This window comes from Harpia harpyja, chromosome 4, assembly GCF_026419915.1.
Source record: "Harpia harpyja isolate bHarHar1 chromosome 4, bHarHar1 primary haplotype, whole genome shotgun sequence".
Classification (NCBI taxonomy): Eukaryota; Metazoa; Chordata; class Aves; order Accipitriformes; family Accipitridae; genus Harpia; species Harpia harpyja.
Window position 1 is genome coordinate 75,146,828 of NC_068943.1, and position 144,179 is coordinate 75,291,006.

The 144,179-nt window shown below is 45.3% G+C and overlaps 1 protein-coding gene across 1 annotated transcript; it reads left to right on the forward strand.

Moving 5' to 3' along the window:
• The first annotated feature begins 3,650 nt into the window (after nucleotides 1–3,650).
• Nucleotides 3,651–80,649, forward strand: FNDC1 (fibronectin type III domain containing 1). The gene is made up of 20 exons (XM_052784823.1): nucleotides 3,651–3,872; nucleotides 31,439–31,648; nucleotides 33,371–33,469; nucleotides 35,322–35,436; nucleotides 36,667–36,854; nucleotides 37,492–37,599; nucleotides 40,910–41,098; nucleotides 41,903–44,275; nucleotides 46,060–46,175; nucleotides 47,974–48,085; nucleotides 49,056–49,436; nucleotides 54,171–54,236; nucleotides 56,188–56,349; nucleotides 58,382–58,612; nucleotides 61,103–61,211; nucleotides 70,092–70,171; nucleotides 72,841–72,870; nucleotides 74,841–75,002; nucleotides 77,260–77,382; nucleotides 78,837–80,649. The coding sequence occupies exons 1-20, from the start codon at nucleotides 3,785–3,787 to the stop codon at nucleotides 78,950–78,952; spliced, it is 5,058 nt and encodes a 1,685-aa protein (XP_052640783.1). The 5' UTR covers nucleotides 3,651–3,784; the 3' UTR covers nucleotides 78,953–80,649.
• Nucleotides 80,650–144,179: the final 63,530 nt, after the last annotated feature.

Genomic DNA, 144,179 nt, shown 5'->3' on the forward strand with positions numbered 1-144,179 from the left:
GGGGCTGGGGTCTGAATGGAGGCATCCTAAATGGCGAAGAGTAAGATAAGAGAGCTCTGAAGAGCACAACAAAATAAAATTGAAAGGAAGCTGAAGTGCTACAAGAGTGCTGTGGAGTACAAGAAAGGACTCAGAAGACATTGTTATAGAGCGTAGAGGAACTAGGAGGGGGCAGGGTGAGAAAAGAAGGCTTGGAGACACAGTGAGGGCCTTGGAGTCTCAGGAGGGTATCTAGGCAAACTACAGATGACTGAGAGAGGAACCAAACGGAGACACCCTCGATGGCAGAGAGAAAGATAAAGGAGCGCTGCGTAGCAAAGAAAGAAGGGAGGCTCTGATGGAACAAGAGAGAGGGAAAGGGAGATAAAGTGCTACAAGGTGTTGTGGAGATTGAGAGAGGTCTGTAATTCGGAATATGCATTCTCCAAAAACCCACGACACCTAAGAAGGCCTATGTTTCCTTTTTATTAGTCGGAGGAGACATAGCTGCTATTTTGTTGATCATGTCCATTGGGATCTGATGACGTCGATCCTTCCATTTTACTCCTAAAAACCGGATCTCCTGTGCAGGTCCCTTGACTTTACTTTGTTTTATGGCAGAACCAGCTTTCAGAAGGTTTTGGATTATTTTCTTCCCTTTCTCAAAAACTTCTGCTGTGTTGCCCCATAAGATGATGTCATCAATGTATTGCAGGTGTTCTGGAGCTTCACCCTCCTCCAGTGCAGTCTGGATTAGTCCATGGCAAATGGTGGGGCTGTGTTTCCACCCTTGGGGCAGTCGATTCCAGGTGTACTGGATGCCCCTCCAAGTAAAAGCAAACTGTGGCTGGCACTCTGGTGCCAGAGGGATTGAGAAAAATGCATTAGCGATGTAAGCTGTGGCGTACCACTTGGCTGCCTTTGACTCTAGTTCGTATTGAAGTTCTAGCATGTCCGGCACGGCAGCACTCAGCGGTGGCGTGACTTCATTCAGGCCACGATAGTCAACTGTTAGTCTCCACGCTCCATTAGACTTTCGCACTGGCCATATGGAACTGTTAAAGGGTGAGCGAGTTTTGCTGATGACTCCTTGGCTCTCCAGTTGGCGAATCAACTTATGGGTGGGAATCAGGGAGTCTCGGTTGGTGTGATATTGCCGCCAGTGCACCGTTGTGGTAGCAATTGGCATTTGTTGTTCTTCAACCCTCAGCAACCCCGCAACTGAAGGGTCTTGAGAGAGACAAGGCAGGGTAGACAGCTGTTTAATTCCCTCCGTCTCCAAGGCAGCTATACCAAAAGCCCACTGATAGCCCTTTGGGTCCTTAAAATACCCTCTCTAGGTAGTCTATGCCAAGCATGCACGGAGCCTCTGGACCAGTCACAATGGGGTGTTTCTGCCACTCATTCCCAGTTAGACTTACTTCAGCCGCCAGTACAGTTAGCTGTTGGGATCCCCCTGTCACACCAGCAATACAAATGGGTTCTGCCCCTTTACAACTTGATGGCATTAGAGCACGCTGTGCACCGGTGTCTACTAGAGCCTTGTACTCCTGTGGGTCTAATGTGCCAGGCCATCGAATGCACACAGTCCAATAGACCTGGTTATCCCTTTCCTCCACCTGGCTGGAGGCAGGGCCCTTCTAATCCTGGACAGAATATTTGTTACTCACTTCTTGTAAAAATGACTTAGAAGTCCCTTCAAGAGGATCAGAAATAAGATCAGCCCTTCTACTCTGTCTGGAAACTGGAGCAGCATTTTTCCTGTAAGAATCCCCTTTTGTGGTGGTTTTTCCTCCCAACTCACGTACCCATGCATCTAGGACCGAGGCAGGTTTTCCATCCCACTTCCTCATGTCCTCTCTGTGGCCACGCAGGTAAAACCACAGGGCATCTTGTGGTGTGTACCTTCTATATTCTCTCTTGAGCAGAGGAACACTCACTCCTAATCACTGAGATGAATTTTCGATCAGTTTTGGGACCTTTTGCACGGTTTTTCCACAGCTGAGTCTCAGGCTCATAGGGAGGAAGAGAGATTTTCTTCGTATTGCCAGAGCTGGTGAGCCATTTCATTCATCATCAGTGCCTCTTCGTCTTTTCCAGGTCAGTACTGTCAATGGGTTGGCATATGATGATGGTGCGTTCCATACAAACTTCCACCATGTGTGTTGTGTGCATTGGACTTTGTCTGGAGGAGAAGGGGAAGATGAAGGGAGGTGTCTCCTCTGTGGATTGGCTCTCCGAGGAGAAAAGGTAAAAGGTGTAATTATTAATAGTTTCTGGTAGATGGCTCCCGCAGTACAGAGGTGACGGCAATGCTGAGTACAAATACCAGATTAGTTTCATGACCAGCAATTCTATTGTATCATAAGCCAGTGTTACAAAGTACAACATAACTTTAGCCCAGTTCCCACAGGTGATAAACAGCACAACAGGGAGCATATACTGCAAGTAAGGTATTACAAAATGCAACTTTAACAAGCACACCAACTTTGAGAGCAAATAAATCAACATTGCCAGCAGGGACTATTGAACCAATATAATAAATGCTTATAACAAACTTGTTCTAATGCATTCCAGTCAGATCTGTCGTTACCTCAACTCTTTGAGCCCCACGTTGGGTGCCAAAAAAGACTGTCATGGTTTAACCCCAGCCAGCAACTAAGCACCATGCAGCTGCTCGCTCACTACCCCCCCCACCCAGTGGGATGGGGGAGAGAATTGAAAAAAAAAAAAAAGTAAAACTCCTGGGTAACGATAAAGACAGTATAATAGGACAGAAAGAAAGAAAATAATAATGATAATAACAATAAAATGACAACAATAATAAAAAAAAGAATTGGAATATCCAAAACAAGTGATGCACAATGCAATTGCTTACCACTCACTGACCAATGCCCAGTTACTTCCTGTGCAGTGATCTGCCCCTCCTGGCCAGCTCCCCCCAGTTTACATACTGGGCATGACATCACATATGGTATGGAATACCCCTTTGGCCAGTTGGGTCAGCTGTCCTGGCTGTGTCCCTCACAACATCTTGTGCCCCTCCAGCCTTCTTGCTGGCTGGGCATGAGAAGCTGAAAAACCCTTGACTTGGTATAAACACGACTTAGCAAGAACTGAAAACAGCAGTGTGTTATCAACATTCTTCTCATACTGAAGCCAAGACATAGCGCTGTACCAGGTACAAGAAAGGAAATTAACGCTGTCCCAGCTGAAACCCGGACGCGTGGGCAGGAGCTGGGGTGCAGGTGGGAGGGATGGGCACCCGCCCCGTGCGTGGGAGAAAGGTGGTGGGCGAGCCGTGCCTGCCTGCGCCCGCCCGGGGCTGAACCCCCACCCCGGCCGCGAGGGCTCAGCGCCACAGGGGGCGCGACCACAGGGAGCACGGTGCGTGTGTAACACGCGTGGGCCGCCTAAAACTCCCGCGGGTGCCGAGGGACGGGCGCAGGGCTCGGCGTCTCCCCGGGGCGAAGTCTTCCGAAGGAGCCAAGTGAGCGCACCGTGCGCAAGGGCAGGGGGATGCTACCGGGACCGACGGCACGGGGCGGGGCGGCTCTACCGGGGCGGGCGGCGGGTACCGGGCGGGCCGGGGCGGCGGGGTAGGGGGTGGGGGGGCGGAGGGCCGGCGCCCGCCCGCCTCCGCGGGGCCGCCCCGCTGCAGTCTCCCGGCAGCCCGGGAGGAGGAGACGGCGGGGCGCGCAGGAAGGAGCGGGGCAGCCCCGCGGAGACGGACGCCGGGCGGGCGGCAGCTCCGCGCCCCCCCCCCCGCCGCTCCCGCCGCCCGCGCCCCGCGGCCCCCGGCCCCATGGCAGGGCCCGCCGCCCCCCGCGGCCCGCCGCGGCCCTGGGCCGCCCTGCTGCTCCTCGCCGCCCTGCTGCCCGCCGCCGCACCAGGTAGGCAGCCCGGCGGTACCTCCGCGCTGCGGGCGCGGGGCTGAGCCCCCGCTGGCCCACGCGTGTCGCCGCCGGCCCCTGCGCCCGCTGCGGGCGCCCTGCTGCGGCGGCATCGCGGGGGGACGCCCGGGCCGGGCCGAGCCGAGCCGAGCCGAGCCGGGCCGCCTCCCGTGCCTCGGCGCCGCGGCTGAGGCACCTGCTGCTGCCCCGTGTTTGTGCCGGTGCCTCCGGGGCGGGCGGCTCGGCCGCCGCAGCGCTGCCCCCCCGCAGGCAGGGGAGGGGGACCCGAGCGGGGAGGTGGGGGGTGGGGGGGCTGCAAAGCCGGGCAAGCCCCGGCACTGAGGGTCTGGGGGATCCCCGCGGCTCTCGGAGACCGGGACACCCCCCCCTCCCGCAGCTCAGCCCGCTGCGGCTCGGCTGCGCTTGGGGCAGCTCCGGGGCGCGGGGCTGCAGCCCGCAAGGATGCTCCCGGTCAAACGGAGAGCTGCTCCCCTCTTGCCTTTAGCCCGTGGGTGCCTTATTCTCGCTGGCACCGGGTGCCGGTCCCTTCGTCCCGTCTGGGCTCGCCGGGAGAGCCCCGCTTGCGCGGTTAACGGCGCTGACAGCGGGCAGCTCCCGTGCTGAGCATCTCCCTGGAAAGTCAGGCGAGATCCCTCTTTTCTTCATTCCCACCGCCGGAGCCCTGTGGATCGGACCCTGGATCAGCCTGGGCGAGGCTGGGGCTGCTGTCGGGACTCCCCGGGCTCTCAGCCTCTGGTTAAAACTGCTCTGGAGGTGGGGTTGTGGGGTGGGGTGGCAGATCTTCCCCGTCCTTCCCCGTGTGTAAGTTACAGTGTACGTGAACTGCAGCCCCCGCGGCACTGTTTGCACCGCAGGCAATGCTGAGCCCCAAATCTGTCTCAGCTTGTGCCCACAAGGTCTTTGCACCAGAGCACGGCTAGAGACAGGGTATAGAGGGACATACGGAGGCACTTCAGCACCAGATTTTAACTGCTGAGGTTACATCGGCCGGGACGGTATGGGGACACCTGCTGCCTGGCTCTGGCTGTGGTGGCTGTCTCATCTCCAGCCTGGTGCTGTAAATTGCAGAGCAGCCAGCCAAGGACGGTGGCATCTCGCCCCCCAGCAGCTCTGGGCTGGGCAGGAGAGCCCGGGACCTAATGTCACCCGCAGCTCCTGATGAGTTTTAGTGTGCAGCTAAACAAACTGGAAAGATCTGCTTAACCTGGAGCAAGGAAAAGATCTCTAAGCCTGGTTTGAAGACCCTGTGCAGGCCTCTCTCTCTTCGTGGGCTGCCGAAGGTGCGTGGCTCGCAGGGTGCATGGTCGCAGAGTAGCGGCAGGGTGTGTTTGCAGGAGGCTGAGGGCAGAGCAGCTTTGCTGGCAGGTACCCATGTATCCACTGCTGTCTCTCTTCCCGTGACGTGCTGTGCCTGTCCAGGTTAAGCCTGGGATCACTCTCCTGGAAGTGGATTTGTAGTAGCGCTTCTCTGTGGCAGTGGGAAATGGAGGGGGAACTGCATCTGCTGTCCCTGGGGCTGCCTGCTGGCAAGTGAGAGGGGAAGGAGGGAAGGGAGCAGGGGAGTTTGTGTGCTGGTAGCATGGGCAACATCCATCGGAAATGTCACAGCCTCTGAGGAAAAGTGCTAGCTGTTGAGCGCAGGCAGGCTTTTGCTTCTCTGACTGTGTAATGTCTAAAGTGATTCTACGGGAGTCTGCAACTTCACTGAAAATTTTGGATGTAACATCCATGCAGTCTTTCTTCGTTTGCAGTCCCACACCAATGCGCTGTAAAACCACGCCAATTTCTGAACAAACCCAAATGTCTTGGCATAGCGCTGCGCAGAGCTCTGTGTGCTTCCCAGCTACGGACCTCTGGAGTGCACCAAAACCTGCTGGAGTGGGAACGCTGTGCTCTTAACCCCAGAGCAGCTATACAGGACTGGGTGTGGGCTGCACGTGTGCTCCTTGTCCCTGGTGGTATGCTGGCCACGCTGAGCGGGCACCACTTTCCTTCTCCAGTCTAGAGAATAGTTTATAAGCCACTGAACCTGGACTGTGCCCTGAACAAGTGCAGTCTCAGGCAGGAGGGCTGGTGGGTGCTGGAGTCCTTTCTCAGGGGGGTAAAAGCTATTGCTGAGTGCCTTTGCTGCCCTTGACCCTGCTTTCTCATCTTCTAGCTGTGTTTGAAATGGTCCCTTCCCATCCTCCTTTCCTCCTTTCCTTTTCAGCACACACTCTCTCCAGGTGACCTGTCCCAAACTCACTCTGCACTTTGGAGCCTTTGCCCAAGTGCTGTGTCTGGGAGACGGGGAGGCTGCCCTGGCTCAGCAGAGGGGCTCCGACAAAGGAAATGAAAGAGCCCTTCAATTTTTGTCCAGGGAAAGAAAGAAAAGATTTTTTCCCAGTGAGGGTCTGGCATTGGGCTGGTGCTGTCATTGATGGTGCTTCTCTTTATCAAAATGGAACGTCTGCCCGGGATTGCTGTGGGCAGCCTCTCGGGCCAAGGAAGCGTAAGAGAAGAGTATTGTGCTAGAGCCAGCTTAGGGGCAGATCCCATTTGTGTATTGCCAAGAGAGGTTTTTGTTGCTTGCTGCCAGAACCCGTGTGTGGAAGGATGGATACTGGCGGCAGAAAGCAGTCCTCCTGTAGAAACCCTCCTTGGTTGCTTTTATACAAACAATATTCAAGCACCACCTGTGGCCAGTGGGAGAAATTTGGGAAGGAACCCAAACAGAACCCAACAGAAGAGGCTGTGCTCAGAGCGAGAGCCTTTCTGACAGCAGCACTAACTCTCATTTTCCCTCCTTGTCTAGACTGTGTGACATAAACAGAGAAAGCAGAAGGGTCTCCAAGGGAATTTTCCACTTCATTTAGCTCTAAGGAATGTATCTTCTCAGTTATGTAGGACAATGCTGTAATGGTCTTAACGGTATAGCTCTGTACCAGCCTCTGGGTGTGTCAGAGGTATGAAAGCCCTTGTGCCGCCCAAGTCTGTAATTCCAGCTCTTCAGACAGCACATGCATTGAGGCTGGCTGGACATGTGGTTAAGAAGATGCTTTCAGAAGCTGATCTATACAGAAAGAAAATAGAGGGGCTCTGAGTAGATCGTGCAGCAGAACAAAGATGTGGCATGCTTTCTCTCTGCCAGCAGAGGGAATGGGATCTTGTCTGTATGATCCAGTGCGTTGAGTGGGCATTCATATGCCCCAAAAATACAGCTCCTTCCTCAGACACACTCAGTGCTCAAGTGACATTGATATTTCTCATGCAGGACACTGAAATGGGAAAAGTGCCTTCTGAGTCTCAAGATAACTGAGGTTGGACTTCATGTCTGCACCAAGTTGTGTGTAGCTATCTGCAGGTGGTCTGTTGTCTTCAGTTCAATAAGCGAAGCAGTATTTTCAGCAGGCTCAGTTTCTGGTGCATGTCCAGGACCTGGACCCATGGTTTCTCCAGGGAGAAGCTGTGTCACCCAGCTCTCTTCATCACTGGGGAAGTGCTCCGGAGTGTGGCTAAGGTGGCATTGGGATGTGCTGGCATCGGGCATTGGGTCTCTTAAATTTACACTGCTGCAGCTCAGGTATAACCAGGAACCTTTCCTGACCAAAGACCTCCAGAGTGAGCCTGTGTTTAGTAGCCTGAGCGTGATCCCAAATATTCAAAAACCTGCAGCCAAACTGGTACCTTTTTTTTTCTTTTTAGTTTTGAGATGTTAGGAGCTTGTTTAACTTGAGTTACCTGTCTTCATAAATTAGTATTCCTTAACTCCCCCCACACCTGCCCACGCGAACCGTCCATAACTAGGTGCATGCATGTATCACGGGAACATTTACCACTTGTTGCTCATGTGATTTCTGCTGAGGGGAAGGAGGGAGCACAGATGTTTAGCTATGCCTCCTGTAGACCGCTAATGCACTAAGGAGGTGAAGTGCTCACTTCTCCAGACGGAATGGCGTAGACATCGATGTGCCTTCGTCTCGGGAAGCTCTGTGCTGCTGTTTTCTCCCTGAAGTTGCAAGCGTACTGCACTCTTGTGCAGCCTTGAGAGGGCAGTCCCAGCCCTGCAGACACTGCGCTGATCCCTCAGGCAGGTACCAGCACTCCCTGTTGTGCCTTTCTCATCCCCAAATTGCCACTTGTCTTTTCTGTTTTACAGCCCCATGAAGCAGCAACGGTTTCACTGGTGTGTTGCACTACAGGATTGCTTTTATTCCTTGAGCGCAGTTGAAATTTTATTTGCGTGGAAATATGAGTGTTTACCTTATTCCCCAAGATGAGAGATTGCTTCGCCTCTGCAGCCCATACCCCTGCCCAGCACGGGAGAGAGGGATGAACCGCTGGGTTGTGAGGCAGTGAAATCCAGAGGGGAGCAGCGGATCTTGAAGCTGGGGAGATCCTTTCCCTCTGGCTCATGAGGAGCCCAAGTATTCTGCTTCCAGTATGTGGGCTGAGAACTTGCATTGAGGCTATGTTTGCACTGACACCATAGCCTCTGAGGAGTGGTATGGCTTACGTTTTCAGGGCAATAGAGGAGTGATGGGTCTCTTGAAGAAATGGGAGGTTGTCTGGAAGATCCTTTGCTATGTGTGACCCAGTATAAAGCCTTTGAAATCACGTTTATATTTTCTTATACGTGTTTGCTATACTGCCGCTTATTCTGCTGCGCTGTTGGCTGCAAAACCTACAGTGTGTGTCAAATGTTCACAAACTGCAGTGCCAAAATAAGCACTGCCAAGATCAAGACAGTGGCTTAAAAAGCACAAGATTTAAAAAATAAGAACTGCTGAGATCTTTTGCTTTGCTGTCTGTTCTCTGAGTCTCGGGACACACGTTTCTAAGCTTTCCTCCACACCCTGGATGTCTAGGGATTTAGAGGGACAGTATGGTTTAGTCTGCATCTGCGCTGCCTGCCTCTTACCAAAGAGGCATTTAGATGAGAGAGGGGATTTTGCACTGACTCTGTACCTGGCTAGATGGACTCCTGATGCTCTGATCCCAGCTCTTGCATTTATTCCTACTTGCAGGGACCAGCAGCATTTGCCTGCAGCACCTCTGTAGTTGGATTCATTTCCTTTGGGGGCATACAAGCACCTGGAAAGTGTCAGGTTTCCCTGGTTCCTCTAAACTTTAGACAAGCTTGTAATGAAAAGGAGCTTTTTCTATGGCGGACCACACGGTTGAGTGCTTAACTACTATACTGGTAGCTGAGTTAACAAGAGCAACATCAAACTGCTTACATGGCGGCCCCTTCATTGCATGGTCTTGTCTTGCCTGGGGAGGTGGGAGGTTGTGCTGACAGCTCCTGTGCCTGTGGTCCTCAGCAAGACCTGTACAGGCTGCTGAGCTCCCTCTGCCTCCTTCATCCTGGAGCGGATCCTGGTACCCACCTCTCTCCAGACCTTTCATCCTGTGTCCTGCCCTCCTAAGGCACGTGGCTTCTGGGTTTCTGACGTGCATAGCTCTGCAGACGCTGATTCCTCCTCCCTGGTTCCCTGGGACTGCTCTCTGGGATGTAATGTAAGGTCTTCTCTCTTCCTCTGCCCCTCAGGGTTTCTGCAAATATATGTTCAAGCTTCAGCGTGTTTTGTACCGATCACAGCATTTTCAGGACAGTTAAAATCTGTGTAGGTTCTATCATACACTTCTGGAGCAGCAGTCACCCTACCTCACTCTCATCGAGCTCGTAACCCCTGGCCCGCTGTTAGCCCTTCACAAATTACATCTGTGCTGTGGGACGCAGGAGCTCTTCCCGCGTGCCAGGTTGGGGTGCGTACCCTGGCTGTATGACAGCCTGTGCTGCGGTAAGAGCTGACCGCGCTTCAGTGCCTCTGAAATCAGTCTGCGCCTGTGGCTCCATTTCGGTGTAGGGGCTTGCATTTGGCAGAGTTGGTCTATACTTAAAGCAAATAGCCCCAACGAGTGGAGAAACAAGGAAAGGTGGAAGAAAGACCCACGTCATGTAGAAACTGCGTGCTCTAAACAGAGAGCTTTTCCTAAACAGAGGTAATATTGTTAGTTGCATCAGATGAAATACTGAAATCCTGTTACAAGGAAGGCGGTCCAAGCTGCTTCTCGCCCTGGAAGAAAACCTAAAAGGTACATCCAAATTTAACTATGTACGTATTAGAAAGCAATCTGGAGAAGTGTGTGTTTTAAATCACCCCTCTTCAGTGAGTAACTTGATCATCAAATCAGCTCTTCATTAAACAGAGTAAATTACTCTTTGAGGACTGTGGAGTGTGTTCATATTTCATTGTTCCAGTGCAGCTATTTCACTATTACTCAGTCATAAAGTCCTCTTGGGCATCCTGCAATGGTCCCAGTTCCAGCAAATCTTTCCGACTGTTGTATTTCTCTGGCATTAAACTGATTGTTTTTCCACTGGCGGAGTCAGTTGTTCTTAATATATACATCTGCTGTAAAATAAGAGGCAACTCTTCAAATGGTTATTTGTCGTCATGTTTACTCTATAGTTGGCTGCAATATTTTGGCTGAAACTTTTTTTGGGGAGAAAGTGCAGAACTGCTGGAGCTGCAATGTTAGTTTTTCCTCGTCTCTAAAAAGAAGACCAAAATAAGAGAAATTGAATAGACAATATAATTAGTTGTGGTACTCCGCAATGAAGTGCTTTATCCCTCCTCTCAGAGTGGCATCCTTGGAAGGGCGTACACCGTGGGAAGGGCTTTACTTGGTAACAGGCAACAACTACTGAGTTTACCTTAAAACTCCCGCAACAGCAAGCAGCAGATGTGACTGGCAAACCATTCTGCCGTGGCTGGTGGCTCACAACACCCAGCTCCCAGCCCGAGCCCTGCCACCCACCTGGCCAGCCCTCGCAGAGCCCCCGGATGCTCCCGCTGCCGAAGGAGGGGAGCGTGGGAGCAGCACCCCATGCCCACCCCTGCTGTCCCTCCGGCAGCGTCAGAAGCAGCGAGCCCTGGGCGTTTGCCCTCTGGTCTCTGCTCTCCTGTAGCAGAAGTAGCCGGGCTTTGTGTTTTCAGCCTTGGGAAGACAGCATTTAGTTTTGCCTGTGCTGCTGAGGTCCTTGGGCCAGAGCATCGCAGCATGAAGGCTGCAGCCAGATAGATGGAGGGCTGGATTTAGATGCTGTTATTCCTGCTTGGTAGTGTCTTGCTTCACATGGCAGCCCCGCTGAAATACCTAACAGCATCAGAATCCATCCCTGCATGAACAGTTGAGCTGCACTTTCACGTAATCTGAATGCCTTTCCCTTTCATCACCTTTTGAAGCCATGCCGAGTTTGGTGACATAATTGTGTGGTCTTTAGCATCGTATGCTTTGCAGATGGCCCCGCAGCTCACGCACAGAGAGGCTGTAGCAGCATGAAGCCAACAGCGGTCCAGGGACTTGGCAGAAGGCTTGCCGGACTTTGCAGGAGTGGGTGCTGTGGGTTATTTGTTCGCAGCCTTACCGTCTGCGTCAGCTGAGCTTCGCGTCGCCTTCTCTCCTCCCTGTGCTGTTGGTTTGACGTTTCTGGTCTCCCAAAGTAAATGTATTATAAACAATTTAAGAGCGAATGGCAGTGATGGAAAGGCTCCATCTGGCTCGGCTGGACTGAGACTTCAGCCTGATTTCAGGTTGCATATATTTTTAATATACATATTTGGTAAGTGTCTGAGGTCTTATTACTGGGGAGGCGGGCTGGCGATCACAAGACCTGGTTACATTCATAGGTCCGGGACAAACTTTTCAAGTGACATCTCACCTTTTCTGGGCTCCGTTGGCCCTGTTTGAAAAATGAGTTGAATGTTTTTTCCCACACTGTGGTGCTGGAGAACTGCCCAATCTAAGCCACTGTTCTCTTCTACTTGAAGCTTTTGAAACAAGAAGTAATGACTGAAATCTTTTGTGAGATGCTCAGTAGTATCTCTGCAGGGTTTTATCAAACCTCAGTAAGAGACTGTTGGTTTTGTACTGTCATCGCACATAGCATCCCTGCAAACCAGTGAGCTGACTGTCCCCTGAGGTGGAGAGGGGTGCGTGGGCTCAAGTTCTCCTCTGAGACTCAGGACATGGGTTCTGATGTCGTCCCTGCTGTAGACTCCCTCTTGTCTATTGTGTATTGGGCTGTGATTTGTGATACACTTAAATACATGCTTATCTGCTATGTGTGGTGGTACTCCCTGAAATCACTGGACACTGGTGAAGGGAGTACATGCATGTTATTTTGCTGGATCGAACCTGCAAAGTGGTGTGCCTTGGTGTCTGCCTCTCCAATCTGGGGATGTTAATCCAGCTGCACCACAGAGAGGTGCTTGAGGATAAATTTGGCTTGGTGATCAGGTGACGTTTCTCTGGTGAAAGAGACTGTGAGCACAGGTGTGGAAAGCCTGAAAATGTGGAGTATGCCAGCTTTCCATTTATTCCAGTCAGTGAACTTCAGAGTCTGCTTGGGACTGTTTAGAAAGTGATTTTTAATTCCTGCTTTTTATTGACTTCTGTGTTCCTTAACTTGTTTGTTTTGCGAGTGAAATGATTTACTATCAATCTAGATGCTTGCTATGTTGTAGGATCTTAGGGCAGCTTTGGTGATGCTGGAGCCCTTCTCCTGAGTCTCAGGCCCAAAGCTGTGTGTAAGCAGAGGAGAGGGGAAGAGCTGCCCTTGGCGTGCATGGCTGTAAAGACCTGAAAGACCTGTAAAGACCTGTAAAGACCTGACTCTTTTCCTACCATGATGACCCACCAAGAAGGTTCTGAATGGCATCCATCCCTTGAAGTGTCTGGTGCTTGCAGACACAGAAGAAATTGCTTTCTTCCCAAAGAAACAAAGCCACAGAAAATGAAATTAAACAGAAAAATAAGCTCTTCTGTGATGGCACAGCAACTGTATTGAAAACCTAGAAAGTCTAAACATTAAACAGCAGTATTAGCAAGCCAAATTTTCTTGTCAGATGTGTATAGTAATGTACTTTTTTGTTTGCAATGTGATGATTGCTGTGCCAGGGCACCGAGTTCCTGCTCTTCACTCTTAATGGCTACCATAAGTCAAGCTGGTCCTCCAAGAACATGAGTGCATGCTTAAATTGGTGCCAGGGGACCGACCGCTCAGCAGGCACTGCATGCGTCTTCATGAAAGCCCTTCTCAGTCAGGGGCAGAGCTGCTGGGTTTCAGTTGCTGAGTGCAAGGTAATACCTGTTTATTGCCATGACATGTCTCAGACCATACGTGCTCCTCAGCCGCCCTCCCAGCAGTTCAATCCCCAGTGCAGGACGTGTCATGCCCTTGGAAGTGCCGATTGCTGAGGGCCAGACACCTCCGCAAACACACTCGCTTCTTTCCTCTGCTAAAACAGTTTGTTTAAATTACCCTTGGGGAGGGATGATGAGTGGTGTGAGACATTGTGGGGTTCTGGTCATGTTTGGTACCACGCTGTGCAGGTCGGGCTGGAAACCTGCAGCTAATGATGCGACAGGGGAATGGGAATGAGTGTTAAAACCTTGGAGGGCTGGAAATAGATTTCAGACCAGCACTTCAGAAAAGTTAAAAGAGAATGGCTTTGTACTGGCTTAGGTCTTTCCTTGTGGTGGTGACAAGCCAGCTGTCCCATGTTGTGCTAGCACAGGGCAGAGGTAGCTGTGCAGGAAGGCTGGTGTGGGCACGGCTGTGCCTCCACAGCGGTTCAGTGGGAGCATGTCTGGGAGAGGATGGTTTCCACACTCCCTGTTGGGAATGGAGGGAAGGAACCATCCATGTATGTGTCAGCAGAGGGGAGGGAGAAGGAAATATAACAAAAAACAAGTTTGGTTTTTTTTCCTAGCACCAGCAGGGAGAGAGGAAGGATGTCAGCCCAGTGGAGAGAGCTGAAGTGAGAGCTCAGATAATGATGGACCCCAGGGTCTGGTGGGGTAAGCATCAGAGTAACTGATGAGTTAGTATGAATGTTTCTGGAAGAAGATGGTGTGCCTGAAGAGAGGGGGGATTATTTTTAGCATGTTTCCACCATTCTACCTGTTGCTTCCCTTGGGGGGAAACAATTTTTTTCTTAAGACCAGAGCCTTGCAGAACAAGCTGCTAATAATTGCAGTAAAGGTGGCAGAAACAGACCCTATGAAGCCAAACATAAGAGCCTCCATAAAATTAGCCATAGGGTTTGCAAGATTTTTGGCAATGAGGAAGGAACCATTTGGCTTTTTCAGCAAGAGGGCCTCTTGCAAATATATATTTTAAGCTGTTTGTGCTCTATAAATATATATATATATTTTTCAAATTTCATTATCATTACAAGCAGTCCCTGTAAAAACTGAGAAGGCAAACAGTGAAACTTTGAAATGTCTGTAGAAGCTTTTGAGCAATTTGGGGCCCCTTTCTATGGAAGGAAATCACTGTGTTTCAGGAAGCTTTGCTGCTTTAACAAAATGTTTGTGCTACTGAACGGTAGCAGATGGCCAACGCAGAAGACAGTAGCGAGTTGCTAAAGCAGTGCAAATTTCTTTGCCTTGCTAGTAGCGGCCATATGTTATTGTCATAGAAGTAAGGGTTGGTTTTCAGCAGGAGCTCATTATAGGGACTGTTGGTGATGGGATGTTCAGAGCTCACAAGCAAAGCGGGCAGTGCCAGATGGGTGTTTTGGTATTTGAAAGCTTCATTCCTCTGAACTGCACCAGTGCCAGCTCAGTGTCAGAGCGTCACCTAGCAGCAGTCAGAGAGTGTACCGTATCCGTACATCCTTTCACTCCACCCCTCCTTCCAAATCTCCCACTTTGGGTGTTCAAACAAGGATACATGAATAACAGAAAATACGAGTCCATGCACATTGGTGATGTATGGTTCTGGCAGGCTGCTAGCTATGGCATGTTAAAGACTCTGGAAGTCTATCATGGTCCTTCTTGAGACTTGCTCTCCTGATTTTTGCAGAGAGTTTGTTGATTTGAAGGGTTGATTTTCTTCCCCAGATGTCCCTCTTGCTGTATATCCCACTGGTCAGGGATGCTCTGTGCTGCATGGGGAGAAGCCGCAAGTTTTGCACCACAACTTTGGGGGTCAAACCATCAGCTGCTTTGTAGATATTTGTATTTTCAGTTCTAGATATCCCTGGGCTAAATCAAGGAAGATGGCATGGATTATCTTTTACAAACCTGCAGAGCTGTGAGTGCATCTTTTCGATATGTTCAGCTGCTTTTCAAGGGTATTAATTGGGTAAAATCTTTGCTGACCATCCCAGCTAGTAGTTGACAGACTGTTATGTGTAAACTGATGTGGTGATTGCAAGCGGCTGCTGCCATTTGCCTCAGTCATGTCTGCTCAGCTATGATAGGACTAGTTATAATGTGTAACACAACCCAGGGCTTTGCATGAAGGCATCGCTTTGAATATGACTGCAGAAGTTTGCTATTTGAAAATGAAATGAAATAAGAAGGTCATTTATCAGTAATGAAGATCTGTGCCTATCCATTTCTTATCTGAGCCCAACCTAGTGCAGAGCTCCTAAGAACAGTGATAATACTATTCTGGCCATTTTCTTGGCATGTGTTTTATCTAGTACCTATGAGTTTTGCACTTTGGGAGACTTGGAGTGTGTGCTGCCAGCTTCCCTTTCCAGGGTACAAAGCTATGGGTGTACTTTTTGGAAGATCTTTTACAATAAGTAATGTGGAATAAAGTTATTTAGAAGAATCAGGGCTGGTGTTATTTCAAGACATGAATTGTGAACGTGTTTATATTACAGGTAGATAAATAATGTTTTAGTGTTTTTTATTTGCGTTTTTCATGAAGAGGAAGAAGCAAAGACTGTGTTATTTTAGGACTTTTTTTTCCAATCCCTGTGAAGAAACTTAATCTGAGAGCTGCTAATGAAAGAGCAGAGACTAATGTTGAGCCAGCGTTTTGTTCTTAGCACACCTGTACCTTGGGAATCTCTCAAACTTTTCTGATTTATGAAAGGTTTGCAATGTGAAATAAAAATGGAGAGTTTTAACTTTTTTTTTTTCCTTCAATACATGATGAAGCTTGAATTCCTACACTCTGACTTTGCGAGTCTCAGGCATTTTTGGCAGTTTCTAGTGGAAAGTTGAATGTGCACTTCAACTAGAGATGGAATGGAAAGACTTTACATAAACATGTGAATCTCTAGTAGATTAAAAAATCTGTGCTACTTTACAGGGTAAGGGAGCAGGTTTAGATATATTGAGGTGGTTTTGGAGAGAGGTGTAAACCAACACCCCCCACATACAAGTAATCCAGAGCCCTTAAAGAGGATGATTTGGTGAAGTCTGTGATATGCATAAAGGAATGAACCAAAAGCAGAGCCACGCCATCCAGCTTGCCAACACTTGGATCCAAAGCTAATCTTTGCTTCAGAAATGTCTCACTGACCCTTTTTTCCTTTTCCTTTTTTTTTTTTCTGTGTGTGAAAATCACAGTTTCTGGGATTTTCAAAATCCCAGGTATCTAAAGAACAGTTGAAGCCATGAGGTTTTGGCTAATTGTGGCTTGGTTAACACTTGTCACTGTTTCCACAAATGACTGATGTAATCCATTTGGTGGGTGTTAAAGTGCCCAAGATGAATGGGTTTTTCAGAGGCTCTGTAGAGTGGGGATGTTAATGTGAAGGTGACTGAGAGTTGTTAGTTCCTCCCCACAACCCAACAGTACAGAGGAGGTTAGCATTTGTCTCCTGCTTTGACGATCTGCCGTAAAACATTCCAGCAGCCAAGAGTTGCGTGAGGTTTGGAAGGAAATTGTGTGTTTGAATAGGAGTATTTCATTAAAAATACAATTCACAGATAAAGTGAATAATATGAACTAAGCATATAAAGCTTTGTGCTTTATGGATGTGGTAACCACTGCTTGATGAGGTTGGAGTGAAAGCTGGTGCAGAAAGAGCACTGCACTGCCTGCTGTGACTTTCCATAAGCCTAGTCCATATCTCCCATCAGGATAATTACACACAGTATTTTCTTCAGCGTTTGAACAGGCAGGGCCTTATTCTTCACTTGACTGCCTCTGTAACGTGCCACTGATTTTAACGAGATTGCACTAACGTGAAAGCAGAGCAATGGAGTGAAGATTTAGGTTCATAAGAAGTAATCCAGGTGCACAGCATAAAGATGCCGCCACGGTTTAGTTAGCCTCCTAATGAGCAGTGCAATTTTAGTAGGTGTGTTTTCCTCCTTGGAGATCTATGGCCATACCTGCAGGAAGCAGGACAGAGGTTGGCTCACAGGAGCACATGCTTTGGCTCTGACTTGTGTCCCCTGCCAACCCACTTCAAAGCTAGCTCGGGCTGCTGGGACGTGGGGAGGGGAGCAGTGGTGGAGGGGATGCATGACAGCCTAGAAACAATACTCTCTCCTTTTTTTTTTTTTTTTTTTTTTTTTACTACCTTGCCTTTGGGCATCCTCTGAGGCCCACCTAGAGGGGAATAGGCTGGTTCATCTGCAAGCCATCTGTACAGGGGTGAGAATAAACATGGGTAGGCTGCAATGCAGTGACTCCCAGACCCAGGTCCCACGTCCAGATGGGGCAGAGCGGCATCGTGCAAGCTCCGTGCTGGTGTCAGTGCTGGAGAGAAGGGCGTCTGTGGGCTTGTGATCCTGCCCAGCTGGGTTACCCCTCCTGTCTAGCCATACCTGTGTGGGCATCAGCTGTGCTTGGAGAAGCAGCAGCTGTGGCTGGTTGCATCTTCAACTTAAAGCTCTGCATATGTTCCCTTGTGTGGAAGTCTCTAAAGAAAGCTTTCCCTTGGTGGCAGCTTCACAGAATATGAGAAAGCCACTGAGGTTAAGTCGGTCTGAGCAATTTTTTTGTCTTATTCCATGTTTTTATGAAAGCATCAGAAATTTCAGATAAATGGAGCAGTGCTAGCAGATGATGTGATTTCTTCCTACTGCCATGGTGGGTTTTACCATGTGCATTTGTACCAGGGGTCAGTTCTTTCTCATAGAAACACATGTAGAGATTATGGCTCAGAAGCAGCAGCTCTCAGCATGGGAGTCCGTATATTTTACAAGAGGGACAATATCCATCCTGGTGCGAGCTTTGTGTTCGTGCCTTCTTTTGCTGTTGTTGTGGCTTCCAGTAGCCCCGCATCCCTGACAGCCTTTGAACTGTTTAGGGGATGAGCAGCAGACTGTGACAGCGGAGGGAAAAGGGGAGCCCTGCTTTCCAGAAGCTTGCGGTGGAAGGGCCTGTTGAAACCCATGGGTTTGCCCTGGACACCAGTGACGGATGGATCCTGCCCATGCAGGCAGATATACTCACACGCGTGTGCCCTTGGGTCTGCCCCGAGGAGCTGTGGAGTCGCTCAGGGGGATCCTGCTGCCTCAGGAATCTCTCAGGGGATCGTTTCTTCTCCTACCTTCTCTTCCTGCACTCAGAGACAGCAATGTGGCGAGCTTAAAGCCACTTTCTCGCCACGAAGGAAAGCGTTACCTCTTGTGATACCAACGGGCTGCTTTAACATTGTTTAAACTGTGCATCTGGGGCCAATGCAGTTAAAGGCCCTAGGCTTTGTAGAGGCGGCTGTGAGAAGTGCGTAAGGATGGTGCACACGTGCAGCTGGAAGTCAGGGATGTCCCAGGAGAGATGTGGCTTCCAAGAATTCAGCACCGTGTGGCAGGTTTCTCTTCTGTGGTGTCCACGTCTTCTCTTCAATGGACGGTGTATTTTCAATGCCTGATTTGACAGCAAAATATGCATAAAAAAGCAGCATGAGTCAGGTGACCCTGATTTTAAAGAGGAGACTAACTAAAATTTTAGGTCTGTTAGGTTTGTGGCAATGTTATGTTTGCTCTTTACTTTCCTGACAAGGTTTTGAGGTGCTGTAAGCTTCATTTTAGACTGTCAGAAACACAGAAGTTACCTCACTTTTGAGTGAATAAAGAGTGTGAATATGAAAACAAGAACAAATTGGAGGTGAAAATGATGTGGAGACTACAGTCATGAACACAGTGTGGAAAGACAGAAGCTTTGAAGGGGTGCCTTTTGTTCCAGACAATGTCTTTCCACGGCATGAGTTGCTCGGTGTGGGTTCATGTTCTCATTTTCTCAGGCAGGTTTCCTTCCCATCACTGAACTTCTGACTAGGGCTAGAGAACAGCCTATACAAGGATTATCTAGAGGAAAACAAGCTCAGTTAACTTCATCCTGTGCTTTTGTCACATTTGTGATTGCAGTCAGATTAAATTCAGACCGCACCACTTAAAGCACCCTTAGGCTCTGATTTATCTCAGAAACAGGGCTTAAGCTGTTGTAAGTTGATATTTGTGCTATTTCTCCAATTGAATATCCACTGAAGCCAAGGAATGTGAGTTTCTTGCCCACTAGGAAAGGTCTGAGCCTCACTGGAGCCGCCAGCTGAGACAGCCGTGAGTCCTGCAGGGCGATGCAGTGTCAGCACTGGGAAACCTCAGGTGCATCTCGGGGGAGAAGCACTAGTATTCCCTCCTTCCTAAGGATGAGGGACTGAAGGGATGTGTGTGGAGGAATCTGTTGGGATCAATGGCTTTATCAGGCCTGTTGACAGCTCATGCTACTCCTTTTTGTTATATGGATGGTGTAAAAGAAATAGGTTAGCTTTGCTATGAACTTGCTTTTCTGTTAAATCAGTGAGTCCCCTTCTTGCAAACCAAATTTCCAGTGATAGGCATGATAAAGGAGAGGTTCCCACTGAAGCCAGGGAGCTTTGGGTCAAACCTGGAGTACCACAGAGGCCCAGTCCCTCCTTACCCACTTCCATTTTTAAGCCCGGAAAAGGTTAGACTTAAAGTCAGTAAACAAAGAGCGAAAGGATACCTGCATGTACATTTGAAACTCACTCAAGTATTAAAGATTTGACATGTATTTGTTATCAAAAGCTTAAAGGCTGTAAACCTAATTCTGCTGATGGTGCCACCTAATCCAGCTGTGCTTTCATCCTGTCACTGTTCGCTGGACTCTGGAGGAACAGCCGGTGTCAGAGTTGTGGCTCTGTCCTGCACGGGAAGACAAATGCTTACGTTGTCAGTTGTTTTGGCAGTACCTCTGGCCGATGCAGTTAAGCCATGTCAAAGAGAACACTACACCAGAAATAAAATGTTTTCGCCAGGTGAAGAGCTTCAAATACTTCAAATGTAAGCAAGCTAATAATATCCGGACCTTGAAAGATGCATTGAAGAGAATCCCAAAGGAAAATTAGAAAGAGAAGTTCTAGAAAGAAAAACAGTAATACCAACATGACTTACTATTACCACCAGCCAGGTGGAAGAGATGTATGTAGACAAAGGGATAATTCGAGTGGCAGTTTTAAAAGTCACTTTCCAATACTGCTTTTGAAGTAGGCAGTTTTAAAAGCACTTCCGAAATGGGTCTGCCAAATGTTCAGCTTTTTCCATTTTTTATTAGGGAGTGGAGAATAATTAAAGTTTTTATGACATACAAAGTACATTCTTCACTAAATGTTGCTCCATTTTGCATTAACAATTGAAGATTTTATTGTAGAAGGGTTACAGCTCTATATACTGTACCTAATTTTACAGTCTATGCTATATCCATCCATCTCCATCTCACTGCCTTATGCTTGGAAGTTTTCAGGAAGCCTGGTGCTGGAATGGGTTTCATGTTTTATTCTCTCAGAAGTGGCTGCTGAGTCGAACAGTGGGCTGTAGTTCTCCAGGAACTGAAACAGTGGTTTGATGCAAACCATGTGTTTTGGAGCCTGGGCTGTGCACTTTGCGTGGGTGGCAGCAGGGAGCCCCAGGGACCGGAGCCGTGCAGCCAGGACAGCTTGCAACCTTCCTTCTCAATTCTTCTGGACTGTCGGGGTGGGTTTTTTCTTGTCTTGATGGACCTGAAAGAGCAATGATTTGATGCCTCTGCCTCCAGAGTGGGAGTAGGTTTCAAAATAAGCTGGAGACAGAGGGTGCTACCAAGCTTTCAGCTGGGAGTGCACCAAAGAGCTTTGGATGAAGTCTTGAATCAAAGAACTCAAATGCATGTGGTGAGGGACATTTTTAAGTGCTTGTGAGACAAATGTCAATCTCCAACTGACGATCATAAGTGAAAAATACATGCTGTAGTGACACAGTTATGTAAAATAAAGCAAAGGGGCTTTTCTTAAGGCATAGATCTCCACAGCATCTTTTGAGAAGAGTGTAGAAAGGGAAGGATGGAAAATACAAGCTTTCCTTTTTTTTAAATGGTAACAGTGGTGCATCTGGGAGCTGTATGGCTAAGAATGGATGGCTTTTGCTGTTACTGCTCTGGGCCCAGTTGGAGGAACTGTTACCATGAATTTTTGGTTGCTTAGTTTATGCATGCAGCAAAGCACAACTTACGGAGTCTCAGTTCTCCCCTGCCGACTGTCATGTTTTTACCACTTTGTCATGCTGGCTGTTTGTGAGATGTCAATGCCTGTTGTAGTTGTGATTCTGCAGGTAACCAGAGGTGGGCTTTAATCCATCCCTGTGTTTCTGTGCTTGGTACATGGTTGGTTTTGTCTGAGCATCTTGGCTGACAAGCCCTTCCCAAGGGATATGCTCCGGATGGCCACACTGATCCAAATGAAGCTTTTCCATCTCCTGCAATGACAGTTCAAGCCAACCATTCAGACCTACAAGGCGGCAGGTTTAAGAGGGCAGCTCTGTCCTCATGGCAACTGATGAGAAGGACGTCCTGCCAGGAATGTGCAAACCAGATACCTGTTGTCTCTGCCCCACCTGTGGTTGCAGTGACTGTGCACTTCATTGTTTTGATGCTGGTGTTCTTTGTAGTGCCCATACCTGCCTGATGAGCAACATGGTCACTGATTTCTTCTTGCAGTTTAAAGTTTTTGGCTGTATAAATACACTAGCAGAGTTAGATGAGCAACATCATGATTGGGAGCAAGATAGCAAGGGCACAGTCTTCAGGGAGAACAGACAGACAATTAAAACCCAGTAAATCAATGGAAAGGAGTGACTTCTCTGTCACTGCATATAAGTCAGTTCCAGGTCCCTGTAAGGCATAGTATGGAGAAGCAATCTGACACCTTCTGTGCTTGTCCCTTGGGATCCAGCTTGGTTCTGCTAGCTCAGAGAGGCGCTGGTTGTTAATCATGAGATAATAATGTTCAGCTTGCAGTACAGAAATCATGTAGATGAGATAATCATGTTCAGCTTGAGGTAACCCTGGAAAGCTATAATCTTTAAGCAGAGAATTTCCAGAGGAAAAAGGGCAAACCTCCCCAAAAATTACCAAGGAAAGAAATGAAGAGGCTTAGAGTCACCAGTAGCAGATATGGTAAAGGGCATAACTAAATAATTTTTATTTAACTACCCCTGTACAACACAAAGGAGAGGAGCAACTCTTTAAATGGAAAACTCTATTTTTGGAACCCATGAGAAGACTTAGGATTTCATACAACACATAGGGTATCTGTGAAAGTTATTGTTGGTAGATAATATGGAATCAAAAGCAGTTGAAAAGGAAAGGTATTTTTGTAACTTCCTGAATACATTGCATTGCCTAGGAGATCTTAGGAATAGGGTGTGTTGTACAGAGTAGAAGACTGCTGGTAACTCCTCAGAAAATAAGTGGATTCAATGGGAAGTGCTCTTTGCAAAGATTTTGCCAGTGCTCCTCGTGGGAACTCCAGCATCCATTTGGCATTACGTTTTTAGAGACAGCCCATAGTGCCTCAGTCCCTGGGTGCTGTGATGCTTCTCCTTTCTTCTAGCTCTGAGGTCATGTTTTCTAGATCTCTTACTGTGTTTATACCTCTCCTCTTGACTTTCCTCAGTGGGCCTGTATCTTTCTTAAAACATAGTAACTGGCTATGGGACACAGTTCTTACAGCAGTGAGTTTCCACTGCACAGTAGAGTACAATAATCTTCAGTTGATCCGGCCAGAATTATATTGATTTTTTTGGACAACATCACATTGTTATTTTGGTTAATCTGTGAGCAGCTACAACCACCAGATCCTTGTCTTGAATACTACTGCTTTGCATGTTATTCTCCATTTGATATTTACTTCTTTGTGGTGTCTTTTGATTTTTTCAATGTGTGTTACCTGTTCTAAATTTCATCTGAGTCACATATCTGTTTTATATCCATGTATCTATAACTATAGGGAAATGTTAAGCCTGCAAGCACATGCGTATTGCTAGAATGTTTTTATTATTATATGTATAACTTCTTTTTCACAAATGTTAGTGTTTAAAAGCCTTAAATAATAGAAATTCAGGAAACTCCAAGTTAAAGTTGCAGTCTTGTCCCTACAGCAGTGCTGAAGTCTGTCCCAGAGGAGCTGGGAACGTCAAGTCCTCTGCCTGCATTAGAGGGAACAGCCTAGCACTGGTCATGGTCTGGAATAGTATTTGGAATGATTTTTGCTGGTAACTCTCATAGTAAAGTATGTACATCTATCATTTTGGATGCATCAGGAAAGGCAGGGAAGAAGCTGTTCTCCGTACAGATGCTGTGGCATCCCACAGAGTCGTACCGCTCAGAGGTCTTCTGCCATGTCCTCCAAGCTTACTGATGTCGAGCCATTAGGAGAATGTCTCGGTTTAGGGCATGTGTTTGACAATGGAGACATGAAGCTTGCAGAGGGGACAGACTAGTTTTGACTTTGAACAAGATTGCTCTGCCATGCATGGGATGAATGGAGGTAATGACCAGGGTCGTGGTGTGAGAAGGGGACCCGCGATGGAAAGTATTTTGAAATAAACTGGTTGCGGCCCCTTTGCCTTCCTGCCCCTATAGCAGAAGTGCTTCTTAATCCTCCTCCAGCTCAGCCCGGTGGTGAGGTCAGCCACGGTCAGGGCATCCCCACACCTTTGCCAGCTGGTTTCGCCTGCTCTGTCCCCGCAAGGAGCCCCCAAAGGTGATCTCACTCCAGGACCACCTTTCCTCCAACTCAGTGAAGAGGCAGGTGTTGGACAACACCCCGGATGGACGCTTGCAGACCAGGGCCACGGCTGCGGTGTGCTCTCACAGCCCCTTCGGGGTTGCTGGGGTGTTTTACCGCAACAGTGGTTTGGTCACCGGAGAAACCCTGACAGGAGGCATCTGAAGGCAGCGGGTGTGAGAGGAGGGTAGCCCAGGCTCCGTGGATCCCCTTCAAAGGGTGCTGATGCAGAAGGAAATCTGTGTGTGGATGTCAGCAGGAGAACGTGAAGCCTTCAACAACTCACTGTTGGTTGTTCTTAAGTAATAATACATGTATTAATCGTGTAGAAATACGTTGTTGAGTTTGGAAAATGCCCTAGTCCTACTGTGCTTAGCATTCAGAGGTCTCTTCAAAGGGAGCACTGGAAACTTCTGCTGATGCTGTCAATTTAAAGAATGTCCTCTGGATGCCAGGTAACTCCTCTATGGATGTATAATGAATCGCTTTGCTTAAATCAGACATTACCATTGGATACTGGTCCTCTGCCCAAAACTCCTGGCCAGAGCCCGGTGAATTATGGCACACTTTCCATTGTGCTTTGCAGGAACTAAAGCATTCCAGTCCCCGCTTTCTGCGCCAAGCAGAAGTGTGTGGAAATGTGCTGAGCGATTATTTTTTTTTTTCTGCGAGAAACAAAGGATTTATGTGTCGCTTGCCTCCACTGCTTTAACTGATTGGCTTATTTCCAGGAGGAGATCTGATGCTGAGTGTATAAATTAGTGGCATTTAAAAAGTTGATTAGCCCACATAGGGACAAGGTTGACAGTACGTTTTAAAATGCTAGGGGACCTACCAACCTGGTAAGCCTGAGGCTGGCTTTGTTCTCCCATTTCAGTCCTACTTTCTCTGATCGTACACTTATGCTTTTACATGTGTTAACTGCTGCAGTGCTATAAAGATCCCCACTAGACCTAGTGCTATGCTCTGTGCCATGGCTGCTCTGAAGTAAATCATTGAGCCCAGAGTCTTCTGGCGTTAGAGCCGTCAGCACATCTCGGTTCAGAGGGCCACATCAGCACTGTTTGAGCTGGCTCACCAACTGCAGGAAATATCTTTGCAGAGTGAACTCTTCTCAGGATGGACCTGATCCAGCCCTCATTGAAGCTAGTGGAATTGCTTCCATTTTCTCAACGGAGCTTGGATCAAACCATCAACTTAAAAAAAAAAAATCCATTAATACTTTGCCAAAGTGACATGGTGCATTAATTTTTTGGTGGAAAACAAGTATTGTCCTGTGGTATTTTGTCTGTCCTCTTTCTTCTTTACTTTTCTGCTGATGTGGCTTTGGGATAGCTGTATGGAGATAGGTAACAGTGAGAGTATGTGAAGGCAAGGAGCAAAGCAGCCACCCCTGTGTGGATTGCTGGATGAGAAAGGTGGGATGTTCTCTTTCCCTTGTGCTTCTCAGTTATGGTAAAATGCCATTTTTCTTTTCCTGTTCATGAATAACAACTGGATTGAAAGTCTTGAGTTGCATGAAGGACTACAGAGCTTTAGGCACCTGGCTCTGCTAGTAAAGCTCTGCTTTCTCCTTTTTCAAATACACTCTATTTCATAACCTATTATTTCAAATCAGGTGAAAAAATAAAATGGTGTATCGGAATTGTCCCAACCCTTAAAGCCAATGCACAAAGTGATTTACCTGCTGGAAGATGGTAGAGCAGCATGTGGAAAACAATGCCCATTGCGGGCATGAAGAAGGGATGGGTGATCATGTTGCAAAGTATTTTTGAAAACGATAAACTCTTTTTCCTGGCGAAGGGCTGGCCACGATAAAGCCCTTGGTACGTGAACGCTGCCACCTGAGTGTGGGGCTTTCCCCCCTTGGCTTCCCTGGTGCCTCCTGCGGGGCTGGTGTCCCTCAGTCTTTCTGCACCCCGGGCAGATGCCTGTCTTGGTTTCACAAGTTGCCAAACAAGGGCAATTGTAGAGGTGCCCTAGGATGTGTTTGCCACGTGTGCTATGAACTTGAGCATCACCGCTCAAGCAGTTGCATTTAGGAGAGGCTGACGCAATAGGTTTTAGGAGCGTGGATGTTTTACAAAGGGTCTTACCTCACAAATGAAATTAATTTTAGAGTTGCCAGCTGAAGAATCAAAAAGTAGTGCCTCTTTTTTTCTGTTTGCTTATTTGCTGTCATTTTTTGCTACAAGTACAGCTGATAGCTTCATGGTGGTAGGGCTTGGACACTTATGAGAGTACATGGTATACAGGAGTGTAACGTCCCAAAGAAATAGCTCAGAGATCTAGGAACCACAGTTGGCTGAGGTAGTTTTCCAGCCCTGGTGGTGGGTTTTGGGAGGGATGCTGCACAACGTTCGTAAACTGAATTGCTCAGCTCTGAAACTGGATTGCTTTTGCAGATTGGCAGTGGATTGGCAGTGGTGCAAGGTTATTACCTCAGAGGACAATTGGTTGTGCTTAGGGAGCAGTTAAGGACTTCTTAAGACAGGGATCTACTCTTTGAGGATGATGAATGAACTCAGCAGTTTGACACATTTTATTTAATCTTCCATACTGTTTGGTAAAGCAGCAATGGTCTCAAATCCAGGGTACAGAGTCAATCAGTGTCATTTGATGCTTAGAACTTAATTTCAAAAATAAAAATAATAATAAAAAACACCCTCTTCCCCCCCAACAAAACAGAATAAGCAAAAAATCCCACCAGTTTCCTGTTGCAGTGTAGACTATGATGATTTTTGGTCAAGTTGCCCATGACAGGATTTCATTTGCCAGCTGGCATTTTTGGCCTTTTCTAATGAAGTTAGTTGATCGCTTTCTGATGAGTTTGTTATCTCTAAGCAGCTACAACTTCTCTCTTCAAGCTGTTACTTTGCCCATGGCTGGGTCACTGTGCTTAGCCTCCCAAACTTCTGCCTGAAGTGAAAAGAGAGGTTGGTAGATGTTTATAGACTATATGAATGTTGTCTACTAACTGAGCCAAATATGTGTCCTCTCTGCAGCAGAACACATTTTATAGGTCTAGTTTTCCAGTCCTGAAGTAATGGCACATAGAAGGAAAATGTAGAAAAGTTTTTGCTGACTAGGGAAGGCAAAAGCAAACATTCTGTACCTAGACCTGTGGTGGTAAATTGAAGTCCCTGATTTTTTGTGACCTCATATTTCAACTACTTTTTTGCACTTACATCTTAATAGGTTTGAGTTGCTTGGGATATTTTTCCCCACAGTTATAGATTGATTATTAGGGGTCAGTACTTCCCTTTTCTTCTGGAGCTGTTTTGTGTTTTCCTTTGCTAGATAATTGATGAGGCCCTCTGAAGAATCTGTGTGTTTTGGCAAGTGCAAGCTGCCTCCTTGTGTGGTTGTTTAGAGGATGTTTTACCCTCAGCTTAGACCTCATGCTTTGGGCTTACATCATTTGTAAAATGTTCTCCCACAGTCCTGACACGCACAGAAACTTTGGCAGTACTAGTGGACGTTTCAACTGCGAAAAGTCAATACCGAGGCTTTAATCAGCTCTGCATTTTTGAGGCCAAGATACTATACACAAATTCCTGCAGCTGTAGGTAATGTTGGATTTCTACACTGAAGAGAGCATGAGGGAGTGACTCTTTCTCATTTTCCAGAACATAGAAAAGGATTTGATTTTATTTTAATTGCAGGTAGCTCTTTAGATGAGGTCTGAAGATGTTTACCAGTTGATTTAGTTTGGCCAGAGTGGAGTTCCAGAAAACTGTTAAATCAGTTTTGGAACCAAAAGTGTAAAAAAACTTGGTGATGCTTACAGGAGCAAATAGTGGGGAGATGGGGAAGAATCAACCTCCAGTTCAATCAAGCACTTGGTAGCTGTTCCCAAAATTTATTAGACAAAAAAAGGAGTTGGGAGTGAATGCATCTGAAGACAGCTTTTTCATTGCTACTGGTGTGGGACCACGTCCAGAGTTTGTTGAAATCCAGCTGAGTTCCTGGTGTGCCAGAGTAGGTGTTAGATGGGGAGCAGACAGCTGCAGTCCTGTACGCTTTCATAAAGGTCATATCTACTGTCTCTGATAGGAGAGACCACAGGCGCTGTAGTAGCTGTCAGCTGTGCAGCAGCTTTCATGCTGATCCAAAATCTTGTCTTGGGACCTGTTAGGGCCATCTTCCGCTGAGGATTCAGGCAACCTGCCCAAGTTTAGACCATTGCAAAAGGTAGGGAGAGATGCCTGGCAGGATCAGACTGCAACCCAGGGAAGTGGTGGAAATGTTCCCTGCTGCTCAGGTGCCCTAAAAGTGACCGGTGTCCTGGGCCATTTCTGGATGCCCATTTATGTGCTGGGTGGGACTCAGCTGGCCTGGATGGAGCTGTGGTATTGATGGTGGGAATGAGCAGCAGTGCAATGTATCCATCCTGTGACGTGGGGATCTGTTATGCCAGGTAGTGAGCAAGATATTGGGGTTTCTGTGCTTGGTCGTCCTGTTGGTAAATCTTCCTGCATCACTGGGAGTGCAAACTCCCAGATATAACCTGATGTGTCTTTTCTCCCCGTGGGAGGATGAGATTTTGTTTACAAATCTCTGCACCGCTGTTGCCAAGATCGGTGTACTTGTATACCTGGTGGATATCTGGGAGCTTCTCTTGTTGCTCAGCCTCCACAGTCCCAGGGTTGTCCTCCCCCTGGAAATCCAGGGTATTTCCTGAAGCCAAGATGAGAGGAGGGGACGAGGGCAGGAGAGTGCTCAGGTGCAGGGGCTGTGACAGCGGGAGGCAGTGCCTTGCTGTCCCACGGGGGACTTAAGGAGTGGGAAATGTTCCAACTGGGGAGGGCTGGCCCGACAGCGCAGCTGGGCCCGGCGGGACAGCAGCCCCGCAGGTGCTCCTACGAGGTGACGTGAGCTCAGCTTCACCATCTTCCTCTGCGTGGCTTTGGCCAGGGCCTTCAGCCTTATCCCAGACCAGGCTGATGGCGCCCGGGCTGCGGGCTGCAGCGGGGTGGGCGAGCTCCTTCCGCTGCTCTTTGTTTTTAATGAGAAATCCCTTTCTTGTCGAGGCTGGCACAGAGTTCGCACAAAAATACTGGGTTTGATGGATCAGCAGTTACCAGCAAAGCCATTTAAACCGTTCTCTGTTAGCTCCATCCTGGATGCCTTCAGATTCCTGCCGGTCAAACTGTGACAAGGAAAGATAAATACAACCTGGAGCTAACTAGTGAAATGGCAACGATGGCCAGTAAAGTGTGCTGCTACCATGAGGAAAGTAATCAAAGCCTTAGAAAGCCCTGGTTTTAAAATCTCCACTGATCCCCTGCATTCAGCATTATGGTCAATAAACTTCTCTTTGCCTAAAGCCACATTTGTTTTAGATTGAATACTTTCCATGTGGCGCTCTGGCTGGGCTGGTTCCTTTTTGTATCTTTTGTCCCTTACAACTCTCTATTTTAATTGCAGTTGGAAGCTGCGACTTTGACTGGGGGAGCAAAGCTGATGGGCTGCAGCATCCCTCCCGGCCACCCCGGGCCAGCGGGGATTCTATGAACCTGCTTCATTCTATGATACAAGCTCTCATCCTAGGCAGCTGGTGCAGCACTGGAATAGGTCCACAGGAACGCTGTGCCATCTCCGTCCTGGGAGTTTTTGAACACTGAGCTAGGGAAAACCAGGGCTGGCCTCACGCAGTGTTGGAGACAGTTTGTCTTTGAGCAGGAGGTTGAGAAGAGGCCTCCAGGGGTCTGAATTTTGCCCTTTTCCAGTTCTCCGTGGTGGTGCTGTGAATGAAGGCTGTGTGCCTACATGATCAGTGACTAAGGGGCTTTTGAAATCTGTGTTGAGCAACTGCTCAGGAGAGCAAGAAAAAGAAACCGTGTGGGAGCAGGTGGTTTTTTTAATAGAGTGCGTGACTGAGAACATTCCTTGAAAAGTGGTCAGGGAGCTTCATGAAAGCAACCATATTTATTGTATAGCAAAAAGCATTTATTGTTTGTTAAACACTTAGGACCAGGTCCCCTGCTGTGATCCAGCTAGTATGCACTGCTCTGGCAACACGAAGTGTCTGTAAAACCAGCTTAATTGGCTGATTAATCTGGGTTTATAGCTGCTTAGTTTTGCTGGAGTGGTGAGGAGCAGGCAGAAGAGAGAAGCTGCTGAAGTCCATGTGTTTAAACTGATGATCCGTCTCTCTGTAGGCAAAATAAAAAAGCAAGTTTTACCATGCTGAGCTGCTGCTCAGTGTTTCAGTAGAAGAGCGGAGTTCCCTGCGAGTGCACGGTTCTCTGCCCATGTTATACACCTCAGCAGCACCGAAACCTTGCGTTTCTCACAGGGATTTCAAGAGAAGCTCTGCAAACAACTTTGAGAGCCGCTATGATCCCTTCCAAAAGGTAATTTAACAGAAGACCATTTGTTGGGAGTGTGTAAGAAGATGCAACCTTGTCAGCAGATCAAGACCAGTGAGCAGTTCGGCTATAGAAGGTGTCACTGAGCAGAAATATTGAAAAAGGACCTGCTTTTGATGTATGTAGGGACATGCAGACATCAGTACTTAAAGTAACATGTTTAAGTGCTGTCATGAGTAAATACGAACTCCTGAACTGGTGCTGGAAAGCAGACCTCACTATTGCTCTGATGGGGTACTTTGGTGCATTGTCTTTCGTTGTCTGTCCAGGTCTCTGGCAGCTGTTGCTGTCCCAGCCTCTTGTTCTCTTGACATTGCTGTGATTGCAATGACTGGCTTAGCCAGTGTGTGAGAGGGTTTGAATACAGTGTGTAATCTCTGTGCTGGCAGGTTCACACAACCTTGTGCTTGGTGGAATGGTATTGCTAGAAGAGACTGAGAGAGTCCTGCTTTGAGTGCAAAATGTAAAAGATAAGAGGCAAAAAAATCGCTGCAAGTGTGGGAGATCTCAGTCCTGGCTGGTGCTACCAGCACGTTTCTTCCTGCTGTCTGCTCTGCTTGCAGCCTGCGCACTGGCATGGTGCAGGTCAGATGCAATGGAGAATGCCATGAAAACTGGAGATACTGTTCAGAGCAACCAAACTGGTTGCTTGAGTAATCCTTGCATCAGTGTCACTTCTTAAAAGAATGCTGCCAACTTGCCAGCAAATGTAAAAATAAACGACTTGCATAAGGTACCTGTTAAAGTGCTGGATGCTCAAGGGATCGTATAATGGGAATTTGGGAAGTCAAGAGTTGAAGCATGTGCAGAACAGACCTGTTAAATACAAGGCTGTCAGAGGGCAGAACCATTAGTGATGGGTTTAGGAGAAGAGAACCTGCTTTTAATGTGGATTGCTTTCTAAAGGAAAGTTTAAAAATAGTGAAATGGTTCTGTGCTTCATTTTACACTGACCTTTAGCACTTGCCAAAAAAATAATGTACTGGTGTGCCTGAACTAGGGAAAGGGGATTTAAAAAAAAAAAAAAAAAAAGGAAAAGATTAAGCAGGAAAGCTACAAGACATCCCCAGTTTCTGGCAGGAGTCCTTGTATTATGATATGTTTTCACTTTTGGTGTCTTGCACCAGTCTGTCTGAAGAGCCTGGGAAAAGACACTGTTCAGTATTGTACATCCCGGTTGGAAAACTTGTTACTGCAGTTGGGTTTTATAACAAAATTAAAAAAACTATAAAATTATGCCCTTTTTTCTGACGTTATTTGATAGATGTTCTTGCAACAGACATGTGGGCTGCTATACATGTCACGTGCTTCATAATAACTGCAATGGGTTTTGTGTGTGTGTTTGCTTATTTTTTTAAAGAGAAGGACATACCAAGCAGACCTCTGAGAATGCGCACCCAGTCTCCAGATGGCAGGTTATCTTTTCGGTGGAAGCCACCTTATGGAGCGGGCTTCAGAGGTCCACGCAGCAGATCCCAAGGTTACCTCCGTGGGTATGGAGAGAGCAGCCGAAGGATGAGCTATGCTCCGCTGCTGCAAGAGCGACAAAACCAGGAAGCAAGAAAACTAGGTGAGTCAGATTTCCCTGATAGCATCTAGCTGAGCTAGCACACTTCTGTAATCCCCTGTGGCTGCTAGGTGATCACAGATCACATGTTGTTGTAGCCATCAAAATGACTTCTTTCTATAAATGAAAATGCTTACTATAATCACATTCTGTAACATGTTCTTAACAGAAAAATGCGATGACAGGGTAGAAAGTGTAGCAGAACTTGATGCTCTGTTAAAGAGACACCATGTGTGAGTTACTCATATTAATAGCAGAGGGAAGGGCTGGGGAGAAGAGCCATAGCTCAGATTCCCCTTGCATGCCGTGGGGCTGCTCTGAAATCCATTGTTTCTTGTCCTCTTCTTACACTTTGTGTCCCTACGTTATTTCAGGCCAGTGGAGAAAAAAATAGTGCTTTAATTAAATATATCCACACTTACCATTAAAACTGCTTTATGGGCTCCATACTAGTGTGTTACACTCGTATGTCCGTGTTCTCTCCAGTTCCTTCATGAGATCCTGGTCACTAAGGGCTCCTGAGACAGTCAGGTTGGCCTCTTCTGTGCTCCCTACCCTGCCGTGCAGTGGTGGGTTACACTCATGCCCTAGATCACCTGCCCTTGATTTAAAGGATTTCCCATCTAACCATATCAATGGGGTTTGCAACAGTTTTATTTCCCCAGAGGCTGAGCATTTCCCTTTCTGCTATTTGTGTCACTTGCCTGTGTCGTGGCTGACCTGTCTCTGTCCTGCTGCCTGAGCTCCTCTTGCCCGAGCAGGCGCCAGGTCTGCACTCACCAGTCTTACTTTGTTCCTGTGCTGTTCAGGTGTGTTTGCTTGAGGTTAGGCTTCTTTCTTTCAAAATCTCTCCTGTAGGCTGGAAGCCTGTCCCACAGATAGTCTGGTCTTGCGTTACAAGACGGGTGATGACTCCAAAATCACACGTGGCTGCCAGAATTCCTGGCTTTGCAATGTAAATGTCTATTTCCACTTCTGCTTTGTGGGTTTTGTATTAAACACACATCTTGCTCTCCGTTTCTCCAAAGGGAGGGAACTCCTCATTCACCTTTATCAGTTATTCCCCCTTTTCCTAACAGGAATCTCGTACTTATTTCTCATCCTTTCTCTAGTATTCACTTTTTCATCTTTCTATGCACCGCTCGCAGAGGGGACACTGACGTGTGTGCTGAGGTGTCGGGGTCAAGGCACGTACATGTGGGAGATGCTCTCCTGTTTTTTTGATGCCCAGCATGTACCACTGCTCTGCAGGTTGAGAACCTGTCCAGGCAGTACAGAAGTCAGTGGAAATCTTGTCACAGACTTAGCGGGAGTTCAGTAAAGAACTTAATCTTGATGAGAAATACTGTGTAACATGGTTCGGAGCATCTACTTCTTGTTTTCATTACTTTTATACCATGTTTTTTTAAAGAGGAAGAACATGTTGTTTAAATAATCAAATTATCAGGAGAAGAAGTCAAACATAGAATATAGGACTCTTGTAATGGTCTTTTCATGTTAATAATTTGCTTTCCTGCTTCTGAAATACTAACTTTACTGTTCTTACTGCATGCGTATTGAACCCTCTGACATAAATGCTGTGACTCTAATTAAATTAACTTTCAAGTAAACTTCTCCTTTTGTATCTCAGAAAAGAGTAAAACAGAGTTCTGCCTGAAAAGACTAAAATTTTTTTTCAATGAAAAAGGTTTCAGGAAAGCCTCTGTTTTTTCCCTGCATGTACAGCCTCTGAGTCAGTTCATGTGGTTTCGCTGCCATCAAGGAGCTCCCAAGGACGGAGCCAACCTGTCTATAGGTCATCTTTAACCAAAAGAAAAGTCACAGGTATGTTTCGCTCACATCTGCTGTCAATTCATGGAGACATTTGAATGCAATGAGATAGCTTTGTGACTTTTAGACTGCAAGTCTTTTTGTGCTGGAGCTGCTAGGTTTTTCTCTGTGCATTAAAGAGCTTGACAGATGTCTCCGATTGCTCCTCTTATTCAAGCAGGATTAATAAAATGATACCACTCTGCAATATGGCTGGTTGGGTTTCTGTTTTGGGGGGTTTTGTTTTGTTTTTTTTAATCTCTTCCTCTCTAGCTATTGGCAAATATTATGCACTGCAATAACCACATGAGAAGATTTGATTAAATCAAAGCCAGGACCTCCACAACAGTATGCCTTCTTGTCAGATCTCCACTCCCTTTTCTGAAGGGTCGATTTCCAGAAGCCTAAACCTGGTCAGCAAAAGTTTTCACTTTCTTTTGGAAAGAAGGCATTACATAGTGCTGCCAAAGTTAAAAAGGATGAGCGAGATTCTGAGTCATCTCCATGCCAGCACCGCTTCCTCACCCCCTCACATTGTGATGAGAGTGCCATGGGGGTGGCAGCGTGTTTCGGATATTTTGATGGTGATGGAGAACACCTTTGTCAGAACTGAGAACCGTGGTGTATTGAAGTCCCATCTCACACCTTTTCTGGGGAGGTGATGCCATCCACTTCTCATGCTCACTTTCTCTCTTCAGGTGCTCCTATTGCAAAACTTTGTGATAGGTCCCCTAAGGCCCTTGTGAGTATTAGGTGGGTCCTCTCAGCCACTTTTGTGTAGTAGCTGTTTGGCTTGGAAAATGTGGAATTGTCTGAGAACCTCTGCATTAAAAACCTGATTGGAAGAAGTGAAATATGCTTCCCCGCTGCCTGCCTACTGTGTGGGCAGTGCTGGGTTTCGGGGTAACATGTCACCCACTGAAGAGAAGGGCAATCTTTCCCTGGACTTCCGTCATACATGAGTAAGTTCCCTAGAGAATAAAATAGTACTCCAGAGTTTATTGGCCCCTTTCCTTTCCTGAGACATCAATATTTTTTTCAATGTTAATCTTCTGTAAAACTTGGGCTGGAAAGTTGCACCTGGTGCATTCTGTGCCTCCAGGAGACTTGGGAATGGTCGCTGTGACACTAATAGTAAGAGTAATAAATCTTTCATGGGGTGGTAGGTAGACTAGAATGGAAAAACTCTGATGGACAGATAGAAAAAGGAGCCTCATCAAAATTAAAAACCTCAAAAAAATCAAATTAGTTTCACTTAATTTTAAAGTTTTGTAAATTATCTGCAAAAGATGTTCTGATATGTCAAACCAGCCTGCTTCAATGATTTTTTTTCTTTCAATTTTTTTTTTATTTTTGCCTTATATACCATAAAAATGAAAAGCTGAATTCAAACAACCTGTTTGAAGCACTCAAAAATGTAAAATATGTAGGAATTCTCCCTTGTGAAGAATTTTTGACAGTCCCTGGTTGTATTGTCCTTCAAAATGAAACAAAATTTTAAAATCTCAAAATTTTTCATAAGGCAAAATTTCTGCTCTCCAGGCAGCTGTAGCAGTGAGTTTGCCAGAGACTATGAATGTCAGTATGCTAATAAGACATTTGCTGTAAGTAACAGTTTGGGGACTGATAGAATATTGAAGGACTGCAGAATATATTAGTACTCTGGTCTTGTAAGCAGACAACTAACAGAAGAAATGATGTTTCCATCGTTTACCATCAGTAATCAATATACTTGGTTTTCCACTACCACTGTATTTGTTATTCATCTGTGCTGTGTGTGTATTATAACGTCAGTTGAAGACAGTTACTGTTTTTTATGAGAACTCCGATGTTGTTATTGATACGCTATTTTGTTTTGCTGTTTCAGAGGAGGAAGAGGTGGAGGTGGCACAAGACATAACTGTTCGAGTTATGTCCTCTCAGTCTGTGCTCGTTGCTTGGACAGACCCACTGTATGAAAAACAGAAGGTTGCAGCAAATAGGTAGTTAGCCCTGTCTTTTCTGAATGCATACTGAAGGTGAACTGCCACCAACGCACTACTGATTGCTTTTGCATTTATTTAATTACAGTTGGTATGAGAATAATTTAGCTTAGGGCATAGGATTTTGCATATCCCTACCTGTGACAGTGGCTGGTAGGGGATGCTTCAGAGAAGCTGTTAGAAACCTGACGTGGGTGGATGTGGGGTGACATACCTTCCTTGCCTCCCTGCGCCCTGGTCTCTGGTATTTAGAGGTCTGTCTAAGTGCTGGACTACAGGGGTTTAGATCCCTTCTGAAATGTTGTCAGCACCAACTGGGGATATTTTACTATTCAAATACTGGCATATCACCATGGTCAGCAAATCCCCATGTGTTCATGGGGAAAGAAGGGGTGGGGGACAGGGCATAGCCCACAGAGGCGAGTTGTTGAGTTGGATTGTCAGAACAGACTACAGCTTCGAGACAACCATATGGCGGGTGAAGGAAGCATTTCTGCAATGGGAAAGATGCCTGTCAGTGCCCCCTGTACCTGCTGACCCCCCAGAATCCCCGTGCAGCTGAGGCTGAGCAGGTCGGGGGCTCCTGTGAGCAGGAGAGCTTGGCTCGCAGCAGCATGCCGCAGCAGTTGGAGACCAAAATAAACAGAGAAACGGGCTGGAAACTGCCAAAGGTCTGAAAGCACTGGCTTGTGTTGCTCAGCCTGGGTACACCAAAGGGCTGTGCAACCTGGTGCTGAAACACCCCGAGGGGCACAGCAGGAGAAGTGGTAGTTTTAAATGTTCCCAGTTTCCTTGTGGAAGTGGTTATCTGGGCAGACACATGGGAACTGAGCTGCTGGCGCTGCTTTGGAGCGAGGGGCTCCCAGCTGTCTGGCCGTGCTCATGGCCATGGGGCAGTGAGATGGTGGTGTGAAGCCCCACGGGATGCCTGGCTTGGTTCGGAAAGCCCTGCAGCTTCCCCCCCGGGGCAGGACGTGTTTTGAGTAAGAGGCTGGAAAGAGCGGTTCATCCCTTGGGGTGAAAGCAATCAGGCTCTGTTAGAGGAATGCACAAAAGTTTGCTCAGATGCTGGCTCTTGGTGGTGGTGGTGCTTTGTTGTTTGCATTTTGGTAGGTTCCCCAGTAAGCTGCAGCAGGCTAGCTGAGGGGAAAGCAGACCCATCCCTCTCTGGTTCTGCTAATGTTAGGTTTCAGCATGCAAATTTTTATTTTCGTGTGTTTCTGATCCCAGGCAATACAGTGTTCGCTATCGGGAAAAGGGGGAATCAGCAAGGTGGGATTACAAGCAGGTGTCCAACCGGCGGGTGCTGGTGGAGAATCTGGTGCCGGACACCATGTATGAGTTTGCTGTCCAAATCTTGGAGGGAGAAAAGGAAGGCAAATGGAGCGTGTCTGTTTACCAACGGACCCCGGAGGCGGGTATGTATACAAAGGTCCTTGGGATAACACAAGTCTTAGGGTTTGAGCTGTGAAATTGGCCTGACTTGAGGGAAAGCCAGAATAAGTGGTTGGAGACATGGGAAAAGCCTCGGTGCTGCTGCCTGCATCCCTGCAGCAGTGCCCTGGAGAGCACACCGGGGCTGCTCTTGCGGTGTGACGAGAACGGGGAGATGGTTTGGATATTTCTGGGGGACGGGTTGGCACCTTGGACCCCTGCAGCTGGGTGTGCCCCTTCCTTTGGGAGGAGCAGCCCAGCTGCTGTCCCCGTCTGTGGGCAGCAAATTTAAATCCTGCCTCCAGCATGGAGAAGCTGTGGGGCCCCTTTGGTACAGGGAAGTGGTCCGTGACAACCAAATTACCACGTCATTCCAGCTAAGCCACAGTAGCAGTCTTGTATGGACAGCCTGTTCCTAAAAGTATGGAATAAAATTTCACCACGAGAGTCTGATAGAGAGATGTAATGCAGGCACACATGGCCCTGAGCCATGCGTGCTCTTCACATTTATCTTTGAAATGGCCATATAGGAATTTCTGCTATGAGAAGAAGGAGCAAATGGTGTATGCTGTGTAGGTCAACTTTTCTTACTTGCCTCTTCTGCATATGGCTGTTTCACAGCTCCTGCCAGCGCACCTGAAAATTTGGATGTTTGGCCACTAAAGGGGAAACCAACGTCTGTAGCAGCATCCTGGGATGCTCTCCCAGAGAGTGAAGGAAAAGTCAAAGGTAAGTCATCACTGTTGGTTTTTAACCCCATCAAGGAGCTGGTCTTCTCAAAGCCAGACTGCTACTCCGCAGCAAGCTGGAACCGCTGGCTGTGCCAGGATTTTTTCACTTGTTAATGGCTTATACCTGAGCAGGATTTTCTTGTTTCCAGCCCAGCGTCTCCGCACCGCCGCTGGGAAGCCATTGTCACCGTGTGCCTGGGATGTCACAGAGCTTCCCAGGGTGTAATGTGTGCATGCTTACCTCTTCTTCCATTAATAAGCAGGTCGAAACGGAGCTCAAGAAGGAAGTTTCCCAAAGGATTTGTAACAGTTAGGTGAAGAAGGAAAAGTTGGGTAGTTCCCAAGAAAGTGAGTGGGTTGATGTTGTGGTTTATTTCTAGTTTATCACAGAAGGAAAGCCTCAGCTTAAGAAGCAAGCGCAAATAGTGATTTCAACAGATATCATGCATAAGCCCTGTGTACTATAGTGTTATTGTACATGGTCATAAAGCTAATTTGTCAGTGGCTATTTATTTGCATAGGTTTTAAAAATAAGCTTTCTGGGATTTCTTTTTTCCTTTTTCCCTCTGAAAATGAACAGGCTGATTTTTTTGGCCACTCCTGTTCTCCAGTGGTTGACAGGATTGAGTTACACAAGTTTCTGGAGGTGCCTTATCAGCACTGTAGCATCTCAGGATTTAAAAAACCTTTGGCCTGGAGGGAAGTGTACCGTGTCTGCATACAAGACCTACTTTATGTGTTCTTCAGGGCAGTGGTGGAATTCCTTCCTCTTTGAAGTCGGTAGGAGTCTTGCCAGTTCCTTCAATGGAGCTGCAATTGTGTCCAAGAAATATTATTTCTTAAAGTAGGGTCATGCAGGGACATTATCTGAAATTTCAGATCTGCTCCTAATTTTGAGCAGTCTGTAGCCCTTTGTCCATTTTTGTTTGCTGATCTTTAGATGATTCATCCAAGGCAATCATTTTAAAGATACCTGATATTCAAGGGCTGAATGCTTATACATGTCTAATATATAATTGTTTTTCTTGAGTATGAAGTATTACAGGAGAGGTCTTATTTTTAAACTAAATAAATGACAAAAATTATATTTATACTGGCTAAATGAAGTTACTGAATTAGCAGTTCATGGTCGTTTTGATAGCACTCACTAACCTGGAATTTTTGTCTTTTGGTCCTTTTGTTTTTCTACCCTGTCCTTTTATATATTTATACCACATATTAAAGTAATGAGAGAAAATGTCCTCCAGTAACCATCTGAGAGTTACCAGAAGTTACACCAGTGCCTCTGCAATTAAAGCAACTCCTGTGTATCTTAAAACAAACAAAAAAAATCCAAAGCTTACCATGTCTTCTAATACATTGATTTTTTTTTCAACTGAGCATTAAATGCATTTGCATATAAAGTATTGATGAATTTTTTTCTTTATTTTGATGACCCATGCATGGTTTATTTCTTAACACAATGAATATGGGCTCGTTTTCAGAAAAAAATTAAGTTTCCCATTTTTAAAGATGTTGTTATGTTCTAGAGGTTTCCCATCATGGCACTGTGACTCCTCAAGTATTATTGTGTTTCTTTGTGTAGAGAGAGAAAAGTGGCAGCCCTTGGAATTTATTTTCAAAACCCTGTTTTGGTCCAATACCCACGCCTCTTTCAGAGGATTGAAAAGAAAAGGAAGCCTGCACATGGCTGAGATCTTACCTGCAGTCCTTGGGAGTGTAATGGGAAGCCTCCTTTTCATGCCTACAATTACTGCTATAGGGGTGAAATTTCTCTCAATACAGAAAGCTAATACGGAGCACAGGTACCACAGTAATCCTAAACTGAAAGATGAGAGCAGGGTGAGTTTCTGAAGTGGCAACAAGACCTTGCTTTGCTCTCTCTGGCTCTGGCTGTAGTTAAGCACACTGTGTCAGATTTTGATTTTGTTGGACAGGCGTGCTATTGCTACCATTTGGCAATACGCAGTGCTGTTATTTCCTGGTAGAAGTATCTTTTCTGAATAAGAACTTCAATCACCCAGGCATGAATTTTACCTACTGGCCTGTAGATTACAGCTAAAACCCCTCCTAAGCAAAGACTCAGCTGGAAACACTTATATTTGACTGCAGTAATATTGTTTTGAAGATTAAAGTGAGTGCTTTGGTGTTTTCATGGGGATGTCCCTCAGGCTGCAGCACTGCTGAGGAATGAGTATATGGCTTTTGGAGCTGGTAGAGTTTCACCACAGTGGACTAGCAGAGCTGCTTTTGCGTGACTAGGGTCTTAAAGTACAGTGCAATTATAGGTGTGTCAAGGCTCTGTTGGAAATGTAGGATAAGAAAGTAATTAATAGTAATGAATAATGTCACCTGATTTTAATGATGATGTCTTGAACAATAATTATGTGAATATACCATTTTGTTCTTCTTCCAAATAATTTCTGTGAAAAAGGAAAATTTTTAAAGATTCTTATTTGCTGTGGACATAGCTACAGTCAGCAATGCAATTGTGTGTTGTCCACCATTGTGAGCAAGTTATGTTTTGGAAGAATATTCTCTGGATCATGTGTTGTTGATTGCAAATATCTTGGTAGCGAATCAGTAAGCTCAAAATTCTCTTTCTCTTGGGAAGTCTCAAATCTGCTCGTGGTTCATCAGCCGTAACAACACAGGTATCCTGATCATAGCAATCCCCACTACCTAGCATTTGCAGTCTTTCAGACTAGATTTCCAGAAATAGTAGGACAGTGTGTATTTTCCTGGCAATGTTCATACATGTTTTCTGCCTCCAGTGCATTTTCTCTTTGTAGGTTTCCTCTGTCATTTCTGATTTAGGGCAGTTGATTTTTTTCAGAGGACTCATTTTTTTCCCTTTATTAGTTGGTGTCCAGAAACAAAAAAAGGTCTCCTGGTGCAGCACACCAAACCACGCAGTAGTTGGTGCTGTAACTTTCTCATGGACCCCACACCTTCTCTGGAAGTGCGCACGGCTGTCGTCTGGCTCCTCTTGGTGACACTTCACTCTGATGGGCATTGTTGCTTATGTATTTTTACAAAGGTATAGCTAACATATTCTGTCTCAGTCATTAGGTCATTGATGTGATTTGGTTTTGTCTGTTAAGATGGACAAATGTTCAACTTACCTACATATATATGTATATCTCTCTCTCTCATGTCTTTATACTCCAGCTGTTGACTCGGCGTGCATTGCTAGTGTATTAATTTTAGTAATGCACGTTCTAATTCATCCTACCCATACAGTCTGTCCGCTGGAAACAGGACTGTTTTCAGTTTCCTCCTTCCAACCGTCTGCCAAATCATTTCAGAATACATTCTTTCATACGCCCCGGCTCTCAAGCCATTTGGAGCAAAGTCCATCACCTACTCTGGAGCTACAACATCAGCCATAATAGATGGTCTGCAGGCCGGGGAGCGCTATATTTTCAAAATTCGTGCAGCAAACAGGAAGGGACCAGGTCCTCAGTCTAAAGCCTTCAGTGTCGCCATCCCAGCAGGTGAGCACCAAGCTATGCACCGATTGCATAGTCAGCCCATTCTTGCCTTGGTCCCAGTTACGTTAATTCTTACTGACTTAGCTTCCCCTGTACTCCATCTAACCCATGGGATTTTACTTCCTTAATACTGTTTCTATAAGCTCTTTTCAACACTATATTGTCCAAAGAGATGCTTGTAGGTAAGCGTTGGTCACTCTGCAGCATGTTAAAGGTCATTTTATGGACATTTTAACATCTTAAATAAATGCATACCATACTCTATTTCCTGCATGAAAACACTATGTGCTTTTGTTATCCAAAGGCCAAAGAATGCAATGCTTTGGGTCTTTCTTTGGTTGCGCTATTCCGGACAACTCCCACTGTTGAAAGTCACTTACAGTGGCTTACTCAGATACTACACCCTGCGTTTGCTTCTTGCCAAAAAGATGCTGTTGTGGGGACAGAAGATCTGCTGAGTTAACTAAAAAGGTGGGCCACAGCCTCAGATGGCAGCACCATGCCATCAACATGACTAAGCTCTGCTGAGAATTTGGTACCACTGATGATAGGATGTTGCAGTCCCTGCTTTTAGATATTTGATTTTAATTGCTCTAAGTTTTACCCAAGCTACAATAATTCCACACAGGTACCTTCCTACAAACCAAAACTTACTCAGCTGGACTGCACAGGCTGGTTAATATAACAGTAATTATTGTCTCATATTCTCATAAGTTGTTTTGTTCTTGCTATCTGGCTGGTTTCTTCTCTTGGTCATTTTTTTGTGCTTCTTCTATTGTTGTGAATAAACACTTTTTCCCCCCCCAGCTGCTCATGAGGATTCAACTGGTCAGCAACAAACAAATATTGAAGATAATTCAGAGGCTAAAAAACCTGGGAATGCTGGCTCATCTCCTTCTCAAACTTCTTCTGTTTCTTCAAAAGTCCAGCCATCGCTTTCCTCTAAGCAGTCGTCTGTTCGTTCACCTAATGTTAGTGATAAAAAGAGTCTTATTTCTGAATATAAGAATAAAATCTTGACTCGAGGGGTCCCAAGTAAATCTCAGTTACCTTCTAGAAAGACAGGAGAGCTGAAGCCTGATCTCCAATCCACTGAGGTGACGGATGATCAAGATTCTTCCCAAGAAGCTCCAACGACGCCACCAAAAGCCCAGGATCAGAGGAGGAATGTTAGACCCTTACCCCTTAGTCGGCCAGTCCACCCTGTCCTTGCCTCAGGGAGGACCTCCGTTCGAACCCATACATCAGATGTGTTACGGCAGACGAGCACAGAGAAACATGAGCCACCAGCACCGTTACCATCATCAGTACAACACTCTTCTGCCTTGTCTGTTCCTAAATACACAGATAATGAAACAAAGCAACTGAGGCAAAGCAACACTAATGTGCCTTCTAAAACCTCTTCCCATCCGCTGCCTGCCAAAAATAATGATCTTGCGGGTAATGTGGAAGGAAAGCCAGATCCCATGCTGGTGAAAGTGTCTTCTAAAACTTCAGAGCCTAGTCGCCTGGCTTCACCATCAAATCAGCAGTCTGCTATCTCTCATGAGGTTGTCCCAAGCCATCGCAGTAGGTCTGGCTCTCTAGGTCATTCACATCAACCCTCTTCCAAATCAGCAGATTCCCATGCTCATGGTAGCCATAATGAGTTCGACAGTGAAGAAGCAGAGGACAGAGCAGGACGGTCCAGTTCTAGATCACAGCACACAAGGCTTCCCTCAGGCTCTAGTTCTCGCACATGGAAGGATTCAAAATTAGCTGCGGTGGCAGTCTCATCGAGGTCTGCTGTTTCCGGTCACGCGTCACCTCACTCTCGCACTTCCACCAGTACCAAATCTGACGGAAAGGATGTTGATAAGAATTATAGGGAGGACTCACAAGATACAAACCCCTTATTTCCTTCTCTACCGTCTTCCAGGCAGTCTTCTTCAGCAGTCTATTCCAAGAGAAGAAATTCTCAGGTCAATTCTGATTCTCACCTCAGAGAGACACACAGTGAAAAGTCACCCCGCTCTGACTCAGAAGAACAACAAAGTCGAGTAGCTGCCCCAGAAAAGCATTCTCTTTTGCAGTCTTCTCTTTCCAAACGTAAGCCTGAAGAGCAGGACAGCCGAGAGGTAAAAGAAGTGCTTGCTCGATCAAAACCAAGTGTATCTTTACCTAAAAAGATGTTCCCCTCTCATCTCCCATTGGAGAAGACCTCCCACTCAGAGCCTCCAAAGGGGGCACAAACCAGTCCTTCCTTACTGCATTCAAGGGGCCGGCGCCTCCCATCTCCCATCTCATCCCAGAGTAACGAAGAATTGCGGGAAGATGATGATGAGGATGTAACAGAAGGCAGTGATGGAGCAAGTAGCCGCTCTGTGTTTCCTAAAGAGGTGTCCTCTTCTAGGGGATTACCTGCATCTTTCTCTCAGGGAGGCTCAAATCCATCTCTATCAAAGCAACAGCAGCCAGGTTCTCAGGTACCTTCCAACAACCCAAAACTTACTCAGCCAGACTCTAGTTCTGCCCGTGATACAGGAAAAGACAACCAGTATAATCCAAGGTTGTCATCCACTTCTTTGAGACAAGCTCGTCCTTCATTACCTACTCGCTCAAGGGTCGCTACAAGAACAGTGTCCCAAACAGAGAAAAAATATGGCTTGTTGCCCTCAAAAATGTCCAAAGCTGAACATCCTCGAAAAGTTCCTTCCTCCTCTTCATCTAAATCTCGTCAGTCAGTTTCTAATGAAGAGGATGATTATTACAGTGAATATGATCAGAAAGAAGTGGAACAGAAACCCACATCTTTGGCAGCAAAATGGTCCCCTTCTGTTTCTAGAGGTAACAAAAACGCATATGATGACACTACTAGCAATAAAAGGAAATCCATGGACACTCTTCTACCTCACAAAGTAAGCTCTGAAGAGGAAGAGAAGGAAAAAACTCCAATATTAAAAATATCTTCTCCTGAATCACCAGGAAGCTCTGCCATAGCATCACGGATTACTCAGTTCTCTAACAAGCACACTCCATCTAAACCGAGCTTTGTCTGGCCACATTCTTCTGCATCTACCACCACACACACTATTTCTCCAACAGTTTCTTCTTCTACTTTGTCCCCTCGCCAGCGGCTATTGAACTCCAGGCTACGGAGCCCTTCCCAACGGCAATTTGTTAGACCTCCTTATAGGCAAGGTATCTTGTCTTTGTTGTAGTAATGTCACTGAATTGTGTTTTTCCTAAGATCAGCAGTTAGATGAAAAGTCTTCCATCAGAATGCAGGTTCAGTTATTTAGTATAATGTATTACTTTTTATTTTGGTGGTTCTCAGGGAGCCCGGTTCTTGAGGACATTGCCTAATCAATGTAATGTGGTGCCCCAGGCCTTTGTTCCTGTGGTCTGGTCGGCACAGGATCCCATGAGGAGATGACAGTTAGGTACTAAATTGGAAGAAGGGCTATGTTCTTTATTGAGCAATGACTTCACTGAATGCTCACTGAAAGCACATTTGTACTCAGAATATGACAGCCTCTCAGGTATATTGCTCTTCATCATATGGATAACTAAAAGGCTTTTGTAGGTTATATAGTGCTACCTTTCCCACGCCTAGGCAAAAAGATGTTTCCTCATGCTGTCCTGGCATTCTATGTTTTCTTTAATTAATTTTTAAGCCACTTTCCTCTTTTTTTCTAAGTGACAGCTCAGGGTTGCACATTCCTCTTGAGTACTGCTCATATCACAGTCAGGCCCTCTAAAACCTTTATGGCTGTGATTTACCCCAAATGTTAGAGGCTTGCTTTCTGGCAGAATATCTGCTGACCCTGGGTAGTGGAACATAGGGTCCACTACACATCAAGATATGTCACCTATCGATTCCCCACGTTACCTATGGAGAATCCCAGACAGTCTTGGTGACTTTGCTAGGTAGAAATATTTTTTCTCCCTCCAATGCATGGACATCCAAAATAGTACTGAGTGACCTGAGTGTTTTAGTAAATACCTTCCATGCTATATGTAGTTAATAATGTTTTGTTCAATGCAGCCTCAGTGTTATACAGTGAGGACCATGCAGCTGGGCTTTTGCTATGATTTAGTCAGACTCAGTGTTGTGTAGAGGTCCACCAGCTCGCAGAGCTTTAAGATGGGAGTGGACCTTAAATAATACCATGGAGGATGAGATGCATAGCATGAAAGAATAATAGATTTCTCTATGGAGGCTGTATACCAGCTTACTGCTAGCCATGCAATTGGGAAGTTAATAGCCGAGGAATGTTCAGTTAATATATATGGGGGTTTTTTTTTCTTCAGTTAATATATGTGTATATTTTCATATATGTTTTTCTGGAGGCAAGTGTCTGAGCTGGGATGTGAAATTTGCTGCCCTCTCTGAGCTGGACGGCCCCCAGCTCAGTGCCACTGCTTTTCCACTTCTGAGCTGAGTGTGCCTCTGTATAGCACTGTTTTTTCAGCTAGAGAGGGAAAGTCCTTCCTTTTACAGGTTAAAAAAAAAATAATGGTAATTCTCATCCTCTCTCCTTTCAGTTCGTCGCTACAGCTTTTTATAAGGGTAGGTTTGAACAAGTGGTTGTGTTTAACAAGGGTTTCTTTCCTAACCCCACTCCTCAAGTGTTTACGAAGATCACAAACATTTTAATGGCTATATTGCCATCTAGAATTGTTGCCCTGCTTTCTTAAAAAACCAGGAAGGAATAAAGAGACCTAATAAACATGGTAGAAACAAACCATGAGTGTTTAACCTCTTCAGAAGAAACCATTTCAGTTGCTTGTGGCAGCTGCAGGGATCTGACAGTGTCACAACAGTTGCTCCAAGCAGAAATGAAATGCCTGGTTTGCCAAGTGTGGTGAGGGCTCTCTCTGCTCTTGTTTATGTCCAGAAAATGCATTTCTTTGCATTTGAAAATGTGGTTTGTAGGCTGAACAGCTTTCTTCAGAATAGTGTGTTTTCTTCTCTGTTTCAGGTTACAATGGCAGACCTAATCTTACAACGAAAAATGGAAATGGAAAAATAATACCTGGTAATAATGGAAAACCAAGTGGACAGAGAGTAATCAATGGCCCTCAAGGAACAAAGTGGGTAGGGTGACCTTCTCTCCAAATTCAAGATGCTTTGGCCTTTTATTGTACTTACATTTTCATTAAGAAAAGAAAGGAGAACAGTGCCCTCAGTCAATGAAGCTGTAAAGTGAGGTTATACTTGGTGATCTAGTTTCCACTGTTCCATTAAAATCTAATGACAAATTCTGCATTTCATTATTTGAACATTTTAAATGTCTGATTTAAAGCTTGATGGCTTCAATTTTCAACTATAGCATTGCTCCCATAAATTTAGTGAAACATTTTTTCCTCAAAGTCAGTGGGACTTACGCTCCCCAGTGACTCAGGGCTTGTCTGCTGTGCAGTATGAGTGGGGACTGCCTGGGATAGCTGCTGTGAAAGACGTGTTCAGCAATGCTTCTCCCAGACTCACACTCCAAGGAGAAGCTCATGAGCAAGAGTATCAAAATGTAAAGTTACTCCATAAGTGTCACTGCTTTAAATGCACATACGTAGGTATCTGTAAGCATTTTGCCATTCGTACAGACATGTTTCCAGTGGTATTTTCAGAAAAGTTCAGATGCCATTGATAGGAAAGCCCCACTAGGTGCCTACATGCCCAGACCTTGTCTTAAAAGCCTTTCCAGTGAGTTTAGAACCAACCAGCGCAAGGAAGGAACTGGTGTTTCCTGTGTGTTTGCCCAAATTCTGAGCAGCAGGAGACTATGACCAGCCTCCCTGGCATCAGTAATGCTGCTCACACACAGTATGACACATAAAGACATTTATTTTATGGCCACTTCAGTCTTAGATTTGCATTAGAGGAGTATAAAAAGGTGCATCAATTGTGTCGCATTCAAGGGAAGCATCTTGAAAAGCATGCCCAAAGCCCTTTAAATAGACTTCAGAAAGTGGGCTAGAAAGGTCCTTGGGAGGCCATGGGGCATCTCTCTCTACCCCACAACAGGAGGGCATTGCTGCAAGCAGGATGAACACCTTATAAAGGTGACATAAGACGATCTATGTCAACATCTGGGGCCTGGAGGGCTCCAGAGACTGATCTCATGATCTACTGTCCCTCCTGCTACAGTCTTTTCCCCAGCACCAAATGTAAGTCTGTCTTGCCAACCTGGAACTGCTGCTCACGTCCTCTTCCCAGTTTCCTCCCAGCACTTAACACCTTTTGCATTTTTGTGTTCTGTGGCTCAGTGTCTGTTACCTCAGGTTAAAACAGCATACAATTCAGCTATTTTGGGTTGAAATAGCAACGAGGACTGGATTTTAACTGCAGTTACCTCTTGAATTCAATCTAAGCTCTCGGACAGATTTGTTTTATGAGACAGAGGCTTTTCTTCAGTCTCCTACACCAGTTAAAATCTTAGCTACTTTGTTTTCACTGCCGTTTCAACCTAAATTAACTAGTTTAATTTTTCCTTTTTTTTTTTTTTTTTTTTTATTAGTAGACATACTTTTAAATCCTGTCTTCAAAAGGGCTCAGGGTCATACTGAAATCAGTATTACAGGAATCCACCTTAGAAGTTGCACAGCCCAAGAAAATCAAGGGAGTCGCTCCTTTGCACAAGAGAGCTACAGTAAGCAATACACATATGGTTGTTGTGCAACTCTGGAGCCCAGCTCATGGGGATTTGCTTTCTTCAGTAGTGATTTTTCAGTGATTATTATACAATTAGTGACTTGCTTTTAAAAGTCTGTGGGTGTTGTAGTGATCCCTGAACATCAGACGTAGCATGTGAATTTCCCCAGGATTTCTGTTGCTGTGAAATTTCATTTCACCTCCTCTTGTGTTAGCTAAACTTGAGTCCATCTATTGCTTTTAGATTGTAGATCTTGACCGAGGGCTAGTGTTAAATGTTGAAGGAAAATATCTCCAAGATTCCCAAGGCAACCCTCTCCGAGTGAAATTAGGAGGAGATGGACGTACAATTGTCGGTAAGTGACAGCTTCCTTCTTACAGAAAAAAATCTACAGTTTTCGTGCACGTGGTGTATGAGTCTTTGAGCTGTAGAAAGCTTCAGGCATCCCCAGGTCCCATGCAAGCCATTTGAACTTGCTTGTAGCTCAGGTCTCCATCAGGAAGTCAGCACATTGCAGGACCTGGGGAGGCTTTGGGGCATCCTGTGGGGCTCCAGAGGATGAGGCAGCAAGAATCACCCAAGTCCATGTCACTTGTATGAGCATTAGAAGGGACTGCAGAACTGAGCCAGAATAAGGATCGATGCTTGTTTATATCTTTGTATACATAGAAATAATTATTCCCTACCACTAGCACTGTACCAGTCATATCTATGTGATTATTTTATTTTTTCTTCTGAAACTGACCACAAATAGTAAAAATCTACCTGTGTGTGATCTGTGAAAACACTGCTGTTTGCGTATCAGTCCACCTGTATAGATCTCTTGAATGCAAATTCAGTGCCTGCTGTTAAACTGGTTACCATGAATATTTGCAGTATCCAGAATTTGGCACAAAAGTTTATCTGCAGTGACAGCATGTCACCAGCTCATCCCAGTTTTTCCTTGCACATGCTTGACATTAGGGAGCAGAATATGGATTCATCATACCTTTCATCAACAGTTACGAGACTGACTTAGATTAAATGCAGACACTGTCTGCGCATTGTGATTCTGAAGTGAAACCTCGCTGCAGTCTTCCCAAGAAGTGTTTTTCAAACAGCTGATAAAGTGAACACCATTGTGTTTTATCTGAGGTTCTTCTGAACCATTTTCCAGTTTCCTTAGCCATGGCTCTTTCCTAGATAACAACCTTCCTTATCAGCTTAGTTACAGGAGGCTGTAATCACACTCTCAGTGCTTGTGCTGTCTACTGTTAATAAATGCCATGATACAAGCCTGAAATGGATTAATGGTGAGATTTTTTGGTTTCGTTCTTCTCTCCTAGATGAAAAGGGTGCCCCAATGGTGAGTCCTGATGGATTACCTTTGTTTGGACATGGCAGATTTAGTAAACCTGTAGCAAGTGCACAGGATAAACCAATAATAAGCCTTGGAGGGAAACCTCTGATTGGTCTTGAAATGATTAAGAAAACAACCACTCCTTCAACTACTACTACAACAATACCCCCAACAACTACCACAACAACTACTACAACCACTACAACAACTGTTGCTACAACTACCACCACCACTCCTGAACCAACCACCACTGTACCACCCACTGAGAAACCACCCCCAACCTGTCCTCCAGGCACCTATGGACAGTACGATGACGAGGGCAACTTGCTGTTGGGGTTCGATGGCCTGCCAGAGTGCGATGCAGAAGGTAACTTCCTTTTGTGCTGTTTGAACTTTTTTGGTTGTGCTGTTTGTACAACACAGTTACGCAAATGTAAAGCGGGAAAGAATCTGCCTCTGAAGATTTTGGTCTGTGTGATAAGGTAGGAGCTGAGATTAGAGCAGCTGAAGAAGGGTTTCAGCGTTAAAGAGTTTTTCACTGGAAAATGTCAACTTTCCCCAAAGCTGAAGTTTTTCTTGGAAATATGTTGATTTCAGCAAAATTCTTGTGCTGAATCCAGCCTTGTCACATATATTCACGCACGTGAGCACAAGTATAGGCAGCAGTTTTGTGGTTAAAGCACTCACATATAAAGAAGTCCTCACTCCAGTTCAGGCCAGGGAAGGACCTGAAGGCCGTATACATTTTGTCTATTTTGTGTTCATTTCTTACAATAAATTCTGAAAAGTCTCTCTTTTGAGCCATGGTGGAACCAGCTTTTGCAAAATTGGATTCTTGTTCTCTTGCCAGCCGTCAGAGATAGTGATTGTCTAGCAGGAATGTAGCACAGCACGGATGAAGCTGGGGAAAGACAGCGCTGGCTCTGCACAATAAGACAGAGACTTGTACACTAATTTCTTTCTCATTTGAAAATATAAAACAGTGTCGGTACATGTCATTATTTCCCTGTTGCAGTCATACAAGCTTAGGATGTGGTGCCAAACTGAAATCCAAAGTAAACGAATATAAATGCACTAGAGTCCTTGGGCGTTGAGCCTGTTCCTACCATATTTTACCCTTTCATCCCCTGAATGTTGCATTGCAAACCAGTTAGCTGCTTACTTTGCAAAACCAGATCAGGGAGCACCATGGTAGTCGTTATCCTTTCCATTTGTAGGTAATCCCCAACTCAGCCTAAAAATGGGCAGTAGCAGCATGGCCATAACCTAAACAACAGGTTGGCAGTCAGACATCTGCCAACTGCAGTAGCCAGTTTTAATGGGTAATGAAACACCCTTACCTTTCCCCCATACACCTGTATCTCTGAAGCCAAAGTAGATTTAGAAGTAGGTCATGTAACCATGGCCTAGGAAGCTGAACTATTGCTTTGAAGAGTGCAGAGATATGGAAAGATGTGGCTTCAGCAACTCACATTGAGTCTAAGGATGGCATCTTTGGAAAGGATCTCAGAAGCAGAAGACTGAAAATTCCCTTGCCAGCTACCCTGGGTAAGTAATGAGTCAGAGATGTTAGTGCCTTATACAGGTGGAATTGCAATGATTTATAGTGTTAATATTTATCTAACAATTAGCCCCATGTTTGACAGTGTATTTATAGAAGTGTGCGTGCATATGTACATATGCATGGATGTGTACACACACAAACATATGTATATAAAAATGACCATCATCATTAAATATTTCTTTGAAGATTTTTGATTTTCCCTTTGGTGCTTTCATTGCTCTTAATTGTGTTTACAAAAGTATTACAAATATTGTTATATATGGTCACCCTGGTATTTTCAAAGTTGCCTAAAGGGGATCATGATTTTTGATAGAGTTAAAGTCCCTCCCACTCCCACCGGTTCCTTTTGCTTACATTAAATGTTGCTTATATACTGTAATGCTTCCTCTCTTTGGCCTGTGCTATTTGAGACCTGAAGGACCTCTTCTGAGAATACATATTACAAGAACAGTAAGAGTTCATGAAATATGTCTGGGGTTAATCTGAGCGTGGGCTCCAGAAGCTGAACAACAAAAAGCTTTGCAGTATTATTTTTAGCAGAGTTGTGGGCTGGGGAATTTTCATGTGATTTTATGAATATTTAAAAACATTCTGCTTGGGTTTTTTGCTTTCTACCAGATGGGCTTGCTGAATCCTTGAACTTTGTTAGAGGCATGAATGAAAACTAGATTTTTGCACAGGCTGTGTGTTCAATGGGAATGGCCCTTAAGTCACTCCTAAACTGTCTGGCATTTCAACAGTATGTCTGCAAATGCGTCAGAGTGGGAGACTGAAAGGACAAGATGGTGCTGGATTTCTACTTCTTACCTGCTATATAGCTTGAGCAATATTAGTCCCTACCTGGCAATTATGAAAGTTTCTCTGAAGAGTAATTATTAGGATTTTCTTGATCTTCTCTTTTTTTTTTTTTTTTTTTTGCATCCTGGTGACCTGCCTCAACAGTTGACAAACACAGCAAAACAACCTGCCTGTTCCACAGAGGAACTTGCTTGAAAAGAAAGCATCTTTTTGGTATTTATTTAATGATGGCTGTTTCTGTTTAACAAGTGCAGTGTCTATTTCAAGAGGGATAAACAACTACTACTTGAGCTATCAAAACATTTAATGCAGTTTTCCCTTGACCATTTCCAAATCATATTTTTATGTTGTCTTTCCCTTTAATCTGAGTCTGGAAAATACGCCAGATCATTTAATGAAATATTTTTTCTGCCAAAGCTTGATATTTGTTGCTAAGTGCTTTACTCACAAACAGACGGGGGCTGCAAGCGCCAAAACCCACCGCCAAATGTTCTACTTAAGCTTTGGCAAATTCGCTTACTCTCTGGCAGGATTTTTGCTCGACCCAGCAGAATTTATTGTCAACATTTCACTAGATTCAGCAGTCTTTAACTTTCAAGAAGGAGTTTGGCCACACAAGCGTGATTTGTCAGTGAAATCAGCTAAACTTTTTTCATTAACTCACAAGGAAAAAAAAGGTGGAGTCTTAACTGCATGTTACATGTGATAAAATCAAGTGATGGTTGCGCAGTCTGCTGTCCTTACAGATGCCAAAAGACTATGGCGAGCGGTCATAGCAAGTCTTAGCCTCATTTGGTACAGGCAGGGTTCACTGAAGAGCTGCAGTGAAGGGTGATGGAGCAAGCTGGAGAACTGCAGCTGGTGTACGTACAGAAGATTATAAGGCCTTTTGGGAAGTACCCCTATCATCACCATGCCACAGCTAATGCTAAAGAAGCACAGACAGCGAAGTAGAAGAGACTGGACAAGTACAAAAATAGAAAATAAAATTTGTTTTTGCTGGATTGTACATAGGCCAAAGGCTGACTAGCTAATAGGTGTGAATGAGTTGAAATCTGCCCGTGAAGGACTTCAAATTTCTGCATATCTGAGCCTCTTGTTTACTTGGATGTAGTCAAAGGTAAGCGCATACATCATAGACGTTGGTTGATGCTGGCCAACTATGGTAAGAAGATCTGCAAAATTCAGCAAAGGATCTACTTTGTCACTGATTACCTTCAGAGGAGTCAAGTGGCTTCCAAGTGGTTGATCTCCTGAAGAATGGTTGCAGAAGTCTACCATGAGAAAATGTCAGATTTTGCTATATGAAAGTCTGACAAGAATTAACCCATTTCCTGTGTTTTCAAAGCTTATTTTGGCATTAAAATCCCTACTTTGTATTCAAAAGAAATTTATTGTAGAAGAAAAAAATCAGTCTTGTACAATAATTGTTGGTTCTAAATAAAAAAAACCCTTCAAAATGAAAAGGTATCATTCAGAGTATATTTGTGAACTATTGGACATTGGCAGTTGAAATTTTGCATTGTTCATATTACTGGTTTAGTGAAAATAACGTTGTTGCTTTATATCAGATGTTACGGGAACATAGTTTTTGTGTAGTATCCTGAGGTCAAAGCTGTCTTTGTCTTGTCTTTGTTCACACACTGGCCTCTCCCCAGCCCCGGCATTTCACTGAAGACTTCTGATTGTACCTGCAGTGGGTTCCAGCACAATGCTTTTGCTTTGTTTGCATTGCTTTTCATGGCTAATCTGAGCTTTGTGTACTCTTTGGCTTCCCTGAATAACATGTGGAGAAATGCATTTCTCAGAGCGTGCAGGGAAGCCTCCAGGATTCACAAGATGAGGTACTTGATGGTTGATGTATGTGGTGCTGGATACATGACCTGCAGAGATATTGAGATAATATGTAGGGATAGGCATCTCAGAAGTCTGTGGGTGCATTTGCATTGGTGTTTGGGGTGGATCAGGAGAGTGTTTTTGATGTGCACCTCACAATCATCTCTTCTTGCTATGCTTTCGTTTGCATCATGGAGCAATCTCGATGTGCACAAACTGAATTCCTGTTGGATGAAATTAAAGCAGAAGCAGTGCTTCAGGATGGACACGTATGTGCCCCAACCTGTAATGTGCATTCAGTCCACAGGATCAGACTAGAGTTAGTGGAAAGTAAAACCCTGGAAAATCCAGCACCAATTACTTCATTCTACAGATCCATTTCTTTTGGGCCGCATTACTTGCTAGCATAGACACAGTCTGTAAATATCATGGCTCTGTGGGTCGTTTGATTTTTATTCCCCTGCAAAAATATTTGAAAAGAAGTTTTCAGTTTATCTGAATTTCTTGGTTGTTTTTTTCCATATAAATTCCTCGCACTTGCTGCTCCTGAGACTATAAAATGTTGTCAAATCCTGACCTGAGCGTTACGTGGTTGCTGGCAGCCTACCTTTGTTCCAGAGCTGCTGCAGCCTGGGGCATTACTCTCGATTTTGAGTAGCAGCCCTGAACCCATTTTCCCCCATCAAAACTCCTGGCTACTGCAGTTAGCTACTCATCTGTTATTCTAAATACGCAGAGCGGACTGTCACTGTGTTATCTGGAAACCAGGCAATTATTTTATTTCTTTACAAGTCAACTGGCTAAAGATTTTTGTTTTAAACTTTATTCTAGAAGTATTTTACTGGGAAGGTAGGGATGAGACCATTGAATTCTTATAGCGTTTTTTTCTTTCTCCTTCAGTAGATACATTCTCAGGACTGGATTCAGATGTGACAGCAACTCCAGAGGCATATGTGATATATGATGATGGTACTGTTTAACTGTAAAAATCTATTGCATGTGGCATGTTTGGGATTGGTTTTTTCCCTGTCTTCTTTATTTGGAATTGGGTTTGAGGGGGCAGGTTGGTGAATGGGAGCTTAAGCAAGCAGTGGTGAGCTGGAAAAGCTTTCCAGAGTCCCATGTCACATGTGAAGAGCAAGGGTGCAAAGAAAACTGTTTCTGAACGTGAAAGTCCCTTTCTATCAGTCCTGCAATCTAACAGGAACCTAATGTGGAAATAAATAATGTTCAGGGCTTGGTCATACAGTCACCGCTTCAAGCCTAGATTTACTTTCTCTGGTACAACTTCTAACTCCAGCCCAGTCAAAGTCAATGAACTCTTCTAAAATAGAAAATCCAAATAATATCTGAGCCCTGGAAACTTGAAATACCCGAGTGAGTTTTTAGCACTCCACAGCACTGTGAATATATTTTTTTTGTCTTTTTTTTTGATGTGTAGTCTGCATTTAGACTATAAGACATGCTCATACTGAATGAGATCACCTACATATAAAATAATTAATCTGCTGAATTCATGTGGAATTTAAATCAAAGAGATTTGAAATCAGATAAAAGGAGAAGAGGGAAAGATTTTTGCAGAGTTATATTCATGCCATCTTGATATTATAATCCAGGACACACAAAACTTAGCTGAAGAGGAAGCCTCAAGTCTCAGCATTTAATTATACGTTTGCATAGGGAATGCAAATCCTCAGTTACTGGAACTAGCATTCACTTTGCGCCATCAGTGACTTCTGATGTTCTGCTCCTTTTAATCCTCAGATTCCTGCTCCTACCCCCACATATTAAAGCGGATGAATACAGACCTCTGTTAAACTCAAAGCTTTTTAGTAGGATTTATGGCTCTAGAATAATAAAAGTTTTTTTCCTGTGTGGATGCAGTGCTGGGATCTTAAGTCAAACCACCAACAACAGAAAAGCATTTGAAAAGAGAGTGCAGCAGCTGAGAGGAAGATATCATAGATGTGCTTTTTATTCTGATTACTTCATACTGAGGCCAACATTTAGAATGTGGAGAGGAGAGGATGAACTAAAAACTGCACAAGTCCTACATCCCGTGTTCCTTACATCCCCAAGAAAGCGGAATATCTTCAGTGCACAAGTCTTCTGCCAGGTCTCTCCTTAGGTATAGGTCACCTGCAGAAAACAAATCCTTTAGCAGTTTAAGCAGAAAACACTCAAAGCCATAAGCCAAGTCCCACAGCCTGTATAAGGACACGGCAGGGATGCCAAATGCTTCTTTCCTTTCATTTTGTGTGTCAATGTGGTAGCACAGTAGCTTTTCAAAGAGCACTGGATTTAACAGGACTGAATAATAAGGAGGACTGAATATCAGGAGATTCATGTGGGCCAGTTTGCCTTCCCTCATGGGCCTAACCGGACCACGAATGCAAGTACAAGACTCCATGCCTCTTAAGTTGCAGGAAGGTTTAAGAGCAGTATGAATCAGCTCTAGCATTTTAGAATAATAACACAGTTTTCTTAAAAAGCCATTTTTTTCACTCTCTTATCTCCTTCTTTTGGCATCTGAGGGCTGTGGCCAGGGATTCAATTACTGTGCTGTCTTCTCTTGGGGCTTGTGAGGGGAGGTGGCAGACAAAGTCCATTCAGGATATTGCTGTATGAATACATTTGTTTATTGTCATCCTTTTTACCTGCGTGAGTGAGGTCTAAATCAGCAACACCACCAGTATTCTAAGGCAAAGACTATGCTTGCTGTCTATCACTTTGGTAGAAACCCTTGCAAGGCTGAGGTGTGACCAGCCTTGACTTAGAGGCCCCTAAGGAGCGTGCAGCAGCTAGGGCAGGGTGCGTGGCACTCCTTTGGAACTGTGGCTGGTTTCAGAAATGTTTCCCTTCTCATAATTAAGCCAAAATAACGAAGCAAGCTAACATTTTCATCTTGTTTCCTCTGAAGACTACGAGTTTTTTGAGAGCACTTTGCCACCAACCACCACCACGGTCACCACCACCACTGCTTCTACAACGACAGAATCGGAAGTTGTCTATCTGGAGACTAGTGTTGTTGGCACCGGCCCTGTGTTGGAATATGATATTGCTGGGAAGAAACGGTTCACTGGTAAGGATGTCCTTTGGTTTATGTAGCTTACTACTCATGCTGCAAAGAATTCTTCTTCTAGCAAGGTCAGCCCTTAGGCTGGGACCATTGTGCAAAGACGTCCAACAGACCAGTGTGTGGTCCTTGTAAGGACTGCCACCTGGGAAACCCAAACAGCAGTACTTTGTAGCTTCGATGCTTGCATGTCTATGTGTGGACCCACACCGGTTTTGTTGAAGCAGTGCAAACCTCTTTGTACTCTTTCAGTGTAAGTGCTCTGCTTTGTATTCTGCATTGTGTTCAGTTTAGCTGAAGTCAGTAAGAGAGCAGGTGTGTCTACTCTGGTGCCCAGTTCAGCTCAACTGCATCATTTTAAGTTCACACCAGTAGTTCAATCAGTGCAAGTCTGTGTAGGTGTGCATCTTCCTCTGGGGGACCTAATTCTTTTCCACTGACCCATGGAGCTCTAGTGATTTCACCCACCTTGCACAAGCATGTATGTCAAAGGCGTGCTTCAAAGTCAAGGGATAAATGGTATTTTGTATATGAACTTTCCAAAAAGTAAAACCAATAGAGGTAAATTTGACTTTGCTATTTGTATCTTTGCTCTGTAGAAGGAACTTGGTGAAGGAACGCCCAATACATTTACATGAGCCATGAGGCTGGCTCCTGTGTACGTGAGCCACTCAAGTGTGTAGGTAGGTGTTGCAGCTCTGACTTCAGAGCTGCTCTGCTTCTTTGTCAGAGAAGCAGCTGGGGGCCAGACCAGAGGGATTTAGAGGTGGTAGGGCACTGCGTTCCAGCTGCCACCCCAGGCTGGTGACACTCCCCCCCGCCGCAGCCCTTTACAAACCTCTGGCATTTGAACTGAGGTCAGGTCAGCTGCTGGCTCACCTGGCATTTCAGATGGGAGTTCAGGGGATGGAGAGTCAGCTTTGACTCGTCTTGCCTTCCCTTCCAATATCCACAAACTTCACGTGGCTTAGAGTGGAGCTGTGTGGCTGGAGTAAAAGATTTGGGTTTATATATGCCAAGACTTTTTCCAGTGCATCTTCAGTTTCCCTGTCCAAACAATTTCATGATGTTTCTATTCGCCTCTCTCACTGACAGTGCTTCTTGATTCATTTAGCTGGAGAGGCTAAAATTAACTTCATTGCAAGATCTGGAAAAAATTCCTTTAGGGCATGAAATCCAATAAGATAAACCAAGAAATGTTAGTTTATGAACATTTCAAGGCACTAGGGAAATAATATTACCATTTCAATGAATTGTATTATTGCAACTGAATAAACATTTCCAAAGCAAGTTTTGTAGTCCTTACTTTGAATGTTACAGTGACTTTTAAGGCTATAAAAAGGTGGTTTAATCTTTTCCTGAACTGAAGTGCAATTCCAGTCTGTATAAAGCCTTTAAAAATAGAAGTTGCAGGTTGGGAGCACATGCCTCAAGGTAGGGACTCATGCATCCTGGTCCCTTAGTACCCAGGGGACCACAGCAATAACCCCTTCGTTTAACCTGGTCGGACTTTACCTTGGATTTACTCTTCTTGGTCCCTCTGTTGTTTCACTCAGGAAACAAATCCTGTTGCTTCAGGATGTTTGTGTAAAAACCAACCACTTAGACCCGTAAAGTCTTAGACGATCTAAGGCCCTGGTGGGGATCTGTTCCCACGTGTGGAAAGGCAGAGAGTTTGGGTGACATTTTCACCCCACCTTCCAGAGCAGCTGGAGGTAGCATGCGGAGGGTCCTGCAGTCAGACTGCTCTCTTCTGCCTCTCGTAGCAAAGGCGATCCTTCTGTCTTTGCATAATTGGGTACAGTTGCGAGCCTGGGGTAGACCTGGATATTGGCATCCCATTCCGCCAGCTCATCAATCAAATTGAGCGCGAGCCACGCTTTGTTGGCAGCAGTGAACTGTCTCTGGGCTGGAAGGTGAGGAATTTTAAAATGTATCACAAATCTTGACTCTCTTTTCAGGAAGTTGCCAGCCTGTGCGCTACTCTGTGGTACCTACAAACTGCTAACCAAACGCCACCCTTCCCTGTCTCTTCCAGCTCCTTATGTGACCTATCTCAACAAAGATCCAGCAGCGCCCTGCTCCTTGACAGAGGCTCTGGAGCACTTCCAAGTGGAGAGCCTCCATGAAATCATCCCTAATGACCTCAGAGAGAAAGATCTGCGTCCCCTGAAAGCCCCTCACAACATCACTGTCGTGGCAGTCGAAGGCTGTCACTCCTTTGTCATCGTGGACTGGGCCAAACCTGCTCAAGGAGACATGGTAACAGGTACTCTCCTGAGGGTTGCTCTCCTGATGTGGTAGTGGGGAAGGGGCAGGTTTTCTTAGATGACCCCATTTTTACCTTAAACTGAGCCAGTGGCTCATGAAGTTCTCATTCCTCTGCAATTTTCTGTGGGAGGTGAACTACTTTCTGAGGGATGAGAAAGGTTCCTCTGTTGTCCCTCAGTGCTAGACCAATCAGCCCATGTTGGTGCAGATATCTCAAGATTTTGGCGCTGATATTGTGCCAGCAGTTCTGAAGGCACTGCTTCTCGCTTGGATGGTAGCTGTGATAACACTTTGCTCGACTGAGCACTTCTGCCCCCAGGTAGTGCCCTCAGCTCCACTGCAGGCACCTCCCAAGCTTGCCTTTGGAGCATCTCTCATACTCGGCTTCAGTCTGCTCCAAGCAAAGGTGACTGTGTGGCTGGGGCTTGTCTGGGTCCTGTCTGGCTGTGAACATGGCTACAGGAACAGTCTGCCTGTAGAGGGGCTTCTGGCTTGGCGGTCTTCTAGCCTGCTTTTTTTGTAGGAAAAGAATGTACCAGAGTCAATTATCTCCAGGGGAGTCTGTGGCCCAGGCTATACTTACTTGTTTTACTGAAATTTTGCTGAAATATCAGTCTGACAAGCAAGGTTCAGGGATGGAGAATATGTCAAACAAATGTATTAAATTAGATCTCCTTTAATGTCTTTAGACCTTTTGAGAGCCAGATTGAAGCCCAACTGACTTCAAGAATGAATCTCAAAAGTTGCTGGAAAAACACTAGAGTAAACAACCAAAATATTTTAGAAATTAATCAAGCCTTGTTTGTCAGTGGACCCAGAAGATCTGAAGTAAGCATTGGAAAAGGCCACTGCTTTTGTGCTAATGTCCAGTTTTTGAGGAGCCTCGCCCAGCACTGTGGCTGACAGCCATGGCAGAAGGGTGGGAGGTGGTGGAGCCGAAGCAGTGATAATGGTCAAGAAGGGAGAAGGTGGCACAGGCTATGTGGTGTGTCCCACAGCATGTCATTCTTCAATGCTGTTGTGGTGGGTTGACCTGGTTGGGTGGCAGGTGCCCACCAAAGCTGCTCTATCACTCCCCTCCTCAGCTGGACAGGGGAGAGAAAATATAACGAAAGGCTTGTGAGTTGAGATACAGACAGGGAAAGATCACTCACCAGTTACCGTCACCGGCAAAACAGACTCGACACGGGGGAAAATTTAATTTATTACCAATCAGATCAGAGTAGGATAATGAGAAATAAAACCAAATCTTAAAGCACCTTCCCCCCACCCGTTCCTTTCTTCCTGGGCTTAACTTTACTCCCAATTTTCTCTACCTCCTCCCCCCCAGCAACACAGGGGGAGGGGGAATGGGGGTTGGGGTCAGTTCATCACACGTTGGCTCTGCCGCTTCATCCTCCTCAGGGGGAGGACTCCTCATTCTTCCCCTGCTCCAGCGTGGGTCCCTCCCACAGGAGACAGTGCTCCATGAACTGCTCCAACGTGAGTCCTTCCCACAGGCTGCAGTCCTTCAGGCACAGAGTGCTCCAGCGTGGGTCCCCCACAGGGTCACAAGTCCTGCCAGCAAACCTGCTCCAGCCTGGGCTTCTCTCTCCACGGGGCCACAGGTCCTGCCAGGAGCCTGCTCCAGCGTGGGCTTCCCACGGGGTCACAGCCTCCTTCAGGCACCCACCTGCTCCGGCGTGGGGTCCTCCCCAGGCTGCAGGTGGATATCTGCTCCACCGTGGACCTCCCTGGGCTGCAGGGGGACAGCCTGCCTCACCATGGTCTTCACCACGGGCTGCAGGGGAATCTCTGCTCCAGCACCTGGAGCACCTCCTCCCCCTCCTTCTGCACTGACCTGGGAGTCGCCAGGGTTGTTTCTCTCACATGTTCTCACTCCTCTCTGGCTGCCATTTCTGTGTGTCCCGCAACTTGTTTTCCCTTCTTAAATCTGTTACCCCAGAGGCACTACCACCGTCACTGATGGGCTCAGCCTTGGCCAGCAGCAGGTCTGTCTTAGAGCCGGCTGGCATTGGCTCTGTCAGACATGGGGGAAGCTTCTAGCAGCTTCTCACAGAAGCCACTCTTATAGCCCCCTGCTACCAAAACCTTGCCATGCAAGTACAGCTGTTGATTCAGTACCTTACTGAGCACAGTTTGTGTACCTTTTTTTTTATTTTCAAAAAACCCTGGTATTTCTAACTATATTAGTTTCTGCACAGTCAGTGTATCACTTAAAACAGTGAATCTTTTTGCCTTCACTGTGTTTTAAATCAGAATTCACACCTGGGTACCATCTTCTGATGTAATGCTCCATCATTATTAGCTAATGGCAGGAAATTCTTGTAGCCTGGAATTTTCCAGGAGAGTTAGGCATTGAATCACTTTCATATTCAAAGATGCTTCCACTCCTTTTAACCCATAAAACCTACCATGACACCTAGGGATATAATTTATTTAAAATTTGTTTAGAATCCTCACAACTATTTGTCTTTCCCATTTACAGGCTATCTGGTTTACAGTGCATCCTATGATGACTTTTTAAAGAATAAGTGGTCAACCAGGACTGCAGGGACTACTCATTTGCCAATCGAGAACCTGAAGCCCAACACACGGTACGGATTTGATCCATTCTTTTTCAGTTCTGTTAGAGAAGTAAAAGAAATTTTGAGAATTGTCAATCATTTTTCTTGGTCTTAGTATAAATATTTACATCTGATCTAGATTTTACTCATTCTGTTTGACAGCAAATTGGTTTATAAATGGCCCAGCTACTTACATGATATCTTTACCATATTAACCCTGGAGCAGGTGACTGTGTGTACATGCATATATGTTTGTGTATCTAAAAACACATATCCGTAACAGAGAAAATCTTATTTTCAAAATGCATTTTCTGGTCTTACGCATAACTGAATCAATTTTTGGGGGGGAAGAGTATACTGGTGTGGCCAAGATTTGATACCCAAGGGCTGGTGGGGAGAGGTACCACTCTCTGGTCTGTTTTCACTGACTGTTCACGTGAGTTGTGCTGGAAGAGAAGGCTTGGTGGTATATAATGAGGCTGTGGCAGTTGCTCGGAAGTCAGTTTGGCAGGAACTTTAGATCTTTATCTTGAAAAAACTCTCACTGAAATGGCAGAAAAAGAATGCATGCTTTGCATGATATTGGAATAATTCATGGCAATTGGGTGGGAAGTAAATGGCCACAAAGGGACTACAGTAAAATTACTTCTATTGACAGATGCTTGGTGTCTCTTATACTTTTCCCTCAAATTCTGAGTCTGAAATACTTTTGTTGCTGCCTTGGGCTAGGTGATTGCTCTTCACGTGCTGATGACTACAGTCTCTTAGACACTGGTGGCAGGTGTTGGTCACATATTTGGTAATGTGGGAGATGCACTGGGATTGTGGGCTGGGACTAGCATGCCTCACTTGATGATGAGCTACAGATCCCTAGGACAGGCACATAGGGTTTGTGCCAGGGCAACACACAAGAGAGAAACAGTGTCACCTAGAGTATCTTTTCTTTCCAAGATGATTTATAGATGAAGGTTAAAAGCATTTGATTGAGAACCTCAACCTGGAAAACAGAGAATTGTTTGAGCGTAGCCTTCATCTAAAGTCTTAATAGATTAAATAATGAGATAAATAAATTATGAAAAATCAGTGCAGTGTAGCATTTGGGTCTCAAATATGACCAGGCATATTTTTTCTGACCACATTACAGTGCTTCTCTGCACAGCCCTGACTTTAGCATAGACTCACACATGCCTTGCCCCTGCAGCTGCTCCTGCTGGGCCTGAAACACCCAAGCACCAAGAAATCACAATATCTGTTAAGAAGTGGGTGCTGCTCCCCTGTCTCCTCCCTGGAGATCTCCCTCCAACCAAAGAGTTCTGAGGACATGGCATCTCTTTGGGAGAGCCAGCGCCGGAGCAGCTTCAGCAGCAGTTCCTTAGGCAGGTGCACCAGGGACATGTCCACCAGAGGACACCTGCAGCATCAAAGACCTGGGAAATTAGCAAGCAAAAGGTGTATGGAGAGGCAGGATAAGCACAGACAGGACACTCAAAGAGTTAAAAAAACAGAAATAAGATGTTACAGGAAAAACTTCGTGCCATCTTCTCCTCTCCTGTTCTGTCTGCAGTGCTGTCAGTCACACACTTCGTGAGGCTTTTTCTTACATATCCAAGAGATAAAAAAAGGCAACCTATTCTGAAGATTAATAATCTAAACCTCAGTGAAAGTCCTTTGGAGTGGTTCATGGTGCATTAAAGCAATATTACTTGCACAGTAGAGAGCTGCAATTGTATGCTCTGCATCTGCTAGTGCCCTTGTTACAAAACAAGATTGTTACAAACGTATGGAGGGAGGTATGTGGCACAGTTTATCTGTGGGTTTCACCTGTTATAACAAGATGGAAGAGGTCTGAGATCTCCTAAAATCTGTTCCTAGATAGTGAGGGAAGTGGGTGCAGACCATCCCGCCTTTGTACATCCATGTCCTCATGACTTGAGGACACCTTTTTCCCTAAACCTCTCTCCTCTTGCCGCTAGTCCCAGTTCCTGCCTCCACATCCCAGAGTCCTGTAAATCCCCAGCCCTTTTATCCTTGACCAGTTTTTGCTCCTCTACTCTCACCCTGTCCCCCACGCAGGCCAGGGAGGCATTGCCTGTATACCCAAGCTTCCCCTGGCCAGGCTCCTCCATCTCTTGCTTCTCTTCCGTTTCTACCTTCCAGCTGCAGCTCCTCACCTCTTCACTGTCTTTCACTCAAGTCTCCCTCTCCTGCTGCCCCAAGGACAGTGGTGAAGGCCAGCGTGCCCAACATCTCAAGGACTCCAGGGCACCAGAAAAAGCGGTTGTAGTGAAAGCACCCAGGAGCCCTGCAGCCACTGTCCCAGCCACGCTCGGTGCAGGGCAGTAGGTGGGAATTGAGCTGCCAACCTGTGATACATCTGCTGAGACGTACGTTAACTCCAGGCTTCAGAAGGTCACACTTTGACTGTATTGGAATGGAGTTTTATAGGAACAGCAAGGTTATAGGTTCATGCATCTCCATGAACCTGGTAACTCCCATGTCGAATATTATGGTTCTGTTTCAAGGTAGGGAGGTTCAAGCAAGTGCTGTTTGTTTTAAGCATATTATTTCCCCAGCATCTTACTGAAGAATGTTATAACCCATTGGCCTCTGTTGTACGCTCTATGGAGGCAATAAAGGCTCATGTGGGGTCTGTGGTCGAGAAGGAGCATTCTTTGCAACAGAGAAATTGTGTGTATCAGCCAATCCTACTTACATTCTCCAAATCTACAGAGTGGATTGATTGCAGGTTTTTTGGTCTTAAAAATAAGTCCCTAACCACTGGGAAAAGACCCCATGCTAACTAAGAAAATATGGCATGAAATCTGAAGTTAGTCTAAAAATTTTGTGTTTGCTTTGTTAGTGCATTTTGTGAGAAATATCTGATTAAGTCAGAGTTACTGTATGCAGATGCTATTGACTGCTGGGCGTCCCATGAGGGGCTATCGGTGGTGCAGTCTTGCGGCATGCATAGCGTATCAGAAATGAGTTGGCATCTTGGCAGAAGTCAGCCCCAGGGAAGATTTGAAGCTGTCAACATGTCCTGGAAAAATCTGCCTGCTGTTTAGGTTTTACAAACAAAACAGAAATCTATGTTTAACCCATGTCATAAGTTTTCCTCCGAGGCCTGATCTAACCTCCATTTGAGAAGTAGAAGTTTTTCCATTAGCAAAACTCCAGTCAGCTTCAGTGGGCACAGGAGGTGCTTCCTTTTGACATGTGGATGTCAAACAACAAACATAATCCTTGTCATAGACATTTCAATGTCCTTCTTAAGCATTGTTAGGCTTTTTCCTGCCTTTTTGCAGGAAAGCTGTGTTAGTGCCTGGTGGAAGTCTCATGACTTAAAACACTGTCCTTTACCACCATATCTCCGTGTCTTATTGAATCTTCTTCCCTGTCCACTTGTTTTTTGTTCCCTTGAGGGACATTTTGATCCCACAGTGCCAGCTACCAATTCCAGTGTTGTACAGAACATTTCATAGGAGGTTCTCAAAAATTTACTCAAGGCTCACAACTGCAAACAGAGCCTGGATCTTCTGGCTCTGGGGGTCAGATGCACCGAAAATTTGTTTCCTCTCTGTATCTCTGTTAAAGCAAAGCCACAATATGTCCAACAAGCAGCATCAGCCACAGCTGGCTGCAGCGTATCACCAGAGCAGCACAAAAGAGGTAAGACGTCAATGAAGCCCTTGTCCTGTGCAAGCGGTAGACCTGTGTGGCACATAGCTACCTCACACAAGCTGTGTAGGAAGCTCCTCTTCCAGCTCCGCTCTAGTGTCTTGCTATAATATTTGCTGTAAACATTCATGACGGATGTAGTGCTAGGCCATTTTGGATGGAAGGAGACACTTTGCACTAGCCTGGGAGCCTGCGGGCAGCTGATTTATGGGTTTTTCTTCTGGTGGTGTGGTGCAGTTGTAGGAGGGGGCCTCTGCTGCCCTCTCCACGTGCTCACGGGAGGAAACCTGCCTGTCCTTCCCAACCCCCTCCCAGCCTCTTTTCCCCTTCATCCACCAGCCCTGCTGGACGTTGGGACTGTGGGGTACCATCACATCGGCTCGTCCCCTCCCCTTCCCAGGCAGCGCGTGTCTCTCCCTGCCAGACACGGGCTCAGGCACGCTGGTTCCCCTCCGGCGAGCAGCAGCCGCGTGCTCTGTGCGTACCCTCCACGCACCCACCCTGGCTCTCACCCAGCTCTGACGGCGGTCCACCAGCAGCCGTCCCACCGTCCTCGTGGCTGGCATGCGGTCACGGTGCTATGGCTCCCGCCCTGCCACCTGCAGCACGTGCGGACTGCGGCACGAGCCGCCGTGCGTCCCACGGCTGGCTGGCATCCCGCCATCGCAGCCTGCCGCGGGATGGGGCACGGGGGCTGGCCGTCCGTGCAGGCATGCCTTTGGAGAGGCCGCAACAAGGATTTTACAGCTAACTAATGGTTTTTAAAACAGCTGCTTCCCTAATTAGCATGCTGAGTGATTATCTCACTTTGTGGCTGCGAGTGCCAGCTATTTAATTCCAACAGAAGGGAGACACCTTGAATTAAGTCATAAAATCAAGTAACAGGTATGGTGATGTGATTAGTCATATCGTCTAAATGAATAAAAATACTACATTTTCATTGCCCCATTACAGTTTACTATGTCCTTCCTTGACATGTCAGTAGAAGTGGTATATAAAATCTCAAAGGTGGTTTATTCTTTGGAGGAAAAGCTTTTTTTTCTTGTCTGTATTGAAACTTAACAACGAACGGTATTGCATCTGTTGCCGTTGTGATTCTTCTGTGCCTATTGGTAACAATTCATTGCAATTCTGCCTAAGCAAAGTGTAATCAAAGCACAATCAACTTATATATTACAAATTTTGTTCATGTATTTTTGTGGTGAAGAACAGTTGAGTTATACTGATCTGAGAATTCCTGGCAAATTCATCAGCTGAAGGATTCTGACTAATGAAAATGTCAGATGCCTGGACCTAGAAAGGCTTTGGCAATTTCTTTTATATTTGTCATGTCTGAGAAAGAAATATATCCTGACTGCATTATTTTATTGACATTCTTAGTACAGCAATCATAGCATCGTCTGTGTTTAAATCAGAGGTCAGCAAGTCATGAGACCTGGCTCTCTTTCTGGCACAACTGGAGGCTTCTTGTGTATATAGAGGCTTAGGAACTAATTTTCCAATTTAGCAAAGAGAAATGTACTCATAACTTCATTGCTGTTTTTTCCAGACAGTGAGGCAGGCAGTTTGAACAATCGTGTGTCCCAGACAGGCCTCTATGTACATAACAGGACACCTGAGCACACAGTTGCCCTGATTGTGTAGATAATCAGTTCCTGCATTACGCATTAGATACAAAACTGCACGGTTTTCCCTACTTAAGTAGGTGCACAAGGTTCTTGGGCTGCTCTCTCCTATTTCAGATGTGGATCATTGTACTTATGTACCTCGTGGGAATGTTTTGAAGCTAGCATTAATACACACGTATGAAATGCATTGAAAGGGTTGCTCAGAAGGTGCCACTGTGTTGCGAAGGTGGTATCTGATTATACCTCTTTGGAAGCAGTGGGAAGTCAGGCATCCATACAGATGTTTTCAGTATGCTTTGAAGCATTATGGAAAAGATGTGGGCTGGAAAACATTTTTCTCCTGCTCTTCTGAAGTAGTTACGCCAAGCGCTGGGCTAAGTCAGTGCAGCTTGGTGCTGTGTTGCGGCTGTTTTGTGAGCCAGAGTGAGGGATTGCTGCCCTGTGTCCCATCCCTGTGGTCAGCCTTGTGCCACCGGCCCCTGCCCCGATCCAGGTGGAGAAGGTGCGAGTGGGTGAAGGAGGTGTGGATGGATGCAGGTGTCCCATGAGAGCATTGGCAACTCAGGGGGATTAAAGAAGTGCTCAGGCTGTGTCCTGGTTTCAGCTGGGATAGAGTTAACTGTCTTCCTAGTAGCTGGTACAGTGCTATGTTTTGAGTTCAGAGCGAAGAATGTTGATAACACTGATGTTTTCAGTTGTTGCTCAGTAGTGTTTAGACTAATGTCAAGGATTTTTCAGCTTCTCATGCCCAGCCAGTGAGAAAGCTGGAGGGGCACAAGAAGTTGGCACAGGACACAGCCAGGGCACCTGACCCAAACTGGCCAACGGGGTATTCCATACCATGTGACGTCCCATCCAGTATAGGAACGGGGAAGTGGGGGGCAGGGATTCGCCGCTCGGGGACTGGCTGGGTGTCGGTCGGCGGGTGGTGAGCAATTGCACTGCGCATCATTTGTACATTCCAATCCTTTCATTATTGCTGTTGTCAATTTATTAGTGTTATCATTATCATTATTAGTTTCTTCTTTTCTGTTCTATTAAACCGTTCTTATCTCAACCCACGGGTTTTGCTTCTTTTCCCGATTTTCTCCCCCATCCCACTGGGTGGGGGGGGAGTGAGTGAGCGGCTGCGTGGTGTTTAGTTGCTGGCTGGGGTTAAACCACGACAGGCTGCCATGCTCTGCTCAGGTGGCCAGGAGTAGAGGAGCACACTGGAGGCTTTTTGCCTCCCCTCTCCTCTTTCTCTAGCCATGCTAAACCCTCAGAAGCTGCGGTCAAGAAATCAAGGTCAATAGTTAAAACCATGGGCAAATATTTATGCCAGCAAGAGGACTGTGCTAGGCATGAGCAAAAAGCACAGCCTTGCTAAATTTCGCTATTTAACGTGGTTTCTTTTTGCCACAGTGTGTGTGTCTTTTAAAAGAAAGCCGTGAGTCATTTGTGAGCATTGTATAGTCATTAATTATAGGCAGAACTGGCTACAGAAAGCAGGAGTGGAGCTGGTTTCTGGTGTCAGCTGTGGGACACAGCAGGGACAGGGGGCATGTCCCCCACGCAGGGGTGGGAATGTGTCTCGCAGAGGGTCTGTCCACGCATGTGCTCCAGGTCTGGCACAGATACAAGGTGAAGTTCGTGCCACAGATGAAGCCCAGAATATTTCAATTCCTCTAGCTTCCACATCGATCTCACCTAGAGGACCTGCCTGTAATTTTTACGGAGTGAACAAGAAGATGGCCTGGCACGTACCCCGGAGATAACCGGCTTGCTTCATGGCAAAACCCAGTGTTTACATGACTGCCACCCTTCTGCTGAAGAAGTGGATGTTATTTGCACATCTTTTCAGCCTTTTCGTAGAGATCAGTTTGATTTTGAGACGAAGCAGTTCACTTTGCATGAAAAAAGACATTCCTTTTAATGAAAAAAGATATTCACCTTTGCCAAAGGGCTGGTTCAGCTGGATCCCCTCTGATTTATTGTTGTGAATGATTTCACGTGTACTTGGCTGGGGCTTAGGCTAGAGAGGGTCCTTTCAGGAGCGACCTCCGGGCCCTGCTCTGTGGCTAAGTCCTTGAGGAACAGATACGTCTGATGGTACAAGAAAGTGTACATGGTAAAAATTGAGTGGCAGACTAAAACCAGCAAAGTTCCTGCAACAGGATTGTGTTGAATTTTCCTGCTGCCTGCTAGGCTGTAAAGCATGAGCATCTTACGTGGTATTAAACCACGTTATGCTTGTACGTTGCAAGGGCTACTGTCATCTCCTGTGGACAGAAGAGAAGAAAGGGGAGTGAAGTTTTTAATATGGATGGTGTCCATGCTTGGTGCATAAACTGCGCCAGGTGGCAATAGCTTCTAGGGACATCAGACTGCGTTTGCTATGAACCACACTGTCTCAGCCCAGCGTGGGCCATGCAAGCGGAGCAGCACTGGCAGGTTTCTGTGCAGGATGGGGAGAGCTTTGCCACCAAAAGCAGGCTGATGTTTTTAATGGGGCAGGCTCACTTTCACCAGCTGAGGAGCGTCAGGCCGGCCACTCGGATGGGATATTGCCATGGGAGGTAATCCAGCGCTCAGTGGCAACCATCCCTACAAGTAAGTGTTTGCGCTGTTATGTCGTCATGTATGGAGCTTTTGGAGATATCTGCTTTTGAATGAGAGGCTAAATCAAGATCCAAATGCTATGTGGATATTCCACAGGTGCAGTATTTTTTCTTTACAAGAATGAAATTGAGCAAGCAGGCAAGAAGGGAAAACCTAAACTCAGGCACTTTAAAAATGCTGTGCTGGAAATTTTTACAGTAATCTTCCATTCTAATTGGTTTCTGCTGGACTGGATACAAAGATAAAAGGAAAAGAAGAAAACATTAATCTGGGAAAAAAATGTCAAGAGTAGACATCAACTAAAAATCATTGTATTTGGAAATGAACTAAAACCGTGCTTACACATATTCTTCTCTAAGGGTGAGGATAACTTTGCTTCTGTTGAGCAAAGAATGGAGGTCTAGTTGTGAGTCATGTGCTTCAAGTTAAGCATGTGATTGAAATTCTTTGGGGGAATCAATAAGGCAACATGTGAAGCTTTCTCATATTACTCAAGTATTGTGATCTTTAAAGCTGCTAGAGTTTTTACAGAAGGGTCAAAAGCTTAGCTTCTGATATCATATAAAGCTGATCCAGTTTTGGTTTGCAGTTTACACCACTGCTTTTGTAGAAGTTAATCTGGTTTAAAACTGTTCCTGAGATCAGAATTTAATTTCCTTGCAACTTTTTCTTTTAGTCTATTGTTATTGGTTGTTTCATATAAAGTGGATGTAGTTGTGTGTGGTTTTTGGAAGGGGGATGATAGAAATAAACGATCCAAAAATATGCATGGAAGCAATTGCAAAAAGGAGAAATTTGTCTGTAACAGCCAGCTCGTATCCTGGCTCAGTATCCAAATCCATTTAATGCAAAGGACACCTGAACTCAGTGGAATTCTGCTGGATTGATTCTCATCCTGTTTTAGTATTATTTATAATTTAGCCATTGGAGTGGAATCAATGTCTTATTGTCATTATTATCAAATTATTATCAAAGTCTTATTTTCCCTCTCTTTTTCTTTCAGGTATTATTTTAAAGTCCAAGCAAAGAATCCCTTTGGTTATGGACCTGTTAGTTCTTCAGTCTCATTTATCACAGAATCTGGTACGCTTTGCTTTTTATTTTCATCTCAAAATTAAGTTCCTATTAACAGATGTGGCAGGGCAGTGACTGAAACCAGCACAGTAATAATGGTGATTATCCTGAACTTGCTGCTATGAGATTTTTTTTTTTTTTAGGTTAATTACTTATTTTCAGTAAATCTAGGGAAATAATATGCACTCCTAATGCCCCTATGAAAATATAAGTGATGTTAAAGTGACCTTCAGAGGAACAGGAAGTTGAATTTAAAATACAAAAGACTACTAATGTTCAACAATACAGAAGCAATGGGAAGTTTAATGTCTTTGATAGATTGACCAAACATTTAGTAAATTAGCTTCCTAATTGTGAACAGCTGAACAGTTGGAAGTGGCTGTCTCTGGAAGAAATATAGGAAACAATTGTTCCATCAGATGGGCAAAGTTCTCTGTTCTTTTTTTGACAAGGCGTGCTGCTCTTTCACAGGGCTAATAGTGCATTCAAGAGCAATGCCCCCTTCTAAAAATAGTACGTTACATGAGCTATTTTTACCCATTTCTTCTTCTTCTTCTTCCATTGAGCCAGAGGCCAATGACTCCACTGAATAATACAGGAAAAATGTTTCAGTCTTTACTTGAGCGAAAGGTCTGCTGTCTCTTGCAAATTTTGCCCTTTTGACAACAGGGGGTTTATGTGGTCTCTGCCTTTGCTCATTTGACTTCACCCTGTAGTGCTTGCTTCAGAACCGTGGAAGTCAGTCTTCACAGAAGGGAGACAAAAATGCAAGATAAGTAAATGGTCCTGCATAACATATTCAGATTTTCTTTTAAAGGAGTAAGAAGCTCAAGTATAAATCCAAGCATAATATTTAACATTGGACAAATATGACAGTGTGCCCAGGTGGCCAAGAAGGCCAATCGCATCCTGGCCTGTATCAGAAATAGTGTGGCCAGCAGGAGCAGGGAGGTGGTTGTTCCCCTGTACTCGGCACTGGTGAGGCTGCACCTCGAGTACTGTGTTCAGTTTTGGGCCCCTCACTACAGGAAAGGCATTGAGGTGCTGGAGCGTGTCCAGAGGAGGGCAACCAAGTTGGTGAGGGGCCTGGAGCACAAGTCTTATGAGGAGCGGCTGAGGGAACTGGGGCTGTTTAGCCTGGAGAAAAGGAGGCTGAGGGGAGACCTTATAGCTCTCTACAACTACCTGAAAGGAGGTTGTAGTGAGGTGGGTGCTGGTCTCTTCTCCCAAGGAACAAGTGATAGGATGAGAGGAAATGGTCTGAAGTTGCACCAGGGGAGGTTTAGATTGGATATTAGGAAAAATTTCTTCACCCAAAGGGTTCTCAAGCACTGGAACGTGCTGCCCAGGGAAGTGGTTGAGTCACCATCCCTGGAGGTATTTAAAAGACCTATAGAAGTGGTGCTCAGGGACATGGTTTACTGGTGGACTTGGCAGTGTTAGGTTTGCTGTTGGACTCAATGATCTTAAAGGTCTTTTCCAACCTGAACGATTCTATGATTCTATGATTCTGTGCTGTATCTTGCAAGAAGTTGATTAGCTGGCTGCCAGTGTGTGGGCCTAGTTTTCCCATCCAAAATCAGCCATCTTGTGAGCTTTATTTAACAGGTTAAATCCACCAAATTTAAAGTTTTATTTGCAGCACTGATCTTTCATTTGTCATTTGGCCAAAGGTGGCTTTCCAGCTGGCACAAGTACAAAAGCAGTTGCTAAATCTAAAGCCAGGTGGTATAGTTACAGTGATGAAATTAGTCAGAAGAGAGAGAAAATGCTAGTTCAGAGTGCTCTTCTAGTGCAACTGAAAGGTTTGAGCTGATGGGAATATGCAGTAAAGAATGCCATCATAGGATCAAGCAGCTTATTAAAAATGTTCAACCTTACCGCTGGTAACACACTGAAGAGAACAGAAACCCATAGTTCTCTTTCATCAAACTGTAAAAACTCCCTGGAATTTTTCTTCCCCATCGGTAGACAAGCACCATGCTTTTTCTTCAGGTGTCTCATGTACAATAAGGGCTAGTTAAGAGATGACAGAAACTGCAACGTAATGAATACAGACAAGCTAATGCATTAGATCATTTTGTTTTGTTATCCTTATGCCACACCTATTCCATCCTTCTTTATTTAAAAAAGAGAGTATTTCAAGCAAGCAGAAGCTCCTGCAAAAATTCTGCCACTATGACAAAAAGAGTTTAAAATGATAAATTTCACATATTTTTGAATAGCTCTAAACAACTGTGCTAAACATGATGGATGTCTGAGACTGAGATTGGCGTACAAGAGGTAGGTTACGTTTCCCTTTGGAAGGTAGGCCTGTAGGTGTGACTTACTTACACTATATATATTCAGAAACTGTCCTACTGCTCTGAGGATCTTCTGAAAAGAGGAAATCTGTTTCAAAGCTGTCTTTAAACTTTGATACTAATCTCAGTAGGGTTTTTACAGTATCAGAATAAATATACAATCCTGTGGCAAGTTTCATCAACTGAGAAAAACAGTGGAATAACAAACACTCATTAGCTCTGCAAATTGAAAAGACATATAAATCACAAATTCATGATGTAGCTAAAGGCAGTTACTCTGCAACTGACATTCTCTTGAGTGACACTGTATGTTTCATATTATAAAACAAGGTTTGGAACAAAATATTAAATTTTTTATTTGTTTCATTCTTCTAGACAATCCCCTCCTCATTGTCAGACCACCTGGTAAGTCTTATTCTGCTATTTCTTTCATGAAGTGCATAAAACCTGTGCAAAACAGTTACAACATAGGCTTTAGAAGCATATTAACTTGCAGTTTGAGTTACAGTTTTAAGCAGGAACAGGTAGTAATTCATTGTGCTAATTCACAAAACATTTTCTTTCTTAGAACACCTTATTCTGGTCTTTGAAAAGAAAATGTGTAAAGATATGTCAGAATAAGCACTTGATTTTGGCCCATTTTGGCTGGTACGACAGCTTTAATTGCTTAGTAATAAGCATTGAACTATATTACTTCTGTATCTGTGTCCTTCTGTTGCCTGAGCATAGCTTGAACAGCGGGATCAGGTTTTCCTATCTTTAGCTGTTATGCTCATCTGTACTGATCATCATGCCCTTATAAATACTAAAAAATTCAAGAAATTGTTACTGACCTGAATGATATGCCACGAAGCTGCTGAGCTTGCTTTGCATTTCCAAATTTGCAGTAAGCCAATTCAGCCCCTAATCAGAAGAGCTGATTTCCTGGTGCTGGGACCAACCTTGCCGACGTATATTGGTAGGGTAACCCCAGGCAGCACGTGCTCTTGGAATAGATGCAGGAAAAAAGACCTCATGGTTATTATGCTCTGTCAGCTTTCCTAAGCAGTTCAAATGGTTGGTTCTGGGGCTTTTTGACTACATTGTTCATGAAAACAATGTCCAGTGTCTCGCTTCCTTCTGTGCCTTATTACGCTTGTTAGTCTGTTTTTTCCGTGTCCTCTCAGATGTCTCTGATGGTGCGCAGATACTGCAGAGCACACTGTGTCTCTGGCAGTCAGGGTGGGAGGCCTCTGAGAGTGGTGGCCTTCCCATGTCCCCAGTCACCTTCAGGTTTTTTGCTCTCAGTTATTTTGTGGGTCTGTTCATGGAAAAGGGTTGTTGGAAGGTGATGGCTTTTGTGCTTGTAGTTTCTGCTTCGACTGGACAAAGAGAAAATATTTTTGTGTGGCTGCAGTAGTAGACATAAGATAGACCAAAAAGAGGTGGTAGAGCTCTGGGAACCTGTGGAAATGAAGAGCTTCTGAACACCCAGCATAGCTCTTACAGGACATGCTAAGTTTATCCTTCATGATTTTTGGAGGTGGGCAAAAGTGATGGACAAAAGCAGACTATTCACAGCAATACAACTGCATTCAAGAAATAGCTAGTTTATTGTTTTATTCTAAAGAGAAAGCTATGGCCAAAATCCTGCAATCCTTTCACCATGTGACTAATTGTGTAAAGTCAGTCCAGTTACATTTGTGTCCATACCAGTGGTGTTTTGAGGATTGCTGATCAGTGATTGCTTCTCACATGCAAGTGTTTGCAGGATTTGGTCCACGTGCCTAGTGAGAGGGAGGAAGAATGGCTAACAGAAAAAACTTTCAATCTCATTTGTAAACCACCTCAAAATAGCACAGTAAAAGCAGGGCTTTGTGCTATAGCTAGAGAGAAAAATAGCAATTTTCACATTGGAAGCTTTTTGTGTAGTTCTATATACATTACTACAGCAGCAGTTTCAAAAGAAATTATATTGTCTTGGTTAGTATAAAGCAAACATTCAGGTAAGCCAGTAGGAATATTTAGTCTTTTGCAATACAATTAAGCAGTCTCCTCTTCAGCAGTGCTCTGGACTTCTCTAGGTAGAGAAGGTGTCTGACTAAAAACAGTGAGACTGTTTGCTTAAAACTGTGATTCAGTACATGAAATCAAATTTTTTAATCATTTTAACAGTTATTATTGTCTACTGCCTAGAAGGGATTTAATGAAGTCCCTTGCTTTAAATTTTTTTTTAATAATATTTGTTCTTGAAGAAGTATTTCTGGGTATAGAAAAGTCATGCATTAATCTGCTGCAGCATCTCTTGTAAAATGTATTATCAGGTGTTAACCTCAGCAAAACTCAGACTGAAATGCTGAAGTCTGTCCTTAATATCAAATTTTTTTTTCTCCAAGGTGGTGAGCCTATCTGGATCCCATTCACTTTTAAATATGACCCCACCTATTCAGACTGCAGTGGCAAGCAGTACGTGAAACGAACTTGGTACCGCAAGTTTGTAGGAGTGGTTCTTTGCAACTCCTTAAGGTACAAGATTTACCTCAGTGATGACCTGAAAGGTACGCACCAAGATTAATTTCCTGATATACAATTACTTGTCATCTAGCTTTCTTCACCTTATCTGTGCAAGAATTGTGTGATGTCTATCTGGGAGTCCTTCTCTTGGAAAGGTCCAATGTGATAGCCGAGCTGCCCTGCTTTTTGCATTACGCTCACACCCCGGGCATTAGCTTTTAAGCAGAGCTCTTTAGACAGAGGACAGGAGGAAGTTTCCCTTGAAAAGCCTGTGTGTGTTTGTATCCTGAGAAAGCAATGTGCTTTGTACTGTGAAAACAAAGTGCTGCTCCCCACACGTCTCCCTGGGAAGTCCCACGCTTGCTCCGTGGGCAGGTGAGCCCCTGCTGCACACAGTCAGAGAGAGCAATACACCCGAGATCCCCAGGGCAGGTCAAAGTGGGGAACACTGAAGGAAAGACTGCTGTTACAGTGACTGGGTGAGCAGTACTCCTAAGAGTTAACAGTAGCTCTTATATGGGTGTATTTGCTGAGAGATAATGAAGAAAATTTTCCATATTGTTGATCTGGGGTACTGGGTTTATCTCAATGGCTTTTCAGATTGTGTTAATGTGTTATACTTATTGCAGTGCATTGGTATAGTTTAAAGACAGTGTTTGAATATGCAATAAGAAACAAACAGGGTGGCAGGACCCACCCCATCTGTTAGAGACAGAGAGCTCCACAGTTTTTAGTTTTCATTTGAGACTGCAATCAAACTAATGGTATTGACATATAGAGCATTTTTTACTTTCTTGTGATATATGGGGTTACAGCATTGGTGGATAAGGGAAGAGCAACTGACGTCATCTACCTGGACTTGTGCAAAGCATTTGGCACAGTCCTGCACAACATCCTTGTCTCTAAATTGGAGAAATGTGGATTTGACAGATGGACCACTCGGTGGATAAGGAATTGGCTGGATGCTCGCACTCAAAGAGTTGCGGTCAACAGCTAGATGTCCGAGTGGAGAGCAGTGACGAGCGGTGTTCCTCAGAGGTCGGTATTGGGACCGGTGCTGTTTAACATCTTTGTCAGTGACATGGACAGGGGGATTGAGCACGCCCTCAGCAAGTTTGCCAGTGACACCAAGCTGTGTGGCGTGGTCGACATGCTGGAGGGAAGGGGTGGCATCCAGAGGGACCTTGACAGGCTTGAGAGGTGGGCCCGTGCAAACCTCATGAAGTTTAACAAGCCAAGTGGAAGGTCCTGCACATGGGTCACGGCAATCCCAAACATGGATACAGGCTGGGCGATAAGTGGATTGAGAGCAGCCCTGCAGAAAAGGACTTGGGGATGTTGGTGGATGAAAAACTGAGTATGAGCCATCAATGTGCGCTCGCAGCCAAGAAAGCCAATCGCATCCTGGGCTGCATCAAAAGAAGAGTGACCAGCAGGTCGAGGGAGGTGATTCTCCCCCTCTACTCTGCTCTCGTGAGACCCCACCTGGAGTACTGCCTTCAGCTCTGGGGCCCCCCAATATAAGAAGGACATGGACCTGTTAGAACATGTTCAGAGGAGGGCCATGAAGATGATCAGAGTGCTGGAGCACCTCTCCTATGAAGACAGGCTGAGAGGGTTGGGGTTGTTCAGCCTGGAGAAGGGAAGGCTATGGGGCGACCTTATAGCAGCCTTCCAGTACCTAAAGGGGGCCTACAGGAAAGCTGGAGAGGGACTTTGTACAAGGGCATGTAGTGATAGGACAAGGGGTAATGGCTTTAAACTGAAAGAGGGTAGATTTAGATTAGATGTAAGAAGTTCTTCACTGTGAGGGTGGTGAGGCACTGGAACAAGTTGCCCAGAGAGGCTGTGGATGCGCCATCCTTGGAAGTGTCAAGGCCAGGCTGGATGGGGCTTTGAGCAACCTGGTCTAGTGGAACGTGTCCCTATCCATGGCAGGGAGGTTGGATCTAGATGATCTTTAAAGTCCCTTCCAACCCAAACCATTCTATGATTCTATATTGAAATGACTGGTCCCGTTGCAATTCCCTCCACCTGTCACCTGCAGTGCAGAGAGTCCATGGACTTGCAAAAGGGGACTATTCCTTACTGACCTTTAACCCATTTCTCTTTTCCATAATTTCTCCTTCCATACTGCGAAGGTAGCATTCTCCCTGTTTCCAGCCACTGTTTGTTCATTGGTAATACTGTGTTTGTCACTGTAATACTTCTGCTTTCTCCCACATGCATTTTCCTGGTGGTGAAGAGCATCCCAAACAAAAGTAATGCTGAGTCAAGTAATCTGTCTGTATCACCCTTCAGATACCTTTTACAGCATCGGGGACAGCTGGGGAAGGGGCGAGGACCACTGCCAGTTTGTGGATTCACACCTGGACGGAAGAACGGGACCTCAGTCGTACGTTGAAGCCCTGCCCACCATCCGAGGTACAGCAATGGGGGAGTGGGGTGCTGGCCAGGTACCTGTCATCCCATCCATACGATTAAGGGGTAGGCAGCAGAGCACAGAGTGGGGGTCTTTGTCCATGGCTGCTGGCAGCTCTCTGAGGAGTCTAGGTGAGGCAGTAGGTGATGAGGTAATGTACTCAGGCGTAGCTGAACAAGTTATGAAAGTCCCAGATGGCCTTGTGGGTATTGAGAGAGACAGAAAGAGAGGGGCATATAATGGAAATAATTCACAGGAACAAAATGCAAAAACAGAAAGAAAAAATTATATAGGTCTATGAAAACTTTCTCCTAATGATAAGACCTGCCTCATTGAATCGAGGTGCAAAAACTCTTCTACATGCCACAAAGAACCAGCTACATCTTTGCAAATATGGCTTTTGCAAATGGTTTCTGACCAGTTCATTCAATGCAAAACACATAGGAGTATGTCTAGTGACTTAAGGTCAGACTGCAGGACTTTTATTCTGACCTGGTAGATATCTCCCTCTGAGTGAAAATTCTCACCTTGAAGGAGTTCCTCTGAGTAAACTGCTCAGCCAAGAGGGTGATGGCTTGCTTCACAGAATGAACCCAATCATGAAAGTTAGCCAATCTTTTCAATAAGTCTATTGATTTAAATTATTCGATTGGCTTTAATGGTTTCCATGTTAAATTATTTGTTGATACTCTTTTCATGGTGGCGTTACCAGGAAGAAACTGAAATAGTCACTGATATTTATACATCGCTGGGAAGTACTGCATTTCTCAGTTCAAAAGAGGGATGATTAATCCAGATGTGTATTACTAGGTCTAGGAGACAGAGATAGAGAGCACACAAAAATTATATTATTGGCACAAGACTTGAGTTTTTCAGATGTTCCAGTGCACAAGCTATGTGGAGAAGAATGCTGCACCTCTTCTAATGCTTTAACCAGTCACATTCTTTCTGAAGGTGAAGAAAAAGGGGGAGAAAAGGCTTAACTCCATATTTACTGCATGAAATGATACCTTTTTGTTTTTGTGAAAAGCTGATGTTTGTTGATAGTCTCTTGAGCCCTATGAGATAATACGATTTGATGGTATTTTTTGCCCCAGAGTCCTTTGTATATTTAAACTGACTTACAGACTTCATAAACAGAACTGAAATATAGCCACCTTTTGAAGTGAAATGCAGAAGCTCTTTGGCAGACCACAGCATTACACAATAGTTCAAGAGATTTTGAACAGTAAAACCAATCAAAACTACAAGAAATACAAAGGACCAGAGTTTAATGATTCAAGAAAGATCTAGGACAAATACCAGGGCTAGCAAATACCCTTTTGACAAAACTCCCTACCAAACAGCTTCTAAGTTTTCATTTGGGCTGTGGGATTGACTCTCGCTGCATCTGTTACTTTTGTTAAATTACTCTGTCTTTGTTTTGAAATGCAAACGGGCGTTTTTCTCCTGACAGGGTATTACCGCCAGTACCGCCAGGAGCCTGTATCATTTGGACGCATTGGACACACAACACCCTACTACTATGTTGGCTGGTATGAGTGTGGTGTGCCCATCCCAGGGAAATGGTAGCAGTCTGCTTTCCTGTCTTAGGCAGACCATGCTTTTCAAATGATTTCTACCAGAGGACTGTGAGCAACTGATTCGGAAAAGAAAAAAAAAATAAAGACAAATGAGGCAAACCAGTGAAGACCAGCTGCTCAAGAAACCCTCGTGAAGCCAAACATGGTCCCCCCTTTACCAGCCTAAATCTGTGGTGCTGCTTGATTTCTGCTTGGAAGCGGCAACAGGATATAAGTTTGGAGTCTTACCTTCCTCCTCTGGGTCTTTAAGGCACGGAGAGGGGGTTGCAATGTGTGCGACCTGTGAAAACTAGAACTGTATTAGCCATGAAAATTTGGAAGTTTCCTTTATCTTGCAGGAACGACCTAAGCATGCTGTGCTTGCTTAATGGGATGCTAAACTGTCCTTTGCTGCCTGCCAGGGCTCCCCTATGCAATTGTGCCATGTAACTGGCCACCCACCAAAGGCAATATATTCTCCTGAAGACTTACCCTGTGGGTTCACCCACTGCTGGACTAATCACCAGGTCACAGTGTAAATTCACTCTGAGATATATGTATATCTATATCTATATAAATACAGTACTGTACATCTGCAGAAGTACTGCTTAGAGATGCTGAGATTTTCTTGTTCACTAGATAAATATGGTTTGAATTTTTATGTAAAAGGTGCTGTTAATTCTTTGAGATATTGCTATGCACAATATATTAACCAAGGAAAGAGCTGTATTCTTCTTGTGAGTACTGTTGAGCTAACATTTGAATTATTGATTAAAGACCCATGTCCCACTTCCTTGGTAGCCTTTGGACTGGACATTCAATGGGAATCTACCCCTCTATACATGTTAGAGTGGCACTGTATAGTCCAGCAAAAACACATATTCAGCAGTTTATCAGCATGAGTTAAACTTTCTGTCCTTTACTATTTAAAAGTTTTAGTGCAACTTCACTTCAATCCGTTCTCATCTTACTTGGTATGTTATTTATTCCTTGTCAGTACCTTTCATTTCACTGTGTGGAGGCATGGGATGAGTTACTTGCAAATTAGAAACTGCTTTTAACTTATTTGCCCTCCAAAAAGAAGCCCAAGCCACCAATACAAGAGTCAACTAGCAGGAAACTCATTTGGCTTTGGTCCGTCCTGGGTACAAATTGGGATACGCTTCCTTTAATATACTATCGAAATCTCTTCCATCCAGACCAGAAAGCAAAAGCTGACATGGATGAAAGGTATAATGATGGCTTTTTTAGCAGGCATTTGGAAGCTTGCAATAACATAGGATTTTAGTAGTCCTTCTGGGCAATCTAGCATTAATGGTTTACTCAGTAACTTTCATGGTCTTACCATTTCATGGTAACATCTCAACAGCCTTTGCTCTTGTTAGTAAGACACCCCCCCATTCTGACAGCATAGGAGAGTTAGCAGCATACCTGGGGGACGAATCTGGTCTCTGGTCCATCTCCCACTCTCATTCCAGCTTACATGTAGTGTAGGTCTAACACCTTTTCAGTTGCTTCCTGTAGTTACTGTAAATTGTACAGGGACAAAAAAGGAACTAAAGTGATTAAAAGAGCATTTTGGTTTTCATGGTGATTTGGGTTTTAACATTTTAATTGTTCTCGCATACTTTTGCTTCAGTACAGTGCCAAATATATGGTCTTGAAGTATAACTTTTTTCCCTAATAAACCTATGATACATGGTTCCATTTCTATTTCATCCTTTCTGGTCATCTGTGTCAAGTAATCTGACAAAGTGACAAATTGTTAGCTTTCTAAAAGTCTTCCTTGGGACAGGATTAGGTGTCACCTTTTTCTAAGGGCCTGGAAGCATGTGAGTGTGTTGTTCCCTTTCGAAGGTGGTTAGCAGCCAGCATGGAGTTACCAAGGGCAAATCATGCCTGACCAGCCTGAAAATATTCTTTGTGGAGATGACTGGCTCTGTGCACAAGGGGAGAAATGTGGTTGTCATTGGCTTTGGCTTTTGTAAGGTGCTTGGCAAGGTCTCCCACTGTGTGCTTGCAGCCAAACTGGTGGGATATGGCTTGGATAGTTGGGCTTTAAGGTGGACGTAAAATTAGCTGTGTCGTGAGGCTCAAAGGGTTGTGATAAAAAGTAGTGCAAAGTCCAAATGACAGCTGGTTGCAAGTGTCACCTGCCAGTACTGAGGCCAATACTGTCTAATGACCTGGACGATGAGATAGAGTGCACGGATGGAGTGCACCATCAGCAAGCTTGTGGCTGTTACTAAACTGGGGCTGGGGAGTGGTTGATGTGCTGGAGGGCAGAGCTGCTCATCAGAGGGACTTTCACGGGCTGGAGAAATGAGCTGTCAGGAACCTCATGCAGTTCAGCAAAGGAAAGTGAGAAGTCCCACACATAGGATGGAATAGCCCCTTGCAGCAATACAGGCTGGGGTGACTGTCCAGAGAGCAGCTTTGCAGAAGAGGACTTGGGTGTCCTTGTGAACAACAGATTGAATGTGAGCACTCCAGAGATCCATTCCAACCTAAATTATTCAGTCTCTTTTTATGATTCTAGAGGAGGCATCCAATAATGAAATGTACTTTTTTCTTTTATTGAAAAGTCATACCTTGCTCCAGAGCCCAGTCTTCAGCACGTGTGAGTGGGACTTGTGCCACTGACTCTAAAGAGCAGGGCCTGACTTCACCAATCGTGGTTTTGTCTGCTGCTTAAAGATGGATGTTCCCTCCCCACAGCCAATGCATTCTGCATTTTCACCTTCAGAGACCACAGGTGGGTTTTGGTTTGTTCATCTGCAGAGATGTGGTTCCTTCCTTCCCAGCTGGAAATACCCTTGGGCTGGGACAGTCCCATTCAGGGATGCCATCATGGGTGAAGAGCTGAGGCCATCGTTTTTTCTGCAGCCTCAGCTGGGGAGGAACTGGGGGTTGCTGGGGGAAGGGGTGGAGGGCACTGCGCACTCTTCCCCTCCAGTGTAAATCCTCTCCGAAGCTAAACCAGCCAGGGCAGAGTCAGCAGTAGGGCACAAGAGGGAAACACATGAAATGCAATGGTATGCAGTCTGTTCCCTTCACTTTGAGGTCTGGGTAAGTCCTCTATGCTGTGTGAGGTGATCTGATTGACACATTTGCATCCTTTGCCCCATGTGCAGGGTAACACATTATCGTGAGAGTAGGTAGTTTCTTGAAGAGATGATACTATTTTTGCTCTTTGTTTATCTAAGAGGTGGTGGGATTAAAGAGGCAACTAAAGCCATGTGGGTCAGGAAAGCCACTTCCCATCCAGATCCTCTCTCCAAGGCCATGGCAGTGCCCTGACCAATGGGCCACCCTCCCCTTTCCTTCCTTCCTTCCCCGCTGTCCCCATGACACACTGTTTGGTCCTGCTGTGCCACCGTAGGAGAAGCAGCATGCCTGTTTGGAGGTCAACCCTGTCTCCATTGAAATAGCTGCGTGGCTTTGTGACTGCGCTGCGTACCAGGGGACATTGTATGGCTCCAGATGGTGCTAATGGGAGAGGGACGGGTCTTTCCCTCTGTCAGCTCTCCTCCCATGCCCCCCTTGCTGGCAAAGCCACATTTGCATCTGGTCTCCAAGCCCTTGGCGCCAGCTTGAAGAATGCCATGTCCCTTCAGAGGTTCTGAGGGGTGTTGCACCAACCCTGTCTTCTTGTCGGAGCAATCCTTGAGGGAACGGGATGGAGGAGAGGGAGGATCCCCACAGAGAGAAAATCCACACAGCTTGTGCCTGTATCGCCTCTGGTCCAAATCTCGCCGGGGCGGAGGGATGCCAGGGCCCTGCCTGGTGGGGAATTATACAGAGCTGGAAAAGAAAGGGAGAAAAACACAACGGGGGAAGGGGTGGGGAGGAAAAGGCAGGCGAAGAAGTCGTTCAAAGCATTGTCTGGCCCTGGTCAGTTCCAGATGCTAATCTCTGATCACTGTACCGTATTTTTGTGAGAATTGGGATTTCTTCCTCAAAGGCAGCAGCAACAATTGCCAGCATGTGAGAAATGCCAAGGGCTCTCGGGGGCAGCCAAAACCCAGCATGTGGACCCGGGATGCAAACAGAAGAGCTCTTTGGTGATGAAGGAAGAATTGGGTGTCACTTGGAAGGATAATTGAAGGCCTTCGTGGGAGGTAACCGAACCCTCTGAACAATGTGAAATGCTCCTTGTGGTTCCTCCCTACAAGAAACTATATGGTTTTCTGTCCCCCAAACCCATGTCCTTTTTTCTCACCAGGCAGATAGATGTTATTCATGTGAAGAGCTGCCTTCCTTCGGCAGAAAAGAATGAGGTAAATGCAGAAGGGAATGAGGTCAACACTGCAGCAGCCCAGCTCTGCTTCCCAAGGCGAAGCTGGCACCCACAGATTTCTAAAAAATCTCACCCCTGGAGAGCTGCCAGTCTGCCTGAGGGCCCTTAGCTGGTAACATTTGAAAACAAAGCCATGCCTTGTACTGCTGCTCCCTTTCTCTTCATGCTTCTGTGTCCCATAAAGCAGGAAGCACTCCCGTGGGACTTGTGCCACATTGCTGTGCCAGTTGCACCACAGCAGTCAGTGAAAAGTACAGCCCTGGTGGGAATGAGCGCCCAGAACAGAATAATGCCAGAATCATGGCTGCGTGCGATAATCATGGTGTCAACATTGGGAAGTCAAGTGTCAAAGGCAACAGGCTGGGGGCCAGGTCCTCGGGTGCTAACAGTTGCCATAACTCCTCAGTGCCAGTGGTGTTGCTCCTCAGTGCCAGCTGTGTCACCCAGCTCCAAACACAGCCTGACCAGCAGAAGAGCTGGGGGAACCTTCACATTTGAGGCATACACCGAGGAAGCACACACTTGCGGCAATGAAGGTCAGCCGCAGACGGAGCTGCATTAGCAAGGACACAGTCAGTGGGCTCAGTGATGTACTTCTCCTCTCTCCAGCATAGGTGAGACTGCATGTGGAGTACCGTTGGCCCTCCAGTACAAGGCAAACTGGAGTGGGTCAAGGAGAGGGTGACCACAATGGTTAGGGGACTGGTGCACAGGACGTACAAGGAGAGGCCGAGCGCTAGGTTTGTTCAGCCTCAGGGAGGGAAGGCTTGGCTGGCAGTGGTGGATCTCATTGATATCTTCAACGGTCTAATGGGATTGTAAAGAAGATGGAACCACACTTTTCTGAGAGACACACAGTGAAAGGATGAAGGGCAGTGGACACAAACTGCAACATGGGAAATTCCAATGAAGTATTAAGAAAATGTTTTTATCATGGGGGTGATCAAGCACAGGGGTAGCAGCACAGAGAGGTGGGGAAAACTCCATCCCTGAAGGTGTTCATAACTAGCCTGGAGAAGGCCATGAGTAACCTGATGTTGTCCTTGCTTTGAGCAGTGTGTTGGACCTGACTTCCAAAGGTTCCTTCCAACCTGAAGAAGTGTACAGGTCTACGTATAATACCAACGACTCCATCATGCAGCCAGACAAAACCAGAACCAAAATTTCACAGAAGCAAAGCGCAAGCTCCAGGAAATTTTCACAGTGGATTTATTTATTGGACAAAAATGATCATAGAGTCACAGAATGGCTGAGGTGGGAAGGGACCTCTGAGGATCATCTAGCCCAATCCCTTCTGCTGAAAGCAGGGTCACCTACTGCAGGTTACTCAGGACCGTGCCCTCTCGTGTTTTAAATAGCTCCGAGGATGGAAACTCCATGGTCTTGGCAACCTGGGCCAGTATTTAACCACCATCCCACAATAAAAAATATTTTTCTTTACTTTAAATGGGATTTCCTGTATTTCAGTTTGTGCGCATTGACTTCTGTCCTGTCACTGGACACCAGTGAGAAGAGCCTGGCTCTATCTTCTTTACTCCCCGCATCAGCGATAAGATCCCACTGAGCCTTCTCTTCTCCAGGCTGAACAGTCCCAGCTCTCTCAGCCTTTCCTTATATCAGAGATGCTCCAGTCCCTTCGTCATCTTCGTGGCCCTTCATTGGACTCTCTCCATTATGTCCCTCTCTCTCGTACTGAAGAGCCCAGAACTGAACACAGAGTACTCCAGGTGTGGCCTCACCTGCACTGAATAAAGGGGAAGGATCACCTTTTTGGAAATAAATACCTTCATTTAAAAAAAAAAGCCTTTTTTCCCCACCCCCCAAATGGAAGTTGCAAGCTGGCTCCCAGATGAAAGCGTGACCATTTGTGAGGAAGTGAGGGCAAGCTGTGAGGGCAAGAGAGAGAAGGAGTGTAGTCTCCTAGACTCCCATGAAGAATTTCTGACCTTGGGTTTTTTTGCTGTGAGTAGTTCCTGCACATGCTTTCCAAATGTGACTTGTGCAAGCTCACAGCTGCATCTGGGGATCAGGTCACAAGTGAGCATTGTAGATACCCTTATGTTTATGCAAAAAAGCCTCTAGATGGCAGGAGATGCTGTTTGGCCAGGCCTTGCAGCAGGGGATGAGTGGCAGGAGTGCAGATGGCATGTACCTTCAGCATTGCACACACATAGCGGGAAAATTGTTTTAATGAGAGCACAGTTTTGGTTCAGGAGCACCAAAGTCCATTCCCGGGTCTTAGAGAGAATCTCTAAGAAGGAGTCTGTCCCTCACAAGGCAAAACTTGCAATCTATTATGTCTAAAGCTTTGGAAGGTTATAAGTAGAAACAGACAAAGTGCAAATACACAATGTGCTCCTGCTGTGCTTTCTCAGGAGACACTTTACATAAAATTGCAGACATTGATTTTCCCCAGAGTACTGTGGGCAGCAAGAACCAGTTTATCTTGCAGTAGGAGTAAAAGCGTTACAGACTATTTCCAGGAAGCTTTCAAACTCTTCTTGAATGTAATTGCAATAGTGTTTCTGCCCACCTAATTGCTTTCCACACTTCATCCTTCTGAAGGTCTTTGTTCTGTGAAGGTCTTTGTTCTGTGAGCTGCAGGTCATCTTCATGCTTTAAAAATATGGGCTGTGTTTATTTAAACTGCTAATAAAATCCCCATAAGCTTTTCCTGATTCTCCATCATTAACCTCCATTTTTTTCCCTTCATTGACCTTCTCCCCTCTGTAATTGAAGATTCTTTCTTGGAGCTGAGTGAAGTACTGACTGTATCCTGAAAGTCTGGTCTAAGGTATGTCCAAAAATGCTTCACAATGGAGTACTCAGAGGTTGACATTCCTCCCTGGCACCTGTGGGCATGATCTGTGTTGTCCCACTCAGTGTCTTGTAGCAGATGTTTAACCTGCCTTGCCCGTGCATTTCTCCCCTGCATAAACAGAGGAGATGTTAATGCCACAACTCTGTAAGTCCCCCGAAACACCCAGTAGCAGCATTTCCCCCTTCCCTATGGTCAGTAGCACCGTAAGGGAATGAAATGGAGGCACTAAAAGACAGGAGAGGGCCTGGGACTGAATCTTCTCCCCTCCTCCAGCTCATTCAGCATCTCTGTCTTCATGCTGGCCCCTTCATGCCTGGCCCAGGCTGCAAAACTTCTCCTGTACGAGCCCTTCTTATGCTGGCCATGGGTGTCCCTACCAAGCAGGAGTGCTGGCATCATGTCTCTTGCTTGTGGCAAGCTCATGGGCTGGATTCAGGCACTAGTGAGTCATCTCCTTCCCCCAGGCTACACGTGCCATCACACTGGATGGTGAGAATCATTTTGGCCAGCCTTGGAAGGTTGGTATTCATAGATCAGCTGCAGAGAGGAGGGAAGGGGCTGCTCCAAATGGCTCCTCAGAGTGTCCTGGCTTCCCTGCTTTTTGGTTGGGACTGCCCTGAGAAAGGCAGAGACCACCTGCAGAGCTGCACCCCTCATCCCACCAGACCTCCTCGGGCAGATGCTGGGAGTCCCGTCCCCTGGGGAAGGGCAGGGTGAGAGCCCAAACCTGTGTGACACGGTGACCCATACAGGCAGAGCTGCATACAGATGAGAGGGTGCAAAGAGCAGATACACTATGTATTTTTGTGTTCTCTACCAAAACAGCAGAGTATGTAAATACAAGTCAGCTGAGGTTGTGTTTAGTTTATGCTGCTAATCAGCAGTGAACAAACAAGAGAAAACAATTCCAAGTGGTGAATATGTTACCATTTCCTCTCCCTGAATGTGAGAAAAAACAAGACCTACAAAATGAATAGTATTGTCAACACCGCTTTAGGCAGCATAACCTAAACAAAACAGAGAAGTAACTAACCAGAATGAGGACTTGTCCATTAATTTCAAGTAGCACGATGGGTTATTATTATCTCTACTGTTCTTTTTTTGGTACTATCCTGCTCTGAATGTTTACCTTTCAAAGGTACCTTACACACTGATAAGCTTGTCCACTGTACTGCATCAGCCTGGGCTCCTGCACAGAGTGTCCGTGGTCATGGTGCAGCCCATCGGCTCTCCTGCCAGGTACTCTACTAGTCCTCAGTCTGCAAAGGCTCAAAACTGATCTTTCCAACAAACATAGCATGACTTTCAAGGTGATGGGGAATCTTCCTCTGGTGGGAAAGCTGGTGATTCCCAGCCTTCTTACGTGGTTTTTGCACAGAAATGGTTTAGGTTAGGTCAGAGGTTCTTATAACTGACCAGACATTTCCCAGTTGCCTTTACTGCTGCTGCAGCTCTCATTTTACATTTTAAGGTTATACTATTTTTCTGGATTTTCAGCTCTCCTGCTAGAAATATACTTTAAGATCTTTTGTTCCAAAGAGAAATCTGCTTTGGTTTCTTCCTTTTGAAATTTTCTTTTGAAAATTATTCTGGAATCATGTGCTGAGAAATCTGCTTGGACTGTTTTTCTTTTAAAGTCCAAAGATTCAGAAAAACCATGTTGCTCAGACTAACTGAAATGCCATTTATTCATACAGTTAGTGAATTCTTGTGTATATCTGGAGTATATTATAATATCATATAGATCAATCAATATATCACATCACATTTGATTAACCTGTACTGAAAACAGGATTGCTTCAAAGAGTCATCATATAACATATAGAGACAAAAAGCTTTATAAGGATGGTTTGAGTTGCATCTGAGGAGAAGAATGTATGACACTGAAGTATATAGTGGATGTACAACACATGGTACTATATACCAAATTCTTAGTGGTCTTAGTGGTACACTCATGTTTCTAACAAGCGGATTAAGTAGGTATTAGAAGAGTTACGGTGCTTACACATTTTGCCCAACACTGAGTTTGTGTCCTAGGACAGAGCGAGGGCATGTGCTTGCTGTCATGCTGAAGACCCTCCACAAAGCACTTCTGCAGTCTTTGCAAGGTTATTGGACCTGCTTTAGAATGCCAGCAGCAGGAGGAAAAATATCCTCCTTAGACAAGGGAAAGATAGGCTAAGTGTCAACAGTGGGAGAGCGACTTAGTGCATGTGAAACCCACATGCAAGTTGCAAAAACTTGGCAAATTCTGAAAACATTTGGAAATCTTTCACTGGTCCACCTGCCACAGCACTCTCAAGAGGCTGTACAATGTCCCTTGCTACTGCCAGTGACCCCCAAACAGCTTGGAGTCAGTCCAGCTGAGTGATCAAAATGTGATGCACTTCTTGTGATCCTTCAAGCTTCTGAGATTCCCAGCTCTTGGCTTCTTTTGCAAAAAGGGAGGGCTGAACCACAGTCTGCCAATGCAAGCATGTTTAGTTCAGGGATCTTTGCTCTGTCATCAGCAACAGCAAACTGCTGAAGACAGGTGTCTAATTTCTCCATGCTGAGGGGCATTCCTATCATCCTGGTGCCTAATTGCCGTTTTCCATTCTTGTCATCCAAATTTTCATTTATACAAACATTATGTGCACCTGAGGGGTCACAGCTCCAAAGAAGAGCTTCAGGCTTGTGAAAAACATTTCCTTGAAATGATCATGTCATGTATCAGTTGGGAGGTAAAAATATTGGAATGTGGGTTAATCTCTGCAGCATATAGAATGTTGAGATTTTTATTCCTGCTGTGTAAAACAAGCAAGATATTGCCTAATTTGCCTCTCTCCATTCAAGGCTTTATTTGTTGGCTCCATTACTGTGGAGGAGAGTGTGCTTCTGCACAGTATGCATTCATTTTTCTATACCTATCAGCTGCTGTAAGCCACATCAAACACAACACATTTGTTTTCCAAACAGAAAAAAAGGCAAGAATCAGTATGATAGCCAGTTGTCCTGTGGGGTTTTGCTGACTTTGCCATGTGTCCCTCGTTCATCCCGTTATGATGATAATATATGTCTGTCTGTGGCATCCAACTAAACCTGAGGTCTTCTTACATTCAACACCTGGCATTTCATTCAATAGCAGTACACCAAAGGCTGCTTTGGTCCTCTTGGATCTCACCCTGCCAAGGAATAACAGGAAAGGAGATTGCGAGAGTGTCAATGGGGCCATCTCTGAGGGTTTTCCTGTATAAGAGAATCCCCTGATAAATATTATCCTTGTCTTAATGTTGCTTTATGCAATTAAAGAAGTATAAAAGGGACCTTCTGAAATCCCTACTAACTCCTGATGCTTCATAGGGCTGGACTCAGACATCTTGGGGATCTCTCAGCACGGGTCAAAATCTGGCCACGGGTTTCTCCAAGTTTCATTGCTCCTGGGAGACTTGTGCCTTGTTCAGGAAACCCAGTTATAGGGAAATCTCCTCAGTATGGGGCCTTGTTTTCAATCATCTTGTGTGTTTTCCATCACCTTTTGTTTCTGTTGTTGTTGTCACTGTGCCTGAAAAACTTTGCAAAAAGCCACTTTGGTACAGGAGCCACACATTTCTCACACATGGGTCTCTAGTCCTTTTTCAAGGCCTCAACTAACAGCCAAAATCGCAGGTTCCTCCATCATTTGGATACCCAGGTGTGGGTTAGCCAGCTGCTAACAGCTGCAGGGAAACAGCTGGATCTGGAGGCTCCAGACCAGCTGACTAATCCCCACCTCCCTCCCTAGATTGCAGTAGAAAACCTTTTCACTTCTTGAAAATGCAAAATCTGCCTTCTGAAAGCTGAGGTTTCCTATTTAAAGATTACATTAATTAGCAGCAGTTGGTTGCCTCAGTACTGGGTTGGGGAGAAGTTATGGTTTCACTTCAGTTGTCAGCCTCAGGAGAAGAACATTTAGTGATCTTGAATTTGAATTTGTATATAAAGTTGGACAACTAACTGTTAACAGATGCAATAAACTAAATGCTCTGTGTGCTGCCAGGAGGGCAAAGCAGCCATGACAATATACCCACATGGTGTGTCAGCAGAGATGCCTCTGTTGTGCTTCACCTATGAGGCTCATTACTTTTAAGGTTGGAAGTGACTATAGAAAACTTAATATTTTAGAAAGAGTGAACAGTGCCATGTAAGGGCTTGTTTGCCATTTCCCCCATTCCTGACTGATTCTAGTAGTCTGTTCTAGTCACACAGCAAATGTGGCTTCCTTTACATGCGTATTATTGCTATGTTTCCCTATTTCATGAGAAATGTTTATTTGGCTACTGTTATGTTGCTTTGTGTTTTATCATGTTGAACTGGGAAGTGGTTCTCCTCCAAGATCTGAGTAGATCTAATGGGAAATAATACATGCCAGAACATGCAGACATGGTTCGACAGAGATAGTCAAGCCCCAGATGAATTGCAATCCTTCCACTTAGGTAGGAAATTGGGATCTTAATTTCTAGAATAACCACAGAGAAGCCAACAGAGCAGTGCCAGGTTTACATTTGGCTCCCTTGCTGTGCGGATGCTCCAGTTGTTGGCTGTGTCGACATGGTCAGCTTAACCTGCTCTTGAACTCCAGAAAGCATCTCAAGGAATGGTGCATCCACATCTGAACATGTCTTGCTTGCTTAGACTTGACTTCCAGAGCTTTCAGCTTTTTATATAGTGTTTAAATAGGCCACATTCAGAGACATGTATTTGCTTATCCAGTTTGTCCCTGTGAAAGTAGCAGAAGCTAGCCAGCTGTAGAGGGGCTGGAAGCCAGTTATAGAAGAGACTTTGCTGTTTCTGAAAACAGTCAATCAGTCATATGCTTTTTGCAATGTTGTATGATGAATACTTCATATGAACTAGCTACAGGGGGAACTCCATATAATAAATGTTGGCACTGTTACCAACATTTGATATTTTGCTCTTGCAAATGGTCTTTAAAACAAACCGCACTGTACTTCCAGAGTTGCTGAGCAAACAGGCTCAGACAGTAAGTAATTATAATCTAGAGTTGCAGGAGAAGGAAATGGAGGGTAGAAGTGATTTCTCATCCTCCCGAAAATAAAAGGGGCAAAAAATTAATTAAGAAGGCTGATGTGGGTGTTCAAAGAGACCTTTTGCAGGTCTGCCATCAACAGAGAAGGAGTGACGTGAGCTAGGACAGTGCTGGGGTTGTGTCACAGGGAGATGTGGGAGTTACCGGAGACCATGGGGCTTTGTTTTACTGTAACTTCTGTGTGCTCCTGGCACAAGGTCAAATTGCTGCCAAATGCCAAGACCTTCACTGGAACTTTGCTTTCAGGAGCCAGAGTATTTCCTTCTAAGTCAGTAGCATGGATGTAAGAGAGATGAAGGCATATAGGTATGGGTAAGACACATTCCTGTATGAGAAATGGTTGAAAGCAAGGAGATTTGAGTGTCCTTTGGTGCCCAATGAAATTGAGACAGACCCATAGCAGACTGCAGCTGTCCAGGAGAGACCTGGAGATGAGAAGAACCTGGCAGAGCCCAAAGACAGGATGGTTAAAAATTCTTTCCCCTTCTCCTAAGGTTGGTGTGAAAGAAGAGTAGCAGAAAACTTGGCATTCAGTGTGTGGGAAGCCGACTTGTATGTAAGTGGGAGGAAGAAGAGTTAATTGCTGAGTGGGAGGGAGGCAGAACTTCACACTGGGAGGTTTTACTTATTTTATGGGGCTTGCTCTGGGCTGTAGAGCTTTTATGGGTCTCTGAGGAAACATGTGAGCTGGCTAAAAGTTCTGCTGAGCTGGAAAGAGGACAAAAGTACAGTGAGCTGGAGATAAGAAAAAATACTTAACCCAATTTTTATTTACCCTTTTTGTAATCCACACATTATTCATATGCCAATATTTGCTCTTTCCCCCCAGTCCCACCAATGAAGTTTTCAAAGCACTGAAGTGTCAGGATAATTTTTTTTCTAAAGAACACTGCAAAAGTCCCTGGAAATCTTACTCTGAAAAAAAATGTTACATTCCTAAGCCCTGCCATTTCCAGGATACTGGGGACAGGGACAGAAATCCCTGAAGAAATGAAAAGTCATCAGCTCGGTTTGAGGTTTCAGCGGTTTCACTGTTTGGCCTGTGCTGAGAAGGCATTCCAAAATACACAGCTCCTGCTAATGCCATTGCCAGAGCACTGCTCCCTCAGCCATGTTTTAAAGAGTTTTCTCAAATATATGAAGTAGAAGAAAGGACCAAGAGTGGAAAGACCTAACAGAGCCAGAACATTTCTGAGGCAGGTAATTACATGTTGCATCCAGACCATGGCTGGCCAGTATGAGTTTGTGCCTGCTCTGTACTGCCAGTACAACATAGACTGGTATGGGACAGCTCTAACACCACGCTTTTCAAGCCCAATCACTTCCCTTTGTGACTGAGACATCCTATTCCAGGTCCAGGTCTCCCTTGCCTCCTAGAAGCCACAGGTAAGTTTTCTGAAGTAAGCAGTTTCTACAACTGTAGCTCATTCTCCACTTCATAAATACAATGCAGAAACTAGAATGCCATTGAAATGTAGACCCACATTAAATATCCTGTTTGGCACTTTGAGGTACTATAACAAACCCTTTAGAGCTTCATGGAGTGCAGCGACCACCAGCAGAGCCCCAGCACCCCCATCTCTATTAAGTCTTACTATGAATCCACTGGTTACCAAAGACATGATTGGAGTTCAGCATCTGCTGGCAAGGAAATGCTGAGCTATCTGAAAACTTTTGAAATGTGATGTTTCCTTCAGAGCAGGGGTGGGCAACATATTCCTTGCTGAGAGCTGAATAGGCCCAATCATTTTGGCAGGCCAGGTCCCTTAACAATATCTAGTAATATAATAACATGAGCAGGGAGGGAAGACAGATGGCTGGGGACCATAAGAATGACATCACAGGTCATGGCTGTTCCCTGGCCAACCTGGTCACCCATGTCCTCCTTCACAAATTAGATCAGAAGACTCTGCTGTCGTAGTTCCCCTAGTGAACAGTATTATCCCTACTTGCCAGCATCATATGGGCCAGGCTAATTTTAAAAGCTTAGGCTATAAAGTATTTTCTGATATGTAATTATATTGAATTAATAGGGGCAAAAACCCCTTTTGTGAACAGAAGGCAACATTTTATTTACTCTGTAACTATTTGCTGGCCCAAAGCTTGTGTTACTCTGCACTCAGGTCTGTGTCAGAAGACTTTGTTCCCATGGAGAGAGAAGGCATGTATCATGCAAGCTCCAGATGAGAAATGTGTGATGTATGTATGTGCCATACGTCAACTCTGGGCACATGATCAGATGCAAATGGCTCGTGGTACCTTCCTTTCCCTTTCCACTGAAGCTTAAGTGAAGTTGCACAGACATGAAATTGGTGTAGACACAGAGCTGGACAGTGTTTGCTTATTTACTCAGCTCATTAGAGGAACAGAGGAAGCAGCTGGCTTTTCATAATCATAATTAATTACCCAGCCTAATTCAGAATGACCACCCCCCAAAAAATAGTAATAACAAAAGCAGTGCTAATAAAGGTTTTGCTGCTGTGCCTGAGATGGGTATTGCCTCAGCGTACAGGCACTGCACAGACATGGAGTGAAGGACTCCACCTGTGTCCAAGCCTTTAGCAGTATGCGTGTCTGTCAGTCTGTCGGTCTGTTGGTCCATTGACGCAACGAGCTCTGTCCTCAACCTGCTTTGGACTGCACAGCATCTGTGGGCAACCTGTTCACCTCCCAGACCCTCCTCAGGATGAAAAAGCTTCTCCTTATATCCAAACCGAACCTCTTTTATTTCAGGTTACGCCCATTGTCTTATCCTCCCACTGTGCACCACTGTGAAAAACCTGGCTCCATCCTCGATGGACGGTGCCCTCCCCATAGGTACCAGGGGCTGTTGCTGTCAGGTCTCACCGAAATTGTCTCTTCTCCAGGTTCAGCAGGCCAAGCTCTCTCAGCCTCTCCTCACAAGGCAAGTGTTTCATTCCTGACCATACTTGTGGCCCTTTGCTGAAATTTCTCCAGTTTATTGACGTCTTCCTAGTACTGAGGCATCCAAAAATGGATGCAGTATTCTGGATGTGGTCTAGTGAGTGCTGAGTAGAAGGAGCAGTCACTTCCCTTGATCTGCTGGCTGTGCTCCTCCTCATGCAGCCCAGGGAGCTGCTGGCCTTCTCTGCTGCCTTTGGACAGGAAGGGCAGAGAGAACAGTCCCAACTTTGCTCATACTTAAATGAGTCACTAATTTTATCCTGGTGGACCCGAGAGCAGAACTTGGACCAGACTAAATAGCTTTCAACCTCAGTACTTCACCTCTGCCTCCCATCATGAGCTGAGGAGGAAAGAAACGTAGGGATGCAGAAAACAATTTTAAAAATAACTAAAATACATTGAACCACAAAACTCAATGAATTTTTAAACTGCTAACTACTAAAACTTCAAGGGACGAAAGTAGAGACAACTGCTATTTATCTGATCCATGCAGCTAAATCCAACTCCCAGCCATACACTAAGACCTTGCTGGGCAGGCACCTCCTCCCACCTAGCACCAGACCAAAGTCTGCAGTGCTCTCAGCCTGAATCTTTAACTGCTGATCCATTTTCCTACACCCATATGACTAATGCACACAAGACCAGCCATGTCTCTGTTGGGGCTTAAGAGACCTGTACCACCCCTCTAGCTTTCCTCGAAAGCACTGCCTTGTGGGGCCCCTGTGCTGCCTTGCAAGTGGGTCATGTCCCCAGATGCATGACTGTACAGTGTCCCTGGTCATACTGGAGCTGTATCTGCTATTGCAAAACATGAAACTGATATGGAAATTCAGACATGTGGTGAAATGCTGGCTTTATGAAGTCAGTAAGAGCCAAAGGAAAATGTTTGTATTCCTTCATCAAGCTGAGCTGCCTGTAGATCTGTGATTCCTTCTTCACACACTTGGCACTTATGGTCATGGTACTGCCTGTGAAACATCCTCACTGGCTCAAGGTCAGCTGCCCACAGCATCCTGGAGGCCTGGGAGGACAGATGCCACCAGCCAGCAGGACACTGACAGCAGCATTACTGTGATCAGGGGACTGGAGTGGTGACACGATGCATTTCAGAAAACAAGAAGATTCAAATTTCAAATCCGCTGAAGGGTTGACTGAACTGGACCTGGAAAGGTTAGCTGTTTCTGGTAATGTATCATATTCTTTCCATCTGCAACAAGCCTTTATTGCCATTTCAGCAAAGTTTGGTTAATTTCATTTCCAGTGTTTTTTCTTCCCCATGATGCTCTCTGCTCTTCAGGGGTCTGACTAATAGTAGAAGTGCTACAATTCTTTCCGCTGTCTTACTCCTTGTATTTGCAGCCAAATGTTGCCGATCCAGAAGGTTTACATAAGTATAACAAGCATGCAAATCTCTGCACTGGACCCCTAACCATTAGGGATTTTGCTGATCATTGCTAAAAAGATCCTTTTTGGGGACCCAGTTCTGCAAACACTTATGTGCATGAACAGCTTCCATAGATTTATTGACTCATGGGCATTTGCAGGATCAGATCATGAAATATTCGGTTTGCATTCAAGAAATTTCCCACTTAAACCCAGGAGTTATATCTTCATGGATCCAGGAAAAGTTTTTGGGTTATTCAAGATGAATATTTTGAACTCTTGTCAGGGATGAGAATCGATTCCTGGACAAGGAGGCAACAAGCACATGGGAGATACTGACTTAATTTAGAAGAGAGGTTGGAAAGAGAGAAGAGTTTAGCTAGCCCTTAGCCTTAAAGCTTGCTGTTTAATTACTGCAACTCACACAAAATCACCAAGTGTGACATTGTACTTCTCACCCCAAAGACGGTTGTATCAAGTAAGCATTTTTTTAAACAGCAAATTTAGAGTTCTCTTCATTTCCATTCTTGAGTTGGAGCATTTTACTCTCACAAGGTTTCCTCTGAGATCGCAAAAGCTGGGCTCAAGAAAAAGAAAACCTCTGGTACACTTCTGCTACCTTCATTTCAGAAGTTACAGGGCAAGCAAAACACCAAGGACTGCAAGAATTGCCCTCAAAGAGGGCAAATCTGCCCTTAAGAGCTGACAGTGCTGCATCTCGGCAGCACTGTGCTCTTGCAGAGCAGCTCGGTGTTGCACTATGCTAACTGCATCTGCCACCCTTGTAGGGCTAGAAGTGGGTCAACGATCACGGACAGGAGGGGGGTTCAGTGCTTTCCGTCTTCACTGCCTGCTCCTCCAAGCAGGAATAGTCAATTAAAATGAGCCTGAACTAGTACCTCCCTTCAAGCACAGTCCAGAGATTAAGTGATTTATGTTTTTACAGGCTGGATGGACTGCAAGCAGCCCAGCAGGTGTTACTCACATCCCAACAGGTAGCTGTCAGCACCTGAGCGCAAGCTGAGCTCATGCATTTCAGCCCAGCTCATTAGCAGCAGTTAGAGAGGTGTGACTGGAAAGGAGCTTTCTCCCTCTCCCTTTCTTAAGAATGCCAGCTTAGTGTTTAACTCCTTGTTAACCGCTTTCTACACACTCATTTCTGTATCCCCAGGTGCTCTGGATAGGTTGGATCAGCATGGTTTGCTGTGGCTTGTGGGAAAAATAGTTAGAGCTGCCTATAGTTAATGTCTTGACAGCCACATCTGGCCTTGCAGGCTCATTTCCCACCTGGTGCTACACCAGCACTTCCGAAAGGGCATTGCTGAGCTGGGAGCACTGTGGTTCAGTCTGCTCTGGTGGGGGCCAAGAGGGGAGCTATTCTGCTGTCCCTGCATTACAGCTACCTGGGGCTGTGGTGGGACCAGCACGTGGCTGGAGCAGAAGCATGCTTTTGAAGTGAGTATCTGCCTTCCCCATTCACAACCTGCAAGCATTTGTCCTGCAGACTGGCCTCAGAGAGCTCAAACTGGGCTCCTGCCAGGTGAAACCGGTGGTCCCTGGGAGTGGCTGTAGCATGTGCCACCTCCTCATGGGCACCTGAACCAGGCTGGAGCTGGGCTGAAGAAAACCCCAGAGCACCGAGTAGTGTGAGGTGGGTCCTCAGCACTGACCTACTCCACAGATCTGCCTCAACTGTGCTGCACTGCTTGCTGGTGTAGATGAAGCCATGGACTCCTCCAAAATCCACCTCGGTTATGAAAAGTGCAGAGTTTTGACAACAGCTAAACATTCCTTGAGTTACTACATACAACAACAGGAAAGCTAGGAAATAATAACTAAAAAATAATCCTGCACACAGAGAGTGAAGCTAGGAAATCTGGTTTGGATAAAGGCAGCACAGCCCTGAACTTTCACCCAGTTTCACGCTGCACTTTTATGCCGTTGGAGAAAAGTCTTCACCTTGCCTTCCTCTGACCTCCTCCAGAACCACTTCCACTCCTGACAGCCTCCTCCGGCTCATCATTGCTCTGCTGCTTTCAAATCCCCTTGTAGCATCCCTGTGCAAGTGCATGGCATTTGAGGGTATTTCTGCCCCAATTTGAGATCTCAGGGCTACTTATCTGAATTTCCCCTGTGGTGGCCTGATCCACCCTAGCTGGGGATCATATGCTGGAGAAGAACTAAAGCTCATGGAAATACTTTGACCACAAAAATTAAGGGTAAAATCTTGCCCTTACTGAAGTTCATAGGAGACTTCCCATCATTTTTGGCTGGACAAGGTTTCATCCCGGAGTGCTGCTCGCCTTTAGCATCACTGTGAGGGATCAATGTGCAGCCACAAAGTTTTCAATACACTTCAAACCTGAAACGGGCAAGAAATGCATGCTAGTCAGTGTTGAAGAAATCCATCGATCTGATATTTATTTTAGAACAAATAAAAGCATTCCCCTCTTTCCCCCCACCCCAAATGTTTGAAACACTTCATTGGAAAGAAGTCAATACTTCCAAAGGATTTTTTCACATAAACATGAAGAGCCTCTCAGTGTTCAACTGGTGTGGTGGTGGTCATGGCATTCCCCTAGACAGGGGGTCTCCAGCATCTGTAGCACAGCTGCTGACACCTGCCCAGCTGGGTGGATGTCGTGTACCTTGCCCTCAGCCCCTTTCCACAGCTGGGGAAAGGCCCAGGGTGCAGCCTCAGGAATTGGGAGCTAACCTGGGCATGGCCCCACTCAGCAGCTGCTGCCGGATCACTGCACAGGCTGCAGCTGGCTTCGCTTCAGTCCATTTTTAACGTTAGTTGTCACCTCAGAATCAGGTAAGGTCATAGCCTCCGTGCTTGGGGATCAGAACTTGGTGATTCAAAGTGAATGGCTTGGGGTGCCAGAGGCTGGCCACACAGAAAGACACTCATGTTTATTATTTTAGAAGAGTTCATGCATTCTAAGCAAAGCCAATAACTTGTGGGGCCCTTTGAACTGTCAGGGTCGGGGACACAGGATACCTGCCTCTGGGGAGGGACGCTGGGTGTTTGGTGCAGCTCTGAAGCCTTACCATGTGCCACGGATTCAGAAGGTCTCACAATATTAGCAGAAATAAGAGGACAAGGGGTCTGAGAAGCCAAAGTTCTGCCTGGCAGCACCACTAGTGTGCAGGGAGCATCACTGGGAATTCAGAAACCTGCACTTATAGTCGGAGCAAAGCATTTGTCATGGCTTCATTGCATTTAGGATATCAGATGCAGGGTGAGAATAAATGCAGGGTAAGTGAGCCTGTACTCACTGATAACCCAGTGAGTGCAACCCAGAGACATCCCAGCTGTCTCAGGCTGTTGCCTTCACGGGGTCAGAGAGAGGGCACCACCAATACCTTAGAAATCCCCACTTGTCAGAAGATAACTTTTGAGATAGAGATGTTTTAAAAATAACGCCAAGGACAACAAACACGTTAAGGCTGAAGGACAAATTGCCGGATGACTGCAGACACAGGGTTTCTCTTTTATTTCAGAATCCAGATGCTGTAAGGTTTGTTACCAGTTTCAGACTTCAATTATTTGATTTTTTTTCTTGACTGGAGAGGAATGATGAAAAACAAGAAATTAGTAATAATGTTCTACATCTGTTTGGCAAACAATTTCTCCTTCTTGCTTTAAGCGTGTTCAGCAGCTCTACATCTCTGTTGATCTGAGAATATTTAGTGAGCAGCAAGGGTGAAATATATTGACTTCTAAATAACTATATTAAAATTGCAATGAGAAAAACAGAAAGAGAAAACTTCAAAGTTCTAATTCTTGTATGGCTTGGCACATTCCTTTTTGTTTATTATCTGTACTGGTATAGTGCCTGCATCAGGGAGCACTAGCCCGCTGTGCTTTGGAAAGTGGCTAACAAATGTATCCCTGCCCTGTGGACCTGACAAGCAAAGTCAGAGAAACTGCAGGGAGTGTAAAATTGGTAGAATTCAAGTGACACATAACTAGGAGAAAGATAAGCTTTAGGTCAAGCCTGCAGAGGAGAGAGAGTAGAGTCTTTGTTTTTGAATGACAAAGCTGTAGGAAATGGGATACAGTGGAAGCTGTTTTCAACACTGATTTTCTTTATCACATTAAACAATAACTTTTGTTCTTGACATCTTTTTCTACTCTGGTGGTGGTTTCCTTTTGGAAGCAAATTGCTCAACTGGTTTACGGTCCAAGGGCCCATTTCTCATATGAATGATGCATGCACAGAAGGGCTGAGTGGGAGAGGCTCCTCCAGCCCCACAAGGACTGTCAGGATCTGACGTTCTTTTCTGACCAGAAAAGAAGAAATGTTGAAGCCCTGGAAAAAAAAAATTATGCACAGCAAATCCAAAGGAAATGAACATTTCAGACTGGGTGAGCGGATTCTCTATTTTCCAAATGTTTGTTTTGATTTTGACCTTTTAAAAATGTTTCCAAATGTTTTTTCTTCTCAAATAACTTACCAAACCTTTCAAAAGGAAATGCCATTTCAAATGTTAGAAAGCAAATCCTTGGGATGCTGGAGTGTCCAAATATTCCAACTATCCCCCAACTTTTCTCTTTGTACTGGGACATACATGGGCGTGAGAGCTTTGTCCAGCAGCAGCTCCTCAACAAGGCATGGGGATGGCTAGAGGCAGGGATTGGCAGAGGTTTGCCCATGGCATGGCTCCGGTGGTCAAGCTGGTGCTGGCTGCTTCCGCAGGGGCCAGCCCTGAAAGGACCCACACCCGCTACCCAAGCTGTCTCCCACTCCATGCAGAAGGTACGTGTGAGTGAGATTTTGACCTAAAGCCATATGTACTTGTCTTCCTTCCAGTGGCTGTGTGTCAGCAGTGACAGCTGGAGGTACTTATGGTCCTCAACAGTCCCATTTTGTTCCAGTTTGCTCCTGACCACATCAAGCCTTTTTATAAGACAGATGTTGCCTCCTGTTCCTTTCAGCCATGACCCACATATTCAGTCAGTGTAGACATGGGAGCTTCTCTGCTCTCTGCTCACACTGCCTGTCACTGTATAATTTAAGAGAAAAATTGGCGAGGGATGGTCCAGCGGCCTGCAGGACCACGTGGAGCTGCCATGGAAAGGTTCTCGGTTCTTGGGGAAAAGTAGCCACCTGATGGATTTTAATGATATGAAAGACTTTCTGAACTGATCCTAGGATAGGATTCCTTAGCTTTAGGATTGCATCTCAGACTGATACTTAAAACAATTTCCTCAGTTTTATCCACCTGCCCATCAGAAACAATGATTCTCCAGCTCACCTCCTCTGAAGAACAATTCATGACAGGTTGAAAGCCCTCAGCTGAGTTGCATCACATTCCCAGTACCTTCCAGGCATCCCAAATCTGAGTTCCCAGAACATCTCTCCCCTAAATCCTTCTAAGCTGGGCTCCCTTACTCAGTGGTTTTGGCTGCCACAGAGAATTTATGGCTTGAACTTTGATGGAGTCTGAGTTCAGCTATCAATCAAATGAATATTTTACTGCCACCAGGAAAAAAATATTAAAAAATTAAAAATTGAGGGGATAGCATGTAAAGTTTGGAAAGTTTTGTGACTTGGAAAGCAAGCATGAACATTTAAGGAGAGCCCACCCAATCTTTATGACAATACCCCACCCTTCTGACCTGGAAAGGACAATAAAGACAGAATGAATCTTGTCAGGAGCTACTGGCTCAGAGATGTTTATTCCCATTTCATCAAACAAGTGAAATCTTGGACTGCAGTTATTTTCATGCCAGAAAGACTAAGCCTATCTCTGCAAGTTAATGGGAGAAACTCAAGTCTGCCAAAGGAGGATGAGTCCTTATGGCAATCAGTAGTTTTGTAGCTCATTATCTCTTTCAACTCATAAGGCTGTTTTCCCCATAAATATTTCAACATCCAGGAGAATGTGGTGAGAAGCCAGAAGCACAGCATGCATTCAAACCTGCTCTCATAAATTTGTCTCACACTGAAGTTGTCCTGAAGCCTGACCCAGCTGTGAGTATCATCTTACACAAGCTGGAAGGAGGGGAGGAGAGCTAGCCACCTTGCTCCTCCAGATGCCCAGTGTAACTGGTCTGCCTTAACCATATAGTCTGATGCACAGAGGTGGAGGGTAAACCTGGCTCCCACCTAGACAGCAAAAGTGAAGCCAGGCATTTGCCAGTTGCTGCTGGTGGTAAGTGGAAATAATATCACACACTTTCACATTCTCTTGACATGGCCACTGAGAAGCAACTGTCCTAAACAGACTACTTCAGATGCTTAGAAACAAGATCTACAGGGGAAAGGCCAGCACATTTTTTGCATGAAAAGAATAGCTGAGCTTGCTCCCTTTCCCTGCAGTGGATAGACTGCTCCTGATGATCATTTATAGTTGTTAAATACATAGACTTATGATGCATCGGGGGATATTCTGTATGTTTTATAGCTTTTCAAAATATTCTTTCTCTCATTTACTTTTTGCTCAAGACATTTTTTATTATGCTTATCTTTCTTTGCAGAAATATCTGAGTTTCTTCTCTGATCTTGTGATTTGGCCCTGAGCTCCTATTTTGTCTGTGTATTCCTCTAAACGTTTATACACTTTGTTTATCCAGTTGCTCCTGTCTCTTCTTGCTTTTCATCTTATTCAGTAAGTCTTTCATATACGCATACAGAAGTTCAACCAGTTGTTCTTGCTTTTTTTGGTTTAAGAGTCAGCCTTGGTCTTTCAAAGCAGAAGATCCTACACATAGGAAAGATCTGATACGTAGATCAGTGGTAGGAGGCTGTCTAGAACTGGAAACTGAACATTGAAAGTACTGCCCTTGGAGGATGCCTTGCTTGACTTACTGGCAGTTTGGGATCCATTCCGGGGATACCTGACCCTTTATGCACTATATACTGTATGGATGGGGAGTCTGAAAGCCAGATCCACCTTGGGCCTCAGATCAATTGGTTATGGGGACTCATTTTCTTCACCTGTGTTAAACTGGCCTGACCATGCTGAAGTTGGTGCAGCCATAGGAACTTTTGTCTGTGGGTTGATCAGTGAGTGTCTTTCTCACTGAGTTATTTTGGACTATTACTTATTCTACAAGGAAAAAGGCCTCTTTTTTTCCAGGAAACGTTGCCCCTGTTGCTCCTGCCATTTCTTTGCCACAGAACTGTAGAGACTGGTAGATTACCAGAGGTGTATAGCATCAAGCAGAAACATCAAGAGAGAGGCAGCAGAGTTGCCCGTTAATGGCGAGGCAGGGGAATGCAGCGTGGCTGGAGGGGGACACAACATACAGTCAGCAAAAAATGCAAGAGAGACACAAGGAAGACTCAAAGAAGGTTCAAAAATTCCCTGACGTCCATGTTGATGCCACAGGGGCTTTTGGATCGGTTCCTGCATGGGCAGGAGGCAGGTAGGCTGCATAGAGCACGTGGCATAGCACATGGCAGCCGTGCCTTAACAGTGATTGCAGACAGTAAGCCGCTAATAGGCAACGTAATGGTGTGCATCACGTAACGACAGACAGGTTGTCAGATTTCGGTCTGGATGAGAAAGGCGCACAGGCCTTGTAGGGCCAGGGTGGGTGTAGAGACGTGACAGCCTCGCCCTGCAGCTCGGTGGAGGTCCTGAGGCAGGGAGGCACAGGGAGGCAGGGCAGAGGCAAAGCCCGAGGGTCTGGCCCTGGCCAGGGAGGGTGGCGGGCAGGATTGCACCCTCCCGGGGTCCGCGTCCGCCTGATGAGCGGGGCACGGAGCGGGGCAGGGCTCGGGGCACAGCCCCGCTGGACGCCAAGCAGACGTGCAGGCCGGTCGGTCTGGGATGTTTCACAATGTCGCATCAAACATTTTGACAACGGCCCTGCAGAGACTAGGCAGGATCAGGTTGTTTTTATAGCAGCGGCCCCTGTGCGCTCAGTAAGTCGATACTTCACTAACCCTGTGGTATTTGGATTAAAAAGAAACAAAGGCTATCAAAAAACCAAACACTGACCGTGCTTGAAGCACAGGGCTCGGGATTTTGGTCGGACGCTGAGCACGACGTGGCCTGGCCCCAGGGACAGCAGCAGTGACGCACCCCTGCTGAGTGCCCGGGGGGGTGAGGAGCTGGTGACCAGGACGGAGATGAACCTGTGCCAGCGAGATGCCTCCATTGCTCATAAGAGGCCTCGTTGGCTGCCCCCACGGAGAGGACAACCCCTCTGCTCTGGGTCTGCCTCCGAATGGGGAAGATAAATCCTGTCCCCTTGTGCGCTGGGAATCAGATGGTCATCTCCAGCCCAGTTTTACAGCCAAGACATCGTTCTGTGCTGCTCTCCACCTTGTCCCCTGCCTTTACAGGGCAGAAAGGGGAACGCAAAGCAAGAGCAGCCAGGGCAGGGGGTCAGGGTTTGCCTCTGACTTTCAGAGGCGCAGGAGAATAGAGGAACAGTAGCTGTCCTAAAGCCACACAGAGCTTATTCCTGCCTCACTCAGGATCCAAAGCTGCAGCTACAAACTTGTGAGTTCTAGAGAGGGTAAAAACGGTGTGGGCTGTGGGGGGGGGAGAGAGTACAGAGCTATGGTGTGCCTGTGCCCCAACATGAGCTTGCAGAATAGCCTGATGGGCTACTAGGAAACACAGGTAAATGACAGCAGTCTGCAGGCTGCCTTGTTTTGACCCATTTTAGATCAAGCCAGGCCAGCAATGGGAACAGGAAGGACACAACGGATCATGAATCCCCTTTTAACCCTTCCCCATTCAGTTTTATGGAGAACCCAGTTTTGCTGGATAGCAGGATGTCAGCATGGGGCACAGGGCCATAACAACGCATGGTGGTGTCAAAGCAGCTCGTAGCAAGACTGGTCTGACCTCAGCTTGCAGCCTGCTGGCCAGTATCCTGGTTTGAAGACACACAGTACTTTGGATGCCAAGTGCTGGATCCAGTGTGGTTCCCTAGGCCAGACCAGGAGCCAGGCCTGGTTTGCATCTGTCTTTGGTCACTTCCATGCTGTCTGAACTCATACACATCTGTGTTTATGGTACATTATCAGGCTGGTTTTTTGCTCCATGCCTCTCAAGATTCATATTTATAGATCAAAAATACATCTTATTTTCATATGAGAAGTGTTGTTTGGAAAACTGACCAAAGTAACAGAAGGCTGTGAGACCACGGAGGTGGAAAGTATCTCCAGAAGCAGCTGAAAAGAAGTGAAAGCCAAAACCACTTCTCCCAGAGAAGGTGATTTTAGTTAGTAGAGAAGGGTTCTGTTCAGTCCTGGGCTGTTTATGACCACACCTAATCATGACAACCTTCTTCATTGCTGTTGCACAGCTCTTGTAACTTCCCTGAACATCTTCCCATTCTTCTGGTTTACAACCACCAGTCAACTGCTTGAGGTCGTATTTGTATGTGTAATACCAGAAAACAATAAACCACTCATGAATTTGGTGGCTAATCCCGGTTACCATTACATTTTCTTCTCCTTGCTATTTTATTCAAACATCAAGGACCAGCAAGTGTTTCCCAAGGTCTGGAAGAGATGATACAGCAACTGTGTTTTACCTGTTGGCACAGAACTAGGAACAGGAATTGCTGTGGATATGGCAGTAGGAGGGGGTGTGGTGGCAATTGATGCGGATTTCTGTACATTCAGTCCAGTATATGGAGAATAAACTCTCAAAGTTACTCTGGAAGCCTGTTTAAGCTGTTATTCATTAAGACTGATGCTTCATTTTACTAGGTGAGTCCATGCTCTCTTTTCCACATTGCAAAGTCCTTTCATGCCAGGATTTAGCTCTTGTGGGAACTTAATGCCTAGAAAGAACATGCTGGGATTGTATATAGTGAGGCCATGAATGTTAGGTCAGGACTTAAAGTCACAGCTTAATTTAAAGACAGATTTGAGCCAGGCCTTAGCTACAGCCAACAGCACCTGGCAGAGGAATCACACAGGAATATTGCAGGAGGGGAACCCAGGATTTCTTGGGCAAGGGACATGTGGAGGATGTTCATCCAACTTTGGGCATCTGACCCAGAAATAAGACAGGAGTCTCTTGACAGAGTTTCCAGAAGACAATCAAGACTACCTTGATGCCTCAATACCACCATCTGTCCTCACACACCATATCCTTAAAACTATGTCACTGGTATGGGAATTACCTGTGCAATAAGGGATCAGAGTAAGAGAAGGAAATCCTGGACCCCAATAGTATCATTCACCCTTTGGCACCACTTTTTACCTGGGGGAAGGCAGAGCATGCTGAGTGCAGTGTGGCTTGTGGTTTGTGACTTGGATAAGGTAAAACCCTTTGTCTATGGGTTGTTTTCTTTGCTGTCAAGTATGGAGCAGCTCTATGGTGATCAGCCATGAGTGGATTTGGGAGACAGTGTAAAAAAATGGCAGGCTGGACTGGTTAGACCCTGCACAGGGTGTTAGAGACTAGGGTGCAAGTGCAAATGCCCACGAGAGCTCAGGGGTGCTAGATGCATGGATGAGAGTCAGAGTCGAGGGGCAAGAGGGCCAGTGTTACACGGTGGGGATGTATTTGCTGTTCACTCCATTATATAGCATCCAATCACCAGTCAGGATTCAAAGTTAGCTACTGTGCTCCAGCCCTCGCAAAACAGGTACATGCTCAGCTTTGCACCCGTTAGAGGATCAGTTCTGGCATTCTTGTTCAGCACGAGTAATGCGCTAGTGCCCATGCTGAAGGGATGGTCTGCAGAGAATAGTGCTGCCCAGGCAGGGAAGCCTCCTCGCGTGTCAACTGCCTGGTGCAGAAGGGCTGTGCAGGACACAAACTACTACAGCCTTAGGAAGAGCAGCTCTCTTCTCTCATTCCTTTCCAAACCTTGGTTTTTCACAAATCTGTACAAGCAGTGTTAGTCCTCACATGCATGAACAGGGCCATGAGTAAAGGAACTTTGGTTATGACTAGGAGACCTGCCAGGGAAGAAGAAAATGAACCACTGTGGCTCCAAAAGTTGGGAGGGCTGTGGTAAACAGAAATTTCCAAACCTTGGTAAAACACCTTCCTCCTTATAACACAGATGGAATTACAGGGAACTTATTGTGCTTGGTAATCGATCAAGCTGTTTAAAATAGTGTGAGAAAACATCAGTTGCAATGTCAGTGAAAAACATCTACAAAAGTACTGATGAATATGATTTTAATCCCATATAAAACTGCGGTGAGAAAAAGGAAATTTCTGTTGGATGCTCTCCACAGTAAACCTTACTTTTTGGTTGGTATTAATCCTCCCTGAATAACTTCTGGTCTGATCATATTTTACAAAAATGTGGAAAGGCACACCAGGCCAATCACACACTGTGCTTTGTCCAGGTAGATTTTCACATGAAAGGAGAACAGGAAATTAACACTGGAAAAATAACAAAATATTCTTGATATTGATTGGACTATCCTGATCCTTTTAAACCTTCCACAGTTGTAGAGGAGAAGGTAGTAACAAGTGAGCTGCCCCCCACTGGGAGATTGCTATATTTCACAAGCAAGACCTAGCTCTGCCAAAGCCTTGAAGAGACAGAAATTTCAAAGGATAGTTTAAAGTTCTAGTTTGGTTTCTTTTTCTTGGGGGGGATGGTGGGGTGTAATTGAAGTTTCAACTGAGTTTTGCAACTGCAAAGCTAATGCAGAACTAAATATAGACAGGGAGTAAATTTCAAAAAAGTTTTAGTCTGGCTTCCATTTTTGTTCTCCTAAGTCAGGAAATTAGACTTCCAGGGGAACATCTACATGGAGCACAGCATGGTGCAGAGATACATAAGCTTGCCTTGAACATGGTGACCTGAGTACCAGATATAGTACAGCCATTGCAGCACGAAGTTCCCCATTGACTGCTTTGCAAATGCCTGGCTCAGCTGAGGTGAAGCTAGCTGAGGTGTTTCCCCTTTCCCCATAGGTTGTGGGGCAAACATACTCCACCTCGGTCCCATCAGCCTTTTCCCCAAAAGCAGAGGCCAGTATGCAAAAATCGGTCCTTTCTGTGCAAAAGTCCCTGGGGACCTTACATTGAAGCCTGCAGTTCCTGGGAAGTGTTGTAATTACAGGACACAAAACACAGTAGACAAGTTCTTTACTGCTAGGACTGCTCTTTTGACCAGCTCACCTGCACTAAACTCCACTACCCTGAACTGTTCATTCCCCTTTCAAAGCACTGTATTATTTAGGGCCTTTCATTGGCCAGGCTGGATCTTTCTGAAAGCTCACCTGATCTCAAAACAGGGTGCTGACATAACTGTAAAATACATGCCAGTGCCAAGGAAGTAATGCAGAAAATAGGACAGTAATGACAAGCTGGGATTTTTGTTAATATTTGGTGAATCTTGAGGGAAGAGTCATCCTTGACAAAATATGGTGCCTTCTCACTAAGTCCATGCCCATATTCTATAGATGTCTGATTTGCAGAGCTGTCAGCTGACTGCAAAAAAACTGTTGTAAGACAGGCCAATGATAGTAAAGTTTAGTTAAATCCACATAGTGTTTGCATGGATATTTTCTTACATGGCTCCCAGGAATTTTACTGGACTCAAACTGACACAAGCCAGGTTTAAACCAATGTTAGAGACTAAGCTGAGAACTACAGTCTTGGTCCCATTTAGTCTAAATGGAGGACCTTAGTGTGCAGATCAGGCCTACGAAGCAGACTGCAGTTTCAGTTCTTTTCTCCAAACATCTGTGGCTTAACCTCTTCCTAACCTGGTTAGTACTCAAAGCCATTGACAAATCAAGCAGCTACTCCTAGAATATTATGCACAAGCTGCTGGGTTTGTGCCATATATTACTTATATCTGTCCTTTACTTTTAAATGCAGAGCAAGGAAACCTCTCGCTCAAACTTACATCATGGTCGTACCCATCACAAATGTTTTCTACCATGAGAAACATTTGTCAGCAGTGACTTAAAGCTTTTTCCTGTGAAGCTGATGTCACTGAGTCACTTACTTAAGCACTTTTGAAGATTGGTCATCACCTCTCATTTTTTATGGCATTCATATTAGGAACAGCATCATTTAGTTCACTAAGTTATGGGTCCCACTTGTTTTAATGATGCAAGAAACTCTATTTGCAAAGCAGTTAGGATTTGGGTCTTTAAAGCAAAGATGAGAAAGTTAAGTACACAAACCAAAAGAAACTCAGCTTTCCCAGATTTAAATCCTTCTCACTTTATGCTTTGGATATGAAAAGAAAACTTGGAGGAGATTGGATTGGAAATGACAGTGCTCTTTCGAATTACAAATCACATGTTGTTACAGGGGCACCGGAAAGACATTATCAGCAGGGTGTCTATAATTTGTTGACATGTACAACAACTTGGAATTATGCACATTTTTATATAGATACGCACTTTGATCACAGTGTGCTATCAAGGATTTTCGTGCTGGGATCTGACCTTTTCTGCGTGAGAGCTCTGTGTTCCGTAGTTCCGAAATGGCTTGTAAACAATTTTAGCTGCCCTCGTGGGTGGAGCTGATGATTCTGCACATTGGTGTGTAGAAGATCTATGAAAAGCCACGCAGCCCTGTAGCTCTTTGACTCCAGGCACCTGTTTCCTTTAGATTTATTTCTTCACCTATTTGCACAAAGTTTCAGCTTTTCTTTATTCCCCATTTGCAATGGCTTTCCTGTGGGGAAACAACAGAGTAGAAAAAAATTTCTTTCATAATACCTCATTTAATTGTGTTCTGTTCTGTGCCTCTACAACGCAGTCTGTGACTATAAATCCTTAGGACAAGCTGAAGTTTATCAGGGAAAACCACAGGTGTTTCTGTTATTATTCAAAAGCTTGTAACAGAAGTTGAGGGAGAGGGATGTGCAAAGCTGCATCTCAGATTTGGCCTTTTTATTAGCATACATCTGCAGGGAGCTTTTGGTTTCTGCTCTCTGTGTTTTTTTCATATTTTCACACACCACATTCAGCATTAGATCTAGTATTGGAAAGAGTACAGAGTGACCCATTTGATTATTTAATATGGTTTATCTTCTGCATTTGTGTGATACCCGTTAAAATGTGCATTTGGCCTACCACTGTCCAAGCAGTGGGCACTCCAAGAGTCATGACTCCGCTCCAGGAAGAGACAGAGATTCAGAAAGTCAGGTATGTGAGGGGACTGGCTAACAGTGACATGCTCCCGAGGTGGCAATTCACACTAAATTAAGGAGTTGAAATACCCTACCAGTCCACACATCTGGCATGTCTATGAATGATCACAAAATCAGCAGGGAAAAGCCAAGCAAAAAATTGTCTCAAGATCATCTCTCATTGAGAAGATTTTCTTAGAAATAGGTAGGAAAGCAAAAGGGGAAATCTACTGGAGGCAGCAAAAATCCCTGCCTCAGCTGAGTGTGGCTCAATGCAAACCAACCTTCATCATATTCCTCCAGTGGGGCAGAAGAGTCTGAAAACAGAGATGAATTCTGGGTGTTCCTAAACTACTTGAAATGTGAAATTGCTTTAGAGGACTTTTCTAAAGAAAGCTGTGGGAGAAAAACAATGCCCTTTATAAAATTGTCTTCTTTTTCCCAAACAGGGATGGCAATAGTCAACTTGATTTGCCTTGCTAAATCTCTGGGGCACCCTGAATCAGTGAAACCCACATCTGTTGTTAGCTCGGACAATTAGGCAATATTGGGTCAAGAAAAGACCACCTGGGCTGCTGGGTCCTGTCCTTGGGGCCTGCTGGTGGCCAGTGCTGAGATGCTTGCACTGGGAGAGCTGGCAGACCCCACGTACTGCAAACCAGCAGCCACAGCATACTGCCCAGCACCTTACAGCAAACTCCAGGCCTTCAGCAGATGAAACCAGAAGCCAAAAAAATGATCACGTTTCTCAGGAAAGCAGAAGGCAAGATCAAAGTACTGTCAGCGTCCTCAGTCCATGCAACAGCAGAGCATTTATGAAGTTGAGTAGAGATGAGCATTTCCCCTTGCTCCAGAGTTGCAAGGAAACTCTCTGTAAAACAACTGGAGTTGCCCTTCTGACATCTCTAAGTTTGAAACCTGGAGGAAACAAATCTGTGTTGCCAATGCTCACTGAGCTGCCTGTCCCATCGGTCTGTTCAGAGGGCAGCTTGTTTCCCTTTCTTCACTTCAGATGTCAGAAATAGTTGGCAGGGCTCTCCTGCAGGGACCAGGAGCAAGACTTTACTCCACATTAAAGTGCCTCGGGGCAGGGTATGACACACACTATGTGTGTGCACGCATGCCAGGCTGTGGCTACCCAGGTATGGTGCAAATTTGCCACGTGCACCTGAACCTGTCCAGAGTCCCCCCAGCTGGATAGACTGGGGGATGGAGACACACACCCACACAGACTGTCTCCAACCTGCTCCCCATAGTTTTCTTCTTGCCAGAGGCATGCTGCATCTGTGTCCCTTGCTGCATTTGAGCTCTCTGGGTGCCAGAAGTGAAGCAGGAGCTGCCTCTGCCTGCACGCTGCCTGACGTCGCTGGCTGGCAGCCCCTTGGCCTTCTGCTGTGTGGCCAGTGGCTGAAGTCATGCAATTGTCTGCAGTGGAGAGGAATTTGAGATACCAGCCCAGTTCTAGTCTCTAAACACATTTATCTTAGTGCTGTTGTCACTAGCGTGATTAAAAGGGGGAAAATGGAGAGAGACAAAATGTCTGTGCAAGACTAACTTGATGAAAAGGGAAAAAAAGAAGAACATAAAAGAGCTTGATTAATGGACTCGTATCCAGGCCAAGGGATAGATACACTGAGAAGTGCTTTGATTCATTCCTATTCACTTCCCATTTTGATGCACATTCACTTCATTGAGGAAGGGCTTGACTGGTTTATGTCATGTGCACATTGCCACTGCACCAGCAATGACGAGAAGGTGGTTACACAGACACGTGTTGCCCTGCCATCTCTTCTCCCTTGGCTTTCTCAAAAGGGATCTGCACAGGGATGGGAAGGGGGCCCTGATAAACCTTAGGGTTATGTCACCATTCCCTACATACTAGTTTCCAGTTCCTTGTGTCCCTGAAGTGACTGTGGCCCAGGATGAACAGGAAACACTGCCACAGCAAATGATGAAATGAAAACTGCTTCACAGTCATGAAAATTGCTTCACAGTCACATTTAGGTATCATATTGTGCCTTTCCCAGACTTGTCATTAGTATGAAAAAATGGCATGCCCCACAACACCTCAGCAGTGATGAAAGTGCAGAGCTCTGTGCATTGCTTGGGAAAACCTTCAACTCTGTCCAGAAGAAATGCTAAGCCTTCATTTGGAGAAGCTTAGCAATAGATAATCTCTCACTGTGGGCTCTCCTGCCTACCTGGATGTTAACAGCAATGGATAAGGTGTCCTCTTTCCTGTGTGAGGGTCACTAAAGACTGAAAGCAATACCATTGAAAAGCCCCACAGGCAAAACTTGGCTGGATAGTGAAGGAGTGACAATCTTTGTCACAAAACTTTGGCTTAGTTCCCAGACAGCTGTTGAATACTTTTCTTTCTGGCCATAAAATGTAAGGTTCTAGCGTTACTAGCTGGAAAATGCCATCGGGGTTTTATCCAGAGGTTTTGCTTGCAGTTTTGCCTTGTTAAAAGTTTGATTTGTTTTCCATGTCAGGCGACTTTATTCTAACACAGGTTTAAAGAGCAGCTAGGCTGTCAGCAGTATTCAAAACTGTTTTTCCACCTTGCCATTTACTAGAAGGACTGACTTCTCCACTCCCTTCCCAGTACCTGGGGGAACGCTGCTGCTTGGGTTAGCACAGGAGAAGGCTGTGGTAGCTTTAGAGTGAATGGACAAGCCCTCAACCTACTCTTCTTGCAACATCATGTCAGCAATACATTGAGAGGCCATTTCACCAATTGACTCCAACCCTGGAAGACATCCAGTCATTTTACAAAAAGATCATTTCATGGCTTTTGCTTTTAAAGAATCTGCAAATGGCCTGGATGCCCAGAAGACCAGATGCTGAGGCTCATCAGTAGCTTGAAAGCAAGGAGCTACAACTGGCAGGCAGAACTGTGAGAAGTTAACATAATGGAAAAAACAACACATTTTCCATGTAAAACTTCTCTGTTAAGTAGAACACGGCTGCACAAATTTTTTAAGCATTAAATAGCCTTCCAATCCCATTCCATGTCCCAGAGAAGAGGAAGTATATGCAGGCCAAATGCTGGAAAGAGGGAGAAGATGAAACTGGTGACTTGCAGTCTGGTTGCAAGGAGACCTTCACATCCTAGGCGATCAGAGATATTGTGTTGAGTACGCTCTGTTGAAGGTCTTATCTGGCAGGTGCAGGCCATGGGACTGATTTCTGGCTGATGTGAGGCTGGCTGAACCACAGCATGTTTGTGCCAACATGCAGAGCCATCTATTTGCACATCTCAGTTATTCTTGGCATAGTGTATGTGATCAGTCTCGCCTTCGCCTCCCCACCCCAAGGTACCTAAAGCTATTCTTGTACACATCTAAAGGGTATTGCCTTGCATTGCCCAGCCAGCGACACTGTCCAGCTGGTGTGACTGGAGGAAGTCACTTGGAGGACAGTTTCCATTCGGGCGAGAACCATTTATACAAACGGAGGCTATCTGACATGACCTTGCCATGCATCCCTAGGGAAGTATGGCAGCTCCATCTCCCAAGGAGGCAGGGGCAGCAGCAGTGCCTGCCAACTCAGCTGTTCCCAAACCTGCCAGCCCGGCAGCTTGTCAAGCTCGAGCTGCCACCCACGTTGGGCACAAATCCTCCTGGCTTTGTCTTTCCAATACACACCCCCAGCCCATCTCCAGAGAAAACCCCTGCCTGTTTGCTGAGGCTGCCTGCAGCGTGGCTTGCACCAGCCTGAGCCTCCCACTCTTTTCCTTAGACGAAAGGGCTTGACAGCTCTTCAGTCTGACAGCTCATTCTCCCATGGCTTTAATGAAGCCTGTAATTGTCTTGGACTACAGTAGTTAATTTTGGACTGTAGAAGCAGCCAGTAATTGGATAGGAAAAGAAAGGGTCTTTATATTACCTGCCAAATTGACCTTCCTTTCTCAGACATCCTCTCTTCTCCCACAGCATCTCAACTGCAACTTTCTTCTACTTCTCTCCTCACTGGCTCCAGGCACCTCCTTATCCTCCCGCAGAGGACCACATGGCTTTCCCTTCCCCTGCCTCCTCATAATGCTTTCCCCTACTCCCTTTCCCAGGTGGTGCCAGATGCCATCTCCCTCCCTGCCTGGCCCACTCTCCTCCCAGCACAGCCCCAGCCCAGGGCATGCAGCGGTGGCAGGGTGCTGGTCGCACCATGGCCAATGGCCCTGCCTGCAGAGCCAGGTCAGTCAAATGGGAGATGTCAGTCTGAGTACATTTTCAAATTGCCTTCATTTTTAAATCTGACCGAATTACAGGGGTGCAGCTCCACAGCAGAGAAGCCTCATGCTGTTAAGCAAGCAACAGCCCGAGGAAGGCCAGGAGCCTTTCCAAGTGCAGAAAACGGTTTCAGCTCAGTGAAGCCACCTACGAAGGCTCAGTACAGCGCTACACAGGTACTTCGAGTTAAGGAAGTGATTAAGTACTCTGCTGTGTCAGAGCCTCAAACTGTGCAACTTCATGACAGCAAAGAAAGATGTCTTAGCAAAGCGGAGCCAACTTTCTTTTACAAAACTTGTGACATATTGGATACAGTCTCAGAGAGAAGCTGTGAAGTATCAGGGCATGTATGACTGCCTATTGATATCAATGAGTTTATATGTCAAGCACATTCCCTCATGGGGTTTGCTTGCATTGAGATGAATTTGGTAAATGAGAAGTCCTGACAGGAAAGACAAGTTTGGTTCTGTTTGAAGCAGGTTATCAGAGCAGAAAAGGTAATTTCGCATGCAGGGCCAACTGTCAAGCTGGGCTTTACTCTGCTCTGGGGTGGCAAAACGAAGCAGGTCTGTGCCAAGTTTGTGGCTGCCTTGATCAAAAGCCATCAGAAAATCAGCTGGGGCAGTGCCAAGGCATGGGGCGGTAGGCAGAGCTGAGTAGGGGGTCTGCTCTGCCATCAGAGGCTGCAAGCACCTGCAGCTTTCACGGTGTGTTGGTGGGCTACTGGTCTTGTTGCTTATTTTAATCTGGGAAGTGCTGTTTTCTGCTTCTTTCCCGTGAGACTAGTGTTATATTTTGATAGACAAGATAGCATTTTAAGGGATTCTGCACATTTCTTTGTTAAATCTGGCCCTGGCAATCTCAGTGCTGAGACCTGTTGTTGGTTGGTTTGCTCAGGCACACTGAACTCATCAATAACGATTGCAAATGCATTGAAAAGTTACTGCTCGCCACAGGAGTGCAGAGACCTCCAACGCATCTACCAGGCTCGTGCAGGGTGCCTAATTTCGCTTTTTTCTTCTTTTCTTCTATTGTTACAGTGCAATAGAAATATCCTTGTGGTGTCCAAGCCCCTGGCAAGCTTTTTGCATTACAGCTCCCGCACTTTTGGAGCAAGAGGATCCATGGGGACTTTGAAAGGTGCCAGCTGAGCTGCCAGGTGGAGTTAATGATGTTCAAGACCCTGGCACTTCAAAGTACAGAGATGAACTGGGAGTTGGGGAGCAAGAGGGGGTGTGGAAAGGGGCTTACAAGCTGTCTCACTTGTCAAGGCATTTTATGGGCAGTATCACGCACAAGCCCAGTGGTACAAGGCAGCCAGGATTTTGCTGCTCTCCGATGCAGAACTTGTGCAAGTGACAGGGTAGCTGTTTCTGGGGTGTCCTGTTGGTGCCCCTGAGGCTCGCGGGGGTCCCTGGGCTGGGACCCCTGGCCATGAACAGAGGTGCCTCAGTTTGGAAGTGCTGGCCATCCCGCAGACGAGGAATAGACCACGCTTCTTCTGGAAACAAGTCCTTTCCACACCTGCCCTGTTCTGCTTCGGTAGGTAAGGTAAACCCTCTGTCCACATGTTAAAACCACGAGCATGCTCTTTGCACACACAGCAGCGGCACTGCGGGCTGGAGCTGCGCTATACCAGGCAGGGTTGGAGCAAACTCCAGGGCCCTGGTTTCACCAGCCCCTGCAAGCAGGTTTTTTTGCAGTTCTCCGTCTGAACAGCTGCCTTGTTAATACTCCCAGAAAACAGAGATGGGGGAGGTACTTAGAGGAGCAGCAGAAGGTTGCCTCCAGTTTGAATCTGAGGGCTGCTGAAGTGCTCCCAGGACAGGGCTGCGCAGAGGAGCAAAGCCAGCCCTGGTGAGCCAGGCAGCAGGGGCTTCCCACAGCGAGCTGAGGCTGATGATGAAGCCCAGTTCAGTGAGATGCTCTGCACCTCCATCTGCCATAGCCAGTGAACACCTCTGCTCTGCAAGCTTGCACTGCTCCTTGGGCACTTCTGCATGGGTGTTATGGGAGATAATTTTTCCTTCTGTTTTTAATTTGCTGACAGATATGTTGTTACCTGTCAGCAGGACTTGTTTCAGAAAGCGTTTGAGTGACTAGCTTTGCCTCTTAGTGACAGTCATTTATCACGAAGCAGTGTTGTTTATGTGATGCTCACATACACTCTCTCAGGGCTGCATAACCATGTGGCCTTCGGTGGCAGTATTGGAGTCGGATCCCCAGTTTCCGAGATAAATCTCATGCATGGATATGTCTGTTTAACCTGACTTCTTCTTTACATAGCTGGTGCATAGCGATTACTTTCCTGCCTCCATCAGGTCCTGTCAGCAGCTTCATTGTGCTCAGCTCTGGAGAGCATAATCAGATTTGATCTGTGCGTTTTTCACGGTCATTTTCCAAATGGCCCAGTGTGGAGTAATATGACTTCTTCCAGTTCTTCGCACAAGTACATTTTGTTGGTCACATTTGATTATGGGCCAATAGTTACCCCAGCAAGACACCCATGGATCAGAGACACAGGGCTCGGATTCCTCACTAACAAAGGAAGCTTGTTTTTGCAGAGGTGTTTCAGCATGGAGACAATCAATATCCAGCTCTTAATATTGAGGAATGGCTGGTTTCTGGATGAGCCTCACTTTTTCCTGTATGCTGTATTCTTATAGCTCTCGAGCAGACAGGAAAGTTTGGACTCCAGGAGTGGAATTTTTTGCTCTGAGAAGTGGGTTACTAGAGACACATGAGATTGAATTGCAACATGCAAAGGGTAAAACATTAATTCCTGTTTTAAAAATGTGCTGTTAGAAATTGCTCTCCTAGCAACAAAGCACCATTTTGCTCGCCAAGTGCTGAACCTTAACAACACCGTATTTGTGCTAATTCCATCTGTTTCAATTCAAGACATGAGTTACTAAAGGAATCAACAGCAAGAAATGCGCCAGTTTCAGAGATTTAATAAAAAGTATAATACCATTGCCATGTAACCTGTCATCTCTTTGAAAACCTGAATTATAGTGATTGTCCCAAAGCTTCGGGATCACATGGAAGAAGCATGCAAAGGAGGGGAAACACTGGTATGAAGTGTTAATAACTTTATGCTGCTCACTGATACACTGTTGGACTTAATGCAGAAATACCTCTATTTTTAGGTATTTCCCCAAAGTCTTGGCTAATGTAAACAGAAGAAACTGGATGGCTAGATGCACAGAATAAATGTTTTTCTCCTCTTTATATAGTGTTTCTTTAAATAATTTTGGATCTCTGCTGCCTACACGTGCTTTCCTCGAAGAGAAGAGATGGGACTAGGGTTTCTAAAGCCTGCAGAAGTGAACATCACTGCAATTAGGTTCAGCTGTGGGCGAGGGTACATTGCCTACCTCAGTTGGAACCCTACTGCAGCTGAGGGGGATTGGGTCTCCCCAGAGGCGATTCACCTTTCTTCTGGGAACTCCTATCTTCTCCCAGCTTTACTTGCTAATTTCAGCTAACAACAAGCAGCTTCCTTTTCTTGCTCTGTGGTTGCTGGTGTCCCTTCTTAATACTGTAACACATATTGCTCTGAAAAGAAATGAGGATGGCATAGGAAGTCACTTAGTAGTGCAATTTTTAATACTCACCTGATACCCTCTAAAGTCTTGGGTGCATTTTTTAACGCCTCTCTTCAAATTTCCTGTCTGCTGGATGGTTTCTGACACACAAAAGCCTAACAAGGAATATGCTGGAAAAAGTTTTGAGGAGAAGTGCCAAGCCTCAACATGGATCCATTGAGGATAGCAAGGGTCTTCTCCTAGGGCTGTTCTACCCAGCTGCAGATTTTTCTCCTTGGGGTAAACCCATGGGACCAGAGACACACTTGTTGAGGAAGGTCTTGGGAATTTAGTTTGGGGTACAACAGAAAGCACCTACAGCTGTAGCGCACCATGCGCCTGGGCAGCCCCATGTCAGCAACATGCGACCAGGTAAGAGAGGCAGAAATTCTCTGAGCGCTTGCAGAGCTGGTGAAGGGCACGCATGTCTGTGGCATCTCCAGAGGAGCAGATTTTACCGATGTTGTCAATTATAAACTTATGTTTGTTATTGTTGTTTGTTTCCTTTTAAAAGATAGACTACAGGGTGATATTAAGAAGCAGCAGGAAATTATTATAAGCTTGAGAAGCCTCCTTTTGCAAGTGTCAGCCTGGCACAAGCAGGTTCAAATATCCCTCCTTCCCTGTCATTGCCCTTCAGGAAGAAGTGACTGTTTTTACATACAGCTGAGTGCATGTCCATTCGGTGTAACTGGCCACATATAAGCAGTAGAAGAAGGTGCTAGGATCAACTCTAAACCCTATTCTCTTACCCTCCCTAAAAATGTTACTGTTAAAATTTGCTTAAAAACTATTTGTACATAGTTCTATAAAGTACACAGAGAAAGTCATAGGTCAAGGAATGATTTTCCAAATGCTCACACATTAAGTAAAGTGAAAATCTTTAAAAATCCGAATGTTAAGAAGTGTCTTTTTCCATAGGAAGGCATGGTCTTGGGCTTATTTATTTATTTATACTTAGAATTGACCTTTAGAAATGTACACAGCTGAAAATGTCAAGAGTTATGGGACTGTATGATCTAATGTTGGTCGTGACACAAGAATCGGTAAACGCATCTCACCCAGCAGAAATAGTCCGCGGCTGGCATAATAAAATAACCACTTTAAATCTCATTCCAGATGAAGCTCAGTTTAGTCATATTGTTAGCGGAGCCTTCCATCATATGGGCACTAATGACTCCAGAAGAATATTTGCAGAGAGAGAAAGCAAGCAGCTGGATACAAGGAAATTGATTCATATGTTCTCCAGACAGTTAGACATATGCACCCTTCACAGACTCCAAGACTATAAAGGCAAAATGCACAGCCTTTGCTCCAGCCTCTATTAGATACTTTCAGTGCAGTAGTCAGCTACAGATTAATTTATCTGAGCGAGGCTCCCAGCGGGGCCGGCTCGGGCAGTGCCTTGCCACGTAACACCCAGGGAGTCATCCCCTGGCTGGGTGCTCCCAGCCTGCAGCATCGTGGTACAGAGCCTTGTCACCTGCAGTAAAGCAGAGTCACCACTTGTGTTGTTGATAACAGGTAGTCGCTTCTCCTGTGTGGTGTGGGGAGATGGCCATTTGCAAGTATTTCAGAAAGAGAGAGGAATAGGAATAACTTCAGAGCCCATGGTTTGAAAAGAAAATACACGTGAATGATGAGTATGTCACAATGCTGAAGACTCAGGCCCCTCTTGTCTGTGTAGTAACACAAAATAGCAAGGCTCACTGGCAGAGGGTGTACAGCAACTGGCCTTAATGACAAAAGTATCAGCATCATCCCCTCTCTGTACGTGAAGCTGCTACAGAGATGTATGCTCCTTTCGTGGCCAAAGGTCAAATTATTTTGTGTAAGGATAAGTGGACAGCCAAGTACTAGCACAGGAATAATCTATGCACTGAACTTCTGAGCTTGCTCTGTGAGACCTGACTGCACAGTATTCACCTGAGTTTAGACCAGTATGATTACATTGATTTCCAGAAGGAGAAAAACTGCATTTTGGTCCTCCTCTGACATCCAAAAGCTCTTCTGTAGTTACATGAAATGCAACAGACCGTGACCATTTTCACTCTCTCACATTTCAAGTAGCTTAGAGAAAATTTTGTCGGCAGAGCTGGTCCAAATTACCTTGATTCTTTCTGCCACAGCTTATTATACAAACAATGTATTGAGTAGAGTATATGGTAGGAATAGAGATAAAATGGGCTAAAGGAACCCAACCTAAATTTATTCCCTGTCTAAACTGCTCAGTTTAGGTTCATCTCAAAGTGAGGAAGTAAAGATGGGCCACAGCTCACTTTTCAGTGATGGCAGCTTATCGTGATGTACACAAGAGAGCATTGCTCAGCCGTGAGTGTGTAACAGGCACAGCAGACAGCACCACACAGGTGGGATGCAGAGTGCTTCCAATAAAATATTCCAGCTTGTAGAGCTGGAAAACAACTTTTCCAGATATCAGAAGGGCCTCGAGGCTAGATCCAAAAGGGATTTAGGCAGTTGCACATCAGCTAAAAAATAACACAGGATCACATGTGCCTACTAAGAAGTATTTAATTTTTGTAAGTAATGGCACCTATTCTGAGTACCGGCCTGCACTACTGACCTGACAACTGTCTTATTCCTCCAGCACTTCTCAGATTTTAGGCCCCTGAAATAAGTTTTCGGGTCTTTCCCAAACCTATTTCCTACTTTTTCTGAGAGTTATTCTATGTATTTTATAAAGCAGTTTCTAAGGAATAATTCTTTCCTGTATTTTTCCTGCTTTGTATCATCACATAGTGATTAATACCAGCCTCCATTAACTGCCCTTTCTAAGTCATTTTATAGTCTGCATGCAAAACTCCATACCAGCTGAGTTAATAGAGTGTATGTTTTTTCTCTCATGAGGCAGTTCCCAGTAGGTTATAGGCAAGTATTTGTACTTCACAGTATGAAGGCTTCATAAGCATCCTTTTAATTGCACACTGGTACTCAGCAGAGATCATTCAAGACTGCTCAGTTTGGGCTGTGTGGCATTGCAGGCATAAATTTTTCATTTACTCCCATCTGTTTTCAAAATTGTTTTTTCTGGAAAAGTGATAGGGGCTTTAATGAAGCATGCGAAAGGTCAAAAAACAACCTCTCTAATTGAATGCACTCTTGGGAATTCATTTGGAAATAATACTCCTGATTTTTTGTCTCCCTGTCTGGCTGCCAGTGTTGAACCACAGAATTATAGCAGCCCACTAAAATAAGCTGGTTTGTGTGTCAGGTCCAGCCACAGTCATCTCTAATCCTTTCCATTTGCTGATACCAGAAGAAGAATGGAGGAGAAGCATGCAGCTGGGGTGGGGTGTAAAGAAGTGCTGAAGGTGGCTTAGCTGGATATGAGAAATGCCTTCCTTTTGGTAATGAGCCCCTGTAGTCCATACGCAAAGGACCACAGGGTGAAAGGAAAGAGCAAATGACAGTTGTTTCAGAAGAAAGCTGTGCAATTCACTCCCCCATCTAGAGCTCACAAGGCACAACTTTCCCTCCAAGTGTCCCTGCTTGCCAAAATCTCAGAGACTGAGGGAGACAAGCATGTGGGGCTCCAAACCCTAAAGCAGTGGATGACAGGCAGCGCACAGCCACACCATCTCTGTTGCTGGTGGCTCTTGGCTAGGCAGGAGCAGAGGCACCGCTGTGGTCTCAGAGGGGATGCATGCAGTGCCGTGACCGACTGAGACTGGCCTTACCCTGCCTCCATCAGGGGCTGCCAGCTCGCAGGATCGGTTCAGAGCGGGCTGCCAAGTTTGTCAAGAGGCTGCATAAACAGTAATTAGCATCTCGCCCAGTAGCTTAGCTTAAAGTGAACGGAAGATGGCCAAATCCCATGCAACCTCCTGCAAACCATCCCCTTCAACATCTTTGGTGCTCCTCTAGCCAGTGACAGCTGCTGAATGGTCCTCCCATAACTCTAACCTCAGTGATGAGCTGAGATCCAGATATGATGATTTTTTGTCACCTGCTGACAAGTCCTTAGAGACATCCAGTCACCTGCACAGCCATGGAGACACCGGCCTCTTTAAATTTCATGCTGGCAGACCAGGAAAGAAATGCAATCAAATTAGATCATTTTACGGTGCTGCCAAGCTTTTTATTAAATTGAAAAGCCTAGGTCTGAATGAATGAACAAGCATCTTCAGATACCAAAATGGATTGCACAGGAGTATTTGAGACTTTCCACGTTCTGGAGAAAACTTACTTTTAACAAGTGAGATTGCCCGGATGTGCTCTCCTTCAGTCAGTTTGCTCTTGTTTTTAAAAAGCCTCTTGAGAACTTGCTCATGTAGAAAAACAGGGAAGGATTAATACTAAAGGAGTGCCAGATCCATAAAAGTCCAAGACATAAATGAAGCTTTTGTTAATTGTAGGAATACAGGGATTTATACTTCTAAAGGCTGTTCTCTTGTGCTATAAACTTAACTAGATACTTGAACATGGTCTTCACAGCCTTATCTGTGTTACTGTAATGACTCAGTTCTATGGGATTTTATACACCATCACGCCTAGCAGCATGGGAATGGTTTGCCATTAAGAGTGGTAAAATGACAGTGATCTGTGTTCATGTCTTCTGAAATAGCCATCACAGGCACTCGGGCAGGCAGAGTAGGAACCACGTCAGGAAATAAAGGAATTCTTCATTTCTACAGTGAGGTTAAAGCCGTGGTGTCTCTCCTGCACAGCAGAGCTCTTGCCACTCCCCAGGACACGGGTCACTGAAAATCTGCTTCTCTCAGGATTTCCCATTTGAGACCACCTCTCCCTACCAGTGAGGCACAGGCTGACAGCCCAATGCAGAGATGCCATTCCTCCAGAGCGTGATACAGCATTTGAAAGCTGCTCAGCCAGGCACCACATCACGTGCAGGGAATCATGCTATTTGCAGCACTTGTTTCTGGTGAATTAGTTCCCAGCTCCTGCAGCCGGTGTGGGCTGGAACATCCCAGCAGGGCTCTCCTCAGAGCCAGCAATTGACCCTGTAACCTGCAGTCTGGCTCTGCTCATGCAAATGTGCCAGGAGGATTTTATCAAGGTGTAACTGAAATAATTCATAATTCACTGACAAAGCAAAGTAGGACAAGTAAGACTCCGGGCTTGCTCTAGAGCTAGTTATGGAGAGCAACAGACACCTGATTACAGCCAAAGGGCCAGGGCTCCACTGTGCGTTTTTTCTGTGCTGGATCTGTCACCTCTGGAGAGATGGGACAGGAGGTATGGGAAGGTGACAGCTGTGGGGTTTGTCACTTGCCATTCTTTCTCCCTCCCTTTTTCTCTCCTGTGACAGGCATGATAAAGGCCTTATGGCTCCAGACCTGCCCCTCCTTCTTGGGGTAGCCACTTTCAATTTTCCTCCACTGCTGGGAAGCTCAGCACGAGCTTTGGCATGACAAGTTCAGCCAGTGAAAATGCTGGCTGAGCTGATTTGCTCCAGCTCTACCACTGTTCTGTGTGAGAAGATCAATGGGGTGTGCAAAATGTCCACTTTTCTTCGTTGCTTTTGAAATGGCAACCAGAGGTACCTAGAGCAAAGGTACACACGTGGACATGCCTTTGAAGAGTGTCTAAGTGAATACAATCAGTCTTCAGTAGCAGAAGCTTTTCTCTTTGACCAAAGTACAGATGCAGCATGACTTGTTTGCCTCTGAGCAGGGAGAGATGGGAAATGTTAACTTTTTCAATAAAATCCAGCTGTAGATTTTATAAAATAGTCAATAGCTCTGGATCCTCAAGAGAGATGTGTCCGCGGTGCAGCTGCGGGGTCCACAGCTGCTCTCTTAAAGTTAACCATAAGAACACGGGACTGGTTCAGCGCTGGGAGATCAGGCCTGACAGATGTCCATCACATCTGCTCTTCAGAGCTTCCAGTAGACAAGAGCCCACCATCTCTCCATCACAATCTTCCCTCATATTGATCTGAAACCTCTTTTGCCGCAAATTAAGTGGATTTCTTCTTGTCCTCCACTTTTAGCTATGTAGGGAAACTGGTGAAGGAGAAATGAAACGTGCTACAAGGCAGAAGCAAAAGGCACAGATGTAAAGAGGAAAACAGTCAGCCAGACAGGAATGCCACAGAGAAAGGCCAAATAGCTTTACACAATCAAAAATAAAAATGAGTCAATAATGCAATTTTGGTACTGTCTCTGTTCCATTAACATAATTTTAAATTTGGTGCCTGCTCTTGTCTGTCTTGTCAATAAATTTTACAGGAGTTCTCTCTATGCCCAGGTCCAAACTGTAAATAGAAAAAGATATGGAGCAGATCTTTGGATTTCCTTGCTGGACATATCCGCTGGGCTGGACAGCATGACACACAGACAACTGCTCCTTGCACGTGGTTATACAACCAGTTGTGCACAGTAGTTCCACAGACACTATTTCACTTTGTTTCACAAAAGAAAATCAGGGTGGAGAGTGTAAAAAAACTCACGTCAAGATATTCTTGCTTGCTTCTCCATTATTCTCCAGGTGAATTATCCCTTCAGAGGAAGAAACTAGACTGGTCTGAGGCAGTCAGTTCTTGACAAGATCATGCTGATGTTTTTTTATCCCCTCATTCTCTTTCAATCCTTATTAATTGTTTTGTTAACAGCCATGGTGCCACAGACATCATGCTGATGTCTGAGTCATTAAAAGAGCATATGACTGACTGCTTCCCGCTGCTCTCTTTTGATAAAGGGGTCTGGGTCCTCTGGGGCTAAAACAACATGCTAGTGAAACACCTGCCAAAAGAGCAGGAGGGGACGGAATGATGTATGTGGTGGTATCCAGCACCAGAAAATTAATAAAACCCAGAGCCTGACTGTTTCATCACTTCAACAGACAGCCGCAACTTAAACAGAGATCAGAGAGGATCTTAACGCATTCTTGTGTGGCATCCCAGGCCTACTGCAAGTGTCTTTCCAAACCAGGGACTTCTCTCCAGAATGATGCTGGTTTGGGCAGCACCTCTCAGGAAACACAATTTTCGGTGCCACAGACGACATGCGCTCTGAGTCACCCAAGCACAGCACACTTGCCCGGCTCCCCACAAAAACCGTTGCGCTGTACGTCCTGATCTGTGGGGAAGGCTCGGCATGCTCGTGGTCCCCGCGCTGAGAAGGAAGGTGAGGAGCAGCAGGGCTGGGGCCGGGCTGCTGCCCTCTGCCCACTCGGCCCAGGCAGGCAGGCTGTCCCTCAGGTGACTTTCCCTTCCCATCCCACTGGGGGTTCCTGGAGGAGCTGGCGGGGCAATGGAGGGATGACTCCTGCAGCAAGAGCTACTGAATATATGTGAACAGAGCTGTGAGAGCATGTGTTGCTGCCCAGGTCCCTTCTCTCGGACCAAGGAAAGCAGAAACAGTAAATACCGGGTTTGCAGATGTCTCTTGGCATGACTCCTGGTGACACCCCAGACTGGAGGGCACTGCTCTGCCACTCAAGTCAGCAAAAGATGTGAGCAATCTGAAACACTTTTTTTTATGCCATGTGACAAAAAGCTGTCTTAGTCCTCACAATTTCCCTGCTTTTGTGCTCTTAAACTCAGCAGGCTCGCTGTCATGACTGGGTTGGACTCCTATAGGCTTATAGGTGGAAAATACTCTCTGACACTTGCAGTTTGCTGAGCCTGAACAGCAGTGTGGAGTTAAATAGCTGGCTTTCAGGCTGCCAGCACCTTGGCAAAGGTCTCTGAGGATAAAGAACAGAAATTTTTAATAACTGAAATCCAGGCTTCTCAAAATGACTCAGAGGCAACTACCCTCATGGGTGTGGAGAGAATGGGAAGGGGACCTAGGAAAAATAAAAAAAAAAAAAACCAAAACAAAAAAGATGTCTCTAGGGGAAATGTCAAGTTCTGCTACCATGGGCTTCTGGAGACAGGTCTCTGTAGAGTTCTCCAAGATTTGCTCCAGATTTATACATCCTCCAACATAAATGCAGCTGACCGAGCGTCTTTCTGAGAGGAATGCTAAAACTAGGAGAATTTCCAAAGTAAAATTGCTAATTTTTCAAACGGTAATTTTACCAATGGTCATTCCTAATTACTTAGTCATGAAGAAGCTAGAGGTCGAATTCATACTCAGTGATTTTAAAAACCGTTGCCCTGGAACCGTTGCTAACATCAACATATACATTTTCCTGCATAACTGTAGTAGAATATTCCTAGAAGGTGCTGCCTCTGTATAAGTTGGGTAACAATGTCTTAAACATATAAGCTGCCTTCTTCCTGAAACAGTTTGCTGAATAAGTAGATTTTGGGCTGAGTTCTTCTCTTACTTATATCATTAATTGTCCTATTAGCTTTAATGGGTTGGAATAGGCACAGTTCTGTCTCCTGTAAACAAAATTAAACTCTTATTTTCAGAACATAGACTTGCAAGGACAGAGAAATCCAAACCTGTGGTACTGGCAGTTCTAGGAAGTTCAAGAAAACCACCCAAAAGACCTATCTGAGTATGTATATGCCTTATTAGCACCATAAGCATGTTAAAAAGCATGGTAATACTTAAAGAAGACTGGGAAACTGGGAAAGCAGATTTCAACATGAAACTTTAAAAATCCTTAAAGGCAATATTTAACAATGAAGAACGTTCAACAGTTTGTTTTGTAGGTCATGAGGTCCTGAGACTTGTGTAATTACCAAAAAGTTGTTCCATGTTTGTGGGTAAACTGGAGTGATGTAAAGTAACACTATAAAAATCTGGGTGAGGTTTTCAAAAATACTTGAACTGGGTCTAACAGAGTTCCTTCCTGTATTGCATTGCATCTTGATGCAAGGCAAGTCAGAGCCAGACAAAGCTTTTGAAAAGCCCTTCGTCTTTTCTCCAGCATTCAGTTTCAGTGCTCCCATGTAGGAAAATAATACCCTTTCTTACCTTTGGACTATAAAATCATGTATTTCAATCATGATGATTGAAAACAAGTCTAGTTAGGCTGGCAATAAAGGCTGACTTGCACCTCCTACCACAAAACCAGATGACATCTACATGGAAAAGACCCTCAAACAGATGATAATTACTCAACATTTTACTCCAAACCTTTAGCACAATTTCTGAAACATAGCTAGGTCCCACCCATACTGCAAGACCACAGTTGGTACATACCTGTGCTCCTTCAACTTCTGCTTGCGGCACTTGAAAGGACCAGAAAGACAAGCCTCTTCTTCACAAAGGCTTTTCTTGGAAGGTTGTTCAAGGTGCATTGCTGAAAGCCTGCAAATGAGAGGGAGTGTGGGAAGTTGACAAAGGAGATGAACTAGAAAAAAATTATGTAAAGGCTGGGGCATACTCAAAAAGAACAAAAAAATCTGAAACAGAACATTTTTCCCTCTTCTAAATTAAATCCACCAAGTTTCCACCTAGTTTGTACACTACAAATCAAGGTAATTCATGAGTTGGTGGGTAATAGTGCCAATAAAACCTGATTTGCTGTAAATTGCCAAGGCTGAACTCTGGAGTTTCTGGGCTCTGACCTGTAGTAAGGGAAAGGCTGTGCTGAGGTTTTTCCTTTATTGGTGGCACTAATAGGCTCAGCAGCTTCTGTACAGCCATCTCTTTCCCTGAAAAGCGGAGTGTCTTAGGAACTTAATGTCTGCATCTCTCCTCTGTCAAATCTGAGGAAAACTGGCTAGAAGATTCAAAAGTTATTAGGGATACATATGCAAAGGTATACACCTATGCACTATGATTACAGAAAACTCAGTTCTTTATGAACACAGGTTAAAGGTACGGCAAATTAGGCTGAAACCAGAGTTGAGTGAAGAAGTCTTCAAAGATTTTGGTCAATCCTAAATCTATTATGATTTTATTATATTTGCAAATAGTAAAGTCACTGATTGGGGGGAGGGAGCTTTTATTTTTGACAGCATTTGCTGCAAGGCAGTGGTGAATAATCATGTAAATACAGTATTTCCAACAAGCACTGTGCTGAAGCTGCTCCTGTAGGCATTCAGATGTGGCTGAAAAGACATGTAATACCATATGACTTTGGCTAACTAATCGTGTAGCTCAAATATTGAATCTCAGATATGTGAACAAATAGTTGTGGTGAATAACTTGTGAGCCAGTCACAGACAGATGTTTACACATGGAAAATATTCAGCTAATAGTAAGTATTTCTGGAGAAGCCATGGTCTGTTTACAGGCAATTTCTGGCATGAGGGGACTATATTCATCAATTAAAATGTTTAGTCTGAATTGGTTTCCAACTCTAATTGAAACTAAATGAAGAACTAGCTAATATCTGGATTGTAGCACTTTTCTTTTAAAAAACTCCAACACATATGCCTCTTCTTGATGTATTGGTAACTATGCATGAGTTTATTCAACTTCGTCTTTTCTCAAGGGTGTGGTAAACATGCTGTTTTTCTTGACCTTCTGTGCTGGTTGACAGTTTCTTAGTGAAGTATCTCTTAAAACTTAAGAAGGAAGGAAATTAGTAAAAACCAGAAATTATAGCATGTGCAAATAACGCTCATGATAACACATAGGTCTGCCAAACCATGGCAACTCATAGCCGGTTGCAAAGTGGGTGCTCAGTTTAAGAAGGAGCATCCTCACCCTGTGCCTTTCCATGGAAGATTTGCTCTAACAGGAGCCTGGATAGGACTCCTCGGCAGACTGCACCACTCATTCTGCCGACAGTGGCTATCACCCAGCCAGGGAGACCCTACTTTCCCTGGCACATTTCTCCAGTCTCTGTTGCTGCTTTGTGTTGGGAAGGAGAAACCTCATGTCCTGCTGCAGCTGTGTAACAGAAATAATCTGCTGTAGACATCAGGATGCTGGTTGGTTGCAAAACCACTGTAAGCCAAAAAACATCGCTGACAACAAGAGCCTTGGGGTAGGAGGGCAGAAGGACTCTGCAGTTCATGTATGCTGCCAAAATTCATGGCAATCTGAAATAAGAAACCCTTTGAAAGGTCTGCCCCAAAAGAGAAAAGGCATTTGGGGTAGGGGTTAAACCTCAAGTTCAGGTTAGAGGTGAGGACACCAATCACTGCTGTTGCAGTCGGATATGCCTTGAAAACTGTGCAATGTAAATTCTGCTGGTCCTTCCCTAAGGATGTGAACCTAGGATCACATCAGCACACACTGCATGCCTCTTTGGATCTCAGGGGTCACCCAAAATCTCAGCCCACCACAGGGTGTTCTTCACCAGGAAAGTCCAAAAGCACTTCCCAAGTGGGGCTGTGCATAGGCAAATGCCAGACTGGGACAAAACAAATGGGTGCCCATTCCTCCCTGCCCTTGTTTTCATGCAAGAGAAACCCAGGTCAGGTAGGAAATAAACCGTGCACTCTCAAGACAGTTTTGGCCACTGCTCCTCGGTTCCCTGCCTGTAAAACAGAGCTACCAAAGGTCCATATAGGCTGGTTCTGGCAACCAAATGAGTAGTGTTGATGAACTAACTATTGTGGCTGCTCACCCTTGTGATTTTCCAGGCATTTGAGAACAGCTGGATCTGTCTATAAGGGAAATGCGACACACTGTCTCTTAGTTTTATTGTTGTTTTTGGCAATGTGGAAATATCTTCAGCATGCTCCATTACCCAATACCAGGAGACACACAGCCTTCTCATAGAGAATACGGTTTCAGCTTGTATCTTACAGTGTAATGAGCAAGACAGATTTAAAAATATTGCATTTAATGGCAGTTTAACTGTATATACAGTCTTTGGAAAGCATCAACAACTAAAGAGAAAAACAATATTGGTACTCAAATGTCTCTAAAACCACAGAGCCTGTGACTGGAGCCAAGAAATAAAGCCAGTATTCCCACTCTATGAGGATTAAAACAAGAGTCATTTGGGAACCAGGAGTGTTGACTGGACTGCACAAACTGTTGGAATGATAGGGTGTGCTGGAATAGTCACAGAGAAGCTAATGTCTCATAAAGTGAAAACTGGTTGGTGCTTTTTCGATAAACTTGTTACTGAAATGCTGGAAACATCTTTGTCTTTTGTTTTAGTAGGAAAGCCAGATGCAGTAAATTAGGCAGGTTTGCTGGTGCAGATCTCAGAACAAAGATATTCCTTTTTGCCAACTTTATTCAGGTTTTCTACTATGCTAATGATGACAAATATCAGAGGTCTCAGGTGACTAGAAGAATGTGACTAACCTTCTACAAATGTGTCCCTCAACCCTGCAGTGGAAAATGAATGGATGAAGCAGAAAGAGCAGTCACTACTTTAGTGCAGTATCCAATGTCATTTCTTCAAGACACTGTTCTATGACAGTGAGGGAATGCTGGTCTTGATCTTCATTAAAAAATGAGCCAAACAATGTGGGCTAGTAAAACACTGTCTTGAAGGCTCAAAAACCTGGAGGCAAGAAAAAAAACCAAACCACCACATATATTCTTTTTAAAATCCCATGATTTCCTAAACTAACCTGACTTATGATTTCTGGGCACTGGGTCTTGGCTGCACAGCTGGCTCGGACAAGCCACAGCAGTGGGATAAAGAGGAGAGGAATGGGTGGCAGAAAGTGGCTCAGTTCCCACGCTGGAGTTGCAGTGGTGCTGGCTTGGCTGGTCATGCAAACAGAAAGCAAACAACACACCGAGCCTGTGCTGGTAAGTGGTGTTGACTGATGTCAGTAGAAAGAGTAGTTCTGAGCTCAGTGAGAACTTCTGAGTGAAGACAAAAGACAAAAGCTTTCCAGGCAGAACTGGTAAACGAAGGAAAAGTCCAAGAGGAAATTCCTGTGGGAGTGCTGTCAGCGTTACCGTGACGGATGCCGATTGCAGTCCTGGGCACAGGCCCGTACAGCCCGGACACGAGCACCCTTCAGTCAGATACTGTCCGAGCGGTGATACCCTGCGCCCCTAGAGAGCCCCTGCAGCGGTCCATGCAGGGGTTTGGCTCCACTGGTGTCCCAGTCAAACATCTCCGTATCTACTGGTTTGTGTAGCCACTAAAACACTGCCATAACCCAGAACTGGCCAGGGGTCCAGCAGATTTGGAAGCAGGCTCTCAGGGGCTAGAAGAGCAAGAGTGAAACATCGGCTTTTGGAAACCTGATCAGCATTTCTCAGCTTGTCAGTGGCTCTCTGAGAGAAACGCAAATTTCTGAGGCTTGATATCTTCTAAATGACATAAAATAATTGTGAGATTGGAGAGCCAGGCCAAAACTGTAGCTGCACAGAGCTCTTACCCAGACAATTGGAAGTGTGTTTGCGTGCATGTTAGAGACTTTCATCCCCTTCACAACCCCAGTGCCTGCATCCTCCTCGGGCTCAGCAGGAGAGGAGAAGCGGGACTGAACTCAGCTCAGGTACAGCCTGTCCTCTGAAGGTATCTGCAGACTGTGCATGCCAGGGCAGTGCTGCAAACCCTGTGGTCCCAGTGCGCTTTCCCGTCTGGCACGAAACTTCCTCATTAGTTTGAGCGACAGGGGCTGTGCTGCCAAAAGGAGATAGTCTAATTACTCTTTCCCTCCCTCCTCCCTTATGAAGTGGCTGTAAAACTGCTCACTGCTGAACCTGAGCCATCCCAAGGAACTGAGTGAGTGAAATATTTTAGAGGGCTATTTATTTAGGCATCAGACCCACAGGCTTCCTTCATAGCTGTCTGTACAACTCTGAAGCCACCAAGTATTTCCATAGCAAATAATATGATTTATTACGACTGTATTGGGTTCCTATGCACAAACTCTCTCATCCATCTCCATGGTCGGATGGTGCAAACTGGAATCAAATACCAGAGGAGCTGGTTCAAATCAAGGGACATCAACATAAGGCCACCCCAGACTGGAAGGCACTCCGACCAGGGTTTTGGGACTCGCCCATTCTTGAACATAACAGCTTCCATGAAATCTTCAAGGGTGGGACAATGTGGGATTAGTTTATTGGGAAACGAGGAAGTCAGCTTGCATGTACTTGCTCAGAGTGCTAGCTTGATCATAGCATCTCCGGAAATTTTTTCTCTCAGTAAAAAGCCAGTTTAGCTGTTACAAGATTGTAATTCCCTTGCTCTATCTGCCAGCAGTATATGGAACATGCTTGGTAGCCATTAGCCTGGTGAGCCCCACAGCAAGGAAGTGGGTGTGATTAATAGACAAAGTGGCAGATGGGAATAGACAGCATGAGATGCAAAGACCACCAAGAAAGCTGGTTTTCCTGATAAAAAAATTCTGAAGCATGAATACAATGAAAGCAAGACTTGGATCTACTTATTGAACTTTGGGGGGCATGATAAAGAAATTGAAAGGAAAGCATTTTTCTGTCTCCTATATGGGGTCAGTGAGGCAGGGAAGTGAATGAAGCATTGATGCTTGCAGAAATGCTTGGAACACCTTGAAAGAGCTGATAGGAGCACTGGAGTCTTGTGACTTGAAAGAGAATTCAGAGGTGCAATATCAGACTATTCTAAAATACTTTTTTTTTTTTTAAACCTGAAAGCAAGAAACAGAGAGGGATCAAGAGTTCAGAAATAATCATTATACTTTGGCTATCATCTCCATGCATATTTTGAGGTATTAAAGCAGGATCATATAGGGGAGTGGGATTCCAGCCTCCAGGGTGAAAGAAAATAAATCTAGCCCTATAGACAGGCTTCCAAATGGCAAGAAGACGAATCCCAGTGATGATGGCCATATCGTGCACAAGGCCACAGGCTCTACCTGGAGCAAGCCCAGGAAGCAAGACAGAGACACACCAAACTAACAGAGCCTGAGGGAGACAGACTATGTTCCTGGAGCTCAAGGAAGAGCAAACACAGTGCCCTTCCTTTAAAGGAAGAGGTAAGAGAGATAGGGAATTATAAACTAACCAACATAATTTTAGTTAACCAGAGAAATAGCAAAGAAGTCATCAAATGATTTATTTTGGAGCTCCTAGAAGGTGAAAAAGAAATGAAGAGCAAATAACACAGATATCTCAATGACAAATAATTTCAAACCACTCCTCATCCTTTCAAGGACCAAATAACAGGTCTTGAGAATGAGGTGAAGCAGAGATGTAATACATCCTGACTTTATAAGGCTTTGTCCCAATGTTTTGCAAGATATCCTTACAGGACAGCTTGGGAAACAGGAACCGAGTGGGTACAAACTGGTTGGAAAGCCATATACAAAGAGTAGCTGTCGGTGGTGCAGCATTGCATTGGAAGTCGGGTACTGAATAGACCTCTACTGGGGACAACAGTATTCACTGTTTCTTCAATGACTGGAAAGATGAAAGAAAGAGCATGCTTATTAAATTCAGATCTGCTGCCAAGTTTCCAAAATGCTGGAAGACAGGGTGAGAGTTAAAATGATCTTGACAAGTTGGAGCAGAGGTCTGAACAGATGGAAAGGGGAAAAATTCAGGAAGCAAAATGTAAAATGCCATGCCTGGATAGAAAAATATCGTCTGCTTCAGTACAAGATTGGATAAGCTGGCAAGATCGTAGGCATGTAGAAGACGACCTGGGGTTTACACATGATGTCAGGCTGTCTGAATCAACAGTGTCAGACTGCTGCAGAAAAAAACAGATATTTTACTGGGATGTGTAGGCAGAATTGTTGCAAGGCATGCAAAATTAGGCAAGGTTGAAAGAAAGGTGGGAGCCTTGCCAGAAAGCTGAAAGGAGATGCTCTAGCAGTATTCAGGTACGTAAAACTGAATAGAGGAAGAGAATTAGCTCTTTTCAGTGCCCCCTCCAAGTAAGATAGGGAACACTGGAGGAAGCTGAAGGACAAGAGATTTGAGGTTAGTTAGATATTAGGAAATGTTTTCTCAAAGCAAGGCCAGCAGCCACTGAAACAGATTCCCTAAGAGGGCTATGAAATCTCCACCCTGATGAAAGGCCAGAAGTAGATGGAGCTGATCCTGCCCTGAGCAAAGGGGACAGATGCGTGGTTTTATGGAAATGCCTTTTCAGCTTTGTTTTATGTTCTTCTGGGGGCAATAAAACAATGACCCAAAACAGTGGCAAAATCAATTATCCAAGCTGACGTGCGGTAGATATGTGTGAGTCGGCTGCAGGCTCAGGATTGTGAAACTTGTGAAACCAAAGACAGCAGCGATGGTGAGAAGGCAAAGAGACCACAAGCCTGGGAAAGTGGGATCAGGGGCAGCGCTGGTGGGACTCAAAGGCCTGTGGGTGGTGGTGCAGCCCACCGCTCTGGCCCTGCAGGCACAACCTGCCCCCTCCCCGCTCAGCACCCAGCGAGGGTCTCAGGGTGCCCCAGCCCAGCTGCTCAGCCTGTCCCCAGGGTGTCCGGAGGAATCCTGGGCCTGTCGGCAGGGAGGGGGCTGTGGTGGGCAGGATGGTGGAGGCTTGGGACTGCAGAGGACAGCAGGGAGCAGGACATGCCCACCCCTTGCGGTGCTGGCAGATCTCTTAATGCTTGCTTTGATGGTTTGGGTTGTCTAAGGTTTCCTAAGATTTTCCACTCTAGAGAGATTATCTTCGGTGACCTATAACTTTCTAAAGTTATCATCTGGCAGAGAAACTTTACAGTCCTGATCTCAGATAAGAGCAAATTCTTGGTGATCCTTTCTGAATATTGAGGGGATAGGGACAAAGAGTATTTTCATTACTATGCAAGTGTAATAGTCCGCTTTGAACATATGTATCGGTCTGCAAGGCAAGCAATAGTTTTGAAATATGTCGGGAAGACAGGGAGTAATAGAGATCCCTGAAAGTCTACCGATAAATGATATTTAGTTTTCAGGCTATGATGTATGTGGTCACTTAGGATTTTAATTGCATTAAGCTTGAAAAAAATTTCCAGCATGTTAACAAAACAGCACTTATATGCAAGTGTAACATTGCTCAAATCAGCTTTTGAATGTCTTATTGCATTCATTTCCTCACCCTCAAGAAACCTGTCATGGTAGACAGAGTGCTTTAGTTCATGATGAGGGGCCAGTGACACCACAGTCTGTTGGATGGGACCAACAGAGATTTGAGCTGGCATTGAGGAGCTACAGGGCTTTTAAAAATAAACTTAGCATGAGACACCAATTAAGTTTACCAGCAGTGCCTTACTCATGTCACTCTTTGTCTATGCAACTACAGGGATGGACACAAGTCTCCTGTTGCTTGAAGTTTAGCTACAATTAATCAGCACCTTTCCAGGCAGGGTTCCTGTAGCTCCTAAAAACATTGGCAAGGATTAGCACACATCATATAGGGCTTCCTGTCATAGATAGCTGTATGATCGTCTTCTTCTCCAATATATAGCAAAAAAGGACCTTCTGGTAAAGCAATTGCTGTAGGAAAGAAGTTGAGGTGATTTAGGTCTTCGGTACTTTGTTTTGCAAAAGCAGCACACCAAGACTCCTGGGGGACATCAAAGGGAAACTGCTAATTTGTGAAATTAGCTGAGTCAGGGGCTGAAGGGGGAAGGCAGTAAGGAACGGTTGTATGATACCAATCCCTGCAAATAGGAGAGAATAAACACGGTTATGCTCCCCTCCCTTCCCTGCTGGCCAAGCAGCCCAGAGCAGCGCTGACACAACCAGTGAAATCAAGTGAAAAGCGGCTTGCAGGAGTTCAAGGGGTGCTGGGCAAGACCATGTGCATGTTGTTGTAGGCACCCAAGTTACATGGAGTTATTAAAATGAGGAATAAGCACAAGTCATTCATGTGTGTGCAATTTCTCTGATTTCCCTTAGAAGATCCAGGAAAATTTTTGGTTTGTGTTTTGAAATTTTCTTTCCATGGGGGTCAGATATTCTTATCAATGTCCCTCCACTCATGATGTTTCTCATGAAAACTGAATGAGAAGGTTCGTATCTCAGACAACCAATAGTGAGCTGGGTGGTCCCCTCCCATACAACAACATTGGAGGGTCAGTTGGGACAAGGGCATCTGGGTGTCACTGCCTGGGCACTGCCATATCTGTGTGGTGGCATTGCAGAAATGAGGACAGACACCAGGTGATCCATGGTGGTGCAACTAACTCCCTGGGCTCTGCGTGCATCCAAAGCATCCCTGAGAGAAGGAAGCAGAAACAGTGCAGAGAGCCACAGAAGTGATCCTTGCGGTGGAACATCAGCATATTCAGCCTTTCTGATGGGGCGTAACAAGGTCCAATGACTGGAAGTTGGAAGCAGGCAAATTCATACTTGAAATAAGTCCCTACTTTTCCAAGCAGGGAGAGAACTATAGTGCAGATTCATTACTGCCTGGGCTCTTGAAGGAGAGATTGGATAGATTTCTGAAAGATGTGCTTTGATGCCATCTGTGTGTGCAGCTGAGTCAAGCCCGATGGCTGCACTGACCATTTCTAGTATTGGCATTTTATACATTCCGCTTCATCAAGGCCTTGCTCTGTTACCTTGCTGGTCACCTCATTTTTCAGCTCCTTTTTAAGCTGATGATTGGAGTTAAAGTGCATGTTTTGAGAGGTCAGTTGATCCAAGCTGGGATATTTGAGAAGGAAATTTTTACCCTACTACTTCCTTCTGCAAAAGCTGAGAAGGAGAGTAGCTGGGGGTGGTGTTTAGCAGGATGTGGGGCATGGGGACTCCAGCAGCCAGCAGTGTCACCGGGCTGGCGAAGGCCCTGCGTGGGAGGGGTGGTCTTCCTTCACCACTACCTGCTGCATTGGCCACGTCTCACCCCATGGACCTTTCCACAGGACTATTTCAGCTGTGGGGTGGGTACAGAGGGCACGGTGGTGGGGTGGCATGGCTGGCAGCTCCCAATGCCTGGGCAGGTGGCTGTCCCAGCCTCCCTGCAGCCCATGACATGCCCCTCCTGCCACCGAGGGACATTTCTGCCCGTCATCTCCTCACCTTTCCAGTTTCCCTTGGAATATGGATCCAGCTGAAATCATAGCCCTTTACTGTGAGTTAAACGAGTGAAAGGTGATGGCCCATGAAACACGCAGGGACAGAGTACGTCCCATCTTCGCTCCCTGCGCTTTGGAAAGTTGTGGACAAGTCAAACATATAATGAGTGCCATCTGCTGGCAAATGTGAATAGGTTATTGAGGATAACAGAGTACACAGTGTGGGGTTATTGCACCCTGCAGGTCTCCTCTGCTCTTTGGGGCTGCAAGGCAGTGTTTGCATCCCCTCACTCCTTTTGCACCATGGCCATAGGCACCAGCAACTAGACAGATGGACAGCATGAGCCTCGTGTCACCTTCTGCATCCGTGAGCTGGTGTTACCTATGGCTGCATGCTGGCAGAGGCAGATGGGCAACTGTGAGAGCAGGGGCCTTGGTGTGTGGGACCAACACCAACACAGGGCAAGAGGCAGCCAAGGTGGCCTGGCCGGTGGGAGGTGGTGCTGGAAGGTGTGGAGAACGGTGCTGAGCCACCATGGGAGGAAGCAGCCTTGGGCAAGTCTCTCTGCCTGTGCCTCCCTTCAGAGCAGAGTCCTCATTTCTGGGTAGATCTGCCCCTACTGCTTATCCGGTGAGAAAGAAAGCTTCCCTTACAGTGTGTATAGATTTGTGATAGTTCTGAGTCATTCTGGGGGTTTTTAACCCTGTGACTGCAGTGGTAGGTAGAAGGCACATAAGACCCTACAGCATGGGGTCCATACAGCCTGCAATGTATGCACAATGGGTCAGATCTCATAACATGACTTGAGAGCTTCTTCACAGTGCTCACTGCTCTGTTTTAAGCCAAAACAGTAGGGAATTTTAGAGTGCATGTGTGGATGCGTATGTGGTTTCTATTTACTTTATCATGTAAAAAACAAATGACATAATCTAAATAAAAACATTTTATTTATCTTTGTTGGTGAGAACCTCAAGAGATAGGAAAATAAATACTGTTCACCAAACATCAATTTTTTTGTGCAAATACAGAGGTATAATAATGCAGCAAACCCCAACCCTTTGTCAGACAAAAGTATTTCTGTGCAGGCACTTCCAAACCAAATGCCATTTGAACAAGCGTTCTGTAGGAATTTTTTGCTAATAGATGTGAGGACTGAGCAGCACTTCGGAGAGGTCATTTTTGTTCACTGATGGGATGGTGTAAATCCCAGTAGAAAATAAGATAGCCATGTATTATCTATGAGATAGTTATACTCAGTGAAGGAAGACAAAAGCCTAATTATATATATCTTATCAGCTAAAAAAGCTAAGTATGGTGTTGACTTGGAGGGGACTAAACTGCAAAACATTTTTTCTATTATAACACTCACATATTACCCTTTTAATTTGGCAAAAGGGTTGTTTCCTTCCTGCCAGTTTTTCAGGGACGCTGCTGTACTTGGTCTGCCTGAGGATGCTGGAAATTCCCCAGAGAATACAAATATGTGCAATGCATATGAAAACCCCTGTTCACAGTTTTCAAGTGATCCTAACTTAGGCATTGCTTCCTTTTTTAGAGAAAGTAATCAGTAGTGGTGGTATGTGAATCCACAAGCACTATAGATCTGATCTTGAAATAGATTTTTCTTACTTGAACTATGCAATGAGATGTAATTTTTAAGACCAAAGTTGAAGAAGGTTGTCAACCTCAAAGACAGTTGGTCTTGCAACAGCCTTTGGGTGTGAACATGAAAGCTCTGAAGAATGAAAACCATGAGCAGTATTTCTGCTGTTTTGGCTTGAAGTCTCACTGGAATAGTTGTTCCAAATGTTTCAAACCTGAACTAGTGGAGCAAGCACTTCCTGAGTTAAGGTCTGCGATGGACCTGTGAAGCCATAGCAAAGGCAAAATGGGGAAAAGAGGTTTTTGACCAAGTCCTCCAGATGCCAGTTTGGTCATCTGCTGTGTTAACTTGTTATGGGCAGTGCCTATAAAAACAGTATTTTATAACCAGGGAAATAACTGACCAAGAAGAGAGATGAATGACGAAGGGCAACATTCTGGAGTGCTGCTGAATTGGCTTGTTTAATGGACAAGGAGATCCTAAGGACACTGAAGGTCCCTAGGAAAAGGTTAGGGCAGGCATCTCAGATTAAGTCTACTTCTGCACAGACTTCTATAATTTGTTTTGTGATTTGCAACGAAGAATCCAGCCAGCTGCTTTCTATACTGAATTTCCAAAAATCTCTGCTTTTGGCCAGGCTAGTGGGATGGGTGCGTCTGTTGTCTGTGTCTGCACGGCTGTTTGCATGCCCTCATGCTTTGGCAGGTATGCAGTGTGATCTCAGGTGAATCTGGCAAGAACAAGGTGTGCTGTTGCTCCAGAAGCACCGGATCTAAATAAACGAGTGCAAGCAAACAAGGCCCTGGAGGTGCCTGCCTTGGGGAAGGGTTTGTTTATTTCAAATTCTGGTCTACATGTGCCATTAACCTGCAAAGATAAGATTAAAGACTGGAATTACCAGGTGTCAGCTGCTGTAAAGAGACCTCCTCTGACAGATGTAAGGACCACCTAGCAGCGAGACGATGGTGAGACAGCTTATGGCTCTGAGCTGTCGCATGGTGGCAGGATCCAGGCTGATACCCAGACAGTCAAGGTGGCTTTAGACCTGGGGAACTGAACTCAGCCCTCTGCCCTCTCACAGCACAGAGTGAGAAGTTGGGGTTTCAAGCCCTTTTCAATCTGTCCTTACTTTTGTGGCAAATGCAAATACACTAAAACTTTGATGTTGTCCTCTCTCAGCACCTATATGTGTATAATAATCATTTAACTATGCTCTTGCTATACCAGCCTAACATATAGATTTCCTTACCAGCAACCTGTCTGGGACTGAAGGTGGACAGTGTTGCAGCATGGTACACCAAGTATTCAAATACATGGCTTTCCTGCTGTGTTTAATGTAAATCATTCTTGCTTTGGGAACTGAGCCTAAAATGGTCAAACCACCAAATTTAGTGATGCTGGGGAGGACAGCAGAGAGATGGAAAGCTGATATGGCCACTGTAGTCAGCACAGATGCCTACTGAGTGGGAAAAGACAAGTTATGTACTGCCAGGCCAAGCAGAACGTATAGTTCTGACCTGATCTGAGGTCAGCAGACATTTTTTCACCAACTTCGGTGGGATCTGGCCTTTGCTCAAGTATCCCATGCAAGTCCATGAAGAAAAGGAACATGATGCAGAACATGCATATTATGCCCCAGTACAGACCTTAGTTTTGCTTAGGGGGCCAGGCAAGAGCTGTTAATAAAATGTTCTTTACACAAGTGTTATATCCACGTGTGTACATTTGCACATGAGATCCCAACTGAGAGAGGAAAGGCTGTCAGTGCCCCACATCCGTCCTTGCTCTGTGAGCAATGTGGTTTGGAAACATGAAGGATTAAGCAAACAGCTTGCCAGTTGCTAATGTAATAGCCTCTTTCAACTCAATTTATTTATATTTGAAAAAAATAATAATGTAAACTTCTTCCACAAATATTTGCTGTTTATTTTTACAATATGTGTTTTTAAAAAATTAATTAACCTCCAAGTGTGTTTCATGATTACTCCAGTAGCTAACTATTTATGTTCATATGGTACATACACATGCAGCAAAGGCAGATGCATTGTGAAGGGGACTCAGTTCTCTCAGATTTGTTTGTAAACACCTCAAAGAGAGGAACTCACAGCTGCTTCTGAGAAGGACAGAGAGACCCTAGCTATGTAGAGTGAATTAAATCTCTGTTAAATGGCTTTATAATCTGTTTTTTAGAGATCGCATGTAAACAGAGATGCCTTGTTTATAAACAAACCTCTTCATTTCAGAAAAACATGCATCTAGTTGTAGACAATAGTAAGGTATCAAGAGGTTTCTGCTGTTGCTTTTGTGTTCTCTTGTACTTGAAGTGACACCCAGTTTTCTGCTCCTCCATGCTTAGAATTTTAAATAATAGCATATAAAATCTGAAGTGGTTGAGAATAAGAAAGAGCAAAGTATGTTGGACCAGGATTTTGTAACACGTTTCCTCCACTTGGAGTATATGCTGGTTGAAAACAGACAGACTGAATCCAGTACAACACGGATCAATGTGTGCAAATTCCAGCTAGAGTTTTAGGAAACAGATGTGAAAAGCAGGACTCCTAGAGCAGGGTTCACCTCCCCTAGCCTTAGATGTCCACAGTGCACTTGCACACAGCCAATCATCTCTGTTCTAGGAGGAGCTAAATTGTGCCCATTTCTCACTGTGTAAAGGCAGTCTGACCTACTCATTCAGCTGTTAGGTGACGTGGATCCTACCCTGTGTAATGCACTGAAGACCTCATACTCAAAAGTACCAAGCTCTGTTCTTCCTTGAGACTGTTGACTTTGGTCACTGGGAACTGCCTTCATCTTCCCTTCTCCACACTCCCATGGGGCCTCTCCCCGGTGTTCAAATGCACTGCAGGGCTCTGTTGACACCATAACTATAAATTTCTGTTGCACATGTACCAATCTGGGGGAGCTCCAAGGTTTCTCATGTGAAGGTGTATTCTTCTGAAGACACAGAATGCTGCTGCCCTCCGTGGGGTTTGCAGCTCCCTCCAAGCATATCTGTGATTCAGATAGCCTCGCCATTTACACTGAGAGTTCCATGTAGGTGCCAGAAGTGATGCTTTAGCACAGCTGGAAATACAGTTGCTAAGCATACACGTTTCCCAGATAGACAGCTTTAGCCCAGCTAACTGAAGAGCAGTGAATGAGCTGGGGGCAGAGTCTGATGGGTCCCTCAGGAGGGCACACAGGATCCAGGCAGGCTTGTAGAGCCTGTGCTAAATGCCACACTGCCCTTACGGCCACCATCCCCTGCCCCATCAGAGAGCCTGGGAGCCCCGGTTGTACGTGCTGCCAGGGGAGGTGGGGTGTGGGAAGGCAGTCCAGCCCACACATGGAGAACCCCACTCTGCACTAGCATCGCACTGGAGGAGAGCCTTCACAGATGGGAACACCCTGCTGCTCTTGGTCTTGGAAAGGCCTCTTTGACACATCTCTCGCTGGAAGAGAGAAAAACTGTTTCCAGACATATGGCCTAAATTTCTTTCCCCACTCCTCCATTCACATGTAGATACCCCCTACCCTACCCTCCCTGTACGACTCACCCCGATCTTCTGATTTGTGCAGGACCAAAAATAATAGAAAACTAAGATGGTTTATTTAATTTTGTAATGACAATTTTACAAACATTGCTGGTTGGCTAGCTGGATTTTCTTGGGGGGGTGTGGAATGTGGGAAAGAAATATTGTTTTTGTTTTGGGATAAATTTTTTGGACTCTGTTACAGTTTCTGTCTTTTCCCTATAACTCTTGGCAAAAAGACCTAAACAAGATTAGGAGAAGAGCTCCAGATGAATAAGCCTGTGTGAAATTAAAGGATAGTTGGTTTTTGTTCAACAGAGGCTAATTAGTATGTTGGAATAATCTGTTCATGGTGGAGCAACTTCTGTTTTTCAGACATTCAAGTCTGGACACTGGAGAAGACCTTTGTACAGAGGTCCTTGTTTTGAGGACTCCAGTTTTCTTGGATGATATGAAAAGCGGGAATCCTGAACATATTGTAATCATTTTCAATGTAGTTGTGCTTTTCCCAGCAGATGTCTGAATGTTTATAATGCACATATATTTATGATGCACATAAACATCTTCAGCTTACAAAGGGAAGTTATAACAGATAAATGGAGAGTCAGCTTGCGCTGCTCCAGCAGTTCTGTGTGCAAACCTGACACATCACCTTCTGTGTCAGCAGACAGGCTCTGCTATACTGAATAAACTACCTTTAAATCATCCTCTTGAATATAACACCGTCTCTTCACGCAGTTTGAAGAGACATCATCCAACAAGAAATATGGATTCTAGACCCAGACATATAAAGCAGGTTTTAGCACCTTAATGAGCAAGAAAAGGAGACAAAAGATAAGAAAAAATGCTGTAGATGAAGAGATAAACTTCAAGAATATTTGATAAATGAGGTAAAAATAAAGGCCACATCTGGCTTTGTACTGAAACTTGAGGAGGTCTGGCAAGCAAAACCCTTAAACTGCCCTGTGTTGACTCTTGGAGATAACAAGAAGATAATGTTCATCCTTTTATCTGAACCCTTTGGATGCTGATGGCTCACATTAGCAGAACTTGTAGCTAAGTTGTCCTTTAGATAGATATAAGAAATGAGAGTGCAGTTCCTAAGTTTTAATAAAAACCTGAACTGCCTTTCCTGATCCAAGGCATGGTGCAGCAGGTGAGGGATAACCGGGGATTTGCCCCTGATGGGACACCTTTCCAAGTGCCTGTAAGTACCTCTGGTAACAGAGACTCCCTGCTCACATCCCCCCCACCAAAATTTCTTGTTTGCCCGGTTAGGTCCTTGCCATGGCTCCTGATGGGAGTTTACAAATTGGTTGAAACTGTCCTTGTTGAGCTGCTGCTGAGCTAATGTTGTGGGAAAGTCCATCTTCCCGAGCATAACCAGGAAGAGCAGTGTGAGATCAAGTGGCGGTGAGATGCTGGCTGCCTCCTTTCTCTGCTAACTCCAGCTCTTGGACTCACCCACACAGAGCAACAGAGAGCAGCAGAGGTACCACTCCTACCCACTGAAAGTGTTAACACAAAGTTTAGGTGAAGGAGTTAAAATCCCATTACACCACAAATTGTGAAGGTTCAAGCAGCAGTGTGGAGTCACACAGCATGAAGATGGCAGTGCACAGCTGGTAAATGTTCATGGTATATTAAGCAGAAGAATGTGGAGCTGTTTACTGAACCGGACAGGAAAGGCAGGGATCATGCAGGATAAAATTCAGGTCTCCTTTAAATTAGTGTTATTGTGTAGGGATGCATCTGTGCACATGATGGCTGGAACTGACCTTTTTAAGCAGCCTGGTAAATTTAACATTACTGTTTGGAGCCTTTTTTAATATATATTTTTTCTGTTTGTTCTCATTTTAACTGTGCAACTTTTATCTTAATTTCCTAATTAATCTTGAAAGTCAAATGAATCAAAAAGAGACATGTGGTTTAACAGTGTCATTAGAGCACTGTGTTCAACAAACAGAGGATTAGCAGTGGGCACCTGGAATAAGATCTAGTTTTAGTGAAGATCTGTCCATGTGCACCAGGTTTGTAACGTCCCATTATAGCCCATGGAGTTGAATGAGTCAGCAGCACCTTGCTAGCATGTCAGCTAAGCAGCCACCACCAGCAGGTTTCAGTTGCCAAAGCACAAGCATCTAATGCCACCTGAGACACCATAAGGCACGTGAGAAATCCACACAGGGCTGATAGATACAGTGCAGAGCCTACAGGAGACCCACACCCTGCTGGAGTTGCACATGGGAGCCAGAAGGGATATGAAGGCACATAAAATGGCACAAGTTTAGACAGTCTTAGATCTCCATTGACTAGCTTGTATCTATGCCTAGGCAAGAAAACCTCTGTACACAGTGTGTTTCCATGAAATTAGGCAGTCTTCAGACATTCATGAACCCATGTGTTTCCAGCAAGTTGCATTCAGGGTGTGTGCAAAGCTACTCACAGACCTCTGAATTAGTATTACATACAGGTACTTGAAAGCAGAATTGGGATCAAGCAGTTTCTATCCTGGGCTGGCAGTTACTGATTTTTAACTTCTCAAAGAAAGATTAAATTGAGGTTCTTGGTGGGATGAAGTCCCTGAGCAAGGAATTACTATGGGATGAAAGTATTCTGTACTCTCACCCTGCTTCTATGTCCTTCCCAGCCACCTGCCATTGGATGTAGGCACATAATAGTCCATCTGTGCAGGTGGACTTTGGGTCTGATCCAGCATGTCTACTGATATTTTTCTACTGCAATTTAGTAAGGGAATTCTCTTATTAACTTCAGACACTTAGAAGTACAGTCGTCTGAGACACTAAACGCCCAAGCCTCTAAACACCCAAGCGTCCTTCTACACCCAGAGAAGAGAAACAGGTATCCAGGTGTCCTAGAGCAAGAATTGCACCTAAAGGAGGCTTTTTCTCCCCAGGAGGCCCAAGGTGACTGACCTGGGCTTAGATACCTAGTTTTAGGTACATAAGTGAGGTGATAGAGCTTCTACCCGCCCTATTCCCAGGCTTAGAAAGAGGTCTGGGGGACTTGG

Excerpts from the sequence above, each read along its gene's own strand:
- FNDC1 (XM_052784823.1), top strand. The coding sequence starts at position 3,785 with ATGGCAGGGCCCGCCGCCCCCCGCGGCCCGCCGCGGCCCTGGGCCGCC. Across the intron at positions 37,600-40,909 it reads GAGTGAAGGAAAAGTCAAAG|AATACATTCTTTCATACGCC; the intron begins GTAAGTCATCAC and ends AAATCATTTCAG. Across the intron at positions 46,176-47,973 it reads GCCCTCAAGGAACAAAGTGG|ATTGTAGATCTTGACCGAGG; the intron begins GTAGGGTGACCT and ends TATTGCTTTTAG.